Here is a 102,118-nt window from a genome sequence, read left to right as displayed (position 1 = left end):
CATTACACTACCAGTTTTCTGTATTTGACAGTGTTCACATCTTACATGTCTTCAGAGGTCCGCTACTGAAATCTCAACTGCAGCCTATTGATAGCAGCTCAGGATTTGTAATATTATTCAGAGGCCTCCTGCCTGAAACCCCTGTCACCCACCCAAGCTTCCAAACAGCGCCAACCTTTGTAGTGATGACGTTAGCACTGTATTCTCTCTCCTCTTCCTGTATATGATACAGGAGTGGAGGTGGGGAGGGGAGGCACATCATATCCTTTGGAAAGTGTCTTTCTTTCTGTCTGCTGGACAGAGGCCAGCTGAACGGTCCTGCTCACAACAATAGAGCTGAACAATAGCACAGGAGAACTTTCACAGTTTGGCCTAATTTTTTTACAGAACAATTTTTAAGAGGATAAATGCTGAGCAGGTCAAATGAGCCAAGGTCAAGTGGTCTGGTCACAGTTTCAGTGTTGACTACAGGGCAAACTCGTTGATACAACTACTGTTTTCCTTTTAGTTTTTCATTTTGAAAACTTCAGTTGGCTGGCAAGATACTTGATAAATTTTGAAAGGTATTCCTGTAATCACAGTGTTCCTTGGAAACGCTCATCAGGACATGTGAATCATTTCATAGTTTCACTTTCAGTTTTTTGCAGTTTATCAGGAACGCTAACTGTTTTGCTTTCCTTGAAAGTTCTGAAATGATTTCACCAATAACTTAACTGGTAAACACACCGAGTGAAAGCTTGTTTTTTATGCTAACAATAGAGTGCTAAAGAGAACAGAAAACAACATCTGTTCCTTTTCGATCTGGGACTGGTGGGAATGCCATGTTCATCAATTATTCAGATTGCTCTAGTGCCTGGTCTGAAACGTCAGTACTCAGTAATGTGTGGAAATGTCCGTCTTGTGCATCCTGGACTGTCACTTTAAGATAGTTTGCTTGCGTCATTTCAAGTCTATGGTGATTTTCTGGTTCCAGTAGGAGAAGGTCATTGTCAGTGAGCTAGCCAAGGCCTGCAGTGACATAATCCATGATGTCAGCGGTTAGAACAGTAGTTGACCAAAAATAGACTTTTTTTTAATGGACCAGCAGAATAAAAGCTCTATTCTTTTTGTTGAAATAGTTTTGAAAAATGCAATTCCTACAGGCTGCTCTAACTGATATACATGCAGCTCATGTAACCCTAGCTAACACTTTCAAACACGAGTGGAGAAAGATTCAGGCTGATGCGTGAACTGTCTGAATGGAAATACTGTATAAGGCTAGACTGTAACACCAGAAGTTTCTGAGAAAAGTCATTTTAAGAGTAACTTGTGTGAACTAGATGCTAAATAACACAGTAAGTAAGAAACTTGGTTACATTTTAGTAAAAAAATATTTCTCCTCCACAAACTGTCCAGTCACACAACACAAAAAGAACCAAGACAACTGATTTACAATACCCCAGAACTTTTTTGTCGCATGTCCTGTAATGAAGAGTCCTGTAGTCGTGTGGAAAGGACAAATATTTCTGAGAGCCTGAGGTCACTGACAGATATTGGCTGTTGCTGATGACTGTAGTTGTCTTGGTCGCAGCTGATTAGCACTCAGTGGTTTTTCTCATCTTCATGTGTGAAAAGAGAATTAAAGGAAAGGAATTAAACAGGTACAATTTAGTACGATAAAACCTCAAATACAAGTAATGTGTCACGCCAAATTGCAGTAATGCATCCTCCTCAGTCACCTTAAATATTATATTTTCATGTATTTTTATATGGAATGAAAAGTTTTAACAGTCAGAAAATATCAACATTTAACCTAAAAGAAAAAGTCTGATAAACTGCCAAAACTATTGTCTGCAAGGAATATTTATTATATATCACATACATTCGTAACACACTTATTAGACTATTTGGACACACGCGCCACAGCCTTGACCCACTTTTTGGACACAACCCAACATATGTGCATGTAAATATTCGCCATCTTACTATTTTATATCTTCTTAACATTTTTTAACTAAGAAATTAAAAGTATCCGAGAAGAGGTGGAGGGAAAACACTTATTGATGGATAACCAACATCATACAGTTTTTTCTCTTCTGAATAATGTAGTCGATGCAACTATATGCATCTTTGACTCTGAGTGTGACCAAAACCTGTCTAATTGTGCTGTTTTACATACATGATCAGTTCAAAGTCTAAAGCTTTGTCTATAGATAGGGCGTGGCAGCCATCTCACACGCATCCATAACTAGTGAAGAAACAATGTGGAGAAGCCTTATAAATCATTTGAGAGGAGGGGGCATAAAAGAAGCAGGACGGGGGGAAAGGAAAGCTGGGAGTAAACATGGAAGGATGCAGAGGAGAAGGGAAGTCCCCGCTGCCTGATGAGAGTATTGTTGAGGATATTTGTGTAAACTGTGGTAAGAACTGAGCAGCTAAGCCGGTCACAAGGCTGCCAGGAGAGGCTCAACCCCCCTCTTTGACGAAAACACGAACATCAGCACACACATATCCATACCTCTCTGCCGTTTCTTGCTACTCTTACACACAAAATGACAAGGACTGGTCCTGAACTACTGAGGAAAACCAGACAGCCCTGAGGAGTGGACTGTAGTATCACCAGATCTTTGTATGTGTGTGTTGCTGTGGACATTGGACTGGATGTTGGTTTAGCGGTGTGGCTCAGCCCCTCCTGTACACTGTGTCACAGAAAGATCAGCAGCAACATGGGATCAGTAATATGTAAGTGACTGTCATATCGACTGTAGTGACTGTGTTATAGGTGTGTGTGCTATATAGCTTTGACTTAATCCGTACTCAGTAAAAAAGAGCTTTAAAGGGTCAAAGCCTATAATAATGCTGCTTCCTTAGTACCACCTTGTCAATGGTAGTGATGGGGATACACACGAGTCTGTAGTGGTTTGTCAGGAGTGGGAGTGAAATGGACCTGCAGCTTATTAATACAGTTTTGTGTGGTAAAGTGTTAGTCTATCCCATGTGTTTGATCTTGTGAAATATAAAATACAAGCAGGTAAGCTACATTATTGTACATGCTAACATTTTCATACATGGTGGCGGCACGAACACAGTTTAACAAAGTGCAGATTTCTCAGTTTTTGCTTATTGTGACATGATAATAATAACACATGAGAAACTAATGTAAAACACTGATTGTGAGACTGCATAGAGATGGAAGAGGGCAAAATAACTTAAATGGGCACCTGAATAATAATAGCTTATGCAGTGGTGAGGAGTTATTGAAAGAGTCAATTTAACTATAACAGAAGGTGCAGAAGCTCTATTTGAAAAATTAGCTGAAAAATATGTTTTGATTTGATTTGATTTGATTTGATTTTATTGATTAGCATTCAAATATCTCAGTGAACAGAACAAGGATTATCTGAGGTCACTGGTGCTTCTGTGATTCTCGCTCAATCAACAGTCCTGTTATAAGCTTAAGAATTTGCTAGCAGAAGATTCCTCCTGAAGTCCAGTACCTAGAGCATCCACAAAGAAGGGCTAGATCAACTATTAAAGATGAAACAAGAAGCATGCATGGATATCACAGGCAGATACCCACAGAACGAACATAAAGTGTGCATCTTGGGCAGTAAAGGAGAGAATAAAGGGAACAGCAAGCCTCTCCAGGGGAATTAAAGGAGCTGGCTGACATCAAGAGAACCAACATCAATTTTTCAAAAAGGCCAACAGAGATACTCGACTCATAACTGCACATGAAAAAGGTATTAAGGTTAAGGTCCTGTAGAACTTCAGTTTTTAGACTGAAAAGAAAGCGTTCCAGATACAGCTGACTGACAAAGGACAGCAGAGACCAGTTATGACAGTCAGAGGAAAGGGTAACCTTAGTGAAAGCTAAAATCCTCACAGGCAGGTGTGACAGGCTCTGTCATTTGTAATTTAAATTTGACCATTGGACCTTAAAATACAAGATGAAATTCAAATTATTTGAGATGCAAATTTATCATGTAATCTAAATACGCATCAAAAGCATTGCGGTTTTGCAAAAGAATTTGTCCTCAAAAACACACTACAAAAAAAAAGAAATGCAGTTCACATCCAGCAATGATGTGCTGGTCCTGGTGTTTCTACACAAGAAAAGGAAGAAACAGAGATTCTGGGTTCATCCAGTTCTCAACAGAAGGCAACAGCAGGGAGAATCTAATGGTTTAATCCAAGAGTTGAAGTTGAATCACAGCTGCTTTCATGCATTTGCAGGATGTTAGTCGGGCAGTTTGATTGCTTGTTGGCAGAGTTGGGATCACATCTGAGGAGACAGAGAAATTATTTTACAGATAGATCGGGAGCAGCGTCGAGCTGTATGTGTGAGATAAAACTATCTTATTTTACAATTTGCATATTTGATTGCATCACCACTAGATGATGCTCCAGCTGGTTAAATCTGTTTATTTGCATGTGAAAAATCTGAAAAACTGAGCTGAGAAATGATTTCATTTCAATCATTTCATTTGGTAATGAAGTGAGATAAGGTATTTTGAATGTCTCTCATTATTATGAATTCTCAAACAAAACAAACAAACAAACAAACAAACAAACAAACAAAAATGCCAACATTTAAAAAAGGTCTGTTTTTCTTTGATTCTGTACTCACAAACTAATTTCAGGTAATTCACTTGCCAGAAATAAAGCACCATACAGCAAACCTTTAAATGAGATGCTTATGGGATTTTAGCCACCTCCAAAAAAACTTCTTTTATTTTATTTAGTGCCTTGAAAAGTTACATGAGCTGATTTTTATCTGGGTAAAAACTATAAAAGATTAAGTACAGTGTGTACCTGAATAGAGTTCACTGCTGTAATCCACTTCTACGATAGCTTAAAATAAGACTTCAGTGGGTAGAGCTTTTTTCACCATATAAATAAGCTGTTTTCTCACATGCATTTCAGTTCAGAACTATTTTAGACATTTCAAGGCAGTGCTCTAAGTGTCAGAATAAGTCCTTTCAGGCATTACATGGTTTTTACTAAAAGTCTGTATAATGTCAGACGGAGCCTACGCAAGAATAGATCAGGTCATTCTGAGCTAGAGAATGTCTACACTCTTCCTGGTGCCATCCCTTGCCTATACCAAGCAGCATATTTCCAGTAGAGAATACATGTGCAGATAATCCCCAGCTGTGTGTTGCATGTGAAAAAAGACTATTTTTGACAATGTCTCAAAATGATTCTCTTGACTTTATCATAGGTTGGTGATTGTGTTTAAAAGGTTTGCAGTATTGTCACATTAGAGCAAGAGCACAGGTGTGACCGAAAATATTACACCTACATGTCATGTGGGTAAGCAGCCAGGATGCTGATGTTTTGCATACTGGCTCACTGGAAACAATACTGTATTTCTCCACAGTATCCTTTTTTATTTGTATTTTTGTTGTTAATTATTTCACAAAATTACACAAAATCTCTCAAAATTAGGAGAGAAGTGTACAGGGTAGAAAAGAACCTCTAATAGAGTCTACATAGAGTGTAAACTCCCTCCTTCACAGCAGGTCTGTGATTGTAACAGGTGTGGGTGTATGCAAATGACCTGTAATAGGCTTTACCCTGTAGCAGAGATTATGACAGAGAGCCAGAAACAGACATAGACAGAAGTAGAGAGGTTACAGGTATCTTGTGGGCTGTACAGGGACATGCAACAAACAGGTCCAGCAGCACAGCGGCATAGAAAACAAAAAGTGTGTATTTGTGTGTGTAACAGACAGGAGAAGCATTAGACAAACATGGATCACCCCCCGCTTCTCTGACAGAGTCAGTGGGGAGGCAGGACAGGTAGATACCATAGAAAAGAATATACATGCAGTACAACCATGTAAGATTCAGTTTATTCTGACTACAAACAGAATCTTGAGGAAGGCTGTTACATCAGACCTTTGGATCTTGTTTTACAAGTTGTGGTAAATATGGACGTTTATGGATCTTATTCCACTGTACGGATCTCCATTGCTGAGATGGAATCTTACTACAGCTTCCTGGAGGTGTGTCAGGAGACTGAATCAGCCATACTAGGAAGTATGTAAATCCTCTATGCACCATTACATTCTTCTCTCAACCCTTTTAATATGTTACCTTTACACTACCATACAATTTTGGTTCAATACAGCTTTGGAAGTGATTAGAAATTTGGGCACTATAGCACTAATAATTTGGCTTGAAAGAAGCAAAATTACTTTGACAAGCAACAATGTAAAATATGTTTTGACTGCAGCTTATAAAGTATGACTCTGTGTGTATGAGACAGCTGCGCAGAAGCAGCAGAAAACACAGAAATTCAGTTGCTGTTTGGTCCTAGTCAATAAAATCTTAATGTCTTTATTAATAACAAAAAATAATTTTACACTGTTATTGTTGCTGACTCATGTTGTAGTTGCTCATATCAATCCTGATGTTATAGCCTGTTTATTCAATTCTAGATGATGATGAAACCTGTAAACAGATGTAAGCAACAAAAGCTTCAGATCACATTGAAAGAAGTTGGAAATGAAGCTTGTTTGTTGCCGTCAGCGGTTTTAGGAACCTTCCTATAGAACAGCTAATGTTAGCATACTAGCATGTTGGTAATTAATTTCATTTATAATCTTTAGTAAGTTTGTACAAAAAAAGAGAACTGTTCTGAAAATATGGCTGTTTGGAGTGTGTAAGCTTTGCTGCAATTTCTTAATAAACTTTGTACAAATTAAAGTTCTACTAGAAGAATCGATACTTTGCTGAAGTTATTTGATCATGCTGCAGGTTATGCTCCTAAAAATGGTTCTATGTGAATTGTTGGGTTTCATATTTTCACCAGACTGTGTAGAATCCTCTATGTCTCTAATGAATGGGGCGTTCTAACCTATTCAAACGTGACAGTGTGCAGTAGTGTTCACAGTTTTAACACACAAAAAGATGTATCTAAAGAAAATTTTACTTTTCTGATGAAACAATTTGACATTGATTAAAGCAGCACCAAATGAACTTCGATTGAGGATTTTTAATTCAAATTATCATGCAAAATATATAAAAAGTGATGATTAATACAAGACACAAACAAAAAGTGAACAGAGGTGTTAAAATCCAACAAAGAGTGAGAACAACAAGTAAAACTTAAACTTTAATATGTAAATGACCATTATTGTCGTAATCCTAATAGCAATGAAAATGTACAAGTGTACAAGATAAATCCATTTTCAGCTAATAGGAGTTCCCTAATTGAAAAATGAATGCACACACCAAGAAAAAAGCTTTATAGTTTCGTTTAGATGAACTGTTCTGGCTGAAGAGTTCATCGTTCTGTTGTTAGAATACGTGCAGGTTCTTTTATCTCTGTCTAATATCCTTGATTATATGGCACAGAAAGAAAGAAATGAGCTCCAGTATCTATTGTTTTTTTGTTGCCATTAGTCTTCCTATGCAGATTTTTTTGGACCTTATCACAGAGATATTAAGAAACAGTTTCTGCCTTTCCAGTTTATTAGGTTTTTTTTTTTCTTTGCTTGCTGCCAAGGCAACCAATATGGGATCTTTACATTTTGAAGCTGGTCATTAAAATTGATTTTTGAATGATAGGAAGCATGTTTGTTCATGCAGAACTCTTTAACATTGGCTTTAACATCCTACTTGTTGGTTGAAACCTGTGATTTACAGTAGCAACAGAGATGTTTCTGTGCTCCCATTACTCAACATGTGTGCTGACTGATGGACAAACATCAGAGTGCTTTGTTTTGTCAGTCGCTGTCAAGTCCAAGATCAAGACCAAGCATGCTCGTATTTATGGCAACAACAACAAAGACGGCTACATACCAAATGCATATAGAAATGCAGACGTTGCAAGATGCCCCAGTGTTCATGGTTAAAAACAGGATCAGGCTTGTGACTCATTATTAGCAGTCCACATTTCATGAGGTGATAATGATATTCATTGGGATAATGTATGTGTGTGTCAGGGAATGAGAAACAGAGAAGTGTTATCAGCGGATCTGTCACTGGACATCCTCTGATTGTTTTCTTGTGCTGACGCCTTCTTCCTGAGAACCAATAGGAAGCCCCCCCTTCACCTAGACCTTGAGGAACAACAACCCAAAAATAACACTGGCTCTGCATCATAATTGTGTATTTGTGTTTGTATATGAAAAAATCTGTTTTGTGTGCTCCCTGTATCTGAGATTGACAGAGATCAAAGAGAGATAGGAAGCTGTCTTAAGAGAGTGTTTGATAAACTTCTGCATGTTTTCACATGTGATATAAAACCTTTTATTAATGGAAACAAATTCTTACATATCATATGTTTTTCATCAAAGACGTGCAGGTATATTAAAATTAGTTCGTTGCATATTCACTGTTTGGCAAACATTTTAAATTGGAAACCACTATAAAGTCTGTAATGAGCAGATCTTCACAAATTAATGTGGTTACAGCATGAACTTAAAAAAGCAGGGGCAGCCCACTACTTCCACTTAAAAACGGTAGCTGCGAGTATAATGTGGGTCTACTCCAAACACACTGAACTCATTCATGAGACCGCTGTTATCCTGCTTCATGCTGTTAATAGAGACTCTAGTCTATGTAACATTCCGAGTTCACATCACTGCTAAGAATTACACAATTTAACATCATGCAATTACCAGATAAAATCCAGGTTTCATTTTCACCTCTCTGTCTTTCCATTCTCTCGATCACCATGTGCGCATCATTTTTCTCCACTTGTCCCTGCACAGATACTTTTTTTTTGTCATTTTGCCTAGAAAACATTTAAACATTGCATCAGTAAATTAAAATTATAATAACAGTACAGTAAATATTCTGCTTGGCTGAAAAGAAATGTTTCCCTTTGCTTATGTTTATTCTGATATATTCATTGTTGCAAAGCAAGTTTTTATGCAATCTCTTCCCCTTTTTGAGCAAATTAACTGAACTTTAATCATATACTATATATAAAAGATGACTATAACAATTCAGTCACTGATAGGTTTGTGGAGTGTCAATTTTTCAACTTTGATACTTTCATGTGTACAGTATATATTTAAATGCGTGCAACATAAGGGATTGAAATATTGTGATCTTTGGGGACTGACTCACATTTGGAATAAACTCCAAGTGCCCATTTCCAAAGTTGCAGTGTTTGGCACTTCATTACTTACAGTGTTGGGAAGGTTACTTTTAAAATGTAATCCACTACAGATTACAGAATACATGCCCCAAAATGTATTTTGTAAAGTATTCTGTTACGTTACTCAATGAGAGTAATGTATTCTGAATACTTTGGATTACTTAATATTCTATCCTGCTTTTTACAACTACATGAATGTACTATTGCTGTGTGATTTATTATTATTACTGAAGGTTACTTGCCATACCAATACCAACTAGATTTTTAATTCTTAATATAAAATGAGTAACAGTAGGGTGGACATTAGGTAAGGCTGCACTTTTTGCAGCGATCTTGTATAGAAAACTAAATAAACAGGTCCGCAGCTCCGAACCGTAGTAAAGGGACCTCTGGCTAATACGTCGGGTTCATGTCGGGCTTGTAGCCGAAAACTAGCTTTACTTTGTTGTCTGGGTCGACTATGCTAGCGAGAGACAGAGAGAGGCGTTGAAAGGCTGCTCCAACGGGACTTATTGTTTCGGAGGTAAAGACAAACACAGTGTACAGTCGACTCTTAATAGTTTACTTACAACTGGGCTTGTCAGGCACTCTTTTTGGCTGCAGTGGTTATATTATATTGACATGCTTCCATGTCCCGTTTCTTCTCGGTGACATTTCGTACTTTTCGACTCTTTTTCTCCCTCCTTTGCTCACAGACACATAACGGGTATGGCAGTCCATTCTCCCTGCCCATGAGGCTACATTCTTTAGGGCTATGCCTGTAACAACCTGCCTATTGCCTTCATATTAAATCATTTTGTGAATATTTTTTTTAAAATGTTTCTTCACGTCATTATGCAAGCCGCAAGTAGAGGTGACATGGGCCGCGAGATTGAGACACAGGCATTAGAGCCTCTTAATGCGTGTCTTGTTTAGGTTTCCACCGGTGGGGAAACCAAAAATAGAGAGGGCATAGCCTAACATATGAAACAGGAAAATACGGCCATGTAATCCATTCATTTCAACAAAGTAACTGTATTCTGAATACCACCCTTTTAAACGGTAACTGTAACGCAACACAGTTACTCACATTTTGTATTTTAAATACGTAACGGCGGTACATGTATTCCGTTACTCCCCAACACTGATTACTTATTTCCTTTCTAACCTGCTTCATTTGAACACTTTCCTTTTTTCCCCTTCTTTTTTTTTCAGAATCAACATAAAGCCGAGGCTAGCATGTATCACAATCTGAATGAATCTGAATCTGACTGTGCTGCTTTTTCACTTCCTTGCTCAGACTTCTTGTTTTTGAGAACCTTTGTACAATGTGGAAGAATCATGAACGCACACACACAAATGACATGCCTGGGAATGCAGTAATGTTTATCCACTTGTAGGAAGTAGGTCACAAAATACATGTAACAACTGAACAGGCATTGTGCTGAAAACAATGTGTACAAGTTCACATGTGCACTTGTTTATGTGTGCACGTGCAGTTTTTATGTTCCTGCTGTATGTGGATGTCAATATGTCACTTCCGTGTTTTCTCTTTGTGTCTGCCGCATCGATCTCTGTGTACATGCATGTATCGATCCGTCCATTGTCTTCTACTTCATCTGCTTATCCAGTGCATTGTTTCAGGATTGATACCAAGATTGAGATTACTTCATTACAGATTGTTAAGTTAAAATGCACATTAGAATAAACTAAAACACATCATCTCGTCCACATCTGCCCCTGATCACCAAACCTGCAGTCTTTCATCAAGTGTCCTCTCTGCTCCACCTCAGTCCACATTCCTTCGCCTCACATTTACAGAGATTAGTTCTCCACACTCTGGACTCTCTAGTAAGTTCCCCACTGCTTAGAACAGCCAGCAACCCTCGAGGTTCTCCACACGTTTGGGCAGACACTCCCAGCTCTGCCCCGCTGTGCTCCAGCTCAAAATCACAACCTCATTCCATCAGTAGTTATTCATTTTTCATCTAATACAGTCCCATAAGTGTTTATTTAACAAACAAATCTAGTTAGCTCTGGCTTGTGTAATAGCAGTATTTCATTCATTTTCATAAATTGAATTAAAAATGTAGCTCTCAAAATGGATTATAGAAACATCAAAAAAAATTTCAGCCATATGTTTAGAAGTTTGATTGTAACAGCTACCAACTCAACACAAGTAAAAGTTATTGCTTTACTCGTGTAAAACTATATCTAGAGTTTAACAGTGAACACTACAGTTAATTGAACACCTAATTTCTCTGTGAATAGATATGGCAAACCAGACATTCATGTTTCTAGGAAGGCAACAAAAACAACTGTCCGAAATGCTGAGTGTATAAATACAACCAATACTGCGCTGAAAGATCAGGGTCAAAAAATCTTTTTAGTGTCAGATTACTCTTGAGTGGAATCAAGCAAAAGAGGTATTTCAGTAATAATGTTTACTTCCACATGTTGTCCACATTTGGCAGCCCAACATAACTCAGGACTCATAAAAGAGACACAGACATAACAGCACAAAGATTCTGTGGCAGGAACATGGAGCCTGCAAAAATGAAGCACACATGATCAGGGCAACATGCATACACACACACACACACACACACACACACACACACACACACACACACACACACACACACACACACACACACACAGCTGCAGCTCCACTCTATATTTTCCTCTGTGTTCCTCCTTCTGTCTCTTTCTTCTGACGTACGCTCCCACCCCGTCCTCTCTCTGTGGCTTCTTATAGGCTGCTCACTGCTCATAGCTGAGCTGTTTTACTACAGCTGGAGCTGGAAAAACTGACCACAGGCAAACCTAACAACAGTAACACACAAACAGTTCCGGGACTGCTCCGGCTCTGTGTGTGAGTGCGTGTGACTGAAATGCAAGAAAAGAGAGAGAGACGGAGATTTGTTCGTCTGGATGTCTGGAACAGCCTGAGATGATGATGAGGAGGATAATGAAGAAGAAGCAGCTGCTGTTGACAGACCGGGGTTTTGTTACTGGATGTCTGACTGGGTTTGGATACTATGAGTTTATTGTCATTTGATGGGATTGCTGGTCTTTCTTGGAGGATTTACTTTTTCTCCTGCGTGTGTGCTCCTGCCAGGAAGGTCTTGAGATGAAAAGCATCAAAAACATAATAGGTAATTTTCACACACACTGGACGCCTTACAGGATTAGTATTTGTCTGCACTTTGCCACTTTACTCCTCTCAGAATCAGCCATTGGATTCTCTTCTTCAGTATTCAAAACTTTTGGTGATAGGTTTGTAGCTTGAACCTATTCGCTGGAACGCTCAAGACAATTTAATTACACAGCAAAAGCAAGACACAAGTAGGCAAAGTTCTTTGTGTTACTCATGCATGAGGGAGGCCTGCCTGGAGCCAAGTGTCGTTCCACCCACTTGACCTCCGTCAGACTCTCAGCCAGGTTCCCCATAGCACTCCTTTTATTGTGGTTACATGAATATGCATAGGTTCATTAACATATGACGTTTCATATAGGTATACATGTGGACAAAGAATACCTTGTCGGTGTGTGTCGTGTAAGTGTGTGTGTGTGTGTGTGGGGGGGGGGGGGGGAGGGACCCTGTGAAGACTCCCCAATGCTGGTGCCAGGAGTCTAGCGGTACATCTGAACAATAGGCTCTTATACTTAACCAGATACAGAGTAGGTGTCCTCCTATACCATAAACCAGTAAGAGCAGATATAACCTCTCTCCTGACCTTAAGACGTGTGTGCATGCCAGAGTGCTCTGGGAGGCACACAGAGTCTCCACAGACTGCTAAGGATCAAACCTCTACCAACATGACATTGATGATAAAACTCTAAGCATATATGAGTAAATATTTCTAAGCATAAATGACAATCAACAATATAAACCTAACATTTGGAGAATAGACGCTGTAGCTTTTCAGAAAAAACATTCTTTTCTGTAAATCATAGGTTCAGTGATGCCAAAAAAAAGTGCTAATGCTTAAGGCATTTTATTTTAAGATTAGAGGAGCTACAAAGTGGTTTTACCTGGAACACTGACAGCTGCAATTCCAGGGCTCCATGGTGCTGTAAGCTCACAGGAAAATCAAAGAGAGTGGAGGAACATAACAGAAAAAAAAATTCCTGGTGAGTTCTAAGAAATACCAAAAACAAGCTGCACACACACTAGATTATTTTATAAACTGACTGTGGCGAGGCTGGCACTACACACTGCAACTTAAGAAAGCACATGCAGGAAGGCTAAACACAAGCGAAACACAAGACTTAATCAATTTGAAAGAATAAAGAGAAATATACAACTAAATCCACATTAATGCCTTTAAAACACCACTTCTCCTTACTACTTTGGCATGCAGCTTATTCCAAGATAATTTTAATGCTTTTATGCATCTCCTCTCTCTTAATGTTGACTCTGGACAATCAATGATCTTGAGGACAGGACTCGATGGAGGTCGGAGCAGAACTGCTTTTTTTATTGAAGAAGATAGTTTTTGTGACTCTGACAGTTTGGTGTTACTTTTCAGACACCTTCCTGGTAAATGCACAATGGAAAAGAATCTAAAGTTCCTAAAACAACAGTATTCTACAGTAATGTAGACATTATTAAAAAACAAAGCCTGAAGAATTAGAATCTCCTCAGTCCGATTCTTTTGAACTAATAATTATTAAAAGGTGGTGTAGTTATTCTAAAGACATTTTGGAAAGTTAGTATATTCAGTTTGTCCATTACAACATACATTTATGAAACAGGTGCTAAAAGGTGGGTTTGATTCCCAAGTCTCAGGCCAGTATCAAAATATTAATGACTATATTTGGCTATCCATAGGTACTCTAGTCCTTTGTTTCTGAAAGATAGGAGCAGAGTCACTAAACAGCTGTGCTAAGCTGTACTGATCTTTAAGATCTGTAATGGATATATAAAGAAGAAATGTGAATATCCTCATAGATTCCTCCTGGGAATCTAGCAAAGAGGTGGTTCATTATTATTAGGCAGCCCAACGCATTAATCATAAAAAAAGGCGAACATAACAGCACACAACATGGAGTGTGCAAAACGAAACACACATGACTGTGGTGACAATGTGTGAGAGCATGCTGTTTAATCCCTTTCAGAGCAGATGGATTAGGGTCACAGCCTAGGTGTGTATATTCTAGCAGTGTGTGATAGTGTTGGCTCCATATTTTTGTGGCTGTGTGAGAAATTACTGGCCACCTTTTGGGTACACTGAAACTCCTTCACTCAGTGCTGTGATCACTTTCATGTCTTTTTGGTATTTTAACAAGAATTGTTAACATTTAACATAGTTTAGATATGTTAGTGGACAGAAGCCATTTTGTCTGTAATCAAGGCTTTAATGACATGAATTACACTGGACAAGTCCTTTCCAGACAAAGTCAAGCTTGTCTTTTCCTGCTTTGGTAAGACCTCTGGGTCTGTGTGACCATAGCTGACCAAACAAAAGTGCATAGTCAGGGGATCTTACAAAAAAATACTGCTTGGAATGGGGAAATATTTCTAAAACATTTTAGCTAGCAGTGGGATTTACTAGTGACATGTGCAGTGCTCATGATGACCTGGAACTGGATGAGGGGTTAGGAAAATAAATGGATGTTTTATCCATAGACTGTATATGAAAAGTGGAGATAGCTTAAAAAACAGTGAGTTCAGTACAGAAGTGCTTTGGAGCTGCGTTCTTCTACAGGCCAGCAGGGGGCGACTCAGTTTGTTTGCAAAAGAAAGTCTACGGAAAAAACAGGTCCTGTGATCTGTTATATCTTCACTCCGGGTTACTAGTATAACAATGATACTCGGACCACGACGTAACTTGAGGTATTTATTATAACGGCATAACTTAACATGGAGCTAGCCCGAGCGACAGCCTAAAGCTGGTTTCCCATAATGCCTCTGGGCATGACCGCTACGGGTCCTGTTATAACCCAAAATACACAACATGATCCATGCCCTCAGTAAATACTTTCCCGGTGAGTTATGAGATCAGTCCCTAGTTTCACTTCATAGAGAACAAAACATTATGCTCATTTTCTACATTATAGTCCCCATTAAGCTCCACAACAACAATAGTTGGTAGTAGTTACAATTAGTTGGTAGCCCATTACAGTTTAAAAAGCTAATTTTTCAAATCAATAGGCAACGTCCATCCTTTAAACACAGGTTTTGGTTTGATCATTATGCCAGCTCAAATTATAACTCCAGCACTATCTTACATTGATTATGGTTCATGTTCAGTCTGCCAACCTCAGGACTTTGGTGTCATATCCTTTATCCTGGTTTTGTTGAACAAGACGCTGATGTCACTGTACCTTTACTGTGTTCTTACATACACAGAAGAAGAAAGTACAATAAATACTACATCTATTACATGCACCAGTGGGACTAGATGTAAAAGGGGAGTGTAGATATAACCAAAAATCAAAATCGCTTGGAATATGCCTTGTTGTTTACATACTGCTAACACCCATCAGAGCACTGACAATATATTTTGTTAACTTGCTGCTGGCGCAATGAGGACTTTGTCAAACTGAAAAAATGTCCCACCCTTTGAAGTAGGGCTGTAAGGTTTGCAGCTTTCCTCATGGGGCTATAATTTTGGCCATATTGAACAGGAGCTGCTGCCCAACATAGAAACAGATGCTAGTGAACCATTTAATTGTAGTAGTTCAACATATCTACAGAAAACTTTGTTAGTTCCTGCGTGTTGTTGTCCAAGCTTAATCTCCCAAATTAAGAATTTCACTGGTGCCATTAGAGTTCATTGCGTCCTTATAGGAGTTCCTCCTGCACGTACCCTTTGTCTCCTCAGGACTGCTTCAGTTTCTAAAAACAGCACTTTTCTGTCAAGCCTTGAAGTGGTCATGCATCACATCTGTCTTCACCACTCCTTTCTACTTTGATGTTCCAACAATACAGAACAGTCTCCCTCGTCGGGTGCCTGACCTGGATCTGATTGTATAACACTACTGTTCGGAATGTTCTTAGACAAAATTTCCTATACTTTTTTTTTTTAAATTAACCTGATCTTGAAAACTTTGTTTTTTTATTTAAAATGATATTAAACAGTGCAACCACTATATTAAATTTACCACAGGGCAAAAGTTTGCATTGGATGTTTGTTTTATAAAATGTTTTAGAATAGACACTTGTCACAGTGATGGATTGATAGTACACAGTGTTTAGTTTTATGTAGCCAGAGCAGTTTGCACAAGTTGCACAAGTATAGCAAATATTAGATACTCCGAAGACAAGGTTTTGTTTTAAGAAGACATTGTTGTGTGTTCTTAGCAAAATCAACAAAATCTTATAAAACATTTCAGGATGCACTCGTCTGTAACAGAAGCTGAATTTTTAATATCCTTGGTGTGTCAGTAGAATCAGATAGTAACAACAGAGGTACATTGATGATGCCTCCATTAGCGTCCACTACCAGCTGTTATGCTCTTCTGCTTCTGTCCCCACTCCCACTAGCACAAGACCTACCCAAGCATGTTTCAGAGTAATAAAGTGCAGTCAGTGTAAATGCATGTCTTTATTCTCTGTAACAGAGAAAGGCTTGTTCACTGCACAGTGCACTTAGAGCTTTACCCTGCAGGAGAACCATAATAAACATTAAACCAGAGCAGGAATACATATCCTTAAAGCCTCGTCTAAGAATGCTTTGTTCCAGTTCCTTATAAATGTCATATGAACAGCAGTCAGAAATGGATAGCTTTAGAACTGGCTGCTTAGGATGAACATGTGATGTGCAAAGAAAAATGGAGATAAAGGTCCCTAAAGTCAGCCTATTATTATGTGTTCTGCCATGTATGCTTTTGTCTGTCATATAATTACTGTTCCACTGCTGTTTGATCATATTAATGCTGGTCTAAATTATAAGGCTTCAGATTGCTTTAAATGCTTTGCTTCTATGTTTGAATCTTTATTCATCTGAATTCTATTCAGTTTTATTCATATAGTGCAAAATCACAACAGGAGCCGCTTCAAAGTACTTTATATTGTAAAGTAAAAACCGTATAATAATACAAAGCATATGGATCACATTTGTATGACGAATCCCTAATATGGTCATCTCAAACACATACTGTAGCTCTGGCTGAGAGAACAAAAGACCCACCCACATACTCTTTAAGCCTTTGTGAGGGGCTGCTAATTAAAAGACAGTTGGGTTAAGATATGAAATGTTAAAATGGCTTGTTTCAGACTGAGGAACTCAACCAAAACCCAAGATAAGATAAATAACAATTGCTTTGAACTGCAGATCACACAAAGCTCCTACTGTATAGAGACCACAAAAATATGGACTTTTAAGTCTATTTCATAGCAAAGATGTTCAGTAGAGTTGCATATTCTATTTTGGCCCGAACTGATTAATTCTTGGCTCTTTTTGATTCATCACAAGACATATTATCTTAATGCTAAATACAATAAAATGTTACACAAAGGGACAATTTTACATCACTGGTAAATATACACTTGGCTGGTACATTTTAGCTACTGGAAACCTTTGTTGGCGAAAAGTCACTTGATGCGTAATTTGTGAGAAAAGTTCTACTTTTTCTACTCAAGATCCACTTTTCTTTTCTTGAGTTGTTGGTAAAAAATCATTCAAGTTCTCTTTGAGTTTGCATATTTTATGTGAAACGTTTTTAGGTTCACATCAGCAATAATACTGGTGTACTAACAGAAATGTATGGGAAAATAGCTCAGTAGCCTAAGGTCCATGTTTGAGCATTCAGCCAGCACCAGTTTAGGGCAGTCAGCTTAAACAGTAAACTGCTTTGATTCAGTTTTTATTGTAAATTGAATTTGGAGTACAACAGCAATGCCCCTTTCCACTTACACGTCCTAACAAGTCCAACAGGTAGAGAAGATTGTCAAAGATACGGAAAATCAAATAACAAAAATCAAACAAAACAGTGTCAAATTATATTATAACACCTTCCTGCCCCCATTTTGTCTGTTTTTTCCTAAATGAATGCAGACAGATACTTTCTTATTAGTCTCTGAACCCCTGACTGATTCTGCTGACCTTTGAAATGGCCAATAATGTTTATGCTACCTGCAATCAATTTTCTCTATAAAACAATGTCTTTAGATTTTTCAACTTTAAAACATATCAGAGGATTTTTGTGCTTCAAGTTCAGAGGTATATACTGATGTTTTATGAAAAAATGTGTGCGTATATTGATACGTGCTTACCTCTCTTCTGTAGGTAAGGTCACAAAGTGTCCAGCCTAGGGACTGTACTTTTTATATTAATGAGTGAAATCTGTTGTTGGCCTCAACGCCTTTCTGTGGTATCTGTTTTGTTTACTTTTTACTTCCTTATTATGCATACCTGTATCTGCAGTTAAACTCAGAAAGCAACTTGTCTGGATGAATGTCATGGATCGCTGTGTGGCAGGCAGGATGAGGACCCAATCGCAAAACTCACAGACTCAGGGGATGAACTCAAAAAGCAGCTTTATTGCTGACAAAGGATGACAGGAAATACAAAACTAAACTGGGAAAAACTAACAAAGCTCACCAAGGAACACAGGGGAATCACACACAGCATGAGGGAGAACACGACACAGAACTGAGGGAGACGCAGACATAAATACACAGAGGGTTAACGAGGGAAGTGGGAGCACACGGGGAACACAGGTGACACTGATAATCATAACAAGACACGGCAGGAGTGAACACCACACTGGCGGGAGACGGGCAAAGTAAAACAGGAAGTACAGAGGTTCAGACAGGAGGAGAGAGAGCACGGGGAAAACACAGACATAACGGGCTGGGGAAAACATAGAATAAACACAAAGAGAGACAAGGGCTCATGACTACACAGAGGGGCACACAGGGGGTAAGAGTCACGAAGGGAAAACACTTAGGGAACAACACACCAGGGCAACTCAGGAAACATGGCCTAAATAAGGAACAACATTCAAAAATACATGAAAACTAAGAATACTGGGCCAACATGGCCCAGGACCATGACAATGAAATGGTTGAACGTGGCTCACAGTGTGTTTGAAGATGAAAATTCTTTCAGTAAGATGACAGATTCAGGACTGGAGTGATAATATCTACCTGTAGAAATGTCTGCTTTCCCTATTTCTCATTGGTACAAATACCCATTAAATTGTTCTGCGACTTACATTGGAGACTCCTGAAGTATTCATAATGCATCATGAAAACCTGGTTAATCAGACTCTGCATGGCATAGATGTATTTTCCTTGTATTGTTTCTAGTTGCCTGCTTCCATTCCACATCACCAAAGAATTACAAATGGAGCTAGGTGCCTGTCTATTCAGAGGATTACTGAGAAGCTTCAGGTGCTCAAGAGTGGTAAAGAACTGCTTGCTAGCCAAGCCTGTCAGGTCTCACCATTGTAATTCTCTAATTGCAGAGCGCTTACGTGAGTTAGCCCTTGCTATTGTCAAACTCATGTCACAGTTGGTAGTTGCAACGGCTACCAGACGTTGCAACTACGCTACCAGACATCCAAATCTTACTGTGGTTTTCTGCAGTGCTCCATGAAATAGCTACTTCATAGCTTTATAACTTTATAACTTTATACTCTAATGTGATTTTGTGTGCTAAGCTGCTAAGCTAAGGTTAAGCTTTTGATCAGTCAAACTAAAGGCTTGCCTTTTTTATTCAATTTATATGGAAGTCTGTATTAGCTCCTCATCTTGCAATTCATGACATGACTGGAAATCTTTATTCCGGAGTTATCTGCTAGAATAGAATAGTCATTTTTGGCTGTTTTGTTTTTAGGGTCCATTTTAATAAATATTAATTAATTTGATATAAAATTAATTTTACGTAAGTAAAATTGTGCTAGCAATGCTACAACTGAGCTGCACGGCTACCAGACATCCAAATCTTACTGTGGTTTTCTGCAGTGCTCCATGAAATAGCTACTTCATAGCTTTATAACTTTATACTCTAATGTGATTTTGTGTGCTGCACTCTAGCCTGTTTTCTTTGATCTCCGATTAAATGATCAACTGGTCTTATGTGTGGCCTTTTTGATTTTATATTGTAGTATAATATACTTTTATATCATATGCAGCTGATATATGATATATGATATCTGTAATGTCTTTTCAAAATAGATCCATGGATAATTTACCGTTTTTTGCCTCCTTTCAGATGAGATCATGCAGCAGGACATCAGGCCCCTGCTGGCCGTAGACATCATAGAGCAGCTTCACCGCCAGTTTGCCTCGCTATCTGGTAAGTAACCTGCAATGTTCTATTTGCCCTCATTCCATACCTGAAGTTCATGTTAGGTGGAGGTATTGAAACAAAACTCTGGGTGGGACAACAAATGAGCCGTTAAAAGGAGACAAATAAGGAAAAACAGGAGACACAACAAAAGTAGCAAACACAGGACAGAGTATCTGTTAACTCATGAATACTGCTATAGTACCATAACAGAAACATTAATAATCACACCATTATCATTACTAGCTACATTAAATCCACAGTTCCGTAAATTTAAGAGAAAAATATTGCACATATTTAGTCTTTTATGGCCATTATGTAACATGGAGCACTAATTAAAGCCTTTTTCATTTTTTACCCCTGACATCCTGTTACAGTACCACTTCTCCCTGTGCCTTCATGCTTACTGTAACTAAAGCTTCGAACCCAAATTGATTTTAATGATTTTGATATTTCAAAAAACCCCAAAAACATTCTCAGCAGTTTTTTAGCTGATGTTCTATTTTTGTGTTTTGTATCACAAGTTATGCAAGTGCCAGAAGAAAGGACTTCATGTGTAACTCAGCTGCTTCACTCTCTCATGACTTTTTATTCTTCACCGAGGAAATCACAAGCAAACGGATAATATGAGGAAACCACTGAAATCCCTTCAGCTGACTTGCTCACTGATTCTATTTGTTGATTTTTTTAAAAAAGAGGAAATCTGCTGGAGTGATATGTAATCATGATTCATTTAATTCCACAAAACACAGCAGTTCACTGGAGGTTATACACACACAGATCTTCCTGTCCACATGTTTTGGGTTTTCTTTTAATTCCCCCTGGGGATTTGGGGCTTTTGAAAGTTCATTTGGCATTTTCAAGTTTGCTATGGCACTGAAACCTTATTCTCTTATTTAACAGTATTATTATATTCTGTCCTGGCATCTAGGTGCAAGTATCTGCTTTCTTGCAAACACACAAAATGGAGCTTGGTCAAAGATAGTGGATGCTATGATCTCGGGGGTTTTTTATGTTGTGCTTAAGTTGGCATTTGAATTCCTTATTTAAGATGTTCTCTGTTTGTTTTTAGGCATCCTGAGCTTTAAATAGAGTTAATTTTGCCTATATTTTCCATTTCACTGTTTCGTTATTGTTGTTACTTCCTGTTTTTTTTATGGTAGTTATTTGTCTCCAGCTTTACTGCCCCACTACCTGTCTTGTTGTCCTTGATTACTTTGACCTGCATCTCCTGACTCTTCTGTATCCAGCTCCCTGATTTCCCTTTTGTCCTGACTTCGCAGCACTCTTTTCTCTACCAGCTGACCTACCAGTCTCTTCCTGCCTGTTGCCTGTCTATTTTGTGGTTAAGCTTTTGATCAGTCAAACTAAAGGCTTGCCTTTTTTTATTCAATTTACACGGAAGTCTGTATTTAGCTCCTCATCTTGCAATTTATGACATGACTGGAAATCTTTATTCCGGAGTTATCTGCTAGAATAGAATAGTCATTTTTGTCTGTTTTGTTTTTAGGGTCCATTTTAATAAATATTAATTAATTTGATATAAAATTAATTTTACGTAAGTAAAATTGTGCTAGCAATGCTACAACTGAGCTGCACATAACATGTTGTGTAATACTGATTTATTAATTCAAGATTTCATCCAACACACATCTTCCAGGGAACTGCTTCCTCCAGTTCTTTATAGGCTTCAGATAATAACATCTCAGGGAAATTGGCTGCAATAAAGATAAAGTCATAGCACAAAGAATTGTGTAAAAACACGAGCCAATAAAAAACCAAGAATGAGTAGACCACCAGACACTTTCAAATTCTAAAATGTAATATACACATTAATGTTGCATCACCTTTTAAACTGAGAGCTCCATACGTGACAGAAGAAACATGAGAAAACATAAGCATTTTGTTTGCTTTTTGATTTCTTAAAAAAATATTTGAACATTTTTTTACAGCAACTTAAAGTTCAATTTGAAGCCTTAAAAACATTTAAGTGCTATATGTTTCTTTGTTTCTTTGTGTTATTGAAAAGCTTTTCATTTGAGGAAGTGTGGATTTGAACTTTGTTGCTGAGACTATTGATGAGGAGAACATTAGTGGATGAGCAACTCTTAAAATGAGTTACACTAAAAGTAATATGCCATAACTTTAAAATATTGAATTCAATTCTTTTTTTCTTTGTTTTTTTTAGTCTAATTGGCACAAACACCTAGTTGTGCAGTCTGCTGTTACAAACTCTTATGAAATAATTAACAAGAGTTGTTCTAAAGAGCTCACCAAAAGCTTTTAGAAGTCATAATAACTCACCCATGAAGTGCTGGACCATATTAATCTACAGAGAAGTGTTACAGAGATACATAGTGTGAAAAAGTCACAGACATCCTAAATTCAGTAAATGCAAAGATTCAAACCTCCTCTGGTATTAGCATCAGCACAAAAACTGCCACCAGAAGCTTCTTGGCATAGGTTTGCATGGCCAATCAGCTTCTGTAGGTGTAATGCGTAGGTGGTTCACTACATGTATTTGCACATCATAGCTCACAATGATAAGCCAATGCGACCAGTTATTAACTAGCATGGAGCTGGTGGAGCATTGCTTTTAGCATCCCAGCATTCACACTTGGTGCCCTCAGACTTTTCCAGATGTGCTGTTAGTGGTGACACAGCAGTCTGTGTGGTTCTCCAGGGATGCCTCTCATTCCTTCTCTCAGTCGTCTCACCAAACAGCCAAAATAACTGTTTCCAAAAGTTCCTCTCTCAGCATTACTTGCCTCTAGAATTACATAAGGGTAACACAAGTCTGGTTCATAGTCCTCACCACATGTGTGTGCCTACTGTGAGTGTGTGTGCCTTCTCAGTAGGATCCAGGTTTAAACGCTATGATCATTTGGTTTGCTATTTTTGTCTCTCTGTATACACATTTTATATATACATGAACTGGAACCAGTGAGGGTTTCCTTTTGCCAGAGACCAGTTAGGAAGTATACCAAACAATTTCATGCCTCTTTTCTTAGAGTTTTTATGATTTTGTTTTCCCTCATGGACAGCTGCAGGATTTGTTGCTTTCTTTTGATTCTCCTTAAAAAGTAAAGGGGAAACACATCACTGAGTGGTCAGTGTAAAACCCGTCACTTTTTCTGGGTTAGATGACCTTTGCACTACTAGCAGCAGACAAGGAGTTGCAAGCAGGAAATTGGAAACATGCACATTTCACATACTTTTACGGCAGTAACTTTATTAGGGAGAATTAACAGAGTCTTTTATGTTCTTAGAGAGGAAAATGTATATTTTTGTGGAGTGTAAAAGGTTTTCAAAATAGTGTTTCCTTCTTTCTACAAGTTTCAGAAAGTTGATATGACTATATCTGGCAGACATAAAGCATTATTTGAGTCATTTTAATTTAATTTACACTACTGGAGCTCTGTTTTGGTTGGTTCTCCTTAGTGGGAAATATGGGTTCTATAACATCTCATAATGTTTTGGGATTTAACTAATAACACTGCAGCACTTACCTGCCTTGCCTAACAGATGTTTTTTAAATGCCAGTATCACAGATGTCAGACCATGACTCCCACTTTCTTCCCCTCCTGCAACGTGTTGAGTATAAACTTTCCATTCTCAGCAAGTTAGTTACATGTTTGTGGTTGAGAGATGCTGGTCAGACAAAATTCTAAACCAACAAAAATATCCTCAGATGTGCTGATTCAAGGTTATGCACAGCCCTTTAATGTCTGTATGAATGTCTGTAACTTTTAGCATTACAAACACTGTTAGTTTTTTTCTCAAGTAGCATGCCGTAGCAATGTTTTATTTGTCAAGCCAGCAGATTTATGGCTCATGCTCACCATCTAGTGACATTTCGAGAGATGTGCAAGTATTGGATTTTTCCAATCTGTATCTGCAACTAGAAGTGTCAAGACTACTGGTTGCACACTGGCTCCTTGTAGGGCCCTTTTATAGATCTGCAAAGGTAAAGCATACTGATGATCAAATATAGTAAGCCACAAAAGCCTTGATTACGAGACAGAATTAACAATGAGAACACACAAGTTTGAAAATAGTATACGACTAGTATTTTTAGACTTGTGTTTTGCTTAGCATTTACATTAGCCAGTTTAAGTTTATGAAATAATCATGGTTTGAGTTCAATAATTTCTTTTAAATCTTGAAACATTATTTAGATTATGGTTTAATGGTGTTTATTTCAGGTACATCTACAAAGTGTTGCAGACATTGAACAATGACACTAGAGGGTTATCCGCTGTAGTGAAATGTGACATGAAGAACATTAATTCATAGTTATATAGTGCTTTCTAGTCTTACTGACTACTCAAAGCACTTTTTTCACAATACAAGCCACATTCAAATCTCAAGAAGACTGAAGCACACAGCCTCATCCACAGCAAGGACCAGTAATTCATGAGTCAAGTATAAGACTACCCTGAGGTCTTATACTTGACTCATTGAACAGTTTGGTCTTCTTACAGTTGGCAATGAAGACAAAAAGAGTGAAAACAGTAAAACCAAATCTGTGAGAAGTGTAAATAAAATGTTATGGTTGGACATATACTAAGAACACAATGTAGTTTAACTTTAATTGAGAGCCTAAAGGAACAAACATAGTACTGAGGTGTTAGAGTTGGGGTGTTCCTCTACCATTTTACATTTAGTAGAACCACATTCCCAAAAGTCATTGCCCATTCCCCATGTCGCTAATTTCATCTGGGTGCCTGTAATACGATTCCTACTGGGAAAACAAAACAATTTCATATATTCTGATTTAAATGGTGTCTTAACTTTCATTTCAGATATCTTAAATGAAACACAATTTCATACAGCTGTGATGGAGGTTTTACAGATGTCCGCATTTCAACTTAAAGGGAATCCTTTAAGTTATCAAATGATAAAATGTCTTGCAATACAGTTACTGCAGTTATTGATTTGGGTTTATTTTTTCTGTGCTATAGGAGGGCGAGGGAAAGATGGTGCCCCCATCATCACTTTCCCAGAGTGCTCAGGCTTTAGCGAAGTGCCAGAGGAAGATTTCCTCAATGTAGTTACTTACCTGACCAGCATCCCCAGGTATGTATACTCACACACAATTAAAACTAATAACGAGAAAGATCATAAAGATAAAATTCCATTTGATTCAAAACTATCCCCACAGGATCACATTTGATCCTGGGTGCTTAAACGTCTTCACTGCTTCATCTCAACAGTAATATCATAAGGCTTTCTGGAAATTATGCTTAGTGGTGTACTAATTGTGTATTCCTTGAAATGTGGACAATTCTTGAGTTCTGTATTTTCCGGAGCCTGAAACCTTTGGGAATTTGATTAGCATGGCCTATAACTTTAAATTATTTTCCTCCTCTCTCCAGCCTGGATGCTGCAAGCATTGGCTTCATTATCATCATCGACCGGCGGAAGGACAAATGGAGCTCAGTAAAGGCCTCTCTATCCAGGATCGCTGTAAGTTCAGTGAGATACTTAAATCACCATAGAAATATATACAAGGACCTTTTTAAAATGTTTCTTTTAAGTCTTTGTGTTTCCTACACAGGTGTAACAACCCTGTGAAAGCCTCATTTTCTTTTGGGCCCTTACCGTCACATTGTACCAGAGCAATGGATGGATCACAAACACATTCATTGTAGAATTCCTCATTTAACAATCAATTTCAATGCAATGGCTTGTAGTACACACCTATATCACAGCAAGAGTGCCTCTAGAACAAATCTCTTCACTCCTTCCTATTTTAAACACCATTTTTACTATCAGGCTCAGTGAGCTTGAACTAAAATGGGCAGATCTTTCATAACATGCTTCTGTAACAAACTAATTATGACCTGCAATAGTTTTATACCAGAAGAATATATTTTAGCTTGTTACAAGCAACTTACAGATAACCATGAGAATGAAAAGATGCAATATCTTATTTTAAGTTCATTTGTTATATTTTCCAGGGGGCATTCCCAGGAAATCTTCAGTTAGTGTTGGTGCTGAGGCCATCCAGGTTCTTCCGGAAGCATATAGCAGATATTGGGATCAAACTACACAAGGATGACTTCAAAATGAAGGTACCGGTAAGCATGCAGGTGTTTTATTCTGAGCCAGGGTATGGTTCTGAAACAGACACCTAAAAGAGAGACAAAAAGTATTCCCCATGATAATAGTTAGCTTTTTTGATATACTGAAAGAGAAAACATGTCATCCAAACACACAGAGATGCTATGCTTTAACACAACGAGGGATTTTTTTTTCCATAGAACAATTCCTTAAATTGCATAAGGTGTGATTTTTTTTTTATCACAGCACAATTAAACCTAACATTTCAATAGCAAAGTATGAAAAGCATCAAGCATGCACCACCCACCCATCCATCCATCCATCCATCCAACCATAACTCCATCCATCTATCAGGAAAACTACACTTTCCTCTCCCTGGCCACTTTCTCCAGTGTTTCCTGGAGGACTCCAAGCTTGTTGAGAGATGTTATGTCTCTTTTGTAGGTGTTAAACATAACTATAGCTTTTTATCCTTTGATGGGCATGTCAGTGGTATCAAAACGATATAAAAATACTGACAAAGACAGACACAGTGGATCAGTTGTCAGAGTTGTGTAACATAACCAGGTCTTCCTCAATCCACTGTTTTGTTAAGATAAACACTGTGTCACATTTTTGAAGGACTGAGCAACAGTGAGCAAAGAGGTTTGGTGGGAAAGAAAGACTGGCTGCTTTGACAGGAAAATCACACAACAGGAAAATTGCATTTATTTTTTGTGAGGGAAATCATTTCATCATAGATCTTAGGTTTTAGCTAAACAAGATAAATAAATTATTCATGAATACATATTTTGATACTTATTTTCAAGTCAGCACCTACAAATGCATCTCGTTTTTTAAAATTGTGTATGCAAATGTAGTAATAAAAACAGTAACCCCTTACTTATATGGTGCTTTTCAAAGCAAAGTTTTGAAAGTTACAAAGTGTATGTCTTGTAAACCAAAATGTTTGATTTCCTATTTAGTAACTTACCAGGCAACGCTTCCCATCTTGCAACAACATTGACTATGAGAAGTTGTTCTACCAATTTTACTTAATAATAATGGAGCACGTAAAGCAATGCACTGTGTTTGCAGATCGTGATGCTGAACTCGCTGTCTGACCTACATGGCTATGTGGATAAAAGCCAGCTGACCCGAGAGTTAGGAGGAAACCTGGAATACTGTCACAGTCAGTGGATACACCACCGAACAGTGAGCACTGACTTACTGTAGCATTCAGTACCAGATTTGACATTATAGCAGGTGTATGGTGAGCTAGATTAGAAGACATTGCAGAGTAACATGTGAGTCTGTTTCCATAGGCCATAGAAAATTTTGCCATGACAGTGAAAACCACAGCCCAGATGTTACAGAAGTTCGGGACAGACCTAGCAGAGACAGAGCTGCCCAATGACGTCCAGTGCACCAAAGACCTCCTTACAGCACACACCGACAAACACAATAACCTCAAGGTAATGTGGTGCATTAAATATGCTAGGACACACACACACATATTAACATGAGACAAAGCAAGTATTTTTACACTAGTATATCTGGTTAGCACTGGTGCCTCACAGCAAGAAAGTCTTGAGTTCAATTCCACCATCACGCCATGGTCTTTCTGTGTGGAGTTTGCATGTTCTCCCGGGTCCTCCGGCTTCCTCCCACAGTCCAAAGACATGCAGTTAGTGGGGTTAGGTTAATTGGAAACACTAAATTGCCCATAAGTGTGAATGCAGGAGTAAATGTGAGTGCAATTTGCTGTTAGCCCTGCAACAGACTGGCGACCTTTCTAGGCTGTACTCTGCCTCTCGCTCTAAGACAGCTGGGATAGGCTCCAGCCTTGGAATATTCTACGTGACTGACTTTACCTACTTCAAATATCAGTTTTAAATGCAAAAGTGTAGATGTCTTTAATTCCTCTACTACATGTACTTGGATATTTCTGCTGAAATAGGAACTTGCACAGATTTGCAAAAGTTTCTCTATGATATTAATGTTCTGTGATATTAATGCTTCTGTTTCTGTGAATCAGGATGAACTGAGGCTAGCTGTGAAGCAAGGCACCACCTTGTATAGTTGTATAAAAGATCAGTCAGCCAAGTCAGAGGATCATGAACTCAACCCTGATGAGATGGAAAACCAAACTACTGTGGAAAGGTAACAAACGACAAAGACTCCTTTATAGATGTCATGCACACTGTATATTGTTATGTATTTTGAGCAATTATGTACCAATTCTCATTACATTTGTAATCTGTGTTTTAGGCTTTTGGCCCAGCTAGATGAGACAGAAAATGCCTTTGAACAGTTCTGGAGCAAACACCATCTCAAACTGGAGCAGTGCCTACAGTTGCGTCACTTTGAGCAGGACTTCAGAGAGGTAAAGTATGCCATTGCCATGCAGCCTTTGGTTTTTCATGTGAGGTACTGCAAGTAGACCAGTGGAAAGGGCAATGTTTCGCATCTTCACATATTACAATGAGTGTATGTCCTCTACATTTCTAAAAATGTTTTTTTAATATCACATTTTTATGAAACAACTTGATCTTGGGATAATTTAATGCAGAGAGAACAGGGATGAGTGAATCTTTCATTTTTACAAATAATGTTTTGCAGAGGTGGCCCCTTGCTGTGTGTGTTCCCTCCGCTCTCTCCCCACCGATGCGTACACTGTCCCGTCTTGTGGTGTTTGTTGTGTCGAATCTAGCATAGAATACGTTTAGATCCTCACACAGAGGCCGTGGTGTGCTGATTTTCCCCTCTTTAGTCTGTGAATGTGTTTAGTCCCTGGCACATTCTCCCACGATTGTGAAATTGCTGTTCCACTTTGTCCCTGTACTCCCGTTTGGCTGCTTTAATGAGTTGGTAATTTGCGTGTTTGTAGTCCAATGTGTTCGCGGAGGCAAAAGCAGTGTTCCCTGCCGCCAGTGCAGTGCAAACATCACTCTTAATCCACGGTTTTTGATTTGGGTAGACTTTTAACTGTTCTGGGTGGGACGACATCTTCCACGCATTTTCTGATAAATCTGTAGACTGAGTTTGTGTCCTCATTGATGTCGTCAGCAGCCATGTGAAACATTCCCCAGTCCGCGTTATCAAAACAGTCCCACAACATGGACTTTGATTGGTCCGACCAACGGTATAAACGCCGCCTCTGGGTGTGCGGTTTCCTTACTGCTAATCGCGCTGTACAGTTCTCTGCATGTTCGATCAGTGTCGGCTTGTGGGGGGATGTAAACAGCCATAATAATGACTGCTGTAAATGCTCTCTGTAGCCAGAATGGCCAGCACTTAATCATCAGGTACTCCAGGTCCAGTGAGCAGAAGGATTTGACCGGGTGCACGTTGGGGCAGTCACATCAGCTGTTGTTGATGCACACACCACCGCCTCTGCCTTTCTCAGTTTGCTCCTGTGACCAATGCGCTGCCCGGAACCCCGGTAGTTGTATGGCGGAGTCCGATAGCCAGGTTTCTGTGAGGAAGATCACGCAGCAATCCCGCATCTCTCACTGGAATGAGATCCGTGTCCGAAATTCGCACAGCTTGGTCTCCAGAAACTGCACAATAGCCTGTAATAAACTGGAGAGCGGTGGTCTGTTAGTGGGCCATCTCAGTCGAACCAGAACGTTGGATCTTCTGCGTCGGCGTTTGCGGCCTCCTCCACGGGGCCAGAACAAAGGTGTCTCAGGCAAGATGAATGGGGGGTTGCAAACTTGAACTCAGGTAAACGATAAGAAAATTCAGCTCTCAGGCCCCCTCCTTGATTCAGAGATGGTCTTTCCCTTTTCACGTAAATGGCCTCCTTGACTCCACGCTCAAACCAGCGTTCCTCCCTGTCCAGGATGTGTACATCCTCATCCTTGAAACAGCGTCCACTGGCCTGTAGGTGTAAATAGACTGCAGAGTCCTGGCCTGACAAGGCAGCTCTTCTGTGTTGTGCTAAAGGGTACATCTTTCGCCATCTTACAATGCTGTGATTGCAGCCATTACCCAACTCTCTGTGAATGGTGCTCATGGCCATTGATCAGTGGGTTTTGGTCAGTGGTTGTTGATCAATGGTCATGAGAATTTGCATAATTAAGATTAAGGAACTGACCTCCCAGCTCATTGTTCCTTCAGGTTCAGTCATTATGCAAATGTACTGTTTATAAGATTGGGGAAACCTGCAGTCAGCTGAGACTGAAGACGTCACTTAGATGAGTGACGAAACGTTTCTCCCACAAAACGCTACGTCCATTTAGTTCCTTTTATTCGGTAACTAGCCAGAAAGTAAAAAGCAAGAATGCAGTGAATGAGTGAGCAGAGATGAAAAACTATGGGGACAACAGGGCAGATACCAGTTTCTTTGCTCACAGCTTACATCACTGGCACGTCTCCAACCTCCTAATAAAATAGAACTGTTATTCTCAGCAGTCATCACAGCTTCTTCTGGTGTAAAGCCAAAGACACCTTTTGCATAATGATAAAATCCAAGTGCCTTCAGAGGGCTATGCATATACATTCATAATACAGAGACAGGCATCACTTACTGCTATCAGTCAACATGATTAAACTAAAGGCCTTCTATTTTTATGTTTTAGATTAATTAAACACACGAAAACAGCAACAATAAAGGGAAATATTAACACCATGTGCCCCAAAACCTTAATACCCCCCCCCCCCCCCCCCAAAAAAAGTAAGAGTAACCCGACATACAAAAATGGAATAAAATGAAATTACAGTTGCTACAGTGTCAACAATAGCAAGTACTGTTGCCACCTTCTCCAAGCAAAGCACAGCTCTGATGCAGTTTCCACACTGATTAATATATAATACAGGCAGCCATGGTTTAGAGGAAAATACAGTCAGGGCAGAAAGAAAGGACCACACTGCCCCCTGCTGATGAATACTGAGATCACAGCCCTACTGCAGAATTCTTACAGAGCTACCAAGATACTGCTACTGTTTAATGTTTAAGCTGTGTTTTTACATTTAAAAAAAAGTTTTACACAAACTAAAGCAACAAATGTAATTCGTCGTTTGGTTTGTTTAACACGAGCAGAATAGATAACGAAGTAACTCAATGGTTCTCACTGCTTTTTCTCTGTTTCTCTCCAATCATTGGTGATCAGGTCAAAGTGTCTCTCGACAGCTTGATAGACAGTCTAAACAGCCTTTCAGACACTGGGGATTGTGTGGCCAGAGTTGAAAAAATGCTCAAGGAGCTAAAAACACTGGAGGAGAAAGCTCAGGTTTGTAATGGCACAGTTACACACACAATAGCACATAATCATTTAATAATATCGAATCATTACAAGTAATTTGGTTTCTTGTTAAAGCAATCATCATGAATCACTTTAGTAGAGTTGTAGAGTTACACAGTTGAGTGTGGATACCCTGAAGCTTTTGTTTGCACAGCTTAATGTATCATATTTAATTGATTTTCTTCCAGGCCACACTGGAAAAGGCACAACTTCACGCACTGCATGGTGACCAGCTGATTCAGAGCAATCACTATGCTGTGGACTCCATCAGACCCAAATGTGTCGAGCTCCGTCGTGTCTGTGACGATTTCAGCAATGAGGTCAAGAAAAAGACAGATATTTTGTCCAAATCTCTGCAGATACACCAGGGCATAGATAAGGTAAGGATACCATGTGAGTCGTGTACATTTACAGATGGCTACAAATCCAAAAGTTTGACTTAACACAAGCCAGATGAAATGTGATGAATCTGTTCTTTGGTTGTTGTTTTTTTAATCTTTTCATTAGATAATTCTGGACCAAAATGTCCAGACAGTGGGACATGTTGTAAAATCACACTGACATATTTACATCTTAGAATGTCACGGCCTCTATTTGCATCCAGCAGATGGCGCAAGCATTGAGTTAAAGTTGTTTAATCTTGAGTCTCTGGCACCTAAATATAATGTAAATATTATTTTTTACTCAATGTTCTTAGTGAAATGTGCTGCTGAGCACAGCTTTAATTCCAAATTTGGTTCAACTGTTTCGATATTTTAAAATGAGTTGAAAACTGCTTGGACTACTATTTGATTAGATAAATCTACAATTACATAATATGTGTTCTACATTACACCTGTGACTCGACTGGTGTAATGTGACTCTTCCAAAAAAAGAGCTGATGGTTGTTTTTCTGTTTGAGTAAGGTGTGGACGGATCATTGTTTTGACTGGGCCATCTGTCCACACTGCAGCTGTAGACATATTCAAATAAACCGTCATTAACACGCTCATCACCGTGGCTTCAGTTCTCCCGGTTGCCACAAGACCAACTATTGCAGTCATTGTGTTTAAATATGAAAATCTAAATCTATTCTAATCTTATCGTACAAGAGCACTCACCATCAGTTTGACCAAATAATCTTTTTAAAGATAAAGATATTAAAGATATTAGAAGACTGACAACTTGACATAACTCAACAATCGAGGATTTTATTACCTGCATAACAAGTTTCTACAGACCCAACTGGGATTTTACTTGCAGTATTTTCCTCCTACTACCCAAATACAGGACTCTTACACTGTGACACCATATGTGAAGGGATGATTATGTTTTCTAAAACTGAATTCTTGGCTATTTGCTGATGTCATTAGATGTTGTGTGCAGGTTAACCAATGGTGTGAGTCTGGGATCTACTTGCTGGCATCCCAGGCTGTGGATAAGTGTCAGTCACAGGAAGGGGCAGAGTCAGCACTGACAGACATCGAACATTTTCTGGAGTCAGCAGAAAAGAACCAACTGACTGAACTGAGGAACCTGCACAATCAGTATGAGGTTGTCTTGTCAGAGGATATCAAGGTACAGTCCACAAACATAATACTTTGAAAGATGTTCTGTTGCAAAAATGATGAGGACAAAGGTAGATGTATAGCTTTTTACTCGCAGGGTAGTGTACTGAAGGCGCTAAAGAGACTGGAAGATGTTCAGGAGATGTTTGAAAAGCGGCATCTCAGTCTGAAGAGACTGTCAGCTAAACAGACAAGGCCCATCCAGCCTGTTGCTCCACGGCCTGAATCCTCCCCCAAACGGCCCTCAGTGAAGAACACCCCCAGGACTGCAGGAGGCCAACAGCGTAATTTGATCTTTGTGTTTTCAGCTAATTTAAATGAAGATATGTTCTTTTGGTTTTTGTCTTAACTGTAAGCTTTTGCAAGACTCTACAACAGTTAGATTAATCTGAAGTAATGCAAAGACTACAAACAAGAAAACACACAAACTTTGAAGAAAGAAAGGATCAAAGTTACCAGCGTGCTGTCATCTTGTTTCAGCTCTTGCTCGCAGAGCTTCCGATAATTCTAACAAACAGCAGGCTGAAGCTGATCTCAACAAGAAGAAGAACATAAGGAAGGCAAAGGGAGGAATCAAGGTAATGTCCTTAGGCTACACTTTTAAATCTCACTGAAACAGTAAAACACATTTAAAGTCCTGTTCATCTGTCTTTGACCTCATTTCCATTGAATTACATTTCATTTCACTCTGAAATGTGGTGGTAACAACAAACACAACAAAACTGATGGACCCAAACTATTTTTATTGGCTAAGAAAGGCTCTACTTTCAGAAACTTACCAGTTATTCATGGATGCACATAGGAAGCACAGTTGTTCAGTAGTCGGTACTGCTGCCTCACAGAGGCCCCTGGATTGTCTATATTAACACCTTTATTTCATAGTTTTTTTATTTATTTTTATGACTTTTAGTATTTTGAGTGAAAGAAAACATGAGATATGTGAATGGATCTACTTCATCATCTTCTTTATTCCCACCAGTAGAGGGCAGAGGGGTTGACTGGTCACACATTTTAATACTCAGTCCAAAAGTGTATGCCAATTTGGTGGTTGACTGTGCACTCGTATAATTTATTTTGTGACTCAAGCTTCCTGGAGGCCTGATGCCAAAAGAGCACAAACTCTTCTGGTCATGTTACATGTCACACAGTCAGTTTAATGAAGTCGTGGAGTTTTCAGCATACTTGGTCAAACACTCATCCCTCTTTGAAACCGTTTTTTTTTTTCAGAAGAAAAAAAAAACAATAATGCTGGTAGATATTCTTCTGAAAAATTTAAATCAATCATACGCCAGACACGAATGCTGTTTTTGTATAATGTTGGCAGATATCTGATCCTTCCTATAGCAAAGATATTTTACTGTTAAAAGGAGTTTTCCTCGACACTGATGCTCATAAGGGTATGTAAGCTCAGTGAGATTTTCTCTCTGATATTGGAAGGTATTTGGAGATTTTTTCTTGTAAAACACAGTGCTATAAAAACAAAAGAACTGATTCATTTAAAGCCACTTGTGCATATATTTGTGTGTTACAGATTGAGGTCATGCATGAAGAAAGCCAAGGAGGCTCCACACATGTTGTTGTGACAAATGAGACTGAGGAAAGTCTATCCAACAGACGCAGGTAAGGGGGGATAATGTCGTATTCCTGCGATTATAACAAAAGCACATCTTTTACAGCTGCAGTTTATTTTATGGCATAATTTTATGCAGTGTACTATACTCTTCCCAAGGATAGTGCAAGTATTTCTGACATGGTAGAAAAACAGTTAACGCCCAGATAAGTCCTCATAATACTTAACAAACAATATATATCCACATATCCTTTCAATCTTTAAAAATGTCATTTCTCAATCCAATATGTGTCTTGACCTCTTGAAACATTGATTTACTTGTAAACAAACTAGTGGTACTAACCCTAACTGATGTGACCATAATTGTTCCTATGTGGTTAACTAATATGTACCTTAAACTTTCCTTCTTCAGGCAATAGATAAGTAAACTTAAACTTTGATACAGCAAGACAAACACATGTCAAATAAGAAAGAGCAGGTAATGGGATGTAAAAGGTCCACAATGAAGTTTTGTTGGTGTTGGATTTTATTTAATTTCTTACCACCTCACTTATGCTAGCCTTATGAGTAGATACATTATCTAGGTTCAAGTAAAATAATAAGTAGATCCTATGTGAAACTGATTCTGAACTATTGTTTTTTTTTTTTTATTTAAGCAAAAATTCTATTAACAAAATTGATACATTCAAAGAAATGTCACACAAAAATTACAACAGCATTCAATTTCAGAATTTAAAAAAAGATCAAACAGTATTATAGAAAAGAATGCAGTCTCTCCTTTTATCACACTATGAAATCCATAAAATTATAATGAGATTTTTCGGCTGGGATTAGAACCATCAATGTGTAATTTCAACCAGAAATAACTTAAACTAAAACACCCTTTGTTGCCCAAAATTAATGTGAAAGGTTTGGCATTGAGTGCACAGGTAAAGGCTAGGCATTTTGGAATAATGTACTTGGCACAGACAAGTCAGTTTGGGGTCAGTATATCAGAGACAGGTTTACTGCAGACTTTTTCAATCTCACTCCTGAGGTGTCAAATACTCCTGCTCGGAGTGGACACTTAGACGTCACATTACTTACATACCATCTTAGCTTCATTTTTCAGTGTGCATGTAATCAAATAGACTTACTCCACATACAAAAAAGGCATTGTGAGATTGTGGTTAAATGTTTTGCTTTGGTAACCCTGTGATAGATTAGGGTAATGACAGCTGGAATAAATAAAGCAACTATAAATTGTATAAGAGCTTAAAAAATGGTTGGATCGATGATTTGCTTAGGTGTTGCTCAACTATCTAAAGGTGTCTGAACAGTTTTCAGACACCGTAAAACTATGCAATCTGCAGATTTCGAGATATTGTGAAACCTGCAGATTGAACCAGAAGTAAGTATTTCAACAGGTGAATCGTTGTAATCACACTTGTAAATCCAAAACAAAATCAGAAAGAAAATGAGGTAATTGCTATTCAAAAGTCAAAGCCTTGCTCATAAATCTGTCCAACTACATTATGGGTTGGTTATTTGTTTTGGCTTCTGACAGTTACACATGAAAAGCTTCATGGGTCTAGCTGACTAACCTAAACAGAGTGATCAATAAATTAAACTAACTTAATCTTTAGACATTACAGTTTCACTGGAGCTTATTTATAGAATACACAGTTTAACAATATACAGGAAGTCAGGTGAGTGCAATGAAGTTATTAAGAGTGAAAGAAGGAATGCAGTTAAGAAGGCAAAAATATAAATTAGCAGAAGTCCTGACGTGGCTACACTGAAAATGCAGGCTACAGCAGAATTACACAAGTTCGTCATAATTTAGCACAATCTGGCAGGCCCTAATGTGTGACACACTTGATTGGCTCTATGACAGTTAATTATTATACATATGCATCAAAGTAATAATCACAGCATCACAAAAAACAGTGTTTTCCAACAAAAATCAAGTTGGTCCAGTTATCCTCTCACTTGGCAGCTGCATCGTTAATATGTCTGGGTTTAAATTTCAGAGTTATCCTGATACCCTTGTCTTATCTATAAATAATTAAAAGGCAAAACTATCAATTGCCCCAACACAGAAGAATAATCCAAGGCTACTTAAGTCAACAATTTTGATGTTTGCTACCACTAATTTATGGAGAAGACAAAGGGAAAAGTTATTTCGTTGATAAGTGCTTTAGTAAACTACTGCGGAAAGTAACATAAAAAAAATTAAGGGAACGCAAAGGGAAGCTGCACATCAGTGAAGCCTGATGCATCTGGACGTGAATTTTGAATGAATTTAATTTCTTAATAGATCTTCATTTCATTACAAGACAGCACACAACGGCAAAGGTGAAATGTGTCAGACTAGTGCTGTTAGGTAACATTGTTTATAACAGTGTTTGAGACCCACAACGAGTATTCATGTAAAAGCAGCACTACAGGAGTAAGTGTTCTGATAATGTGGCAGACATAGTAGCATCACTCTCACTGCTGTGCAATAAAGGTTACCTAGTATTCCCCTGGTGCTGCTGTTCTCTCTAGATTCTGTTGCTGACCGCCACAGTGAGCGCATGTCAGAGATATGATCGTGTGATGTGATCATGTGGTCATAAATGCAGGGGTGGTAAGGAGCCTTGCCCTCCCCTGAAAAGTAAACATGCTCCTGGGGAGAGACCCCCATGGTCTTGGCACAGATTCCCATAAAGACATCGTCAATGTACATAGAGGAGTTCAGCAGCAGAGTCGCCTGGTAAATTTTAGCAGCTACATCCCCTGAAACCACATACCCTGCTCCAGCAGTGTAGTCTGGGTAGGATGGCCAGGGATACAGATCATAGGGAATGTGGTATTTACTGTATTTATAGCGAACTGGAGGTGATCCCCTGTGGACATGCCCCACCCATAGGTCTTTAGCTCCTGATTGACTCCTGAGAATATCCTGTAAATACTTTACCAAATTACGCATATGGACAAAGATGTCATCATCCGCAGACATGACGAAGCGTGCCTGAGGGCAATATATGTGCCTCCAGTGGAACTGCTGGATCAGTTTGGTAGTCAGGTTATAAAATGTGTCTACAAAGTTCTGCTGGATCAGATCTCCATAGACCTTGTCCTCCTTCAGCAGTACAGTCTGGACCTTATATCTCTGTTCGACATATGGATGAATGCCAATGGCGAACACCAACCTCATATTCACCCCCAGTTCTGCCCAAACAAAGCTCTCGTTTCCCCATGTGTCCCTGATGGCTCGGCGCCGCTCAAAGTTCTCTGGTGATGATTTTACAAATAACAGCAGAAAAACATCATTTAAACTCTTCCCATTTTCCCCTTTGCATTTCTCTGGGTGGTTGATGAGGTATGAATAGTTCACAAATCCACCAAATACCCTGTTAGAACCACCCTTTCTGTAATAATGATTGGAGTTGATAGCAAAAGAAGAATTGAGAAAATCATAGCTGTTGAACAAGTACCGGTGGGTGAAGGATCTCACGTGGCTGACTGCATGATGGTCCAGCTCTTCCCAGTAAACCATCACCATACAAAGCAGAAGACCTGTGGTCAGCAGTTGCAAACACTGGCACTTGTGGATTCGACGGAAGTTCACAAACATCTTGATTACTGCTTATTTCAGCTGAACACAAACAATATATGCCCCATCTAATAATATTCTCTTCAGCATCTTTCCTTTCTTTCTTTCACTTGTCCTTCAAACTGGTTCCTTTTCCTCATGATGAAGTCCAGTGTGGTTGCTCTATTACTGATCTTTCTCTCCTGTGTAAAAAAAAAGTTCTGCTTCCTTGGTTGCAAGCTGTAACTAACTGGTGTTGGTTCAAGCTGTGTCAACCATCACTTCCAAAAAGTCTAACATGCTACTTCTCTTTTGACTATTTAAAGTTTCCAGTTAGTTCAACTTCCATCCCACGACTTTAATGTCTGAATGTCCTCAGGCCACATGACACCTGAAAAAAAAAAGAGAAAAACAAGACTAAGATAAAACTTTATATGTGCATATATTCTGTTCCATAGTATAATTATGCAGAGTATCCTTGCAGTTCCTTGGCAGTTCAATAGTCAAAATCAGTTTAATTGTAAAGTTGTCTTCAATATTGTTTTTTTGCATAAAATATACCACAGTTCCCAATAAAAGACAATGTAAAAATGTGCACCTATGGAAGATCTGCCACTCAGGGTATGTTCGGACTTTATGAAAAACTGAAAACAACATTTTTGAAGTATTGTGCATAAACAATATTATTGAATGGACACGGGTAAAAACGCAGCTCTAACAAATTGTAAAGTATCATGAGCTGTAGTGCACGCAGCCGCTCCACCTGCTTGAAAACTTGCAGCCTAACCGGATCAGTCAGCTGGCAGTTAGGAACTTCCTTAGTTGTGCGTCTGTAGTTAAACATAGTTAAAATGTTAAAATGGTTAGGCGTCAACACCACGTGGATTTTGCACACGTTCTTTTACAGCTGCTCATTATTGTTTTCTATATTTATTTTGGATATGTTTGCGACGAGGGCGTGAGCGTATGGTTTTTACACATGTGGAAGCATTCAGATTTCACGACGTGGTTTTGCGCTGATATCATTAAACTTTCCTTGAAGTAAGTTTTGTATCAAAAGGTGTTCCGATGCAGTTTATTTGGGGTCCTGAAGTTGTTTTTTCTGTAGTATTACAGTGTTAGCACCTGGATAGGCATGTTTCTTATCACAATGTTACTACAGAAAATCCGCTGTGATTGTGATTGAATGCTCGTTTTTAATCCAGTGATAGTAACGACATTTAGTGCTGTGGTTGGTGTATTGTGTATTTAGAATCTATAGTAAAGAATTTATAGTAAATGTCCACACCTTACATAATGTGTAAGGTGTGGATATATATATATATATATATGGACATTTACTATAAATTATAAAATACAGACAGAGGGAACACAGGCTGGCATAAAACAAAACCCTAACACATAGCAAACCTAAACAAAAGACATAACAGAATAAACAAGAACATAGAATAATATAAAGAAACACAAAACACTGAGTCGTCAGACTCAGGACCATGACAGTATCTGGTACAACTAGTTTCTTGGACCCTCTTCCTTCAGTTGTTGGACCATTAGCCAGCATGTAAGGCATGTGAAGTTATAACATACAATGAGAAACAAAGTGAAACATAGTGTTAAAAACTATGAAGTGTGTACTACAGTCACTATCTGCGGTTTTAACATTGTATTTTGTAATCTTTTATCTCTTTTTTCAAGGTGGGCTATAGCCCACTTGTCAACCAATTAGGATACCAATCAGACGGATATATCAGCCACGTCCACAATTGCATTTGGGATGTTGGACTGCATGGGAGTACGTCCGCAGTGGTTGATGCTTTCATAGCGATTGTAGCCATTCTCCAAACCGTTTTGAATAACGCTCATGGATATCAATCATGTCAATTTGCATGATAATGACAGAAACTGACCTCACCGCTCATTGTTAGGCAATGGAAATTATTTCAATCATTATACAAACATACTTTTTATAACTGTAAACTGGCCAAGACTCAGGAAGTCACTTGGTTGAGTGACGAAATGTTTCTCCCACAGAAAACACTATGAACTAGTTGAACCACGTCAACTTTCCAGGATTTCCTTACCTTGATGATTGAGCATGAGATATTATGGCTTCAGTTTCATTCCTCTTGATATGACTAATACCTTTCATTACTATTGGCTGTAACTGTTCCTAAGCATTTAACATTATCATGTAAATTGTAATGTCTTTTCAGTTGGCTACACACTCACGTCTCTTCAAAATTTCAAATGGCATTTCTATACTCTAGCATGAAACCTTCTAGCACACTCGGCATTTATACATCCTTATGTGACAACAAGCTCCCAGTTCCATTTGAGTCGTGACTCTGCATTTAAAAGGCCAATATTTAGGTGACAGTTGCTAATTGATTAGAATTTACTTACATGATTTGTGTAAAGATAATTTCTTGGCAAATGAAATAAAAACAGTAGGAATGGCACTTAACAATTTTTTTTCTTAATTCAACTTGGTTAAAGTTGTTCACTCAGACACAAAGTGCTTTTTGCCAACTGATTTGACTGAGTTGATTGGACTTGATTGTGCTAATAGTATTTCAGTAATACCTGGAATTTTTTTAAAAAATGTAACAACTGTGCAGTTCTAAAAAAAAAAGGATGTTTATCATTGCACAAGCTCAGAAATTACTATCTAAGACCGTCACATCAGTAGCTTCATGAAGTGCCCTAGTTGTAGCATAACAACTACTGTACAACTCAGTAAAATAAACTACAGTGTTAAATAGATAAAGTAAGCTGGTGTTTGAGTGAGTCTTATCACAAATTAACTGAGCACAACTGACTGGTTTATTAATGACCTCAATTGCACATGGCTGCTCATAAAGCAACCATAAACGGCATCCTTCCCCTTGCTCTCGCTCTCATTTCCATTGAAGTCTTTCATTCTTATGTGATTTCTATTATTGCTGGTCAAAATTTCAGAGGTCGTGAAGGGTCAGAGATATTTTTCACTATATTTTATCTGGCATTGTACAATCAGATTTTCCCATGTAAATACACAAGAATTGTCAGTGTATATAATAAATCGCTTGTTAACAACACTGGCTAACTGATTCACTCTGCAAACAACACACTGAATGTAATTGCCGAACCAGCACAAAGACCTATAATAGAGGGGGTTTAGTCCAACACAGCCCCTCAGCAGTGAAGCTGCTGACGTCTGTGAATGTTGCTACATAACAGTGTAAACACATATTTTCGCTGCAGCATATTTTTACCTTATTCAGTCAGGATGAGAAAACTGAAGTGCTGACATCCTATGGTCTTGTGATAACAATGTACCATGATATTATCTAATACCTTTGTACATGAGGGCTCATCAAGCAGTAATTTGTGCATTTTCATATATTTAAATGGTGCTACAGGAAATAATTAGACATTCAAAACGTTAACTTGGAAGAAATCTTCAAATAAGGGATAAACCTGAATACATAAAATGAAACCATGTCTGTAGAATGACCCTCAAATTTGGAAAAGGTCAGATAATATTAATGGCTAACTGAAGTCCTTGAGCTTTGAAATGTTCAAAAAAATAGTTCAACAGGCAAACTTTTGTTAACAGATAATCTTATCTAAAAAAAAAAACCCAGTTTGGGGCCTATGTTGGATCGTATTTCCATTGCTAGCATATCTTTCATGTTCATTTTCAAGAAGAAAAGGGCTAGGGATTTTAATCATAATAGCTATAATACTAATTCAAGTCTCCCTCAGCTTCTGTTCTGAAAGTTATTACATACTTATAGATGCCATAATTCTAGATATCAGTAGATATTAATGCTCTGGTGTTGCTGTTTGAAACCAAGTCATTGAGAGGGTTTTCTCCCATTACCTTTTTTGTGCTGGGAAATGCAACTTTTTCAACCTGCTAGAATTACAGGAACAAGAACTGGAGTCTTTACTGCACAAATTTTTAATAATGACTCAGTATCTTTGTATATACTGATGGTCACATCTTTAACTTTTTTCAAAAGTCAAACGTCAGTGTGTTCTGTGAAAATGTCTGTAGACTACTGCTCATAAATGTGTTTGACTATTTCTCACAAACACTGCTGGCCTTGTAAATGAGGCGTTTTGAATTTAAGCAAATGATTTATAGCAATAGAGGGTTGGTGTACAGACTCCAGATTACATCTGTAACAGGTGAGCACACAGTGGTACATATATTCAGTTTTACAGATAAATGAAGGTGTGCTTGTTTTTGAAGGTGCACAAGGACAAACAAAATAAAGCAAAAGGCTGGCCTTGTTTTTTTATGTTTATCAGCAATGTGAGGGCCGCATCAAACTTATATGATCCAGGGGATGTGTTATATTGTAGACCATGTCCATTTTTTTCCATATGCACTCAAAACTTGTTAATTCAACCTAGCTTAATAGTCAGTTCAGTGCTGTGCTTTTGTTAGATTTTGTCAGATTTCCATTTCCCATATTTTCTTATTTAAAAGGCAAACATTTGAAGCTTTTTGAACTGAGGTCCGTCATTAAAGGTGATGTGAATGACACCTAAAATTGAAATTTGGTGTTTAATTTCAGAATTAAATAAGTACCGTAATTGTCGGGCTATAAGCTGCTACTTTTTGCACAAGCTTTGAACCCTGCGGCTTTTAGTCAGGTGCGGCTTTTCTATGGATTGTCCATGATTTTTGTCATATCGTAAGAGGATTTGTTTTGTTTGTTCCGCTGTTGTACGGCACTACGTTGCCTGGCAGAAGGGCATGTGATCAGACACACAGTATCGGGGTTCAAGAGTGGTATGTTGGTCACAACATACCACTCTTGGCCGTACGAAATAGCGCGAAAAACAAACTTCAAAGTAGCGCTACGCGTTCAGCAGGAGGCGTGGATGATGAGCAGCGATAAACTTGCGAAAAGCAAGTTATGCTCAACTCCACCAGTGGAATCTGACAGCGTGGAAAAGTGTGAAAACATCCATGATCACCAACAGATTTCGAAGGGCTGGACTGCTGCATGATGGAGAGGAGGACACCGCCACGGCCCTTCTGAGGGTGTTCGACTCTGACACTGACAACGAGGATTTGTATGGGCTCAAAATGTGGTCATAAATATTTTGTACTTGTAAATCAGTTTTGTATGTGTAAAAAGAATTTGTGTGTGCATAAAAAAGATTTGTGTGTGTAAAAAAGATTTGTGTGTGGACTTAGCCAAAAAAAACCCTGCAAGTTACAAGTATGAATTTTGACCCTATTTTTCTTTCTTTCATCTGATTGGTCAATGTCATGTCAATCACAAATGTAACAATCCAATCAGAGAACAGATGGGTTTGGCTGTCGGAGGGGCGCTTTTTTGAACTGCAGGGCCCTATTTCAGGAAGCCGGTTTAGTGCAAACTCTGAGTAAGTATACCCTGAGTTAACGAAAACTCTGGGTTTTCGGTTTCACAAAGCGAGTTTAGATTAATCCCGAGCGAGTTACTATGACGACACACTCCGTGAAGCTAACCTGCCCCCTAGCAGGTTTACTTCAACTAACCCTAACTTTCTCCGCCTCTTTGTCGGAAACCTGACTGTAGGAAGTGTCAGACATGGCGTGCCCCTTCCTTGAAGAGCCAGTAGATGTTGAAGCCCAAATTCTCTGCAGAGCTCTCCCCCGGGAGAGAGTGATTAGAGCGCGTTTGGACATTTTATCATTTCCTGATGATTTTCTGTGTGAACGTTACCGTTTTTCAGCACAATCTATAATTTATTTGAATAACATCCTCAGGCCTAATATTGCTCATGTGACACATCGCGGACATTCTCTCAGTTCTGTACATATTATTTGTATTGCACTTCGTTTTTTTTGCAAACGGGAGCTTTCTGTATAATATTGGTGACGCTGAGCACGTTTCCAAGGCTACCGTCTGTCGGGCAGTCAGGAATGTTACAGTTGCACTGAAACGTCTCCTGTACTCGTCTGTGGTGTTCCCCGGTCATAGACCCACAAGATTTATCAAAGAGGGATGCCACAAAATTGCAGGTAGCAGGATGAACAAAACTTAATTCATGATGTGGTGATACTTGAACTACTACTTAAATTTTACATTTATTCTCACGGTTCCCAGGCGTGATTGGCTGTATAGATGGCACTCACATTCCAATCATTGCTCCTTCAGTAAATGAAGGAGACTATGTGAACAGGAAGTCTTTCCACAGCATTAATGTACAGGTACATAGTTCCCTGTAGCATTTCAAACTAACAAATTATTCCAGTATAGTAATGGATGCTAATTTGTTTTCTCTGCACTGTGAAGATCATATGTGATGCTGCCAACATTATCACAAATGTGGAAGCCAACTGCTCAGCCTCTGTGAGTGGTGGTGGTGGAGGACCCCCACCTGTTTTTCGGGCCTCCGCTTTTTTTCTGTTGGCTATAACGGGTCACATTTGAGCATACAGAGTAAGCAAATATGTACTTGTAATGTGCTCAGATAATTTCAATAAGTGCTTACAGAAAGAAAATTAATGTAGCCTCTAACTGCAATTGGTTTACATCGGACAAACAGACCAAGCACTATGGCTCATAATACAATTACACCTTACCTGTTTGGACTATATTTTTACATTTCATTTTTACTTGCTGCCAGGAACGTTTGGGGCCTGTTGGGTTGCACCTGCGCTCACATCACATCACAAAATCAAATGTATAAATTAAAAAATAAAATAAAATAAAATAAAATAACGTGTTATATGGGTGGAAATCCCTAGATCAATGTTTATATTAACACTCACGCATTGACTCTGTCGGCTATGTTTTGCCATGCATGCTCCCTTTGTTTTGCAGCTGAGGCTGTGTTACTTTTTTTCCGCAAAATTTGCATGTTATCGGCATATGCTGCCATCAGAATTTCGGCCTCAAGCGCTGTAAAATACATTGACCGCGCCTTCTTTCCCTCCGTCTCCATGGTGACTCGCTTAATCTGTGCTCCACTAATCAGGGCTTTATGTATCCTCGTGCGCGCGTTTAACTTGGGGTTAAAGCAACTCCGCGTTGATTGAACTAATTGTTATCAGCCTTTCTGAAACCGAATATTCCGAGTTGGACAGTTCGGGGTTACTCAACCCTGAGTATCGTTTTTCACTCTGAGTTTTCTAAACCGGCTTCCTGAAATAGGGCCCAGGTCCTTGAAGGGTAATACCGTTTGAAGCTGGAGGATCGCTATATAAATATCGGATAGCAGTTAGGTCCCCTAACTTTCAGTAGCTGTTGAAAGGAAAAAGTTGTGGTATGTCAGTGGTTAGAAATACCATTATTATTTTAGGATTAGTTTAACACAAAGTCAGGGCTGACCCAGGACCATTGCTGTGAGTCGCAGTGCGCAGCATAAAAGTCCTTTCACATCGGACGCAGGATGTGCTGCTAATGCTAACTGCTAACTAAAAGCAAAGGATCCAGAATTTGTTACGCTGGCTGCTGGGCTCTGTGGGTTTTTGCAGCAGCTCTACCTGTACTAGATGCACCTGCTCCTTGTCTTTTCTATCTCTGACTTTATGTCCTCTACAAGAGTTTGGTTTTTTTTTGTTTTTTTTTGCTAGTTCTTCAAATGTTCAATAAAAACATGTATGCTAATTCATAACGAAGAAAGCTTTGTGATGAAGACTGTCATTTCCAAAACACTGCCCGCCCCCCCGCGGTCCACAGCGCTGTTGAAAAGGCTGTGGAAGTCCCTGTATTAAACACGTAGACCTGTGACACAAAAATCACCAAACTTGGACGACCACAGACTGTTTTCCTTCATGATGATGAAGGAAAACACTGGTTTGGCATGTAAAAGGGCACCTGCAGTTCAAAAAAAGCGCCCCTCCGACAGCCAAACCCATCTGTTCTCTGATTGGATTGTTACATTTGTGATTGACATGACATTGATCAATCAGATGGAAGGAAGAAAAATAGGGTCAAAATTCGTACTTGTAACTTGCAGGGTTTTTTTTGGCTAAGTCCACACACAAATCTTTTTTACGCACACACAAATTCTTTTTACACATACAAATCTTTTTTTACACACACACAAATTCTTTTTACACATACAAAACTGATTTACAAGTACAAAATATTTATGACCACATTTTGAGCCCATCGATTTGTTTGGTTTTGAAAGTGACAACGAAGGAAAGAAGCTGAGAGTGGATGACGTAGCCATCCTGAGCCTGTTCGTATCCAACACTGGAGAAGAGGACTTGGGTGGTTTTAGTGCGCAGGAAGATGGTGGTGAATGACTGACTTTTCTTCTTGTTAAAGCTGTGTCACTGCACCTGAGCCTAAAAGGTAGTCCGAATCTACTTTTCTGGTGTGCTGTAGCTTATTGTTATGTACTACATTTGTTATTCATTTATGAAGCACAGTACATGTTTCATACTTGTAATTACTGCTACTTGTACATATACCTAAAAAGTTATGCAAATATGTACCCATAACTTGTTTTTCAAAATATTAATAAAAGTGATGTCTCCAAACAGCCATCTCTTTCCTGACAATTCCCTTTGTGCATATTCTCTTACATATGATAAGTCAACATTGAAACACCTGCGGCTTTTAGTCAGGTGCGGCTAATGTATTTACAAAACAGGATTTTCCCCTGATTTGAGCTTGTGCGGCTAATATTCAGGTGCGCTTTGTAGTCCGGGAAATACGGTACATAAAGTTAGATAAGTTGTGATTGCCTGCCTCTATTGGGATCATCATCCTTGCAGTTATGTAGAAACAAAGGGGGAAATGAATCCACATTCTTACTTTTGATAAATTTGTTACTTCACACAGCTGACCTGCTGAACATAAAGCAAAGCCAAATGTCACGGTTATGGGTCATGTTGACCCAGTATTTTCAGTTTCTTATGTTTTTTGGTATTGTTCTGTATTGTGATTTATGTCTGATTCTTTAGTTATCCTGTTTTGATTATTATTACAAATCTGTGTCAGTTTATTCTGGTCTAGGGTTTAGTTCTTAGGTTTTGTGTCCCATGGTTAGTATAGGTCTAGTTCTGTGTCTGCATCTTTGTGAGTTGTTCCCTGTTTTATTTTGAAGGGCTATGTCTTATGTCAGTGTGTCAAGCTTCGCTCCCCGTGTCTCGTTAGCCCTAATCTTTCCCAGCTATGTCTCCCTCTTGTTTTCCATTCTCTGACTATGCCTCAGTGTATTTAAGCCCCGTGTTGCTTTGTGTCAGTGTTGCGTCGTACCCTCAGAATCACCTGTGTGTTCTTGTGTTAGCAATCTCAGTTTGATTCATGTTTTGTTTTGCGCCAGTAATAAAGCTGTGGTCTTTGAGTTGCATTCAGTGTCCGAGTCCTGCATTTGGATCCTCACTTCCGCCTGCCCGCACACAGAGCCCTGACACCAAATACCAAAAGTTGTGGAAGTAGATGCTTCTGTAAATTGATACCAATTTAAAGCTATTATAAGTTACAGATATCAGTATTCTAGGTGATGTTTACTGTAAATTGTACAATACAGCACAATTTGTGCTTTTTTTCTGTGGTGTTTTGAGTTCTAGTAGTATTTGCCTGTATTTACTTTACACATTGAGCTTTGTTGTACTTTCTCCACCTCTCTGAGTTAACTACTACAACCTGATACCTGTATCCTTGACACTATTCTGCTATTACACATGCCAGTCAGCAAGCAAGCTCACATACACACTGTTCCTGACTTACCAGATCACTCAAGCAAGAATCCACATACCCGTCGAACTTTATCTTCCTCACGCTTTCCAACTGATTTTGTGTTTCTTGTTTTTCTACGATTTATTTCTGTTCATCAGCTTTTTCTGTTGTCTTCTTCCTTTCGGATTTTCTTGAACTGTTCAGCAGAGGATGGCTTTAAGTGTGTGCACTGTTTGCCTTGGAAGCTTCAGTGCGACAAAGAGAGCTTGAGAGATGGGAGTGTGTCATCTGAAGTGGGAGGAGGATAGATAGTGATAGTAGTAGTAGGTTTTAAATGACACAAAGACTGTAAATGTATTATTTCCAAATAGACAACACAAATTGAACCAAACTAATTTTATGTTTATGTAATTTTTTTGTTACTGACCCCAAGACATGTCCTTACATAGCTATTTCAGCTGTAAATAACTTAATTATGCATGTCAGGGGGAGGAGAAGTCATGTGTAAAATTGCACAAATCAGAGTCAGTACTTATCTTGTGAGCAAGTTGTAAGATAGGATTCATACACATTCAGGTAATGAGCAGACAAGACTAGCCCATTGTGCTCCTACACATTCTTAGATATAACTAAGTTATAGGAAGTGCTTCAGTTACAGTCTGAGGGCTTTTCCTGAGGCCTGTGCTGTTGTAGCACAAATCTGTAAATCTAGACCAATGACAGAACAGATAAGTCTGGGAGTTTTTTCATACCACTTGGCATAGACATGTTTTGGATTCCTGTCATGGATTACTCAGTGTCTCTTGTTCTAAATACTGACTTCAGATCAATCTTTAAAATGCAACACGCATGGACTTGTAGGAGAGTAGACATAAACAGTCCATGGAATGTCAAGAAATCGTGTAGTTGAATAAAAATCTACCCTCTGCCCACATTGGCTACCTATAACTAATTTTATAGCAATTAACTCAGTGCATCAACATCAGACTGCAAATACATACAATACATGTGAAGACTGGTGAACACAAGTGACTCTCTGTGCTTATTTTTTAGTTTAGTCAGTGTGATAAGAAAAAAAAAAGTTTTTTCTGTTTGCAGGCATATCATGACTGAACTAATTGAAACAGAAAGGCTGTATGTTGAGGAGCTGCAAAGCATCATGGAGGTATAGTATTTCAAGTGACTGAGATCTTTGTATCCATTTTACATGGTTGTGGCTTATTTGCATCCAAAAAGCTGCCGACCTGAACTGCTTACTTGGAATTGCACCTGTTTTACATCTTGAGAACAAAGCTACTACAGTAAACAGTCCTTAAATCTTCTAATCATCTCCCAGAATTGTTATAGAATTTTAAAAAGTTCTTTAACTGTTAAAGGATCATTCTAGGTAGACACAGTTTACCTATTGTTTTCATACACATTGGATCTAGACTGACATTCTCTCAGTTTCCTGCCACTGCAAAAGTAGTGCAAAGAAAATGTAAAGAAAAAGCAATGCAGAAGTGACTACACCCTTGTACAATGCTGTGGTATGTAATGCAGTAAATGTAATTCGTTTCTCAATCAAAAAAGGAGCAGTGCAAAAGTACTTTTTTAGTGTATTTGTTTTTTTTATACTGATGTCTCTGAAGTGAGACTGACTGATTTTTACATTTCGCTGTTGTTTCTTTATTATTTCATTTTTTGAACCTCCCTCTCACCCTGATTCCCAGGGTTATTTTGCAGAGCTGAATAACTCTGAGCTTAGCCACCTCATGCCACCATCACTGGAGAACAAAAGAGATGTGCTGTTTGGAAACCTGCCGGAGATATATGAATTTCACAACAAGTAGGTGGAATTTACTTTATTTTGCCATTGGCCTCGACATATACACAACTATAACTTGGAAACACTGATGTCAGCAAAGATATATCACAGAAAACTGTGATATATGAACAACTCCTCTTTTAAAGGATTACCAGATGACTGGTAATGTGCCTTCTCTTAAAGTATCTTTTGCCTGGAGAAACATATTTCACTTGATGGCAAATGTGCATCATTCAAATAGCTGTCAGTTTGTACTATTAAATGATATACCGGTTGCACTCAGGTAATCCTGTAATTTTAAACCAAAAGCTCTCCCTAAAGAATTTCTAAAAAACTGGACTAACAGGAAGTCAAAGCATGCACTGCACACAAACCACACCTCCCCATTGCTTCTTGTTAAGGCAATCATGTGTGGTTCATATCAGTATATGTATCTCTGTGAATTTATTTAAATATCAAAACCTGAGAAAATGTGTAAAATGTATTTAAAAACAGAATACACTAATTTGCAAATCTCATGTTTTACTGACAGTAGAAAACAGAAAACATATCAAATGCTGAGAGATTTTATTATTTCATGAATTCAATGGTAGTACGACATCTCTTAACAGATCACTTTGATGATTAGTTAGATTTACCAACTTAACTAAGATCTAATTAAAAGACTAAAGTAACTAGACCTAAAGATTATGTAATTTGCATACACCTAATTAGTTTTAAGTAATTGGGATGCAATGTGTATTGTTTTCTTACTTTGTTTTCATGTATTTTCTGCAGGACATTTCTCATGGAGCTGGAGAACTGTGCAGAGAAACCAGAGCTGGTTGGAACCTGTTTTCTGAAAAGAGTGGGTATTTAGAAATACCCGCAAGTACCTGTAAAAGGGTTTATATTAGTACTTCCTTTACGTTAGTGGTTACTTTTTTCTCCATGGCTATAACAGTGCACTTTTAACAGTACAAGGAATAACATGATATATTTTGCTCTTACTTTAAATGCACCCACACCAGGGACACTTGAATACTTTTCCTGCCATATCTGAGAAACTAATGACATAATGGAAAAAATATGTCTCTCACTAGCAATATTTGTTGTTCTTTAATGTGAAAAAAAATGTCCAGCCAACAATTCACACATTGACAGAGCAAACATTTGTTCCAGTTTCCAAGTATCAACTCCTCAGTCCAGTGAACCAAATGCTGCTTTGAAATATGAGAAAAGGTACCCGAAGGATCTGAGGACAGGAACTAATGAAACCTTTAAGGTTTTGCAGGTGAAACTGAAAATAGACACCCTCCAGAATCAGGTGTCTGGAAAATGAATTCCTTGCCAGGACCTCAGGTTGTAAACCTTAAACGTCTTTAAGGCTGAGACGTGGCATGGAGATAGCCATTTTTTTTTTTTTTTTACAAAAGAAGTTAAAGGTCGAGACTTGACAATTCTTCAAAAATAGGCAGATAAAGAGTAATGAGATCTTCATTAAAGGTCTGCGGGCTAACAGGCAAGGAGTCTTGATTACTGGCGCAAATTCGCACTTCACTGGGCATGTAGAGAAAGTAAGGAGAAGCAGATTTTTATCACAGATGATCTATTCATGGGCTGAGACTTAACAACAATATAGAGCAATGATAGTTATTCAAAGCCATAATCTTTTGTCATCTAGTTATCATTAGACAGGTAAAACCAGACCTTCCATTCTTTGAAACAGGGAGATCTGATACTGTGAATCGAATTTGTTCATGCTTAGCATTGACATACTTATTGTGTTGTCTTTGGTTTGTGTGAAATCCATCAACAGAGACTTAAGAAAACACACAAAGCTGTAAGTTTTTATGTTAAAAAACTATTTACATAATAGTGAGAAGTTACTGCACACATAATCTAATTTCCCAAGTCGGGGAGGAGCCAAGTCTTTAACTTACAGATTTGAAGTTCTAAAAGTACTAATACACAGAGACTTCAGGTGAGCCATTTATCATAGATCTATCATAAGTCTAGTTTTTTAGTTGGAACCTTTTTCTCCAGGTTTTAAAGTCCAATACTTTGTATTGTTGTACGGTTGTTTTTATTCAGATAACATGCGAAATTACAAAGATGTTCACTCTATTTTTGCACAACAAATTTGTTGTCTCGATTCATATCCTAGAGGGTTCCTTTAATATTCATATAAATTCATAGAAAGGTGGCAAACTTTTAAAACTAAAGATTGAATTGAACAGAAACTGAGAAACCAAATAGCCTTCCCTCTTCTCACTTGGACATGTGTTTGTGCTCTCAGAAAGAAGAGCTTCAGGTGTATGAAAAGTATTGTCAGAATAAACCACGCTCTGAAATCCTCTGGAGGCAGTGTGGGGACAGCCTGTTTTTTCAGGTAAAACACACACACACGCGCACGCACACACACACACACACACACACACACACACACACACACACACACACACACACACACACACACACACACACACACACACACACAATTTCAGGTGACTACAACTGTTAGTTGATTTCTACAACTTCTTCTTAACCTAATCTGAGATGGTAGCTAACTTTACAAATCTGTTAAAAAACTAGGCCGAACCCTGAAGTTGTTTCACTGAACCCTCAGTAATGCTTCATGCTACTGGCCTCTGAGAAAGACTTTAGAGCACAGCACCTACAATGTTGGTGTTCTGTTTGGTGACTTAACCTCACAATGCAGCTGTAACAGGTTAGAGTTCGATGAGGCTTCACGTGCCACTTCTTGATCAACAACATTTGGTTTGTGAGAACAGGAATGCCAGAAGAAGCTGGATCACAAACTGTCTCTGGATGCCTACCTGCTGAAGCCTGTCCAGAGGATCACCAAATACCAACTCATGCTGAAGGTGTGTTATGTGGTTATAAGATGTAATTTAAAAGGAACTAACCAATTAGTTCAGTACATTAATGTTATTTTTTATTCTTTGTATTTATTAGGCTAGTTATCATGCTTCTAATAGATATCCAGTCTCTATTTACCATGAATAATTTAATTTAAAAGATAATTAAACAACCAAGTATTTGATTTTTCTTCTTTTTTTGGTCAGCCTAACCAAAAAAAAACATTTTTACTTTTTATAAAATATAACAGAAGCAAGAATATGAAAAACCTTTTATTAGTCACTTACATTTCATCCTGAACCTAAAGAAAAGCCTTCATCACCACTGAAGCTTGCTAAGTCATTGATTTCATTTATTTTAAGTAAAAAAAAAAAAAAATTCCCATTGAGTCAATTGTTGGTGAGAATGGAAAATAAATAAAGAAAAAGAAACCTGTGACACAACCAGAGTGATGGTTTATTCAATACTAGAGGAACTGTTCCTGGAAAATGAGCTGATATCCACAACGTGATAGCCCTGTTATCTCAGTCTGTGTTTATTATTAATTCTGCCTTTCACCTGCATCTTCTCTCCTCCCCTTCTCCTCTCCTCCTCTTTGGGACTTTAGAAATATTGATATCCAGTCAATTCAGTCCAAATAATTATACTATTCGCATAACCCAAGAAATGATATGAACTGTTATATTTATGGCAAGAAATTTGCCATTTTCTTAAACAAATGTTGGGTGAAATATTAGCCATGTTCAATGTAGCAATGTGGAACTGTTGTAGCATTTCGAATAATCTGATGGCTTTTTCATTGGGCCATTGGCATGTCCTGATAAGAGGGAGATATAAGAATCGACCCTATAAGTAATAATAATAATAATAATAACAATAATAATAATAATAATAATAATAATAATAATAATAATAATAATGATGATAATAATAATAATAATAATAATAATAATAATGATAAGTGCATGTGATTTTTGTTCCACGTCACTGTTAGACAGTAGGGTTATATTTCTGATATGGACTGACAAAAGAAGGCGGTCCTAAAGATAGGGAATTTGTCATTAACTATGATTCTACATCAAGATTGACATAAAGTTTATTTGCTCCTCTGTTCTTCTCTTTCTTTGGTTTGTATTTTGTGCCCTTGATCTTTCTAAACCACTTCCACTTTCCCGTCTAACAGGAGATGTTAAAATGCAGTAACGGTGAGGGGATGGCTGAGTTGGAGGAGGCTTTAGCCACCATGCTGGACATCATTAAGTCTGTCAATGACTCCATGCACCAGATAGCAATCACTGGCTTTGAGGTCAGTGTACAGTAGTCATCATCATCATCATTAAAGTTCTGAATGATTTACACTGTGAAAACGAACTTGAGTTAGAGGGCTGTTATTCCACTCTCGTTACTCAGCCTCTAATTCACCGTGTGATGTCAACTGACTTGACTTTCTTCACTTTAGAGCAATCAGATTACTATAACTTGTCACCTTCCCGTTGTGGTACAGTCATGTGAAAAAGTGATCTAATGGAAAGTGTTTGCTTTCTGAAATATTTTAGTGAGCAAAATTGGAATCCTCTTTGTCATAGAGCCTATTGATGAACAGGAAACACTGAAACACGTGTTCCAGAATGTGGATGATGGACTTTTTCTAAAAGTGTTTTCCTATGTTTTCTTTCCTATGTTTTTGGGCTTGCTGTGCCATTTGAAAGACTTTTTATCCCTGCCAAGAGCGTAGTTCAAGAAACCTGGAAAAACATGTACATCATAAGATGGATCTATTTAGTTATGCAGTAGTACATGTTTTTGTGATTAAAGTCAGTATCATGTAAACCATTTATTCCCATTAAAACAACAACAAACAATGTCTGTTGCTTACATTTTTAAAAGTCACTGGTCACACCATAAATTCAGTGTTAAAACCTGAATCAAATATGTTTAATCAGCAGATTTTTCTGTTTTTTTCACACTACTAATGCTATTCTTTTCTATTACAAGTTTAGCACTGAATGTACCTAACTAGGGATAAAGTAAAAAGAGTTTTTGGGCAAGTCTCAACAGCTTTTGCACACCCGGGCCCTATTTCAGGAAGCCGGTTTAGTGCAAACTCTGAGTAAGTATACCCTGAGTTAACGAAAACTCTGGTTTTTGGTTTCACAAAGTGAGTTTAGATTAATTCTGAGTGAGTTACTATGACGACACACTCCGTGAAGCTAACCTGCCCCCTAGCAGGTTTACTTCAACTAACCCTGACCTTCTCCGCCTCTTTGTCGGAAACCTGACTGTAGGAAGTGTCAGACATGGCGTGCCCCGTCCTTGAAGAGCCAGTAGATGTTGAAGCCCAAATTCTCCGCAGAGCTCTCCGCCGGGAGAGAGTGATTAGAGCGCGTTTGGACATTTTATCATTTCCTGATGATTTTCTGTGTGAACGTTACCGTTTTTCAGCACAATCTATAATTTATTTGAATAACATCCTCAGGCCTAATATTGCTCATGTGACACATCGCGGACATTCTCTCAGTTCTGTACATATTATTTGTATTGCACTTCGGTTTTTTGCAAACGGGAGCTTTCTGTATAATATTGGTGACGCTGAGCACGTTTCCAAGGCTACCGTCTGTCGGGCAGTCAGGAATGTTACAGTTGCACTGAAACGTCTCCTGTACTCGTTTGTGGTGTTCCCCGGTCATAGACCCACAAGATTTATCAAAGAGGGATGCCACAAAATTGCAGGTAGCAGGATGAACAAAACTTAATTCATGATGTGGTGATACTTGAACTACTACTTAAATTTTACATTTATTCTCACGGTTCCCAGGCGTGATTGGCTGTATAGATGGCACTCACATTCCAATCATTGCTCCTTCAGTAAATGAAGGAGACTATGTGAACAGGAAGTCTTTCCACAGCATTAATGTACAGGTACATAGTTCCCTGTAGCATTTCAAACTAACAAATTATTCCATTATAGTAATGGATGCTAATTTGTTTTCTCTGCACTGTGAAGATCATATGTGATGCTGCCAACATTATCACAAATGTGGAAGCCAACTGCTCAGCCTCTGTGAGTGGTGGTGGTGGAGGACCCCCACCTGTTTTTCGGGCCTCCGCTTTTTTTCTGTTGGCTATAACGGGTCACATTTGAGCATACAGAGTAAGCAAATATGTACTTGTAATGTGCTCAGATAATTTCAATAAGTGCTTACAGAAAGAAAATTAATGTAGCCTCTAACTGCAATTGGTTTACATCGGACAAACAGACCAAGCACTATGGCTCATAATACAATTACACCTTACCTGTTTGGACTATATTTTTACATTTCATTTTTACTTGCTGCCAGGAACGTTTGGGGCCTGTTGGGTTGCACCTGCGCTCACATCACATCACGAAATCAAATGTATAAATTAAAAAATAAAATAAAATAAAATAAAATAACGTGTTATATGGGTGGAAATCCCTAGATCAATGTTTATATTAACACTCACGCATTGACTCTGTCGGCTATGTTTTGCCATGCATGCTCCCTTTGTTTTGCAGCTGAGGCTGTGTTACTTTTTTTCCGCAAAATTTGCATGTTATCGGCATATGCTGCCATCAGAATTTCGGCCTCAAGCGCTGTGAAATACATTGACCGCGCCTTCTTTCCCTCCGTCTCCATGGTGACTCGCTTAATCTGTGCTCCACTAATCAGGGCTTTATGTATCCTCGTGCGCGCGCTTAACTTGGGGTTAAAGCAACTCCGCGTTGCCTGAACTAATTGTTATCAGCCTTTCTGAAACCGAATATTCTGAGTCGGACAGTTCGGGGTTACTCAACCCTGAGTATCGTTTTTCACTCTGAGTTTTCTAAACCGGCTTCCTGGAATAGGGCCCAGGTTTTCAAAATTTAGGTTTAGAATAACTCTTCAAGTTTTAGCAGGTTTAATGGGAATCTTTTATGACCTGCCATATTCAGGTCTCCTCATAGATGATATCTGGGCTAAGATGTTTGCTCTGGCAAACATCCAAATTCCTTCTTCCCTTAAATGAGTTGTGATTGACTGGGTGTGGGTGGGGTTACATATCACTGGGGGTATCTTACCAGCGCCAGCATGTGCATTCAGATCATTGTTAACACATGGAAGTGTTGTACTGTTCATACAAAAAGTATGCTTAAATAATGAGCTTTTGTTGCCAACTTTTTGTGCCATAACTGAACTGAAGCTGTATTAAAACATTTACTACTGCGAATAGTTATGCCCCCCCCCCCCACCACCACCACCACCACCACAAAAAAAAATGTGTTTCACAGATCTGACAGTCTTTTGATGTTTGCAGGGAAATCTGAGTGAACTGGGGAAGCTGCTGATGCAGGGATCCTTCAATGTGTGGACTGACCACAAGAAAGGCCACAGCAAAGTAAATTCCCACACTCCTGTTTTACCAGTGTTGAATATTGCCCTATGGATGTCCTGTCGTTTACCTTAACATTAGTTAGTCGCAATGAACAAGTCTGGATACTTTACATTCATTAAGATGCAAGAAAAATAAATACATCCTTCTTAGCTTTACATATTTCAGAGTGAAATAAAAGCAAATAGGAGACCAGTCTGAGATTACCTGACTGGTTGTCGAGTGGTTGCTGGAGACTGCTGATTGTTGCCAGTGGAAAACAGTTGCAAAGAGGGTGCTGCTGTGAACAATTTTATGCTGCCAACTAGGGATGGGTATCGAAAACCGGTTCTTGTTGAGACCCGGTTCTCACTGTTTCAATTCCTTGGAATTGTTTGCCATTTTTGCAAACGATTCCCTTATCGATTCCAGTCGCCCCGAATGACGTCACCACGTTGCTGAGCGTCATTTACCTGGCAGGAAACATGGCGCCTAAGCGGCTCAAACGCTCAAAAGTTTGGTTATACTTTACGAGAACGGATGACAACAGGGCAACTTGCAATACTTGCAAAGTAGATATTTCATTTAAGGGAGGAAACACTACGAGTATGCAAAAGCATTTGCTCACAAAACACGCGATGACCTTAAATGAATGTTGTGTTTTTAATTCCGCTCCGGACTCGTGAATCTCAACCCAGCAGCAGCGGTAACGTTTGCACTTCCTCTCCCGTTAATGCGGCAGGTAAATAATCAACTAACAGTGCATTTTATGTTAGCGCGATCTGCCTTATTACAAACCTGCCATTACTGTGCATTTAGGTGACCATGTTGAGAGAGACAGACAGAGTCTGGCTGGCTCAGATGCTGGCAGTTCTCGCTGCAGTCTACCGGTAGCGTCTCCTTTCAGGCCAGGATAGACGAATGTCACCCAGCAGTGACTAAGTTTGTGGTCAAAGGCTTGCACCCATTTGCCACAGCAGATGCCCCGATTTTTGGTAAGTGAATGTGTTTAATTGTAGGCAGGGACATTACTGGATATTCTTGTGTAATTGCTGCAGAATAATTTATGTTATACTTTGTTATTGCAACAGAAGAATATTTATTTTATTATTTTACATTTACAATTTTTTTCCCGGGGACCCTGTGACACCCCATTAAAGAGCCGTAGGCTGGATCTCTTAAGATCTCACTGCTGGGTTTGTAAGGCCTATCTTGTTTAAAGAGAAGATGTAAAACAAAGTTCTAAGCTAATCGACCTTAGTGTTCTCCTTTTTAAAAAAGAATCGATAAGAGAATCCATAAAGAATTGAATCGTTAAACATAATCGAAAATGGAATCGGAATCGTGAAAATCTTATCAATACCCATCCCTACTGCCAGCAACTACCAGTCACTTATGGAGCACATTTTTCCATCACAAGCAGAGGTTGCCAGATGATTGCTGACAGGTCTCTAGGCTTAATTAATCTGCAGCTACAGTTTACCTTTCATAAACAAGGCTGTGTATGGCCTTTACTGCAGAACCTCGATCACTTTTTTTTTTCTTTTCAGAGGAAACAGGAGCTCTATAATTTGATGTGTCAAATTATGACAATCACTCTAAAACACTTTGTGGAAACCGGATCAGTTGTGTCCAAAGCACAACCAAACCATAAGCAAGCGCATCTAGAGAAGATCATCACGCTTTCTTGATGAGAAATGGCAAGGCACCTCTATCATTGATACAGAAATTGCTAAATAAGGAATGCAAGAGCACAGCCAGCAGGAGGCCAAAACTCAGGGCTAAACCATGCCAGCATTTCATAGCGAATCATTGGAAAAAAGGACGAGCGTATTTAAGATGAAGAACATGTATTTCATTTCCTCTTTTTCAACATAAAGAACCATCATAGCATTCAAGTTTGTCCTTGGAAGCATTATAATGCAATACTGTTTTGCAGTTTATGTTATCAGTTGATGATTAATAACCGAGACACAATGGAAGCGAAGCTAAAGTGGCTCGGAGTGATGCAGTCATTAATATTTACATCTATAGCTAAATACAAACCCATCCCAAGTGCCTTTGATACTTTGTGTGTTCAGCTCATATTGTTCTGCTCCAGTCAGTGAATTTCTGGTTGAGTCTCATTTCCATTTTTTTTTTTAGCTCTTCTGTGGTTGCCAAATCTGTTGTGACCGGCTATTCAGTTTTATTTATGTAGCACCAGTTCACAAACCAGCCATCTCAAAGCACTTTATATTGCGGAGTAAAGACCCTATAATAGTACAGCAGCTGGAATCCAAACAATCAGATGATCCCCTATGATCAAGCATGATTGAGGGTTTGAGGAACTACCTTTCAACAGGAAGTGTCCTCTGGCAGGACCAATGTAAGGGGCAGCCATTTGCTTCAACTGCCCGGGGGCTGCAGCGAAGAGTACCAGAAAAGACAGGCATACGTTTCAGTAGTTTTTTATACACATTTTTACCAACAACATCAAACCATATGCAAGCACATCTAGATATTTGATCAAGCTCTGTTGATGAGAGATAGCAAGGAAACTCTATTGATATAGAACATACCAGCATTTCATAGCAAAAGAATGAAAGAAAGGGTACGTGGCAAAGAAGAGCATATTTAAACTGAAGGACATGAATTTCATTGCCTCTTTTTCAACTTAAACAGGCAGCACAGCATTCAGGTTTGTCCTTGGAAGCATTATAGCGCAATGCTGTTCTGCTGTTTATGTTATCAGTTGATGATTAATAACCAAGACACAATGGAAACAAAACGTAAACAGCTTAGAGTGATGCAGTCATTAACATTTATATGTATAGCTAAATACAAACCCATCCCATGTGCCTTTGATGTATTCAGGTTTGTTCGAACATTTTTTTGTTTGCTTAAATAATAACAATATGAGTGATGCTACAGGGTCATCTGTCATGGGTCTTTGTTGACATTTAATTTCTGAATGTTACACAGTTATTTACGCATGTGATAAGTGACAGATTACCTGCTCTTAGGTGAAGGACCTGGCGAGGTTTAAGCCTATGCAGAGGCATCTCTTTCTGTATGATAAGATGCTGCTGTTCTGTAAGAAACGAGAGGAGACCACTGATGGACATGAAAAGACCCCGTCCTACAGCTTCAAACACTCACTCAAGGTCAGATAACGATGGGGATGTGTGTGGGTTAAGTGTGCATAGCCTGCACTTTGTTTGAATGAATAAGCCTTTATTTGTCACCTGCAGTTGCCTGCAGCGAAATTAGACATCAAACACCTTCTCATTTAAAGCTGATTTAAATGATATATTGGGATCTATTGAACTCTACTAGATTAGAGTTCAATAGGTCCCAATAGTTGTTATTTATCCACTACTGGGGCATTTTTATTTATTTATTTATTTATTTATTGAAGAACATCAACTAATTTGTCTTCAATAGTTCCTTTTAAGTATTGCAGATAAAGATGATGCTTAATTTTAAAAAGTACCAGATAATGCACATAATTATGCAAATAATAATTAAAAGCTGTTTTATAAAACAGACAAAAACCAAACAGATTTCATTAATGAGAACGTTTCAGAACCACTAGGATAGAGTAACCCTATTAATACCATTAAAATACATCATTTTGGACTTAATGATGGTTATTTGAAGCTATTCTACTGTTTTTTAAGGGAGCAAACCTTTTAACTGAATATTGCTAAATAGCCAGTGGCATCCACTAGTAGTTGTACAGACTTGTTGCCTGTGAAGTCCTGTAGATAGTAGAAAGGACATCTAAGCCTCAAAGTCTGTAATAGTTTAATTTATCTAAAGATATAAGATTAATTCAGCTAAATGCATTTGTCGTATTGTGGGTGAAGAGGGGTCAGCAGTTAAGCTCATGATTACCACTATTATTAGTATACCCCTACTTGTTATTATGATAAATTCACAGTTGGTATTTAAATAGGAATCTCAAAGCTTATTCACATTACTTTATAGCATGGCAATACTTTGGGAATACTGCTAGCCTGAGACGTTTAATGGCTTTAGTTTATGACTCTGGTTTGTTAATGTCCTGGAAAATAATTATCACCTTAAGTGACTGTTATACTTTGGGAGCGTTGTGCCGAATAACATATAAAATGCGTATTTATTGTGTGACTGCTAATGAAAGAGTTTTTTTTCTGTGCATCACTTGACAGAGTTCATCTCTAACATACTGAATCTCAGTGTCTGTGTCCTGTTTCTGTTCAGATGAGTTCTGTGGGGATCACAGAGAATGTCAAAGGTGACAGCAAAAAGTTTGAGGTTTGGTACAACGGCAGAGAGGAAGTTTACATCATCCAGGTATGTTGATGCAACCTTTCCTTTCTGCTTTATGTTCAGATTCATTCAGCTTACCCTTTCCTCTGAAACTGTGATGGAACCCAGCTCACTTTATTTATTTGGAGCAGTACTACATTTCTACCTTTTTATTTCTGATTTTACTAAAAACATCTACTTCTGGTCTCTTGTCACATTTCTTTTGTTTATTAGCTATTCGGTCAACAGGAGCCTTCAAAATTCAGTCCTCTTAAACTGTATTAGGCCATCATTCTTTTAGTAAATAAAAACAACAATTTTTGGTTTCTTCTGCTTCCTGAAACCATTAATCATGTCACAACCTAAACAGTTTCTTGGCAGCTGGTTGCGGGACTTTTTTCTAAGCTTGGAAGTTACTTTCATGTTGCTGGGTCTGAAATACCAGCAACACGCTCAGACAGAAACTGGTTCACCCGAAAGACAAAACGCCAAAACACAAACTTAACAATGTGGTGTATGCTGTACAGTGCAGCGAGGAATGCTCAGACCTCTACATTGGAGAGACCAAACAGCCACTTCACAAGCGCATGGCACAACATAGAAGAGCCACCTCCACAGGACAAGACTCAGCAGTCCATCTGCATCTTAAGGAAAAAGGACACTCTTTCGAGGATGCCAATGTTCACATTTTAGACAGAGAGGACAGATGGTTTGAAAGAGGAGTGAAAGAAGCCATCTATGTCCACTGTGAGCGACCATCTTTGAACAGAGGCGGGGGTTTACAACACCAGCTATCTTCCATCTATAATCCAGTTTTGAGATCCCTTCCCAGACGCCTTAACGCCCACTCACATCCTGGGCCATCTGACCTCAGGAATTCGCATGATAAGGTGGGGCCAGGTTTCACAATGAACTCACCCGAAACTCTGGCTGATTGGGACCCACACCCAGTTTCACACCTTGGCTCAGGCGATTAGAGGATCATCAGGGGGTCCTTTTGTCCCTCTGTGGGGGGATACTCCCACTAGGTTTATATCTGGGACTCTCCACTATTTGACCTTAGAACTGAAGAAGCTTCTCGGATGAGAGGTGAAACGTCTTCAAGCAACTTAAAGAAGTCCAGACGCTTTTCTTTGCAAGCTCCTTTGACTACGATGACCTGGATGACTGAGAACCTTCACAGACACATTGTAGATAATAATGACGGAGGCTAGGGTATTTATGAAACTGCTAAATATGTTTGTGACTGCTTTTTAGAAGTCTGTACATTCATGCATATAAGAACTGGAAAATGATATCCTTATGGCAATGAATTCATATAAAGCATAATGTGTCTAATTTATTGCTTAATGTGACCCCCTGATGTAATTTCAGTGAAATATTCTTCCTGGAAGAAATCCATGATACACAAGGTGTGCTCTTGGGGGCAGTGTTGCACCACACACCTCTCCAATCAGTTTCTCACTCAGCATATGTGCTTGATTTATCTTTGTGTGTATCTATGTATGTATTTATTCCTCCCTAGGCTCCTTCCATGGATGTGAAAAATATGTGGGTGTCAGAGATTCGGAAAGTTCTTACAGGCCAGCTGGAAGCATGCAGAGGTATGTACACACACACACACACCTTTTCATCTGAGAATAATTCTGTTCGTCTGTGTTACCTCATCTTTCACAGGATCACACTTCAGTCCCAGCAGGTGAAGGATGAAGTTTCCTCTCTGCTCGGATAAGTTCACCTGTTAGCATCTGTTAGATTAGTTAAATCATAACTTTTTGGTTTTAGCATGAAAACGTTTACACTCACACATTCTGCTGTTGTGCCATTGTTATTTTTTTAACGTCTTCATGGTACCTCGTGCGTTGATGCACACATTCTAACGAATGAATGAAACTCAGACCTTGAATATATTTATTAGAACTTAAATATATAAAATGACATCAAAAGAAAATCCACATCAAAGCAAGAAGATGTGTGGAGCTTGCATGTTCTCCCCGTGTCCTCCCACAGTCCAAAGAAATGCTTGTTGGTGTTTCTAAACTGCCCATAGGTGTGCATGTGAGAGTGAATGGTTATCTGTCCCTCTGTGTTAGCCTTGGTGACATGTAGCCGTTCTACAAGTACACTGCATTAATACACCATGACAAGCTTTAGCTGCTACAGCACCTTGTATTCAAACAGCTGAGTACTGTCCTTAAAGGATCAAGCATTGTTTTTGACTTAAGTCTTCTGTAGTTTTAAACCTTTATTTAGGTTCTGACCTGACATAAAACTTACATGTAGTTCGAAGCAGGCAATATAATTTTGTCTGTTTTTATACGACTTACATGAAACAAGCAGTGGCTTGCTTCTATATCAATTTTACAACAAGCTGTTTTTTGATTTTATACAATGATGAAGAACTGAACTGATGAAGAATGTAGAGCACAGCTGTCCCAAACATTCACACTGCATGCTGACTAAATGACCCAGATCATTTAGTCAGCATGAAGTTCAATCCTCTATAAAAACATGAACAATTATAGTTCTGTATACTGGCTTCTATGATAGGGGTACCTGTTGGTTTGATTAACTTTTTTTTTTTTCAAGGAACATATTTGCCTTGCTCTCCATTTTTTAACACACTGTGTCATTAATGAAGGCTGTCAGAAAAATGATTTATGTCATCAGTTTTTTTATTTGCTATCGAGCGCTTCTTTTTGTTTCTAATCATGTTAGATTGCTTAGTAGATGGAATTCCATCGAAGACATTAATATATCATCAAACCTCAAATAACCATGTCCAGAGCCGCTAAAAAATGTTGTATAGCATACAAATTGCAATCTAGGTTCTGGTACTTCTTAAATCAAAATCAAAAAATCCTGACCTCATTTTAATTTGGCTGATCTCCTCTTCAAAGTCACCTTTTAGCACACCTCGAGACAGCAGCAGCTATTGTAAGATTATTCTGTGGAAGCCCATTTTCTGTCCCTGTGGGCCCATGAAATGAGCACTGGAACTGTTCCAGTGTGGCAAAGTGGCCAATCTTCAATCTGAATTATATTTTGGAAAAGAGAAAAAAAAAGTAGTTAGTAGCAGTAGTGGGTAAGTCAGCTGGTAGGTGAACATTGTGTTGATGTGGGCAAAAAGTCCCTGATTTCAGTCTGCTATGTGCTATTATGTTACAGTAGTGGTACAGTTCTTTTGCGTTGATAGTCTTTGGATAGTCTGTCCAGTTTTTTCTTCAAGGGAGAATCTGATGTATCTCATGATCATCCGACTGCTGTTGGATCTTTCATGTATAGTTTGAACAGTAAAAATCATCAGCATCAAAGTCTGGTCGTTTTGACACAGAAGTTGATGCTTACTTTTCATATTAGTTCAGTGGTCAGAACAGAACTTGATATAAAAGTGTGATGAAAAAGTGGACGCAGGAATGGATGTGGGAAACAGATGCAAGAGAAGTTGATCCTAAAGGGTAAATCAGAAAAATTATGCTTTATTTTTTGTATTCTCTTTTGCTTTTAATAGCAAACAAGCAACATTATGATAGCACTTTATATAATGTATGATATAAATTGACTGATATATCTAAAATTAGTGGTTCTCCTTTAATATCTAACAATTTCACTGGCTGATTTATTCAAATTAATTCATCCTCTTGGCAAAAGTACTAAATATTCTACAGTTCCAGATGCTCAAGTGTGAGAATTTAATGCTTTTGTCTCCTTTACATAATTTGAAAATAAATAAATAAAAAGCTCTCTGTGGTTTGTTCAGACAGAATAATTTGAAGAGCTGACTTTAGGCACTATTTTCTGACATTTTATAAACTCAAAAAAATAAAAATAAAAACCCCAAGACAACAATATGTGCTGAAAATATTTTTTATCAATATGAAGCAACACCAAACAATGAGAAAACACAAAACCACATAAACACACGTACACACAGCAACCCACACCCCTCTCTCTCTCCCTCAGTCCTTTCTGTGCCAGTCAGTTCTGCACAGTTCTACTCTGTGGTCCTGACTGACAGCTAAGGCACACTATGTGAGCTGCACACTCTGCCCAGCTGACAACCTGTGTGTACCTGTGTCTGTGTGTGAGCAGACTGGCTAATAGCACACCATTCCTGTCATGAAGCCTGGAGAGTAGAGGCTGTAGGAGGCTCTGACGGTCCAGCGCTGTGAGTTAAACCTCAGACTCCATGCGAGGAAAGACAGAGAGAAGGAATGAAATTAGTCCAGGAAAAAGGGAGGGAGGAGATGGAAAGTGATGGGGAGAAAAAAAAGAGGAAGATGGTGGAATGATGTGAAGAGAGAGACAAAGAGACAGAGATGGGCAGAGAGAGTCCAAAGGGATTTTCAGAGTGGAGATGGAGGTTGAGAGGCAGCTCAGAGGGAATGAAGGCAGGCTTGAAGGGATGAACATGAAAGGAAGGAGGGGCAATTGTTAGAAGAGAGGAGGGTGGCGAGAAGGAGAAGAGGCATAGCAGTCATCTCAGCTGTGTGCTTGAGAGAAAAGGAGGAGAGATAATAGATGTGATAGGAGAGCGAGAAGAGGAAGGGCTGGATTATAATGTGACTGATTTAAATCATTTAAATCAGGCCACATAATGGCAAATAGGATCTTAGGACAAAATTATTTAAACTCAAGGTCCTGCTTTTTCTGGCACTTTCTTCCAACAGTTAAAGGGCAAAAATGTACTTTCATAGTCATTTCCATGACAACTGAACTCTAGCAATGACCACTGTGTTAAAAACTGGAAAGTTAAAAGTTCACCCTTGATCTATTTCCAAGGTCAAGAAGGATTTTATGCACTACAGAAAGGTTTTATTGTATATTTTGGTGCGTACATTCTACAATAAATGATATTGTCGTGCTTACTTGGTCAACTTTACTCAGTGAAGTCTAAGCAGAGTTTAGAGTAGAAATAATTTTGCTTAAGGAGGGAAGTAGAACTGAACTGCTGTTCCATGCAAGCAAACATAATCTGTGGAGACCAAGGCACACAAGTCTTTCACATGATGAGTCGTGATGGAAAATCATTTACTTGGTGAAGAAAAATGTCTTTCTGTCTGCACAGCAAGAAGGGAGGCGAGTGCATGTCTTCTGGTCAATGACTATGAAAAGGCTTCATGATCACTATTTCAGAGATGTCAGCACACCATGCCAACCCTGGGTTAAGCTCAATAAAATCATAAAGTCAGACTGTAGTTGAGAAAAAAAAATGTAAAAATGAAGTGAGGATATTTTTTGGACTGATTTAGAAAAAAATCATCCCGATAAGCACAACATATAGGGGTTAGCCTATACAAACAGACCAAGTCATACCACTGTGTTATCTCACAGGTTTTTAGGTCTCTTATGGTGTGGCATCTAATGGAACAGTATTTAGCAGGATGATGATCCTAAAAACCGAACAAAGGAACCAAAAGTGCTTTAGATGTAGAAAGATGGCTAATTCTTGACTGACTGATCTCACCAACCAATGTGCCCATTAGTTAGTTCAAGCATAGCCTTTAAACTTCCCATTACACATCTCATATACCAGCTATTACACAGTTGCTGTTGTCTCTGCAACCTACTTTGCAAGTCAAACGTACCCATCTCCTCCCTTTTACACCATTTCTGACGTTTGCGTATAGTGCATATTTAATACTTCCTGAGCTTCTGAAGAAAACAATCGTCTTTTAACTAAAGTGGTCCTAGCAAAACGGCTCATTGGAAGCAACTGTGATTAATGATTAAAAGAATGTCTTTATTTTAGAAAATGGCAGCCGAATTATAAGTATGGTTAAACAAAGTTTTTGTACCGCTGGAATTATCTCAGTATGTATCTTACCCTATATTCGTCTAGATCAGGGGTCAGCAACCTTTAACACCCAAAGAGCCATTTGGACCCAGTTTCCATGGAAAAGAAAACACTGGGAGCCGCAAATACTTTTTGACATCTAAAATAAAGATAACACTGTTTTGCTTTGTATAAACAACTAAAGTGTTTTGCTTATGAAATACATTAAGTGCTACAGAGAAAATAACATTTTATTTATGGAATGAACACATTTTGAACTAAACTAAAAATATAACAAAAAGGAAACAAAAACTGTAGTGAGCCGTCATCCTTATGTCACCTTTGGGATTTTGCAGCCTGTAGCGGAGCCTTGATCTGAATATTAAAAATAATTGGAAAAAAGCACTATGCTGCTAAAAAATGAAAAATAAGTATTTGCAAAATATCTGCATAAACATTTATTTTACGTGGTTAATGTGTGTGGCAGGGCGTGGTCTGCAGTGCCGCTGCAGGGGAGGTGGACATCTGCAATCAAGCCTCGCCGGCTTAAATTCTGTGCTCTCTCTGCTGTTGTGTTGGTGTGTGTCGGGCTGCGAGCTGCAAAACTACAGCTGGCTGTATGGCTACAGCAACCATGTGTGAAAAGTAGCCAATAAAGAAAAAAAGCATGTTCATGTAAACATCGTCAGGTGGTATGTTGACAATGGGACTTCTGTTCCTGACCGTCTGCGCACAGCGCCTGCAGAGGCGTGAGCGGTGTTTGTTTTTACCACTTGGCCTGCCTGGGGTTGAAAGTCTGCACGGCATTTCGGCAGGTATGGTTTCTGTGAGTGTGACGCTTATTTTGAGCGATGAAAAATAATAACATAGTTTTATTTTTATATTTCAAGATCACAATAATCTTCCAATTTAGAACTACAAGTTAAAAAGAACTAACACAAATGAAATACACTTCAGTTAAATACTTATAATTTTTTTCCAAACCACGTGGAGCCGCAGTATAAGGACTAAAGAGCCGCAGGTTGCCGACCCCTTGTCTAGATGAATGATAAACATGGAGGATGGAGTGTGCATCACATTATAAACTTTGCCATATGCATGGTGTTACTCCTCATTTAAACTCTTGCTGCTGCTGCTGCTCTCTTCTCAGACTGTCTACGCACAATATGACTAGCCTTTATGAATAAAACATCACTTTGTCCATGATGAAAAAATAGATGCTTTTTGCTGAGTACAATATTCGGTGCTATGCTGAGTCTGCACTTCTCCGACAGGCTCATTGGTTGCTTGGTATAAGAGGTAACAAGCCAGATCATTCACAGAGCTTGGTATTTCACTTATGTGAGCTATCCATTTGGCCAAGGCAGCACCTCTTGTGTACAGTTATGTTACTAGATGCTTCTCTAGAGACTTCCTGCCTCAGAGCAGGATTCTTGTGGCAGGCCAGAATTGTTAACGTTGCATTTATGAAGTCTGTTGATTAGATGTAGGTGATGTCTGAAGCTGCATTCCAGGAACTTAAGTGTTTGGATTTTTCTTTCTTTATAGAGCCCGAGCAGGATTTCAGGATATCAGTCCAGTAAAAGCAGCTTATAGAGTTGACACAGCATTCTGGGAGAATTTAAGCATTGAAATAACTCATGAATTATAGAATAAAAGCTTCCAGTTGTAAAAGATGCCAGCAGCATGGCTCTAAAGGATAGGCACTGGAAGTAAAGCTTGAAACCTTGATTTTTTATAGTTTTTCAGAAAACTAGATGGTGTTTTGTATCTTCTTCTGTCTTGTTCTTTTCTGTTTGGTCTTTCTGATATCATCTCTTGACTTGTGTAAAGAGGACTTGTACTGTTGTAGTTCTTCTGCCGCCATGTATTCAGTACAGTGCAGGACACAGATTCAATAGGACCAGACACCAGTGGAGGATTACAAACAAGACACAGAAGCCACCTCAAGGCCTGCATGACATACAAAATCCACAGTGTGGTACCGAAGAAAATATTTGCTAAGAGAAAAATAATGAAATGCTGCCTCTGCTCTGGACAGCAGGAAGAAGGAAACATCGACTGCTTCTAACAGTTAAGATGGCAAAACTGAGCAATTTCGTTAATAAGCAGAGTTTTAATGAATTCAGCAGCTTTTTTCTCAAAAGGGAAAACAAACACAGGCACAGAAAATGGCGACCTTAGAGTAGCAGAATATTTTATGGAAATGCTATCCAAGCCAATTCCTCCTATTCCATTTACCAATCATATTTTACTCATTTACTAAACCAAGTCAAAATCCCTCACGTACCGATGAGCAAAGTAGCTTTGAGCAATGTTTGGGGCCAGATGCCTTGCTCAAAGGTAGCGATTCCAGCAGCAAATCCTTGTTTTAAACCTCACGGTGCTCCAGTTTGACCATCAGTAATTTTCTGTTTCTCTTACATTCACAGAAGCCAGCCAGCTCAACATCTATGGGGCCCCTATGAGGTGAGGAAACAGAGAATCACACAAATTAGAAATTAATCAGCAACCATGATGACCAAGTTGCAGAAAATCTGAAACCTTCTCTCTGAATCTGAAAAAATCTGCTCTCAGAACAGGGATGGAAATGACAAGTGGAAATCTTAGCTATTTCAGTTTCTCACTGATCTGTCTACTCTCAATAGGAATGTGCGGAAGATGGCACTGAAACACTCTGATTCATCAAGCCCAGAGTCAGGCTTCAGGAGGTCCAACCCCAGCCCTAATATGAGGCAGAAGAGAGGTGAGAGCTCACTTGCCAAACTAACCAAAAAGTCAGCATCTCGTATTACTTCCAGAATTGAGTAAAATGAACTGTAGATGGGGTGATGTGTGAACCTTGAGATTTCAGATTGCAGTCTCCATGGAGTTATTGTAAAATGGAAGAACGGGCAAGGTTACAGCACATGGCCTCTCATGCTAACATGCTGTTCATGCACACATAGTCTCCTCTAAATCTCTGTGCTGTACTTCTGCATGTAGACTCTTAGCCAAAAACAACCTTTCCACATGCATTTAGGTCAAAAGCATACAGAGAAGCTGTACAGCCTCCTCACACAGAGATGCACGCACTAACACAAATACAATGCTGTCAGCCGCAGTAGGGGATAAGATAACAGGTGCAATTTCAAATTGTACCTGTCTCCTGTGAGAAAGCCCTCTGTGCTGCTTTCTAGTGTGTATGGCTATCAGCAGTCTATCAGCAAGGGTTGTTGATCAAAGTTGTGTCTGTGTGTCTGTGTGCCAACACTAACTTAAGGTGACAGGAAGCATCCCCTATGGCCAATTCCAGGGAGCCACCTTGTCTCTTAACACCCCTTTTTTCTGTCTTTCATCAGTTCTTCCATGTCTCACCCCTTTATCCGTGCTATCTATTTATCTATCACTTTCTTATCTGTAGCCTTTCTACAATGCCCTTTATATCACGCCTTATCTTGTCTTTTCAGTTTCCCTTTATTACTTTAATATCTAAAGTTTGCTGCATAACATCAATATATCAAATTATACTTTTAAATATGCAGCAAAGGTCCAGTAATTTTACAAGGCTGTGAAATATGCTGCTGAAAAGACTGTTGATCTGCATGCAGTCTAGCAGTAGCTATCCTTGTGATGGAAATCTGTTGCCAGCCACAACTGTCATGGTGTCCCACGTTGTCCTTCATTCATTCTGTTTGTTTGACACTATCTTACTCTACTGTCGTTTAAGACATACCACTCCTACCTGTCCTACCCTCCTGCCAGTATTGTCAGCTGAGTGCCTTTCTACTCACCTCTTTCCACTTCGCCAATCAGTTACCGTTGATTAGACACATCATTTGTCAGAGTGGTCTGCCAAAGTGTTGCACTATTCCTTAGTCTGCTTCTTAACCCTGAGTAAATCCTGGAGTGTTGTAAGCTCCCTCTTCTTAGCTGCCTGGTATTCTATTGCTTGTGAAAAAAAACTCGAGTATTAACCTTGCCTTTTTTTGGTCAACGTGAAAAGGGCCATATCTGTGTTTGAGCTCAGGACCTTCTTGCTCTAAAACAGCTGTGTCAACCATTGACCCACTGGGACTTTCTCATTATAATAGAGTGGCATGGCAGTAAAAGAAGCCTGAATAGAAGTCTGTATCATTATGAGATGAGCCATTAATGGAGCCAAACCTTTGTGAACGTTGCATGTTAGTGGTTAAACTAGAACTTACAGTGGAGAAAAGCTTATTAAACCTCATTATAGGGTGAAGTCATTACATTTTTGAAGCTCTTTCTATCAGATCTGATTGAAGGTTCTGGCTCTCTATTCATTCAGATAGAGACTTTAAACTAAAAAAACAGCATTTTTCCCTCGAGGCATTACCAAGTTGGCTCCTAAAAGCCAAATCTTGCTTCTACAAAGACTTTTGTCATGCATTGGCGTTACAGTCTGGCTTGTCTGGACCTAGGCAACACATTCGTGCAAGGAAGGTGCTGCTCACTGAAGTGCATGTGTTTCAAATCCGTAAGCTGCGATTTCCCAGATACCGAGAGTACCTCTGGATCCTCCCTTCAGCTCCAGAGAATTTTTTGGGGGGTGAGTCGAGAGTGTGCCAGCCATTCCTGTGTTTCCTGGCATTTAGCCGAGCTGAGTGGGAGAGGCATTCTCCATTCTTCAGCTTTTGAAATGATCTAGTGTTATTTAGTCTGACATTGCTGACATTTTAGTGTTAAAACCCTCTAGAGACTGTTTTTGGAAAGCTATGCTTCTGGATATAAGAAAATCAGAGTGATTCTGACAAGGCCTCAAATAGACAGAATAATTCAAATTTAGCTGGTATAGTGTCGACATACTCTTGGAGTGAGTGGGGGCCGATGTCAAAAGCATCCCCTAAGTCCTAAAACACCACTGAAGGTGTGGTTTGCCCTACAGCAGTTTTTCAAAGGTAGGTTTCAGTAACTTAGTAAGTGTTCACTGTTTCTGCTTTCTTTTTATGGATTTTCTCCACCCTGCCATGCTCTCACACTGAATTTTCTTTACCACTCGCACAGTCCCAAATGCTAGCAGGAAGTTAAAGGTTAGGGAATGCTGACAGTGGCTGCTGCTTTGGGTATCGCCCTTCAAATGTGAGGCTGGCCTCTATAATAATAATAATAATAATAATGGATTGCATTTATATAGTGCTTTTCGAGACCCCTCAAAGCGCTTTACAATTCCACTATTCATTCACTCTCACACACTGGTGAAGGCAGCTACAGTTTTAGCCACAGCTGCCCTGGGGCAGACTGACAGAGGCGAGGCTGCCATATTGCGCCATCGGCCCCTCTGGCCATCACCAGTAGGCGGTAGATGAAGTGTCTTGCCCAAGGACACAACGACAGAGACTGTCCAAGCCGGGGCTCGAACCGGCAACCTTCCGATTACAAGACGAACACCCAACTCTTGAGCCACAATCGCCCCGCATATTATAAAACCAACCTGTCTGTCTCCTGGCATCCATTGTCACCTCCTGCTCTATTCTCTCTTTCCCCTACTTCTTTATGTTTCTGTCTTGTGCTGTTTATTCCTTCTTCTGTCAGCTTCCAGCCATTTACTTTTCATCAGTCATCTCTCTTTAATTCACTCTGTGCATCCCTTTTACTTCTCCTTAGTTCTCACATTCCTTCTCGTCTTTGATTCTTACTCAGTTTTCCGTCCTGGATTCCTTCTAATCCCATCTATTTCTTGTTGATAATGCTTTGCATTGAACTGTTATCTGAGTGTAGTTTTATGCTATGAAGTTTTCCTAGACAGACTGAGCAAACAGAAACACTTTGCAGTGACATCTCAGTGCTGATGAACTGCTTTTCACTAATGATTACCCAGAAATCACAGCAGTGATGTACCGTGTGTCACGGTACTTTATCGTCACCAGCTGTTATGTAGTGTGGACCAGAATGTTGCTAAAAAAATTCCAACAAAAATGAAAAAAGCTACATTTAGCTGCTCACAAGGAGTACCAAAAGGTTCAGTTCGATTCAGTTTTATTTATACAGCGCCAAATCCCAACAACAGTCGCCTCAAGGTGCTTTATATTATAAGGTAGATCCTACAATAATACAGAGAAAAACCCAACAATCACATGACCCCCTGTGAGCAAGCACTTTGGCAACAGTGGGAAGGAAAAACTCCCTTTTAACAGGAAGAAACCTCCGGTAGAACCAGGCTCAGGGAGGGGCAGCCATCAGCCGCAACTGGTTGGGGTGAGAGAAGGGTAGCGTTTTCAGATGCCGCATCTGACACAACCCTGAAGGGATTTGTGTTCAAACTAGAGATGTTTTAATTGTTAGGTAAATGTGTAAACTATTGCACCATGGAGTGAAAAAAAAAATAGGGTTTTAAATCGCATGGCTTCTCATATTTCTGATAGTACAGCAAAACATGTGCTATGGTTTTATCTTCTCTACAGTAATCCCCAGTGTGGTGTTTTCTTAGTGCCATTAAAAATTGCATGTATAGGCAAACAGTGATTAGGTGAAATGTGAAATGTGGTGTTGGCTGGGCATACTTATCCCACACAGTAATTAATAGTGGGCTTGCTACATGCACTGGTTCTTATATAGTGCTTTTCTACTCTTAACTGAGCGCTCAAAGCGCTTTTATACAACTTGCCTCACCCAGTCATACAAGCACTTTTTTCTATGCTTTTCCTATGTAAGTTCTTTCTATCTAACATTCACACATTCATACTCTGATGGATGCATTGGAGAGCAACTTGGGGTTAGCATCTTGCTCCATGATATGTGAAATGCAGACTGGAGCTGACTGGGATCAAACTACCAACCTTCCAATTTGTAGGTGACCTGCTCTACCTCCTGTTGCTTATTGAAACCCATATAAGGGTCCAGCTCACTATCCTACATAATAATAATGATAATAATAATAATAATGCTGCATACAGTGACAATTAGAAAACCTTTACAGAATTAACAGTCAAAAATACAAAATAAAACTGAATGTACAATCTTAACAAGGTGTGTTTTAAGAAATGGTTTAAAGATAGAAACAAAGAATACTGTGAATGCAGTGTGGGAGAGCGTTCCAAAGATATGAGGCTGAGAGCTCTGAGGTCCGTGGTAGTCGGACCAGCACTTAGCACTTTATCATGCAGACTTGCTTGAGCAGTTAATCAGGCTGAAAGGCTCATTGTGAAGGTGCAGGAATATATACACTTGTTTTAAACTAAATACAGTATAAAATATTTGATTGCAATATTTGTCATGTATTAGCAGCTCTTTTGTTTGAGTGACAGCATGGACTCAAACATGCAAAATCTGACAACCAATCTCGAGTCTCTGTCTTGGATTTATCAGTAAATCCTTTTTCTTTTTTTAGCAGGACTTTTGCTGATTGCCGACCTGCTTTATTTATCATGTTTATTGTGTATTTAAGATGAAGTAGCTTTTCTGGTCTTCAGTAAACAAAGCTTGATGTATTGATCTTTTGATGGTGTGAGCCATGCACTGCTCCCTTAGAAATCCTCAGTGTAGCCATACTTTGGCGTTGAGAAAGCCAGCCTTTGCTCAGAATAACAATGTGACTACTGACAGTTTCACTTAGTTCTGATGCCATGTTTCCCATGCTTAAAGTGCTACTTGGTAAGAAATGTTCCACTAGAAGCATGAGGCACATACATCTTTCTAATAGGTGAATATAGGGCTTTATGTGTACAAGCCCCTGATGAGTTGTTTAAATCCATGGATCATCTGAGCAATGCTTCATTGGACAAAAAAAACCCCAACATACAAAAATATGACATTTTTTACAAAGCATACACTGTAGATAAAAGATGCAATTAACGGTTGCAGCGAGCACTTTTAGGCCCACAGAACCAGAGGCTTCAATTTTATACAGTGCATAGTCTATGTACAAAGGAGTGAACATGGTCAATGACTTCTAATCTGCTTCAGTATAGCTGCTGACCTAGAAGCAGTGGAGAAACTGAAATATTCTTTTCATTTTACAGGGTAAAAATTATTGTGTGGTTATTATAAATATTTCAAGACCCTGAAACATCTCGCGTTTACATGAAAATATGTCAGATTTTGATGGGGTCTCAATCCTTTTTTTGCTAAAACTCTTTCACATTCCTTAAAAAAATGTCAATTATTGAGTTTCTCTGGACTGATGGCTGTGGTTAGGGAACTTTAGCCATAGTTATTATCTGAGGAAAGTGGCTCAATGTGTTATGTGTTTTCCAAAAAAAAAAAACCTCTATGAGGGGAAAATTGAACAGATGTGAAGTGAAGACTTTCATCAAAATCTCCATTTTTGTAAGTCTATGTTTTCATTGTTATTGTCATTTATCTTGTAGTATTAGCTTCTCTTCTTTGGACATAGATGATCCATTCAAGGTTTAAGATGGAAGAATTAAGTCCCTCTTTCACTTAGCTTCCTTTGGCCAATTGTACCGTTTAACTTCAATGTTTAATATGACATAATTTCATATTTCAACAGCACAAAATACAGATAATAACAAATAGTAATAATCTATAGTAGATTCCTAAATATCAGTCTTAGGAAACAATCTGCTTTTATGACAGACTTTTCTGCTTTCCATCATCTGCACAGTAGTTGGAAGAAGATTTGACTGCCTCACATGATCGAAAGCATCTTGGACAGAATGATGATTTTACACTTTGACAGCAAATGATAAAAAGGTTATCTGAAAGTCGAACCGTAAGTGAGTCAGAATAATGAATGAAAGTTGCAGTGTATGTGAGAAAAATCCTTAAATATCCTGCACGCTTTGCATGGAAGATTGCATAAAATTATCTGCATGCCAATGTCACAAAGTGATGGACAATTATGCCAAATTCTTTCAAGAAGTTAATTCTGGTAAACGAGCCACTATTGACTCCGAGTCCAAGGATACAGTACATTAATTTTAATCTGTTGATATTATTGTTGAATAAACAGTTGAAAAAGTGTTGGCAAATATGTCTTGTGGTGTAGTTCAAGTTTACCACATGTGAGAGGAAAAATCTCTTTTAAGTATTTTATTTTCTAAGGTATAAGTTTGACGTAATGAAACGTTGACTTATGGGGAAAAGGTATGTGTCTCCATATGGTACAGTATACTTGCTTCATAAACAACCTGCAAGTGTTTAGTAAGTCTGCAATTCAAGTCAAGACAAGAAATACTATTAGAGCACTTTGACAGCCATATAAACCCTTTGCATCACTTTATTCTTTTCAAGCAACGCTCAAACTGCTTCTTCTTTCTCTAATGTACTAACTTCTGCTTAATCTCGCTTTGCTACGTAGCTGACGCTTCAGCCAGCCAGTCAGGCTACTCGGCTGTTAATGCTAGGAAGCATTTCACCTTGCAAGGACTTTCCAACAGGAGGTCTCTTCCCGCAGGTAACAGCAATATGCCGAGTGCTCGCTAAATCCACCTGTATCGCCATCTTTATCATCATCACTGGCATCTTTGTCAACATTATCATCTGTTGTTTGCTCTTTTTATCTATAATTGCTGTCACGATAATGTTGATCGTAATGATAATTGTCATCATCATGAACTGCAGCAGCATCTGCCCTTTGTAGTTAAGTCTTTTCGCTCCGGTGCATGCCACGTAGTTCTTGCACGGATTTCTCTACGTGCATTGCAGTGTCTGCCATATCTCACATAATAAGACCGCATCTCCATCCACTCCTCTGTCTGTGCTTTTATCTGTTCATGTCTGTGTCATCGGCCCCTGCTTGCACTGCAACAACTGTGATTTAGAAAAGAATGGGATGGAGTTCTGTCGAAGAGGCATGATTTGACAGCAGGTGATGGACAGATGAAGACAAAGAGTAGCTGGGCAGAAATATATGGTGAAGCATTACACGGCATTTCACCTCACAGTACCAAAGCCCTCTTGACATTGTAATATGTTTAAACATATCTGATGGAAGAAGAGACTTGTTTTGTTTCACAGCAGTATGACCACACGGGTACGCTGATGACACAGTTGGAGGAATGAGAGAGCAGTTTTGAAAGACGGTCAACTCCAGTCACGTTTAAGTCACTAGACGGCAGACACGTCGACTGATAGAAACCTTTCTTTAAAATTAGTGAAAACTATCCCACTGTTGTGTTGCAGTGATGTTGCATCAGGTAAAACAAAACAAAAAAAATCATACTTATTTCATTAGTGATGACTAAGAGGGAATCCTTCTACTTTAGACTTTTGTATCAGTCCAATTTAATTTTTATTGGCATGTCTAAACTTAGATTCTGAAAGTAAAATCTTAGTAAACTCTCAAAACAATCATTTTTCTTTCTCAGTTGCATTTTATGGTCTTTCCTAGAGAATGTATAGATGATTGGTTATTAAAATGGCAGTGCTAAGAAAGACCGTGAAGGCTGCTTTCTCTTTGTCTTTGATTTGCATTCTATTTAATGCCCAGAGTCGCTGTCCATCCTCCTCTTCCTTGTCATTTCGCCTCTTTTTAAATCCCGTTACTAAAGCTTTCTCTCCCCGTGCTTTTTCCTTTCTTCTTTTCCTCCTGACCCCTTTCCGGCTTTAGAACCTGCTGCTAAAGAGGCTGAGGTCCCCCGCCGCTTCTCTCTCACTTCGTCTCTTGCTTCCTCTTCCTCCTCCTCCTTCGCTACACGGCGCACAAAAGGTACCAGCCTTTGTAGTTCCTTCCTGCTCTTTACAGCCTTTTTCTTATTTTGATCACATTGGCTGCGTTGTTACTGATGTGCATCTCAATAGGTTGAATTCTAATTATTACAGTAAGTAGTTGTGAAGTGTCAAACAAAAAGGATGCATTGCTATATCGTACATATTTTAAAGTGAAAAGAAATTACATGTTTTGTGGGCTGGATCAAAAAGGAAGAATTGAACATTTTGCATTTTTAATATCATTACAATGGCGGTTGTTTGTTTTCTTTATTGCCAGATTTTGATTTGATTTGATTTTCTTTGGTCCACCGTACCAAACCTATTCTCCAAAAATACAGATGCAGGGAGAGGTTTGGAGAACTGAATGTTTTCACAGATTTCAGCAGAGATTTTCTCTCCACACTTCTTTTCCTCCAACCAGTCGAGGCAGATGGGCACCCTGTCTGAGTGTGACTCTGATGGAGGTTTTCTTCCTGATAAAAGTCAGTGGTTTTTCACCCCTCTTGCCAAGAGCTGCCCAAGAGGAATTGTAAGAAAGAGCCAGGGTCCACTTTTCTGTACAATGAGAATTCAAGTGAATCGAAACCGTGACAAATTTGTTTCGTATTGAGGTTATTTTAATGTTTTTCATTGTATTTTAAACAGGTGACTAGGTTATAGTGCATTGCCACACACCTGCCAATTTGTTTTGGGGTTTTGTTTACTCAGCTAAAATAGGATATATAATTAAAGATGTGTTTTAAACATTAACCCATAATTTCACCTATGGAGAAAGGTGGGCTAGAGCTTACCTCTCATTATATCTGAGAGAGCCTAAACATCCAGTCTTTTGTGTGATTTACAGAGTGCCAAACAGAGTTTCTTTGTGTGTCTTTGCTAACAGTAAATCATTTCTAATACAGAGCAACATATGAGTTTGATCAGTACGTGTATGTGTATCACTCCTGTAAGCTTACAGTGATTCTGACCCACAGCAACATACAGACTTGAATCTACAGCTCACTTTAGAGTTCTTGCTCACGTTTCTCTGTTAGCTACAAGCATGGATACATTATGCGCATTAGCTTGCCAAATTAGCTTCCATATGCACATCCCCTGGGAGACAAGTGCACTTCTAGTATCAGCTTGCTGGCTAAATAGCAAATTAGCTGGTCAGCAACTTCACCATATTCTCCTCTCTTGAGATTTGATTCGTGTCTGATAGAGAATTGCTAAAAACACAATGAGAGAAAGAAGAGATGGACGAGAGGTGGGCAGGCATTCAGTACAGATACTTTTTTTAAGCAACTGTAATGAAATAAGAATTTTGATAAGGTGACATTTGGAACGCAGGGTGACATTAAAAGTGGCAATAGAAGTGCAATATCTCTTACGAATACAGATGAGACACTGATTTTCAAGGAGGCAGAGGCAGGAAAAGAATTCAAATTGAACTTTAAAAAAAACTATTTCCATTCAGTCTCACTGTCCTCTTTTTATTGCATTTCTTTTATTATCCCTCATGCAGCTGAGACTGACCGATCAGAGCACTGCAGGCCACAGTGCTCAGCGGAGGTCTGAGCGTGGCTGTTGCTTTTCGGCCTGTATTTTTAATTCTAATCCACACTGTGTGCTAAGCAAGGAACAATATTACTCTATATTGCTTGATATTGTTGAAACAGATATGAAAATCTGTAGCACTACCGTGTAATTTTAATTGCATGCAGCTTTATATTTAAAACTGAGAAATGTGAATTATGAGTAATTGAACATATGGGCTGTATTTTGTTCATCACTCCCTCATAGCGCCTAAAACATTTTTGTAAGATAAACGTGTGGTTTCCATGAAATACAAGCAGGAGAACAGGTGTAAAAATGAAAATGAATGAAGACTGAATTCCATTTAGAGACATTATTTTTACGACTCTGCACTGTTACGTCTTCACTGGACAGACCAGTGCTATCATTAATGTATTTCATAACACTTGTGCTTTTTTCTGGTGTGATAGATATCTGATATGGAAGCAAAAAATAAATAAATAAATAAATGTGGTGTTGAGGCAGTGTTTTTACACAGATGTTAGTGTTACCATGCTGTGTTTCAACATCATGTCTTTATGTTTTGCTTCTAAGGAGCCAGGTTTTATTTTTATCTTTTAAAAGTGGTCTTGTAATAGTTCTTCAGCCCTTCTTAAGGTCCCTCAAAGTTTCTTTGGATGTTTTTTCAGTCATTTTCAGTCCCTGTCTCTGACTGGTGTCAGAGGAATATTTTGGGGTTTTTTTAAAGCTGCTTAACACTGACATATGAATCATTCAAGAATAAAAAAAAGACACCCAGTTGAAGGGATGAGCCAACGTTGTGTCTACAAAGAAGCAACTTTAAATTGTATCTTTGGGCATTTTCTTACAAGCAGCCTTTCACAAAAACACATCATTTGTTCCCATTTCTTAATTTGAATCTATGAAAAATGCAAAAGATAACACAGTGTGACAGGCATGAAATAGTATTTCAACAGCATGATTCCCAAAGAGATATTAGCCAAAAATGTGGCGTGTGTGGGCTTCCTGTGCAGAGAGTCCTCAACACACTTGAGGAAACGGGACAAGTAGAGAAGATGAAGCGAAAGGCCTAATAAGGTATTTAAGTCATGTCATTAAGAAATAGGAGGTAAACATCTGGCCATTCAGTTGATACATCTAATGTTCAAAGAACTGTCAGTAGAAATAGTCTCAGTAGAAGGGTGGATGTGGAGAAGCCATTTTTCAGGAAGGGAGACAGGGAAAAAAGGCAGAAGTACTCCAACATTTTACAAAAATGTAACTAAAAATCGGAGGTAATAGGTCTGATGGAGGGATTCATTCAATTTTCAAATATAAGCTGTCGATATGTTTATCAAAGATCAGAAGAGAGGTTTTAGGTTTTTCATTTCAGCCACTGGTCTTGGGGATTTTGTCAAAATTAATTAAATTATGAATGTGTAAAGGTACTGTCAGATTGTGATCCACTGTATAACCGCCTGGAAGTTGTGTGATTAATTTTTTAGCATCACAATGATCCCTAACACACTGACAGTGTATTAGAAGAAATGTCTGGAACATGCAGTAGAACACGATCAGTCGTGGCCTATGACTCCCCAGAACTCTAACTCAACATTGTTGAAGCAACATTGTCATTCAAGTCAAGTCAGTTTATCTATAAGCACATTTAAAAACAAGACACGTTGACCAAAGCGCTGTACAAACTGGTAAAACAATTGTTGGATCATATTGACAGAGAATGGAACAAAACATAGTCAACAGGAGAAGAAAGCTTGCTTAAGCGACTTCAGAGAGAGAGTTCTTGCACAGTACTGTATCAGTAACTACTTGATATAGTTTTTATCTAAAAAAAAGTTGTAGAACTCTTAATCATTAAGTCCAAGTAACATAAAGTATGTATTGTATGATTGATTGTGTCTATTACTGGTAAAAACTAGGGACATGCATACACGTCAGGGGGATTCAAAGCCAGCTTACTCCCTGCAGTGCACAAATTATCACCAGTGGGTAGAAGACATGTTTCCATCTGCATACATTATGGTTGGAGAAACTCACGTATCAAATATGATACCAGGCACATTACAATATTACATGTGGGGCTTTATAGTACGTCAATCAAAACACATTTTCAGTTTGATTTTGTATGTGCAGATTTGTTTTTCAATGAATCAATAATTATAGATGTTTTGTGGTCAAAGGTCAAATATTTCTCACAAAAGATGAAAAAAACAATTCAAACATAACAATAATGTTTGCCAGCATTAAAGATTCAGAAAATACTTTAGTTACAACATATGAGAGATTACATAAGAGTCAGAAGCTACCGGTAACCATGTAGCCTGCATTCTCAGGTTTTAAATGAAGCAGCTGCAGCATCAGTTCTATATTCTGTTTAATTATGCTGATGGTCATGAATTAAACCCTGAAGAAAAGCATCCATTTCATTTATTCTCCAGCAAAAATAATTTTTTTAAATATAGCTGGAAAGATGGAAAAATTATTTTTTGTCAACTAATTGCTCTCATCTTTAGAAACTCTGTATCCAGGTGCCTATTACTGCATGGAAAATATGACTCTTTTCTTTAAAAAAAAATTAAAGTCATAATGGTCTTAAGATGATTCAGCCCACTTATGGCCTATGTCTAAATGACAAAATGGTTTTTAACAGAAAATAATATTACAGCTTCCTAATGTCTAAAAGGGGCTTTAAAAGGTTGATGAAAGGTGATTTGGGATGATGCAACCGTCTTTCTAATATGCTGGTTTCTCATTAATTCTCTTGTTGCATGTTATTTCCTCTGCCCAGGTCCCCTCTCTGCTAGCATAAAGAGCAAAAGGCATGAAATAAAGAGTGATCCCACTCCATTTGGTTATGAAGGTACAAGGAGAAAGATGTTATTTCTTGATTGACTGTGCTTCTTTATTTCTGGATGATGTGTTTCACCGTTTGTAGTTCCATTTCGTGCGTGCTTTGGTGACTTGTAGGTGGTTTGTGATGTTCTTTTTGTCAGTGCATGAGCATCAAATGAAATTGGTATCATTTGTGTGTGTGTGTCTGTGTAGCTTTTGTGTGTTTTGATCACAGATTTTCCCTGGTAGTTGTTTGGTGTTTTCTGTTGCTTGTTTATTTTTTTTTTCTCGTTGATTCTGCATGGATACAGTTGCATGGTTTTCTTATTAGACAGCACACTGACTGGATGTAATTGTGCAACTTTTAGAAATTGTGCTTTTTAAATACAGGTTTTGGGTTTTTGTGGTGCAGTTTAACGGTTGTGATGACAAAATTGGTATAAAGCAGTTGGCTTCCCTCCAGATACATTGCGCGGCGCTATGGCAGCAGTCAGGAAACGTCAGAGTATGACTAGCAGCACTTCTGCTGGTCCTGGTGGCACCTCAGCTGTCCCTAGATCCACTTCCCAACCAGGTAACTACAGGGGAGGATTCATCTCCTCCAGTCACTTGAGAGACTATCATCCTGTGGAGTTGATTTCAGTTTTATGTGAAAGTATATTTTGTTTTTTGTTTTGTTTTTTAATTGTCCTCCTTTTGCATCGCATTGACTGTCTTCTTTAAAAACATAAACAGAGGCTATGTCTGTCAAATGGCTTCAAACTACTGACCAGTCCAAGTGTCCTTGTAATGATGTGCTTTCGTTGAGAGTTTTTATTTTTCTACTCCCTTGTTAAATAAAGCTTAAACAAATTTAAGAAAGAAAGAAAATTCAAATGTCAACTGGTTTGAGGGAAGTGGTAAAAACCTTTCATAAACCCATCAGAGGAACATTTTTACAATGTTAATAATTTAACATGATTAATTTCTTCTGTCTTCCTGTGCACATGCTCGGCCTTGTATAATCTCCTCTCCAGCTTCTCTTAAACGTAAAACCTCTAAATAATCAAAAACAACATGATAACAGCACCTATGGCTGTTTCCTAAGCAGGAACAGAGACCCATTTAGAGGCAGATAAGAAAACATGTGCCAAAGATATATTATTAAATAACAGTTAACCTTCAAATTTTAACTTTGAAGCCTTTCAGACAGAAAATCTGTACATGCGGCCACATCGGCTCCAAGGCTAAAAATAACTGTTGAATGACGACAGTGTTGGGGAGTAACAGAATACATGTACCGCCGTTACGTATTTAAAATACAAAATATGAGTAACTGTATTCCGTTACAGTTACCGTTTAAAAAGGTGGTATTTAGAATACAGTTACTTTGTTGAAATAAATGGATTACACTGCGGTATTTCACTGTTTCATATTGTGGCGGGTCAGGACTGTTTGGCTTTTGTTTGGCAGCTACGTTCTGTTGTTCCAGGTGGCAGCGTTGCTGTTGCCATGGTTACAGGGTGACGCTCTCTCTCTCTCTGTGTTTCCTGGGTGAGAGAGCGCCTTTTTGTTGTTGTTGTTGTTGTTGTTGTGCTAAGCTAACAGGCAGAATGCTACAGGTATAGCTCTAAGAATGTAGAATCATGGGCAGTGTAGTCCGTGTTGCAGGGAGAATGGACTGCCATACACGTTATGTGTCTGTGAGCACGAGGAGGGAGAAAAAGGAAAAGTATGAGTTGTCATCAAGCAGAAACGGGAGCTGGAAGCATGTAAATATAAAAATAACCACTGCAGCCAAGAAGAGTGCCTGATGAGCCCAGTTGTAAGTAAACTATTAAGACTCGACTGTACACCGTGTTCGTGTTTTCCTCCGAAACAATAAGTTCCGTTGGAGCAGCCTTTCAACGCCGCTCTCTGTCTTTTGCAAGCATAGTTGACCCAGACAACAAAGTAAAGCTATTTTTCGGCTACGAGCCCGACATGAAACCCACCTATTAGCCAGAGGTCCCTTTACTACGGTTCGGAGCCGTGGACCTTCAGTAACAGTAATAAATCACAGCAATAGTACATTCACGTAGTTGTAAACAGCATGATAATATATTAAGTAATCCAAAGTATTCAGAATACATTACTCTCATCGAGTAACGTAACGGAATACGTTACAGAATACATTTTGGGGCATGTATTTTGTAATCTGTAATGGAATACATTTTAAAAGTAACCTTCCCAACACTGAATGACGATATATAGATGGGATCTGATGTTGAAGCCAGATACTAAACCAGTAGTGATAAGATAATGGAAAACCACAGACTTGAAAACATACCGAATGTTTGATATGAGTGTAACAAACAAGTGGTTGTTATAGATCACAAAAGAATTTGAAACTGCTCAAAATTATGCAGAATTATTGTAGGCCATATAAAAATGAGAAGGAAAGAGGCTTGTGACCACATTTTGATGACTATTTTGTGCCTTCAGAGATTAAATAAAAAGAAAGAAAGGAGGATAAGAGAGCTTATCACATATGCTGACTCTGGCTTTTTGTCCATAAGTTATACAGCTATGAAGAAAGACTGACTGGACAACGTAGCTACATCATTTCTCAAAAAAGGGGGAGATTTTGCAGCGTTTAGCCTAATTTGCCATACAGAAGAAATGAAGTTTCCCATAAACACTGTGAATATAAATGGATGCTTTTGTTTTCATTTCATTTTGGTTTTTGTGCGTTCCTTATTGTGTTTTTTGTTGTTTTTTCCTTTTTGAATTTTGGGGACTCACTGAACTCAGCATTCTGTCAGAATTCATCAAGCACAAATAAGCTGTTGTGATTTGGTGCGATATGAATAAGATTGAAGTGAATTTACAAATAAGAAAGTTGGTTTTCAAGCAGCCCTTTCTTGAGATGAATTTCAAACCTCAGCAACCGTAAAATGGAGACGGAAGTAGATGTGCAGTGGAAGAACCTGCTCACTCCACCTAAACCATGAAGAAAACAGATACTGTTATCAAAGTTAGGTCTGATTATCACTACTGCCTTTGGTGGGGTGTTGTGATGGTGTTAGCTGTGACGTCAAATGGAAAATACCTGGTGCTGGTGGTGACAGACTTGAAACATTCAAATCTCCCTTAGTTTTATAGAACCACAAATTTAATATATAATTCCAAAGGTTTTATATATATATATCTTTTTTTTTTTTAAATAGATCAATAATTAATAAAAGGCTAGTGCAGTAGTTTTATCAAGAACAAAAAGAAAACTGCAACGAAACTTAACCTGATTAAAGAAAAGGTATAAAATATATTGATAAAAAGCTGATAAAAAAAAAAAAAACTTTACCGAAAGGAGTAAGCGGCTGCTTTCAGAACCACACTGCTCAATTGCTGTCAAAGCAAAAGGCTCTTTGGCCTGGCCCTCTCTTCTCCCCCGGTCTAAACACCTCAGTGGCTGATTGACTGAGTGCACTCAGCTGTGCACAGGACACTGGCTCCACAGGAGCAGATGCAGTACCTGAAACAGGACGTAGAGAGAGCACAACACCAGCGGCGACTCACAATAGATCTGCGGTGATGTAACAACCAAAATCACATCTTAAGAGCTTTATTCTTTATTTTTACAAAGCACTTTACTTCAACAAATTGTAAAGTTGAAGAATGATGCTTTACAAATGCCAAGCTCTCACAGCTCCTTGCACTATTATAACTGGTGAAGCAGTTTTGGAATTCAAAAGCCTGTGTTCAAAACCCAGGCGTGTGAGAGTGAGTGTTTGGACCCACTGTGCAGCTTTTAAACTGTCTTAAACTGATGCTGGGACAAGCACTGTGTTTTTGTTGTTGTTTGTTTTTTCTTGTGTTTCTTTCTTTTTTCTGCCATTGTGGGAAAAAATGTTCAAATATTTCCCGTGTTGTCATTGAAAACTTCTTACTTTTTTGCTGCCGTTCAACAGTGTGCTGATAGATCAGCAAACTGCACCAGTACTCAAAAAGGTTGTGAGTTCAATTCTTCCCTGAGGCAAGAGTGATGTCTGGATAAGCAGTGTAATCTTTTTACACTGATACCATAAATATTAGACTTATTTTAAAATATGCATGCGCTGTATGTGCTGCTTCAGTCATATGCTAAAGTCGTTATTAACGTGAGAAGTATGGGTAGTGACAGCCTCCCTTGTGCAGGCTGCGACTCGTACGGGGATTGAAGTCATCCTGAATGTGAGAAATTTGGCTTGAGGTTGAATTCTTGGAAACGGAATCATCAAGCTTTCACGATGATGTAACCAATTATTTGACTGCACAGCAGCATTACTTTCCCGAAGCGTCATCACCTGCCAAGATGCATATTAATGCCCTCCCTTGTTTATGAGTACATTTTTAATGGTAAATCATGTGTATTGATTCCCCTCAGGCTGGGCCCAGCGGCGTCTTCTTTCCATGGACACAGAGGACTTTGAGACGATTCCCTCCAGCGCAGAGGAATCCTCCAACTCTTCAGACGAGGAAGGCAACAATAAAAATGTAGGCAACATTTAAGTCTGCTGCCCACATCAGCTAAAAAATGTAAAGAAGTGAAGCTCAGATATGATTTGCTACATCACTGGATCATTTTGAAACTTTATTTAAGAGTGAAAGTTAGTAAAACGGAATGTTGCAAATGATTTTGTCCAGAATTGAAACCAGGTGTGACAATTTCAGCAACAATTAGCATTATTAAACTTTTGCCCGAGTGAGGAACGTAACTCAACTGCACTCATTCGACTCCAGCTGAGTCATGTCAGCTGTCAGATAAATCATGACATTTTATGATCATGAACCATCCCCCAACTGCTATACACTCATCTCTCATTGCCTCTTCACCCATTCTTCATTTTCCCTTCTTTTTCACTAAATCCCATTTCAATCCCCCTAAAGGAGGACCCCTCCACAGCTTAATTATTTCCCATGTTCTCCCTTCTTGTTAGCAGCAGGCACTGACCACTTGACATTTAGGAAATGAGGGGAAGATGAAAAAGGGGTAGGATTTTAACTGCACGTGTCTGCCGAATATGGCAGCATTCCCACATCCATTATAATCTGTGTGACGTACACGCACGTGCACACTATCGACACGAGGGCTGAGCACGTTAGTGATGCAGGGAATGTAGCAGCTTAGAACATACATTTGTAGGACACTTTATTAGGTACTTAGCTAGATGTAGGATGGACTACATTTTCCCGTCAGAACTTCACAGTTGCTGCAAATTTGTCAGGTGCATGTCCATGATGTGAATCTCCCGTTCCATCATATCCCAAATGTGATCTGCTAGATTGAGATTTGGTAAATGTGGAGGCCATTTGAGTACAGTGAACTCATTGTCAGCTCACGTCATAAAAGCTCAGATGATCTGAACTTTTATGACGTGGTGTGTTATCCCGCTGGAAACAACCATCAGATGATGGGTAAACTGTGGTCATAAAGGGATGGACAAGATCAGCAACAGTACTCAGGTGGGCCGTTGCACTTAAATGATGCTTCTCAGCAGGTAATAATGGGGCCCAAAATGTGCCAAGAAATCAGCCCCCATTCCATTACACCACAACCACCAGCCTAAACTGTTGATACGTGGAACCATAATGTCTAAAGCATGGATCTTTCTGCTCAGGTCCTGCCATCCAAATGCTGTAGCACAAAATCAAGACTACTCAGATTTGGTGTTTTTCAGATCTTCTGTTGTCCATTTGTAAATTGCCTGTGTATATTGTAGTGTCAGTTTCCTGCCTTTAGTTGACAGTAGTAGTTTTCTGTTGCTGTAGCTCATCTATTTCGAAGTTCAGTGTGTTGTGTATTCAAACGAGCTCTTTTTCATACCTTGGTTGTAATAGTTATCTAACACACTGTTGCTTTCTTATCAGCTTAAAGCAGTCGGAGCATTCTCCTTTGACCTCTGACATTAACATGGCACTTTCACCCAGAGAACTGCTGCTAACTGGATATTTCTCTCTTTTTCAGACCATTCTCTGTAAACCCTAGAGGAAGTTGTGTGATTAAAATCCCACTAGATCAGCAGTTTCTGAAATACCTAGACCACCCCGTTAACAACCATGCCACATTCAAAGCCGCCTAAATCACCTTTCTTTCCCATTCTGACACTTGGTCAGATCACATCATGTTGATCTTGTTTTGGGTTGCTGCCATGTGATTGGTATATTAGACAAGAGCATATCTGTGTTAACAAGCAGTTAAACAGATGTACTTGACAAAGTGGAGAGTATGTTTGCATCATGCAGTCAATCACAATTTAAATTGTGTTCATCTGCAACAACAACAACTAAATAATCCCACATGTGGATGCAACTCAGATAAGACAAAGAAAAAATTGGGACATTCAATCCCTGTGGTGTGCATGTACCTAAAGACCCTATAAATCTTATAATCATTAACTTATTTATTACTATCTAGTACTACAAGAATAGCAAAATAAATGAAGTCCAATGTCTTGTCATTGGTATATTTAAATTTAAATGCTTTTATCTGCTGTCTTTGTTTCATTTTGTAGGGTATTGTTTATTACTCAGCAGTTAGAGTAGAACAGTACCACAGTACAGTAGAACAACTTTAAGCAGTAGCTTAAAGTCTTGGGATTGGCTAAATGTTGAATTTGAAAACCATTTCTTTCTGCAGGGTGACAGCAGCCGTTTCCGAGTACAGCTAACATACGAGTCTCGTGATCCGCAAGACCTCTCTCTGGAGACAGGTGACCTCGTCCAGTTTGTGGAGGAAGCAAAGAATGGAAACTGGTATGTTTTTGTTTGCTGGCTGAACCACAGGATTATTTAGAATGTCCCCCCCCCACCCGCCATCCATTGATTGGCTGCTGTATACCCTCCACACAGCCCTCCCTTCAAGTTTTTAAATTTCTGTTTTTAAGATATTGTATTCCTAAATAAAACTGAGCAAACATTACAGGGAATTTTACAGCATATACCTTTAGGGCATTCATGTTGCAAAAAAAAAAGAAATTGCTTGGAGAATGTTTAAATATTTGATTACTGAGGGACCTAAACAGTGATGTACAAAAAGTGTTGAAAGCAGTATTTTGCATAATTGTGTGGCAACACATTTTTAGGTAATTTATGAGGTGTGATCAAAAGGTTCTGGGAATGGGCCTCTCAGCAGGTGGCAAGCAAAGATTGTGTTGATGTGACTGGAAAACCTTTCAGAATATACTGTGCCAGCACACTATCACACTCTGGCAAGCACCAGTGTTCTGGTCAGTTTCTCCCTCAAGCGTTATGAGGGTACAGTAGAAGTCCATGTTGACAGCCTCAACCTGGAAGATTAATTCATGGTGCACAATCCAGTGAATGTCGCAAAAATAATGAGCGCTGCCTGCTCTCGGTCCTCACCCGAAGCACTGCCTCAGGGCTTGGAAACTGTGGACTCTTCCATTGAAACCTCAGTTGTAACTGGAGACCCAGTTCTCATTACCAGTAATGAGCCTCCACACGAAATTCATGCAAGTTTGTAAGAAAAGTTAACATTGGGTTACTGCGTATGTTTGAGGATTGCAGTAAAACCACAGAGTGGAATTTGGCCAGTGCGAAGGATCAAATCCCTTATATAGATCCAAATGTGGCTTCCTTCAAAAGGGGCCAAATTTAAATAGGGTAGGTTTTGTTTGTTTTTTTTAAAGGCCAGTTATTGAAACCTTTTGTTCACACACAAAAAAGACTGCACATTGAGCTACAACACCTTCTCTGCAGCTCATAAAGACATGCCATACCCCCAAAACTCACACTTGGACACCTTAGACCAGATGTCCATCCCTTGTTGCTTAGAGCCTCTAATTTGATTGTTTAACCAACTTTTGAGAAACTACATTTTCAACCAGTTTCAGCAGAGGTGGACTGTTGGTTTCAAAAAAGTTCAGGCCTTAGCTTTTAAAAGTTAGTACCTGAGTCACGGACACCATGACATTCCCCAGCACCCTTATTAACCACCTCCAGTCGCTAGAAGCTTAGTTTATACTCTGTTTTCAACACAGACAGAAGACCTGATGGCCGAGCAGCCATTCTTAGTATATTTTCTTGAAGTCCATTTGAACTCCAGTGCCTGGGGCGCAGGCATAGTTTGTGCATTGTAATTTTAATTCTCTGTAGAAAAGTCAGTGCAGTCACAAAAAAGCCAGACAGGCAGACTGCATGCACAGACCCTCACACTTGTTGTCTGATGATTAAATTTAGGTCGTTTGGACATGAGCACAGCTAGGTGGACTTGTGGACATAGTATATACAGTATAATGTAGACTTCAAAAGGTATTTTCTGGGATAGCACAATAGGTCATACAGTAGAGGTATCAATGTTTCTCCAGAAATATATTGTTTGCCTCATTGCTATTTAGCCTGCACTAATCATCCAGCTATCAGTTCTTTAAAAATGGAACCATTCTGTGTCCTTTTATTCATGCATATCTGACACCAAAATCGTGTGCTTGATTGAAATAGTCTTTGTACCAACGGATTTCTATGGAGCTATTTTGTTAATTGTAATTGTGAAATTACCAGTCATTTCTGACAGTGTGTCTTTGTGTCACCCTCATCATTGTTTGTCTTTTGTCTGTTCAGAAAGCATCAGCACAAAGACCAGTAAGTGTTAAAAAAAAAAAAGAAAAAAGCTGTTAACAGCCTGGTGCAAAAGCTGTTCTGCGCAGTGGGAGTCTTTTGTAAAATAACCCATGAACTTGGGTACTTTTATGGCTTGAAGTTGGGCTATGGTTGCTTTGATTAACACTGAGCCTACCAGGTTTCATTATGTCTTTACAGCAGTAAGGTAATAGCAGTCTACTCAGCCTACAACATAGTGGATGAATCCGACTACCATCACCATGGGAGTGACAACAGGCAGCAGCCACTTTATGGGCTGATAGCATTTGAAAGAGGGGAAAAGAGCAGAATCAGATAAGCTGAATCTATCCTTACTGACAAAGTACCAAGGAAAAAAGAAAATGAACCTTTCAGAAAGGCAATATTTCCATGCATAGCCCATGTGTTTGAGTGTATGACATTGAATTATTGTTATTGTTGATCTTGTGTATTTTTGCATAAGAATTTTGCAGTTCCACTGCTATCTGTAATCATTACCCACAGCACGGCTTCCCTGTTTAAAACTACCTTCAATTCAACCACATTAATCAAACAAGCTCAAGAGAGGAAATGAGACTTGTGCAACGGGATGCTTCTTTGCTGCCCTGTTCTATCTTCACAAGGATTAAAGGCTGAGAGTGACTCACAAGGAATTAAAATTTCATTGACTGTAACTTTATCCTGATGAAGCAGTAGGAACACAACAAAACGTGTGACTGTTGCTAAATCAAGGAAGGTTGCAGAAAACAATGGCTTCAGATTAATAATAAATCACTGTTTGATTCACCTCACCAACACCATCTTTGCTTTTGACCTGACAGGGAAGCAGCAGCTACTGCCTGCTTGGATGAGCAGCCTCTAGAAAGTGAGCTGAAAGAATGTTTTGAGCTCATGCAAGCTCCTTGCATTAGAAAGTGATTAATAGTCTACGAGATAAAAGCTCAACTTGCTTTAAATATGCTCATTTTTCATCACCTCATGCATATTTCAGCCCTTAAAACAGTCTCCTGTCGACTCCATCTATGGATTTTTGCCGCTAAAAGGTCTCAGTCACTCATTCTCATCTCTGCTCTACGCTTGAGGAACATGAAGAATTCATAAGTTTTCTCTTTTCTTTGGTTCTATTGCTGTCATATAGAACACGACTGGCACAAAAAGGACTACTGCAGTGTCATATAAAACTCGATGTGTCCTGTATACTAATATATGTCCATTCATTTGTGTATGTCTTTGTTTACCTGGTGCACACTGTTTTTGTGTATTTAGATTGTCCACTGTGCATTTGTGTTGTTATGATTGTGTATGCACTGCTGAAGTCAGTTTTTCCAACAGGAACAGTACCATGCTTACTAACATACCCCCCACCCCGCCCCATGAGTGTCTTGCACCTTTCCAGATTTAGGCTTTCACTTCACGTCTGCACCACACGCAGTGTTCCTGTCCCTGTTCCTGTGGGTTTGTGTGGTATATTTGTCTAAAGGCTAGACAGCACACCCAGCCACACCCTGTCAACACTAATTTACATATGAGAGGAATAAACAGAGACGTACTTCACTCTAATGTGAAAGAGGAGAATCAAGAAACAGCTTCCCTACATCCTCTGTCAAATCTTCAGAACTGCCCATCCAGTGAAAGCCATTGGCACCATAATTCCAGATGGAATTAAAGTCTGTTGTCATACTAGCCTAAGGATTGCCATTCATGTCAGATTACACCTTCAGTGTGCACATATTCTTTTTAAAAACATTCATTAAGGCTTTACCTGGTTCACCTAATCATAATTTATTTGCAAAATTATGGTAAATATACCATAAGTAATATACATATTTCAGATTTCTAGTATGGTCTGTTAATATGACTAACTATATAGTAAGCTATGTTATGTGTCAGATAATAACTTTAAAAAAGCTCACAGGACTTGTAACCTTAAAAAGAAAGAAAATGGATTTTAGGCTCGTGTCTTAAACAGATCTCCTGTCTCCACTGACAGTAATGCATGTTTTGGCCCAGGTGATGATAGTAGTGGGATGCATTGAATGCACAACAGTCATCTTTCTGTCTTGTAAACTGTGTGACCATCACGTTCATTTCAGTGTTTATAAAATGAAAGTTATTATCGATCTGTCTTGGTTTTTTCAATATTTGGCCTAATGACTCAGTTTTCCTGCAGGCAGAAAGCCAGTGCAAAGATAAACATAGTTTCCTTGCACAGGTTGTCATAGGAGCAAATAGGATACCTTGGAAACAATAGGTGAAGAGATGATTTTTTAAATATAAACCACATAAGCATAACCTGGTGGCCTGGCAGTGTTGCTAATGTCCAGTGCTGGATCTTTTTAATGCAACTGATCAACAACGGTAGTCTTCACATAAAATCTAAATCTTTATTGCAATTATACTAAAAATACAATGAAATGATATATGGTTCCATTCAGTGCAAAGAAAGCAACCTAACTATCTTAAACTTTCATTCTAAGAACAAAAAATTAAAAAGAAGACAATTTCTAATAAGTAAATATAGTATAAAAATATAAATAAATATATATGCTGATGTTTATGCATTTGTGCTTGAGTCATTATTGATTGCACAGGTTAGTAAGGCGGGCATACCCTTCAGTTTTCATTTATTGTTTATTACTTATTATTGCAACAGCCCTGTGATTTAAGCTGTTTTTCAGTCTTTGTTTTAGCATTCTGAAGAATGCTAATAACACTGATGCTCATATTTCAACTACTGTCTCTAATTTGAGGGAGGCACATGTTTTTTGCAAGGCTGACACAGTAGCAGCTTCAATTATTATCTAATTTTTTTTTTTTTGTAATAGGATGACAGAATTTGGTGTGAGGAAAGACAGGAGGGTAATGACTCACAACAATTATCAGGCCAGCCACAAAGCTCATCAATGAAAGCTCAGAAAGAGTCCTGATCACCATCAAACAACAGTAAACTGCATTTATTTTATGTTAAGACGCTACTTACTGTAAAGTTCCTACCTTGCCACCTTCAACACTAAATAAATCAAAAGATGTGTAGAAGTTTAACAATGTGAACCCTGCTTGTGGCCATGAAAAACATCAGCAAACACTACGCTGCAGCACATGAGTCAGTTTTGTTCCCTGACTGATACATTTCATTGCAGTTTGGCAGTGCTGATTGCTGAATCAATGCAAGCACAAATAATGTCTGGGGGAAAAGCTGTTATCCTTCATATTTATGTGCACCACAGACATATTAATGCTTGATGTTACTCATTCATAATACTCTTCCAACTTTCCTGTGCACTAACAGCATCCCAGTCTGCACACCCTGTATATCTTTCCTGAAGAGGTCGAAATAGTTTTTCTGCTTGTAAAGAAGTCCTGCACAGCGTGCCTGCAGGGACATTTAAAAGATCATTGCTACAAAATTTCACTTACACCATGCAAAAATAAGCCTTTGGTAAAAGTTACTAAGGTTCTGATATCTGGGATTAGTAGCAGTGAAAGTCATGATAAAAGGGGTGTGTTATTTTTTTATTTTTTTATTTTTTAGCTAACTTTATAAAAACGCTTGGTTGGCTAGTAGTAGTTCACTGTTTTTATGAGGACCCAAACAGTAAACGGTAAAAAATAAACACATTTAATGTTAATTTTGCAGGATTTATTCCCCTAAAAGGCCTTTATTGGTTCACTTTTTGTTTTTAGTTTGTGTAGCAGCTACCAAAAACTCAGTAAATGACTATAAATTCAGAAAAAGGTCAGTGTAACCCATGCAATAATTCATTTATTTAGTTTCGATATCATTCTTCTTATATATAGGGAGATTATTTTCCTTTGAATTGTATGGAGCTACCAAAAGGTCACAATGGGATTTTTTTATTTTTTTATTTATTTATTTTTTTGCATTACCTCTCAATAACATTTGCTTTTCTTCTGACTCACAGAGAGAGACTGAGCTGTATGATTATACAGAAGCATGTATTATTTAGTAGGCCACCACTGGTTGTGACAGCTGCAAGAATCAGTGCACCCTCGGCTGTGGCTGCCCTGTACCACCGCATCTAGAACGAAAACACGATCTCTTACTGACTGCTGCTGAGAAAGTCTGTAGTTTCAGCTGTGACTGCAGAAGTGGAATGACACGGCTGTCGCAGTGATTGTATTTGTGTTCATTACTGTGCTATCGTTTTTATAATTATGGCTTAAATTCGTTTTTATTTAATAAGTGAAATAATATGCACCAAGGGCTGTGTGTTATGCTGGAGCTACTGTATACCTGAACTCTTGTGCTTCACATGGTATGACTGCAAATATATAATACTATGTATATTTTTAACTTATTCTTTAAAAATAAGTAATGAATGCAAAATCATCAGGTGTCTCTCTGCACTCTGTGTTCTTTTGATCGGCACACTAGCTACACATATGGATTAAAAGGAACACAAGAATAATAAAAATGCTTCTGAAAGGGGCTGTGACCTTTCACAAGCTGAGCAGAATTGTATGCTTGCTGCTTTACAGGTATTTCATTTACAGTTTTTGACATTAATATAATATTTCAAATAACTTCCTGGCAGAGCCTAAAATAAACATTGGTGACATTTTGAAATCTATATTAAATAAAGTTCTAGCATCATTAGTCATGATTTTGTTTATGCTAAAACCTTCTTGTTCCCCTGTGCTGTCATACTTGGTCATTAATATGAACAGGCATTATCAGGATTCACTGAGAATTCACCATAACAGATAATTTCAGATTAACTTATGTGGTTAGTGGCTTTAATCCACAGACTTATTTTCCTGTAAAGTTATTATTTTTGTTTTTAACTTCCTTTGGTTCAGCAGTTTGCTTCTGGAAATGAATGACCTATAATAAAAAAGTATCGCTGCAATTACCTTACTCCTGTGTTTGAGTGAAGACCTTCCTCTCTATTGTGTTTCATGTCCTAGGCTAGTCAAGAACCTTTTAACAGAGAAGACAGGGTTGGTCCCATCCAGTATACTGCAAACAGCATCAGAAGGAGGTCACTCAATTCAGTAACAACACTGCAGCTTCTGACTAACCACTGGCAGCTTTGCTGTAACACACTCACTCACCACCCCCTCCATACCACCCATTAATCCCACTTCATCTGCTCCTCTCCTCACTCTCCGATGTTAGTTGCACCAAATTAACTGGGTGGTCCACCTGCTGTTGGAGAGGAAGGAGAAAAGGGATGAAGTGGAGGGGGATGGAAGAGTTTTGGCTTGAATGCAAATGCCACTGACTGAAGCACATTCATCTCTCTCTCTCTGTCTCTGTCTCTCTGATTGATGTTAGATAAAACTTCACTTGTTTTTTTGAATTGTCAATTTTAGGTAACTGATGTTTAGATTCAGACTTTGATACCATGAAATTAATAATTACCTGGGACATGGCAGACTATTTCCAGTTGCAACAATAAAGCTGTTACTGGCTTTCAATCAGGTGCTTTCACTCGTCAACTCTTTAGAGCAGTTAAATCAAGCTCTTTGTCATTTCTCCCACTTCGGGCAGGTGTGTAGAGTAGGTATACTTGACTAAGACCCCATAGAGGGAGGCTAGTTATGCTACTCCTGGGCAGATTCTGGGTGGAGCATAACTAAGTGAACATGAGCCAACCCAACTAGCATTAGCATGTTGCGGTTTTGCATAAAGTGGCTCCTGCTGCTAGTCATGCTCGCAGTATAGTTGTAATTTGAAGAATTAACCAGCTAGCTACTATAGCAGCTGGTTACAACTAGCACTGTTTCTGTCACAGATATCATCTATATTCACTCAGCACACATTATTTTCTTTCCTGTATATCTATTCTTTCTTCCATCCCATTTACATTTGACAAATAAACAGAAATTTCTCACGGCATGCTCACGAGGTATTTTTAGTTTATGACAAGAAATTAAGCCAAAGGAGAAACTACTAGAAATCTTATCATTTATATTTGCTTAAAATGCATTCAAATAGTTTCCATATACTTGCCAACATATTTTTAAGCTGACTATTAGTAACATTTTCTGGGCATTAACTATCAGATACATCCATGTAAATCGGTAGCGTGCTGCAAGTAGCATGAGGAGTTTTGTGATTAATATGATTAACACACCAGCTACACGTGATTTAATGTTAATTTATATTTGGGGAAATGCTTATGAGCTCCTCATACTTTATATCCACATAGAAAGGACTCTATACACAGCTTTAATATATTTCTATCTTTAACTTTGAGCACATATTGTTAATCTTACTACTGGGTTGATGAGATCAGGCATTCATAGACAAAGTGTATGCTTTTCCCACAGGATAGACCCTTCTATTTTTCCCCTCTCTCATTCTTTCCTCATCTCTGTCCTCTCTGTCCTTAATCCATCTCCCTACCATCTCAACGCTCCCATGCCGACTTGAAGGCTTGTCCTTGAAGTGTTTTTTTTCTTTTTTTTTTGCTGTGGCCTTGCTTGTGTTGTTATGGTGTGTTCCCTCTTAAAAAGAACTACCTCTTCTGTCAGGTCACTTACCATCATCCTCTACTCCTTTTTATCATTTTCCTCTTTGTTTCTGTGTTTTTTCATACTTAAGGCAGACCCACTTCCATGCTCTAGCAGTTGACCTTCAGCATTTTAGTTAAGTGGAGCCCATTTACAAAAAGCTCTCTTCACCTGTCTGCACTGAGTGCCCTTATCTGCCTTCCCTATAATTTTCTATGCAACGAACTGGCTGATATTATTGCAGAGTCTGAATATTGCTCTATTATGTCTTCTTTTTTTAATGCTTGATTTTTTTGGGGGGTTCTTTTTTTATTGGAACTGCAGTCTGGGCTGTGCATCCTCATTCTTAAGTGCTGTTTGAATTTTGAATACTACATTTTGTAATGGCATCAACATTGACTTGATGCTTTCTTGTCTTTGCAGATATCTTCAGTGATCTGTGTACAGCAGCTCTCTCCGACTCTGAAAATGAAGCCAGTACATGGGGAGATGTGTCTCAGGACAGCAAATAAACATGGATGACCACTATAGTTCATTATATTTAACTACAAATATGGCTGATGACTATAACTGTAGGTTTTTTTTAACTGTAATTTCCTAAGCTGGACAATTCTAGGTTTTCTACTTGTAGCTCTTATTAAGGAATTTGCAAATATGGCCTGCTATTTGATTTTCAAATGTAGTTTTTTTAGAAAAAAGCCTGCCTGAATGCCACAGAAGAAAAGCCATATAAGGTTTTTAATTCAAGGAAGTGCCAGCATGTCTCTGTGGGGAACTGAAGCTTTCATGGATGCTGAACTGAAAGTTAAATCATTACTTTCTGTGGAGAATGCTGGATGCCTGGAAATGTAAAACCTTTTCTGACCTGGATAACCTTAGGGAAAGTGACAATTTCCATGTGCTGGTTGTAAGCAGGCTTTGGGGAGGCGGCCTGGTTTGCTGTTACCCTGCACTGAAGCAGAACTCTTTAAGATCAAATTCTTACACTGATGCCCAAATGTTTCAGCATTTCATGTTCAAAATATATATAATTAATTGCAAGTTGTTTTCTTTGGTTTTCTCAATCCTAGTGGAGCACGCACACGAATTATATCAAGTATAGAGTTGCTTCAGAGACTATTCTGACTACTCCTATGTTTTCACACTCGTACAGGTTTTCAACCACCATCATGTGTGTCCTTTGCATGTTTTCCCTGTGTTTGCGTGGGTTATCTCCGGATACTCCAGCTTCCTCCCACAGTCCAAAGACATGCAGTTAGTGAGGATAGGTTGACTGGCAACTTAAATTGCCCCTAGGTGTGGTTGCAGATGTGAATGTGAATGCAAATGGTTGTCTGTGTCTATGTGTTAGCCCTGCGACAGATTGGCCACCTGTCCAGGGTGTACCCTGCCTCCCGTCCTAAGACAGCTGGGATAGGCTCCAGCCCCCCTGCGACCTTGAAACGGATAAGCAGAAGAGAACGGATGGATGGAAACTTAAAAATCAAATATTACAAAACCGTCTTTGTCACTTTTAAGTTTGCTTTGTTAAGTTTCCGCAACCATTAGACATTAAGTAAATTTTCCAGACACCAAGCTACTTCTGAGTGTGTGGGAAGGGTCCATAGACCATGTAGATTGTTGCCGACATGGTTCATCTTTTGGCGGATTCTCCCATCAGTGACTGTTCTCACTCGGTTATGTAGTTTGCCTGAAATTATAACTTTAGGAATTGCTGGATTAGTTTTTTTTGTTTGTTTATTTCTTTGTTTTTCCATTTTACAATATTTAATGGCACTGAGGTCAGCTTAATTAATAAAGAAAAGTCTGATTCCCCCCCCCCGTGTATATAAATTCCTTGTGTATATTTAAATCTATTTAATAATAGGTCAGTGAATGGATCTGAATACTTTCTGAAGTAACTCTATTGTTTCAACTTCCCCACTGTCTGTTAGACTCACAAACAATGTGTGTAATTTGCCAAATGGCTGGAAATTACTCACCAAACAACCAGAGAGCTAGGGCTGAACACATCGGTTTGCTGAATGCAATAACATATGAATATAGCCTTTGTTTTTATGTCATACGGGGACAGAAACTGGAAGAAGACTTGAAGTCAATTTGTCTTCTGGTAACAAGTAAAGAACTGTGCAGATTGTGTATCATTAACTGTCTAAAAACAGCTTTTTGCTCCATGCAAAAACAAAGTTGATGAGAGTGGTGTGTTGATGAGACCTAAGTGCAAAGAGAAGGCTGTAATACTAAAAGAACTCAGCAGAACTGCAGAGTTGGATGTCACTAGAAGCAAACCCGTTTAATTTACACATATCTGTCTCATTGTTCATATAAAATGCATTCATTTGTTCAGTTTTAGTTCCAAAGTCTGCTGCTGTATCAGGGGTGCAAAATGTGGGGAAAAGTCATTCAAGAAGAATTTCCTTTATCAGTTAATGATAGCTAATTACTCTCTATCAGAAAATACATGAGAAGTAAAACAATCGTGTTTTCCATTTTATGCTCTATATAGCTTCAATGAATAGCACACAGAAGAAGTCAAAAGGCTTTTGATGGAGATGAAGCATTAATGTTTAAGGAAATGGAATTATCTCTACGATGTGTTGAGCTGCATGCCACCGAGATAAAGTAAGACTCATTTTTACATAATGAGATTTTCACTACCAATCTTGTTAAGAACATTTCACATTGATTCCCTGCATGCCAGCTGCTATTTAAAGACAGGACTTATGGTATTCATACATAGTTTCTGATTTGTGTGCATGCACTGTACAATAGCTAGAAAATGTGCTTTCTAAGCAATCTAATCCCAGATATGAGTTTCTGCAAGGGTGACTTCATGCCACTGTGAGAAAGCTCATTTTTAAATTGAGAACATTCCAAATATTGTATTAATTTACGCTCACAGATTCCCTATTGAGGAATTCTTTTATCTCTGTGTTTGTGTTGCCTTAACTAATTCGTAGAAGCATACTCACCGAGAAACCCAATTGATCATATTCCAACCTTGGAATTTATTGAAGGATTTAGTTTTTCTGCTGAATCCAAGCAATAGTTCAGCTTTGCAACATGTTATTGGATTCATGAGAGTTGTTTGAGGTCCAGCTGAAAGTGCTTACACCCGTGTTTTTGCTGCTGAGAAGTTAGCATTTGTTCCCACCTTCAGTTTTGTAGGTGAAATGCATTTCTCTGACAGATAGCACTCATGCCCTTTTTTCTCCCCAAAGTAAACTTCACTATGTTGTAGAAAAAGTCAGGGAAGTTTGTTTTTCTTTTTTCAGGGAAAATATTTTTAGTAAACAGCACCATTTTTTCTAAGGTTTCATAAGGTGTATAATGTTTTTTTGGTATTGTTGTTCTTTTGGATCTGTAGACTGGACATAGGACTTGGTGAGGGCCACGGACGCATTTGACAAATGTAAACAAACATCAGTGTTAGCATAATTTTGAGGGATCCATTTTATGTATAACTGCTGTATTGCCGTACTCCATTGCTCCCTCACAGGCTTTTCAACACTGTATTGCATTTCTACTGCTAGGATGAATTGTATAGACTAGTCACTGCGGAAGCAGAACTGTAGCTGCAGATAAATGGCATATTATATCACAGCAAGGATAATGCAACACAAACGCTGCCATTCTGTCAAATGCTGCTGGCATTTCACACATGTACATCATGTCCCTTGGTTTGATGCCTCTGTGAATCAGCCATAAAGATATTTGAGACTGAGAGATAACTGTCCTTTTCTAAACAAAGAACACATCTGGAAGTTAAAAATGGAAAGCCATAAGGGTGTACTCACACCAGGCACAGTTTCCTACTACCATGCCTGGGCACAATATCCCCATTTCCTCACTGCCCCATGGTCATGCTGCTCTTAGCAACCTGGTCCAGTTCATCTCAGTATTTCAACTCAACTCTTTCCTGCTCACTCTGTGCATCATTCACACACACTTTTGAAAACAACGTTTAAAGAGCATAATGAGGTTCGTGATTTAATGTAGCTTAAAAGCAATATTTTGGGAGTTATGAGAAACTGCCCCCTCACATGCCTTGCAGATTACCTTACATGGTGATTTTTGCATAAATGATGGAGTTCTTTCTTGGGTGTGGTTTAATGATCGCTCTAGGTGGAATCAAGTACTGATTAACATACTGCTTAATATAACTGATACTCTCATTTTACTTGCACATATTGATTTAAGGACTTGACTATGTTTGACAAAGGTTGTGGTTTAGATTAAATATACCTCTTCATTATCTGAAATCTATGCGTTTAAAAGAAAATGATGGTTACCTAGTGTGGTTAAACACGTGAAATGGTATTTGTAAGTATGTATTATATGTAAATAGTTTAGAGTAAATTCATCTCATAGTTGCCATATATCTATATCATTGTAGCACCAACAACAAAGGAATTTTGAATGTATGTGTGAACTGCCAGTGTCTTTGTCAAAAAGGCATCATTTGACATCCTCTGAATGAGAACTGGCTGGAAAACGACTTATTTGATTTTCATTTAGATGGTAAATCTTAGAAATGGAAACAAGAAAACCAAAAGATATCAAACAGCAAAGTCTTCATACAATACATGTTAGAACATAAGATTGAACCTTGTTACAAACCACAAGTAAGTAGCGTTGATCAGTCTTTGAAAAGACAAGTTTAAGATGAGCAGTGGATGGATAGATGCTTAGAAGGGTTCATGGGTGGATGAGAAGTGAATGGATACATGAGAATTCCAAAGGATGGATGAGAAAAATTGGCTTGACAGACTGCTGTGTGACGGGCGAGGCATGGATAGATTGTTGGTTAGAAGAGTGAATGGACAGATTTGACGACACTGTAAATGGGTTAGCATTTGCAAGAGAAAGCAAAACTAAAGTGAAGTTGATATGCTTTGATATTCTGATTATACAGAAATGCAGTCCTCTTGAATATGCTGTATATTTTGTTCATGCTATGTTTAAAATATATCTTTGCAATGAAAATATTTCTCTTGTACTGCCATATTTAAGCATATTATAGAATGTATCAAGTCTGTATATTGTATC

The 102,118-nt window shown here is 38.7% G+C and overlaps 2 protein-coding genes across 2 annotated transcripts; one reads left to right on the top strand and one right to left on the bottom strand.

Moving 5' to 3' along the window:
- The first annotated feature begins 5,875 nt into the window (after positions 1–5,875).
- mcf2l2 (MCF.2 cell line derived transforming sequence-like 2) lies at positions 5,876–97,619 on the top strand. The gene is made up of 31 exons (XM_085349024.1): positions 5,876–6,024; positions 20,248–20,331; positions 25,287–25,401; positions 25,701–25,791; positions 26,286–26,405; positions 27,466–27,582; positions 27,693–27,842; positions 28,406–28,530; positions 28,639–28,753; positions 31,485–31,604; positions 31,805–31,996; positions 32,982–33,173; positions 33,261–33,447; positions 33,644–33,741; positions 34,695–34,783; positions 49,020–49,086; positions 49,634–49,749; positions 50,506–50,575; positions 52,007–52,099; positions 52,503–52,595; positions 53,774–53,896; positions 56,905–56,985; positions 59,964–60,104; positions 61,186–61,278; positions 62,759–62,837; positions 69,442–69,478; positions 69,658–69,755; positions 86,376–86,485; positions 88,629–88,744; positions 95,519–95,592; positions 97,493–97,619. The coding sequence occupies exons 1-31, from the start codon at positions 5,916–5,918 to the stop codon at positions 97,579–97,581; spliced, it is 3,384 nt and encodes a 1,127-aa protein (XP_085205150.1). The 5' UTR covers positions 5,876–5,915; the 3' UTR covers positions 97,582–97,619.
- Positions 37,141–38,334, bottom strand: b3gnt5a (UDP-GlcNAc:betaGal beta-1,3-N-acetylglucosaminyltransferase 5a). Its single transcript, XM_085349025.1, has one exon. The coding sequence runs from the start codon at positions 38,332–38,334 to the stop codon at positions 37,141–37,143; it is 1,194 nt and encodes a 397-aa protein (XP_085205151.1).
- Positions 97,620–102,118: the final 4,499 nt, after the last annotated feature.

This window comes from Diplotaxodon limnothrissa, linkage group LG23, assembly GCF_057381915.1.
Source record: "Diplotaxodon limnothrissa isolate DT_005_m linkage group LG23, D_limnothrissa_male_GT1.1, whole genome shotgun sequence".
NCBI classification, from domain to species: Eukaryota; Metazoa; Chordata; class Actinopteri; order Cichliformes; family Cichlidae; genus Diplotaxodon; species Diplotaxodon limnothrissa.
This window is presented reverse-complemented; position numbering and strand designations above follow the sequence as displayed.

Coding starts and splice junctions, on each gene's coding strand:
- b3gnt5a (XM_085349025.1), bottom strand. CDS start 38,334: ATGTTTGTGAACTTCCGTCGAATCCACAAGTGCCAGTGTTTGCAACTG.
- mcf2l2 (XM_085349024.1), top strand. CDS start 5,916: ATGGACGTTTATGGATCTTATTCCACTGTACGGATCTCCATTGCTGAG. Junction 31,997..32,981: donor TACACCAGGGCATAGATAAG/GTAAGGATACCA, acceptor TGTTGTGTGCAG/GTTAACCAATGGTGTGAGTC. Junction 50,576..52,006: donor GAACCTGTTTTCTGAAAAGA/GTGGGTATTTAG, acceptor TTGTGCTCTCAG/AAAGAAGAGCTTCAGGTGTA.